Source organism: Mobula birostris, chromosome 12, assembly GCF_030028105.1.
Source record: "Mobula birostris isolate sMobBir1 chromosome 12, sMobBir1.hap1, whole genome shotgun sequence".
Taxonomy (NCBI): domain Eukaryota; kingdom Metazoa; phylum Chordata; class Chondrichthyes; order Myliobatiformes; family Myliobatidae; genus Mobula; species Mobula birostris.
This window is the reverse complement of record NC_092381.1, coordinates 77,414,160-77,558,338: the sequence shown is the minus strand read 5'-3', so window position 1 is coordinate 77,558,338 and position 144,179 is coordinate 77,414,160. Positions and strand designations below refer to the sequence as shown.

At 42.0% G+C, this 144,179-nt stretch overlaps 1 protein-coding gene across 1 annotated transcript; it reads left to right on the top strand.

Annotated features, from left to right (window-relative positions):
- Nucleotides 1-31,397: 31,397 nt before the first annotated feature.
- Nucleotides 31,398-117,028, top strand: LOC140206365 (complement factor H-related protein 5-like). The gene is made up of 17 exons (XM_072274728.1): nucleotides 31,398-31,511; nucleotides 42,397-42,573; nucleotides 45,042-45,147; nucleotides 53,567-53,643; nucleotides 54,039-54,236; nucleotides 61,333-61,503; nucleotides 65,425-65,595; nucleotides 70,855-71,010; nucleotides 82,940-83,113; nucleotides 84,517-84,690; nucleotides 90,561-90,737; nucleotides 91,219-91,401; nucleotides 103,485-103,673; nucleotides 106,580-106,687; nucleotides 107,532-107,749; nucleotides 109,925-110,015; nucleotides 116,277-117,028. Exons 1-16 carry the CDS (start codon nucleotides 31,445-31,447, stop codon nucleotides 109,994-109,996), a joined length of 2,418 nt encoding a protein of 805 aa, XP_072130829.1. The 5' UTR covers nucleotides 31,398-31,444; the 3' UTR covers nucleotides 109,997-110,015; nucleotides 116,277-117,028.
- Nucleotides 117,029-144,179: the final 27,151 nt, after the last annotated feature.

Below are 144,179 nucleotides of genomic sequence, written 5' to 3'. Positions count from 1 at the left end.
CCTCGTAGCAGCCCCATGATGTACGCAATCTTTGACTTATCGGAAGTGTAGGTACATGGCTGCAGCTCAAAGACTAGGGAGCATTGTAACAGGAAGGCCCAGTACCTATCTAGGTCCCCAGCGTAGGGTTCAGGCTCGGGTACATACGGCTCTCAAGGGGGCGGTGTTGCTGATTCCAGGGGCGAGGCCATCCCGAGCAGTGCGGTTTGGATAGCTGGGGTTCCAGGAGGGGATGGAGAAAAGGAAGCGGAGACCCAGTCTACTTGTTCACTGACCTTCTGCACATTCGTGGATAGTGTCCGAAGTTTTTCCGTGATCTCCCGAAGTAGTTAGTTGTTGGCCCCCAGTAGGTAGCCCTGGCTGGCCAGGGCCTGTTGTACGGGATCCGTGTCTGCTGGGTTCATCGTGGCCAGTTCGTTCTGTTACAAGGACGTGGCAGTGGAACGAACCCAAGTGCTGAACAGGGGCACAGAGGCCGAGTCTGGAGGCATTACAGTCATAGCAAGCGTGGAATTGGTGTCCAAGAGAGACTTTACCAGGAGTCTTGGTTTTAGTAGCAAATTCAGGAACAATGCTAGACTTAGAACTGATAGTCCTAAGAACCATGGAACAAGGTTACTCATACGCAAGTCAACCAACAAACTGGCAGCTCCTTGTTGCGATCACAGGGTCTTTATTCTACAGTTTCTGATGGGAAGCAGGTGTGTGTAGTTAGTGGAACCTGGGAATGATTGGAAATTAAATGAGGTGATTGAGGCCCAATTCCTGTGGTAAATAGCAAGGTGGTTGATTGCTAGAAGGGACCATGACACATATATATCTCCTCGAGATTAATTCTTTCTATACGTTCACAATTCACAAGAAGCATCTGTTATTTGAAATGCCATTTGTCTTAAATATCAGTGACTGCAAAGAGAGAAGATCCTGCAAAGCAATTACTTAAGATAGGCAAAGTTATATGAAAAAAAACGGTATCAGAAACTTGTATAACACACCTAGTTATATACTTACATCACATTTTGAAGAAGTTTCAAGATCCTTAAGCACGCAAATCAGAAGTTCACCTATCTTGCTAAACCCTAGGTATACCCTATATGTTTCTACACCCTAGGTCATTTCTAAAGTGCACAGTTCAACTTAGCATTGTGGACCGAAGTGCCTGTATTGTGCTGTAGGTTTTCCATGTTTCTTGCAGACCCACTGAAAAAGACAGATTAACAGCAATCATAATGTTTGTTATTTATATAGTAAATACTTATGTAGTACATAATAGTATTTACAGGGTTGGTAGATGCTTTCGGTGTAGTTTGAGTGAGTAAACTACAGTAAACTTTGTTGGTTACACACACAGCAACCAAGGTGTGAAAGAGACGAAGAGAATTAATACCAATCAAGTGGGCTGCTGTATCCTGGGTGAGACTGAGCTGCTTAAGAGCTGTTGGAGATGCACTCTTCTAAGAAAGTAAAGAGTATTCCAAGAATTTTACCTTCTTGGTGATGGAAAGGCTTTGGGATTGCAAAGTCATTCTTGATATGAAGAGATACTAAAGCATAGTGTGTAGGGTTTTAACTTTGTAAACCTTATAAGGGATCTTAAAATCCATTACATTTCAGATCCTAACATTTAACACTTTTTAACTGGAAGTAAAACCAGATTTAAAGTAGTTCTAGAAAATATTTCATTTTCTTTTGAATAGAAGTACTGACATCTTGTGGTTATTATGATACATCATCTAGTGCAGAAAATTCTTTTATCTGCTTAGCAAAAACCATTGCTCATTCTTCACAATAACAAAGAAAAGTTTAAATGCAAGCACTGAATTTATGAAGAGATATTGACTATAAGTAAAAGTTATTTATGTATGTTTTGTTACATTGATTTCAGATGTATTGATTGTTCTTACATACACTCACCACTGTTGACCTAAAGATGTTCTCCCCTGAACACAGCAGTCTATGAGATTAAGTTCTTGTATCATCTGATGAGATTATGAACAGATGGTCTGAGTATATTCAGGAATTGTTTGAAGACAATTGAGGTGAAAAACCAGAAATTAAGAAAAACTTTGAAGGTCCAAGTATTTTAAAATCTGAAGTTCATAATGCAATAAATAAGATGAAGAAAGGAAAGGCAGCAGGTCCTGATGAATTAGTAATAGAACAAATTATCACCCTTAAAGATGATGGAATTGAAATACTTACGGATTTAATCAATGACATTTATGAGACTGGGATAATGCCAGAAGAGATGAAAAAATCGCATTTATGACTCTTCCAAAGATACCTGGAGCAATAGAATGTGAATTACATAAGACCATAAGTTTATTGAGTCATATCACCAAGATACATCTAAGAATTTTGATGACAAGAGCTAAAAGTAAGATACAAGCTGAAATAGGCAAAGAACAATGTGGTTTTTTGAAAGACAAAGGTACAAGAGACGCAATATTGATGTTAAGAATACTATCAGAACGAGCTATTCAAGTGCATAAAGATTTGTTTGTTTGTCTTATCGACTACAAAAAAGCATTTGATAAAGTGAAGCACAATACATTATTTGAAATATTACAGAAAACTCTAGATCTAGATTCGAAAGACCTCCGCCTAATCAGAAATCTGTACTGGGAACAAACTGCTGCTGTAAGAATAGATGGAGAAGTGAGTCTGTTTACGAAAATCAAGAGAGGCATTAGACAAGGGTGTGTTTTCTCCCCTGATTTATTTAAGGTATACAGTGAAACAATATTACAGAAAACAGGAGATACCTTGGGAATCAAAGTTGGTGGTGAAAACATCGATAACTTCAGATATGCAGATGACACTGTGTTAATTGCAAGTACAGAGGTCTGTCTGAGTGGTAGGTTGGAAAAGGAGCTTGTTTTGCTGTTGTTGTTGTTGTCTTGTTTCATTTTGTTGTTGTTGTTGTTGCTGCTTGTGTTATTCTGCTGAATACCTTGGGCATGCTATGTTAGTGCTGGAATGTGTGATGTCACTTGTGAGCTACACCCAGCACATCGTTAGGTGTATAGCTTGTTAACTCAAACAATGCCTTTCACTGTATGTTTTATTGTACATGTAATAAATGAATCTGAATCTGAGTGAAGCCATAATAGTACTCAACTACTTCATCTCCAGCCAGGAAAAGCAGCCTGCTTGATCAGGACTCACGCCACAGCAACCAATAAACAAGCCTTGCAACAGAAACTTGCTATAACTTCAAAATGTATGATTTGCAATGTTCAGTGGAAGAACTTATCAAGTGTATTTCAACAGCAATTCTCTCTCTGAAGTATCAAGGCAGGGATAAAATATCTATGAACGCTACCATCTCCAAGCTTCTCCCTGAGTCATTCGCCATTTTTGCATTAGACTGTATAATCTTTGCAGTTTAACATTTATGCCTGCCTGTATTTTATAAAGCTACCTATTTACTGTACATGTACATCTTTAATTTGTTCCGTAGTTATCACGGTATGTACCGCATAAGCAAATGTTCAGTGTGTCCTCTAGTGAATACAGTTCATTATATCATTCTGGATGCTTCTCTGGTGTCACGTTATTTGAATAGGGGCTATCTGATTGGTTATCTCTTATCTACAAATTTGAATAGAATATCTTTCATCTATGGGCTATAAGAAAAGCAGAGCATGGAGGCTTTCCATCTTTATTCTTGTCCTTCCTTTCTCCTCTGGTCTTAGACTCATGTTATTCCCCATTTCCAATTCTCTTTGTTCTATTAGTGCTTATTAAAATGATCGTGAAACAACAAGTTTAAGTCTCTTTCTTGGCTACTGAAAGAACCATGGCTCAAAAACATCAGAATCCAACAATTTGGCTAAATCAGCAAAGATGGTTGCAAAGATTTAAAGACTCAGAACAATCCCAGGTAAAGTGGAAAATTTCAGCACCTAAATTTAAAAGGAGTTAAAAGCTTCCAAGTTGAGGCAATATTAGAACAAATATTAGAAAGCTCTGTGGGGTCTTCAAGGGGGTGGTTCTGCTATTGATGCTTCTTTTCAAACTTCTCCTTAGGAAACACACCCCCTCCCCTTTCTCCTACCAATGTGTAGGACCATACATTTCCTGTCACTGTATTCCATTTGCCACCCCTTTGACCAAGTCCTTTTGTAGCCTCTCTACCTCCTCAAATCTAGTCACCCCTCCACCTATCTTCGTATCATCTGAAAACTTTGTGATGAAGCCATTCTGCCATTCAAGTCGTTGACATATAATGTTAAAAGAAGTGGTCCCAACACAGACTCAAGAGGAACACCAGTAGTCACCGACAGCCAACCAGGAAAGACTCTCTTTATTCCCACTCTTTGCTTCCTGCCAATTAGCCACTGCTTTATCCTTGTTAGTACTTTTCTTGTAATACCATGGGCTCTTAACTTGTTAAACAGCCTCATGTGTGGCAACTCTTCTGAAAATCCAAGTACACAAAATTCGCCAATTCTCCTTTGTCTATTCTGCTTGTTATTTCTTCAAAGAATTTCAACAGATTTGTCAGGCAAGATTTTCCCTTGAGGAAACCATGCTGACAACAACTTATTTTATCTGTCCCTCCAAGTACCCCAAAACCACATCCTTAACAATCAACTCCAATACTTTCCCAACCACTGAGGTCAGACTAACTGCCCTATAATACCCTTTCTCCTGCCTCTCTCCCTTCTTGAAGAGTGGAGTGACATTTGTAATTTTCCAGTCTTCTAGAACCATCCCAGAATCTAGTATTTCTTGAAAGATCATTGCTAATGCCTCCACAATCTCTTAAGCCACCTCTTTCAGAACCCTGGGGTGTAACCCTTCTGGTCCAGGTGACTTATCTACCCTCAGACCTCTCAGTTTCACATGAACCTTCTCCCCAGTAGTGGCAACTTCATGCACTTCTGACGCCTAACACACTCGAACTTCCAGCATACAGTACTGCTAGTGTCTTCCACAGTGAAGACTGGTGCAAAATACTTATTTAATTTGTCCCCCATTATTGCCTCTCCAGAATTATTTTCCAGTGGCCCAATATCCTTTTACACTTTATGTATCTGAAGAAATTATTGGTATCCTCTTTAATATTATTGGCTAACTTACTTCCGTATTCCATCTTTTCCTTCTTAATTACTTTTTTAGTTGCCTTCTGATAATTTTTAAAACCTTCCCAATCCTCTAACTTCCCACTAATTTTTGCAATATTATATGCCCTCTCTTTGGCTTTTATATTGGCATTGACTTCTCTTAGCCACGGATGTGTCATCTTGTCTTTAGAATACTTCTTCCTCTTCAGAGTGTATATATCCTGTGCCTTCCGAATTGCTGCTGGAAATTCAAGCCATTGTTGTTTTACTGTCATCCCTGCCAGTGTCCTTTTCCAATCAATTTTAGCCAGCTCCTCTCTCATGCTTCTGTAATTCCCTTTACTCCACTGTAATACTGATACATCTGACTTTAGCTCTCCTCAAATTTCACAGTGAATTCATCATATTCTGTTCACTTTCCTCTAAGGGTTATTTTACCTTAAGTTCTGTAGTCAATTCTGAGTCATTGCACAACACACAACCTAGAATAGCTGATCCCCTAATGGGCTCAACCACAACCTGCTCTAAAAGGTCATCTTGTAGGTATGTAAACACGAGGAATTCTGCAGATGCTGGAAATTCAAGCAACACACATCAAATTTGCTGGTGAATGCAGAAGGCCAGGCAGCATCTCTAGGAAGAGGTACCGTCGACGTTTCGGTCCGAGACCCTTTGTCAGGACTAACTGAAGGAAGAGCTAGTAAGAGATTTGAAAGTGGGAGGAGGAGGGGGAGGGGGAGATCCAAAATGATAGGAGAAGACAGGAGGGGGAGGGATGGAGCCAAGAGCTGGACAGGTGATTGGCAAAAGGGATATGAGAGGATCATGGGACAGGAGGCCCAGGGAGAAGGAAAAGGGGGAGGGGGGAAAACCCAAAGGATGGGCAAGGGGTATAGTCAGAGGGACAGAGGGGGAAAAAGAAGAGAGAACGAAAGAATGTGTGTATATAAATAAATAACGGATGGGGTATGAGGGGGAGGTGGGGCATTAGCGGAAGTCAGAGAAGTCAATGTTCATGCCATCAGGTTGGAGGCTACCCAGACAGAATATAAGGTGTTGTTCCTCCAACCTGAGTGTGTCTTCATCTTTACAATAGAGGAGGCCGTGGATAGACATATCAGAAATTCTCCCTGAGCCTCCTGTCCCATGATCCTCTCATATCCCTTTTGCCAATCACCTGTCCAGCTCTTGGCTCCATCACTCCCCCTCCTGTCTTCTCCTATCATTTTGGATCTCCCCCTCCCCCTCCCACTTTCAATCTCTTACTAGCTCTTCCTTCAGTTAGTCCTGACGAAGGGTCTCCGCCCGAAACGTCGACTGTACCTCTTCCTAGAGATGCTGCCTGGCCTGCTGTGTTCACCAGCAAATTTGATGTGTGCACCTTGTAGGTATTCTAGAAATTCCCGATCTTGGGATTCAGCACCAACCTGATTTTCCCAATCTACCTGTATATTGAAGTCCCTCCTGTCTACTGTAACATTGCACTTTTGGCATGTATTTTTTATTTCCCATTGTAATTTATAAATCACATCCTCACTACAGATTGGCAGGCTGTATATATGTCCCATCAGGGTCTTTTTACCCTTGCAGTTCCTTAGTTCTACCCACAATGATTCAACACCTTCCAACCCTATGTCACCTCTTTCTAATGTTTTGATTTCATTTTTCACCAACAGAGCCACACCTCTCAAGCTGCCTACCTGCCAGTCCTTTCGATGAAATGTGCATCCTTGGACATTCAGCTCTCAACTATAATCCTCTTTCAGCCATGATTCAGGATGCCTACAACATCGCACATGCCAATCTATAACTGTGCTACAATACATCTACCTTAAACACAAAATAATCTGCAGATGCTGGGGTCAAAGCAACACTCACAACACGCTGGAGGAACTCAGCAGGTCAGGCAGCATCCGTGGAAATGATGAGTCGACGTTTCGGGCCGGAACCCTTCCTCAGGACTGAAGAGGGAAGGGGCAGGGGGAAGATGCGGCGGGGACGGAGGAACTGGGAATAGGGAATGGCATTTTTGCATGTGGTGGGGTGGGAAGAGGTATAGTCGAGATCATTATGAGAGTCAGTAGGCATGTGGGTTTGACAGTGGGTTTGACATAACATCTCTGCCAGCATTCTGGATCAAAGTCAAGGCTAAGTACCCTGAGATAGCCACGAAAGCACTGAAAACGTTGCTTCCATTTCCAACCTATCTCTGTGAAGCAGGGTTTTCTGCAATGAATGCAATGAAAACTAAATTGCGGAATAGACTGGACATAAGGAACTCCCTTCGAGTATCAGTTTCTCCCATCACCCCTCGATGGGACTGTCCTGTTGCAGGGAAACAAGCCCAGGGCTCCCACTGATCAGTGATATTGGTGTGTTGCAATGATTTTATATGTTCATATGGGGAAAATATGTGCTGTGTGTTTAATATCCAAATGTTGTTTAAAATTTTATGATGCTATTGACTTATAAGTGACTTATAATTGACTTATCACTATATTCATGCGAGGAAAATATGCGCTGTGTGCTTAAAATTAAATTTGTTAGATAAACCCTTTTAGAAATGAAATTGAGTGTATCAGCCACTTATAAGTGACTTATAGTTGACTTATAGTTGATTCCCCACTAAGGTAGAGCATTCCTATGAAACCATTCATGCTGAAATGGCGTAAAGTGAAGAAGCAATTACCATTAATTTATATGGAAAAAATTTTGAGCGTTCCCAGGCCCAAAAAAATAACCTACCAAATCATACCAAATAACACATAAAACCTAAAATAACACTAACATATAGTAAAAGCAGGAATGATATGATAAATACACAGCCTATATAAAGTAGAAATAATGTATGTACAGTGTAGTGTCACCGAACAGAATCTTCAAAAACGATTTGTAGAAAAAAATCGGCACATACACGCATGCGCACACAAGTGCCCGTGCAAGGCTTCATGGGCGTGGTAGTCTTTCTCGGAGTAAACACAACGTATTTGACTGCTACTTTTGTCCGTTGGCAACCCTACCCCTCCCCCCCCCACCAGGTCGGCCCGTCCGCAAGAATATTTTCAATAATAAACCGGTCTGCAGTGCAAAAAAGGTTGGGGACCCCTGAGATAAAACATGCAAAGCTTCTTCCACCACAGGGTGAGAGTCACTCAGTCCATTCTCAGTATGCTCCATCTTGGTCACATTTCCTTTTGTTTTTCCAAAGGTCTTTTTTTTATTACCGTATTTTAGTACCACAGTCTTTTTACTTTTACTGTCATATTCAATATGTCCTTTTTTCCCACAGCTTCGGCATTCTAAATCCTTACACCTGTACCTGCATTCATTGTTGCATGCCCAGTTTTGCCACAGTGGTAATACTGATTGCCAATAGGTATCATAGTCTTAAAGTTAATAGAAACTTTATGAATTTTGAAGATGTGCTTAATAGCTGTGCTTTTCTAGCAGCCATCTCCATAAATGGTCTAATCTCAATTGCCTTCTGTAATGTTAATCAGTATTCTGTAAATAAACATTATTGATTTGCCTCACTACACAGACTACATTTGAGTCTATCATTGAAATCTATCGAGTGTTGAAAAGCTTCGATGGAGTGGATGTAGAGAGGATGTTTCCTATGGTGGAAGAGCCTAAGACCAAAGGACACAGCCTCAGAATAGAGGGAAATCCATTTAAAATGAAGATGAGGAGGGATTTTTTTAGCAAGAGAGTGACAAAGCATAAAGGGATATGGGGAGAAGGCATGAGATTGGGGGTGAGAGGGAAATGGAACAGCCATGATGAAATGGCAGAACAGACTCTATGGGCCAAATGGCCTAATCTGGCTCCTGTATCTTATGGTCTTATCATGAAATGCATCATTCAGCGACTGCCCAAAAGCAGTGTTCATACAATTGCTTCAGCACTACCACAAACTGTGAAATAGACTCGCCTTCCTCTTGATTCCTTTTATGAAACCTCTCAGCAATAAGGTTTAGGTGAATAGTGGTCCTTTAAGACTTTACAAACAAGAGAATATCTGCAGATGCTGGAAATCTGAGCAGCACACACACGAAACATCAACTGTACTCTTTTCCACAGATGCTGCCTGGCCTGCTGAGTTCCTCCAACATCTCATGTGTGTTCCTTTAAGACTTTAACTATGTCCTCATAAGGCTTATTGCCAGGGCTTAGCAGCCTTCACTGGACTGAATAATAAATTAAATGTATCTGCACTCATCACAGTCAGAAAAGTTGGAACATGAATTTCATCTGAAATTTCATTTGCCGGTGCAAAATATTCAAAACTTTTCAGAATATGAATTCCATTGCTCTGTTGTTTCATCGTAGAGCTCAATACTTCCAAACATTGACATCATTTTCAAACACAATCATGTTCCAGAAAGGTTAATAGGTCTTATCCATCTCTCTCTCCCTCTCTTATTTGTTTTATTTAACCGTCCTGTTCTCGTTCTCTCACCTCAGATCCTACAGTCACCATGCACCCTGGGCTGTATATCTTGTGGTGTGCACTCGGACATTTTTTGCCAAGGGGAACAAAACAATAAGTATCATGCAAGGACTTGTCTCCTCATTGCCAGTTGATATGTTTGTGGTACTGGGAAGCAAGGCGACTGTGAACAACACACGGAGAGACAGAGAGGTGAGGAACAAACTTGCCCTTGTTCATTTTACTTCATCTACCCAGATTGCCCTCTCACATTACATTCAGTACGTAACACACAGGGAAGCTCGACAACAACCTGTGAGAATCAAAGTGTACATGAATAGATAACAACAATAATAACAATAAATATGCAATAAGTATTGAGAGCATGAGAAGAGTCCACAATTGTGAAAACAGTTCGGGAACCTTGATAGGAAGGTTCTAATTGTGCTGTTAATTACTAACTCAATGGCAAAGTTAGAAGGAAAAAGTAAGTGGGTACATGCTAGCCACTGCAAGCAAGCGAATGCAGTATCCCACAAGGACGGCAACTGCTGTGGCTAGTCATTTCTGACTAAGTGCCTGTGCTGCTCAGCTACAGTGAGCAAATCACTAACCAGCCAGAAGACTTCAAACAAAGTTGACAACTACTGGACATTATGAAGTTTGTTCTAATATTACTTGTTGTTGTCATATTTTTGCCAATTTTCCCTACTCACAATGTGCCAGTTGAGATGACTCAGAATGTATACGTGTGAATATCACATGAATGTGCTGATCCTGTTCATGCCTCTAGCTGTAGGTATCTCAATGTATACAGCAGAGGCAGAAAGACGCTGGTCCATGGTGAGACTCCCCGTTCCATCAATCAGGTGAGCTTACCACGGAAAAAGGAGGGTGTTTAAAGCATTATTATTATAAATGAGAGAGTTAGAATATCACAGAAACATGAAATAGCTTCTGGGGCGGTTTACCAGGTACCAGGAGATGCATCCCATTCCAAAGGGGCAGGGTAATGAACACAGACAGGTTGTGTGACCACTGCCTACAGGGAGCACTCTTCTCCATCAGCGTGATCAGCCCACAGGTAGGTCAGGACCAATGGGTCCGGCGTTAATGACCTTAACTGAATCAATTAATGTACATTATAAACACAGTTGAGAAAATCTTAAATTCCATAGGCGGATGAGCCAGCTGGGCAAGGGTTCTCCCAGCCGCTGAGCTAAATCCTGCAGCTCGTTGCTAGTGTAGCTACAGATAGTGGTCTCAGTGGTATTACATGATTTTGTTCATTAACATTCTGGCTTACCTCATTAATTTTTACATGTCTAAGGGGGCATGCCTCGGGGACATTGTTCTCGTCCCTGTCCCAATCATCATGATACCAGGTATCCCCGTCCTAAGTACCTGTGTCCCATTCCTCCTGCCGGACCAAAGATTGGGCCCTTACAGGATCTACTGTCATGCAGCTGTGCTGCATGATGCTTTTGCAATACAGCAGCCAATCTACATGCCACAGCAGCTTGTTTAACTTCAGAGCACTCAGCATGTTCTTGCACCACATGTACCATTTCGCTTAAATAGTTCTGAGAACTCAAAGAGGCCAACTCCTGCTGCAGATGTTTGTTTTCTTCAGAGATTTCAGCTGTTTCAATATTTAACTGCTCCAATGCAGTTATAAAAATCCATCCTACTTGAGTCAGAGAATCCTTTTTAGAGGGAAAAGCTATATGCTTAAGGCATGGTGAAACTACACATGGAAGTTTAAGGTCAGACAATTCAATAAGTTCCTTCTCCCAGCATCTGAGAGGACCATATTTACTCAGAACAATAGCCTGCAATCCAAAACCCTCAAAGTTATCCGTCCATGCAGGGACCTGATAAGTCCCAGTATGGTATCACTCAACTTGCTTGTCCACCTCCACATTTTCCTGGATCCTGCTCACAGCACCAACATGTAATGGGTTGGGTTGAACTGACCCAAACAGTTCAGATGGCTTGGAGATGTGGTAGTAAGTGTACAAGCACAACAAAGTAACTTAAGCCTAATTTATTATTTTAAACAGAAAACACAAATAAACCACACAAAAGACCATGCAGCAAGTCACAAAGATTTCCACAGACACTTCTGCAAGGCACAAAGATTTCGAGGCTCATGATTCTTAGTCACCAATCATTTATGGTGTACTCCAAATTCCAACTCATTCTTGAAACCACCTCTGGGTCTTAGGCACTGATCGCAATCTCTGGCCCTTGGTGAAGTCCATCAAAGTCAAAGTATATTTATTATCAAAGTATATATACAGGTGTCCCCCGCTTTTTGAATGTTCGCTTTACGAAACCTCACTGTTACAAAAGACCTACATTAGTACCCTATTTTCGCTTTCAGAAGGTGTTTTCGCTGTTACAAAAAAAAATTCAGCGCGTGATAAAAAATCAGCGCACGAAAAAATCAGCGCGCGATAAAAGGCAGCGCGCCTCAAGCAGCCGCTCTCCCCCGGATTCTCGCCGGCATTGCTTAAACATGAGCCTGTGAGCAGCCGTTTGCAAGATGAGTTCTATGGTATTGGAAAAGCCTGAAAGAGCTCGTAAGGGTGTTACACTTACGGTAAAACTAGACATAATTAAGCGTTTTGATCGTGGTGAACGAAGTAAGGACAACGTGAGTTTGGCTTGTGGAAGTTGACGAAGAAGATGTTGAAGAGGTTTTGGCATCCCATCACCAAGAACTGACAGATGACGAGCTGATGCAATTGGAAGAAAAAAGGATAACAATCGAAACCAAATGAGTAATGATAAAGTACGACTTTAATTTTGAAAGGGTACGTCGGTTTAGGGGATATTTGCAGGATGGTTTGAGCCCTTATTAAAGAACTGTGTGATAGAAAAATACGCAAGGCTCAGGAGTCAAGCAAGCCTTCCACATCAGCCACAGCAGACGACGAACCTCGACCTTCGACATCTAGGCGGGCAGAGATAGACGATGACCTGCCTGCCCTAATGGAAACAGACGATGACAAGATGACACCCCAGTGTCCCACCACTCCAACCCCCAGGCCACAGACAGATACCGATCTGCGGAGAATGCAAAGGTAGCTGGGAGGCACACAGCACATCTTTAAGAAAAAAGCCGAAATAAACATGCTAATTAATTAGGTGCCGCCGACACGGAATGTTCGGCCCAGCTCAGAGACGATGCAATCGGAAATCAGCACCGATCTGGGCCGACAATTACGGGCGGCACCTAATTAATTAGCATGTTTGTTTCGGCTTTTTTCTTAAAGATGTGCTGCGTACCTCCCGGCTACCACTGGACCCCTGCGTTCTTCGCAGCAATGTATCGCTCAGCGGCCTGGAGGGTGGGGGACCACTGCACCACCCAAACTCCGACGACTCAGTCTAACACACCATCATCAGTGTGCTCGGCGCTGTCCCGATTCCAGTAAGTGATACTACACTGTACATACATTATTTCTACTTTATATCGGCTGTGTATTTTTACGTGTTATTTGGTATGATTTGGCAGCTTCATAGTTTAAAGGTTACTGGAGAGCGCTTGCGCCGTGTTTTTGCCAACAGCGCTTGCGTGAGATTTTCTGCCGACGGCGCTTGTGTGAGATTTTCGCTACGGAGAACAGTGCAGTAATGATTGTGGAAAAGTACTTCTACGTTATATAGGCTGTGTATTTATCATATCATTCCAGCTTTTACTATATGTTACTGTTATTTTAGGTTTTATGTGTTATTTGGCATGATTTGGTAGGTTATTTTTGGGTCTGCGAACGCTCACAAAATTTACCCATATAAATAAATGGTAATTGCTTCTTGGCTTTACGACATTTCGGCTTACGAACCGTTTCATAGGAACGCTCTACCTTCGGATGGAGGGGGAAACCTGTATTTTATATAACCTTGAGGTTCATCTCTATACAGACAGTTACAAAACAAAGAGACCCAATAGAATCCATTAAAACAAAAGATAGTCAAACACCCAATGTGCAGAGAAAAAGCATGCGAACAATAACAGCAAGCAAATAGCATTGAGAACTAAAGTTCACAGAAGTGAGTCCACAATGTGATAGTTGCAGGCCACGACCACAGTTTGGCGCAGAGATAAGTAAACCTCACCTAGCAGCAATTTGAAATGGCCCTGACATCCTGTTCTTTTCAATTTGGCCCGGTGCTTAAATCATCCAGACCTTGCTCTCGAACCTGGATTCTACCACTGTGGGATGCTCTTGGGCTGTTGCTCCGCTACCTCAGTTCAGCCCATACCCAACTTTTCCACTTCGGTTTGGTGTTTAAATCAATCAAACCTCAGGTTGTTCCCTGCTCTCCGGCACGGACACCGCCGCCTCGCTTGTGTACGTACACGCCACTGAGCAACCATCCTGAACCTTTGAGACCTCAGTTCTGACCACAAAAATGCCAGGTCGTACGGGTGGTTCAAAAGTTCAACTCCAATGGGGAAGTTACGGTCTATTGTTTGCAGGGATCACTCAGCAGAAAAAGTGTAATTAATGAAGTATTTCAATCACAAACAAGAGAAAATCTGCAGATGCCGGAAATCCAAGTAACACACACAAAATGTTGACTGTACTCCTTTCCACAGATGCTGCCTGGCCTGCTGAGTTTCTCCAGCATTTTGTGTTTAATGAAGTTTTTGTTGTTTTCTTTGTTCTATTTGCCACCGGAAAGCAGTCACTGAGGTTCACCAGCGCTATCTTAAACCAAAAGTTTAAGAGCTGTTTTAAGGCGAGGCTGGGAAAGCACCCCCAATATATTCACAAGACTCACAAGGCAAAGGTACACAGAGATATACAAACTCTTTGATCTCTTGTCTCAACACAGCTTGTTTTTTTTTCAAACACATTCTGTGTCCATTAATCAATTAGCTACTCTAATGGTCACTCCCCATTATCTTGCAGCACACAACATTCCTTTGGACTTACATAAGTACAGTTGGAAGGCAGATGTTTACATACACCTTAACCAAATACACTTAAACTCAGTTTTTCACAATTCCTGACATTTAATCCTAGAAAAGATTCCCTGTTTTAGGTCAGTTAGGATCACTACTTTATTTTAAGAATGTGAAATGTCAGAATAATAGTCAAGAGAATGATTTATTTCTGCTTGTATTTCTTTCACTTTCCCAGTGGGTCAGAAGTTTACATACACTTTGTTAGTATTCAGTAGCATTGCCTTTAAATTGTTTAACTTGGGTTAAACGTTTTGGATAGCCTTCCACATGCTTCTCACAATAAGTTGTTGGAATTTTCTTCCATTCCTCCAGACAGAACTGGTGTAACTGAGTCAGGTTTGTATGCCTCCTTGCTCACACATGTTTTTTCAGTTCTGCCCACAAATTTTCTATCGGATTGAGGTCAGGGTTTTGGGATGGCCACTCCAATACCATGACTTCGTTGTCTTTAAGCAATTTTGCCACAACTTTGGAGGTATGCTTTGGGTCATTGTCCATTTGGGAGACCCATTCGCTACTGAGCTTTAACTTCCTAGCTGGTGTCTTGAGATGTTGCTTCAATATACAGGTTTCCCCCGCCATCCAAAGGTAGAGCATTTCTATGAAATGGTTTGTAAGCCGGAAGGTCGTAAAGCGAAGAAGCAATTACCATTTATTTATATGGGAAAAATTTGTGAGCATTCACAGACCCAAAAATAACCTACCAAATCATGCCAAAAAACACATACAACCTAAAATAACGGTAACATATAGTAAAAGCAGGAATGATATGATAAATACACAGCCTATATAAAGTAGAAATACTTCTCTACAATCATTGCCTGCACTGTTCTCCGTAGCGAAAATCTCACGCAAGTGCTCTCGGCAAAAACACTCTTTCCAGTAACCTTTAAGCTATGAAGCTGCCAAATCATACCAAATAACGCATAAAAATACATAGCCTATATAAAGTAGAAATCATGTATGTACAGTGTAGTATCACTTACGGGAATCAGGAAGGCAGTGAGCACACTGATGGTGGTGTGTTAGGCTGAGTCGTCAGAGGTTGGGGTGGTGCAGTGGTCCCAACCTCTGGGCAGCGAACTGATATCGATCAGCGGAGGATTCAGCCGTCCAGCAGTGGCCGGGATGCACCCAGCACATCTTTAAGAAAAAAGCTGAAATAAACCAGCTAATTAATTAGGTGCCGCCCAGCACGTAAATGCCGGCCCAGATCAGAGTCGACGCAATCGGCAATCACCTCTGATCTGGGCTGACATTTACGTGCCGGGCGGCACCTAATTAATTAGCTTGTTTATTTTGGCTTTTTTCTTAAAGATGTGCTGGGTGTGTCCCGGCTACTGCTGCATTCTTCACAGATCAGTATCTATCTGCGGCCCGGGGGTTGGGGTGGTGGGACACTGGGGTGTCATCTCATTGATCAGGGCAGGCAGGTCATCTTCTCCTATGACTGCCTGCCTCAATGTCAAAGGTCGAGGTTCGTCGTCTGCTGTGGCTGATGTGGAAGGCTTGCTTGACTGTTTAACCTTGCGCATTTTTAGATTATACAGTTCTTTGTAAGGACTCAAACCATCCTGCAAATATACCCTAAACCGACGTACTGTAGCGGTGTGCTACACACAGCGCTAGAATAATCACACGGAGTCGGTGAGTTGGAGTTGCGATAAAGAGATTTATTCAAACTTTGCGGCCTGCTTTAAAGCCTTCCTGTTCCAGCCCTCCCTGGGGCGGGACTGCTGTGGGGAATGCATATTCCCAGACCCTTTCTGCGTGCAGGATTTTCCCCCTGATGGTGAAGATGGCCTGGCGCCCTCTTTGGGGCCAGCCCTCTGCCTGCGCACGCTGTTGTGAGCCAGTTCGTGTGTGCTAGAAAGTGGGTCGCCACATAACGCTCCCCCCACAGAACCGGCGATACCTCCCCCTATGTCCACAGTCTGGATCGGCCTCTGTTTGGGAGGTCTGCCCCGGCGCCGCGGTGCCTGAGCCTGGACCGGCTGTGCCAAGTCCACATGGGCCGGTTTGAGTCGGTCCACCGTGAAAATCTCCTCTCTCCCCGCAATGTCCAGCACGAACGTGGACCCGTTGTTCCTGATCAACTTAAACGGCCCCTCGTAGGGCCGCTGTAGCGGTGCCCGGTGTCCGCCCCATTGTACAAAAAGAAACTTACAGTTCTGCAGGTCTTTGGGTACGCAGGTCGGGCTCTGTCCGTGCTGTGAAGTGGGTATGGGGGCCAGGTTACCGAGCCTCTCACGTAGTCTGTCCAGGAATGCTGTGGGTTCTTCGTCTTGCCCCCTTGGGGCTGGTATGAACTGTCCTGGGACTACCAGGGGTGCGCCATACACCAACTTGGGCAACGAGGTGTGCAGATCCTCCTTGGGCGCCATGCGGATTCCGAGCAGGACCCAGGCAAGTTTGTCCACCCAGTTAGGCCCCTCCAGGCGGGCCATGAGAGCTGATTTCAGGTGACGGTGGAAGCGCTCCACTAGTCCGTTCGACTGTGGGTGGTAGGCAGTTGTGTGGTGTAGCTGCGATCCTAAAAGGTTGGCCATAGCCGACTACAGGCTGGAGGTGAACTGGGCGCCCCTGTCAGAGGTAATGTGGGCCGGTGCCCCGAAGCGGGCTACCCAGGTTGCGATCAGTGCTCGGGCGCAGGATTCGGAGGCGGTATCGGTGAGCGGGACTGCCTCTGGCCATCTGGTGAAGCGGTCTATCATAGTTAGGAGGTACCGCGCTCCTCGTGACACTGGCAGGGGCCCCACGATATCCACATGGATGTGGTCGAACCTCCGGCGGGTGGGTTCGAACTGCTGCGGTGAAGCCTTGGTGTGCCGCTGCACCTTGGCCGTTTGGCACTGCATGCACGTTTTGGCCCATTCACTGACCTGCTTACGAAGTCCATGCCACACGAACCTGTTGGCGACCAGCCGGACAGTTGTCCTGATGGAGGGGTGCGCTAAGTTGTGAATGGATTCGAAAACCCGCCAGCGCCAGGCTGCTGGGACTACGGGGCAGGGTTGGCCGGTAGCTACGTCACACAGTAGGGTCCTCACACCTGGACCTACGGGGAGGTCTTGGAGCTGTAAACCGGAGACTGCAGTCCTGTAACTGGGGATCTCAGCGTCTGCCTGCTGTGCCTCTGCCAGCGCAGCATAGTCCACCCCCTGGGACAGGGCCTGTACGGTAGGTCTGGATAGTGCGTCTGCCACGACGTTGTCCTTTCCCAAGACATGCCGGATGTCCGTCGTGTACTTGGAGATGTAGGACAGATGTCGCTGCTGGCGGGACGACCAGGGGTCAGACACCTTCGTGAACGCAAAGGTAAGCGGTTTGTGGTCTGTGAACGCGGTGAAGGGCCTACCTTCTAAGAAGTACCTGAAATGCCGGATTGCCAGGTATAGTGCCAATAGCTCCTGGTTGAAAGCACCGTATTTGAGTTCAGGTGGTCGTATGTGTTTGCTGAAGAACGCCAGGGGTTGCCAGCGACGCTCGCTGAGTTGTTCCAGCACTCCACCGACTGCCGTGTTGGATGCGTCCACAGTGAGGGCAGTAGGAACATCCGTTCTGGGGTGCACCAGCATCGCGGCGTTTGCCAAGGCTTCTTTGGTTTTAACGAAAGCGGCTGCGGCCTCTTCGTCCCAGGTAATGTCCTTGCCCTTACCCGACATTAGAGTGAACAAGGGGCATATGGCTCGGGCTGCTGAGGGGAGGAAACGGTGGTAGAAATTCACCATAGCCACGAATTCCTGCAGGCCTTTGATTGTGTTGGGTCGGGGGAAGTTGCGGACCGCGTCTACCTTGGTGGGCAGTGGGGTTGCCCCGTCTTTAGTAATCCTGTGGCCCAGGAAGTCGATGGTATTGAGTCCGAACTGGCATTTGGCTGGATTGATTGTAAGGCCGAATTCGCTCAGGTGGGAGTAGAGCTGGCAGAGGTGGGACAGATGCTCCTGCCGACTACTGCTGGCTATGAGGATGTCATCCAAATAGATGAATGCAAAGTCCAGGTCGCGTCCATTAGCCACTGGAAAGTCTGTGCGGCATTCTTTAGACCAAACGGCATTCGGAGGAATTCGAAAAGTCCGAACGGGGTGATGAGTGCTGTTTTGGGGATTTCGTCTGGAAGTACCGGGATTTGATGGTATCCCCGGACGTGGTCTACCTTGGAAAAGATCCTTGCGCCGTGTAGGTTTGCTGCAAAGTCTTGAATCTGCGGCACAGGGTAGCAGTCTGGTGTTGTAGCCTCATTCAGTCTGCGGTAGTCACCGCATGGTCTCCAGCCCCCCGTTGCCTTGGGCACCATGTGCAGCGAGGAGGCCCATGGGCTGTCGGACCGTCGTATGATCCCCAATTCCTCCATCTTCTTGAACTCCTCCTTTGCCAGTCGGAGCTTGTCCGGGGGAAGCCTTTGAGCACAGGCGTGGAGGGGTGGTCCCTGGGTCGGGATGTGGTGCTGTACTCCGTGTCTGGGCATGGCTGCCGTGAACTGCGGTGTCAGTACTGATGGGAAATCCGCCAGGACCCTGGTGAATTCATCGTTGGACAGCGTGATGGAGTCCAGGTGTGGCGCTGGCAACTTCGCTTCACCCAGGGAGAACGTTTGAAAAGTCTTGGTGTGGACTAGTCGCTTCCCTTGCAGGTCGACCAGCAGGCTGTGGGCTCGCAGAAAATCCGCCCCCAGGAGTGGTTGGGCCACGGCGGCCAGTGTGAAGTCCCACGTGAACCGGCTGGAGCTGAACTGTAGCCGCACCGTGCGGGTGCCGTAGGTTCGTATTGTGCTGCCATTTGCGGCCCTCAGGGTGGGTCCGGATTCTCTGTTGCGGGTGTCGTAACTCATTGGAGGTAAAACGCTGATCTCCACTCCGGTGTCGACCAAAAAGCGGCATCCCAACTGCTTGTCCCAGACGTAAAGGAGGCTGACCTGATGGCCAGCCTCCATAGCGATCGGCGGCGGCTGGGCCTTGGCGTTTCCCGGGAGTTTGCAGGATGGTCTACAGCAGCGGGCCTCTGTGCCCCACCGCTGGTGGTAGAAGCACCATTGTTTGTTGGGCTCTGCTGCCGGGCCTGGTCTGGTTTGTCGTTGGGCATGCAGCTTGGTGATCTGTGCGATGGACACCCCTCTCTCCTTCTTGGCATTCCACAACACATCTGCTCGGGCCGCCACCTCCCGGGGGTCGCTGAAATCTGTGTCGGACAGCAGCAGGCGTATGTCCTCAGGCAGTTGCTCTAGGAACGCCTGCTCAAACATGAGGCAGAGTTTGTGTCCTTCAGCCAGGGCCAGCATCTCGTTCATTAATGCTGATGGCGGCCTGTCTCCCAAACCATCCAGGTGCATTAAGCGGCGTGCTCGTTCACGCCGTGAGAGTCCGAAAGTCCTTATGAGCAGGGCTTTGAATGCTGTGTATTTGCCGTTCTCCGGGGGCGACTGTATAAACTCCTCAATTTGTGCAGCAGTCTCTTGGTCGAGAGAGCTCAGCACGTAGTAGTAGTGAGTGGACTCCGAGGTTATCTGCCGAATGTGGAATTGTGCTTCTGCCTGTTCCAACCACAGACGGTGTCTCAGCGGCCAAAAGCTTGGCAGTTGTAACGAAACTGCGTGAACAGATGCGGCGTCGGTCATCTCTGGCCCAAATATCGTTTGGGCCGTCGGGGTCACCAAATGTAGCGGTGTGCTACACACAGCACTAGAATAACCACACGGAGTCGGTGAGTTGGAGTTGCGATGAAAGAGCTTTATTCAAACTTTGCGGCCTGCTTTAAAGCCTTCCCGTTCCCGCCCTCCCTGGGCGGGACTACTGTGGGGAATGCATATTCCCAGACACTTTCCACGCGCGGGATTTTCCCCCTGCTGGTGAAGATAGCCTGGCGCCCTTTTTGGGGCCGGCCCTCTGCCTGCGCGCGCTGTTGTGAGCCAGTTCGTGTGTGCTAGAAAGTGGGTCGCCATAGTACCCTTTCAAATTAAAGTCATACTTTATAATTGCAGCGAAAATCTCATGCAGTTGCTTCACATTCAGTTCCTGGACAAGTTCACTTTCGGTCTGTTCGCTACTGCATTCGGTTTCGATTGTTATCCCTTCCTCTTCCAATTGCATCAGCTCTTCATCTATCAGTTCTTGGTCATGGGATGCCAAAACCTCTTCAACATCATCTTCGTCAACTTCCACAAGCCAAACTCATTTTGTCCTTACTTCGTTTACCACAATCGAAACGCTTAATTATGTCTAGTTTTACACTAAGTATAACACTCTTACGAGCTCTTTTAGGCTTTTCCGATACCTTAGAACTCATCTTGCAAAAGGCTGCTCACACGCACGTGTTGAAACAATGCCGGCTAGAATGAAGTTCCGAATCCGGGGGAGGAGCAGCTGCTTGGGGCGTGCACTGCTTTTTATCACGCGCTGCTTTTTTCCACGCGTTGCCTTTTTTCGTAACAGTGAAATTACCTTCTGTTAGCGAAAACAGGTAACTAATGTAGGTTTTTCGTAACAGTGAGGTTTCGTAAAGCGAACGTTCAAAAAGTGGGAGACACCTGTATCCACATAATTTTCCTTCCTTCTGATGCCATCTATTTTGTGAAGTGCACCAGTCCCTCCTGCAGCAAAGCACCCCCACAACATGATGCTGCCACCCCCATGCTTCAAGGTTGGGATGGTGTTCTTTGGCTTGCAAGTGTAACGTTCCGTTATATTGGCTCGTGAATGTCTAGGGGAAATCCCGCCCAGCACCTGCTTCAACAGTCCCCTCAGGGTCAATCGTCGCCCGAATCAATCACAAACATCAATCATCAGCCAGCACACCCAGTAAATTTTAACACATACACTTTATAGATATTACTAATTCTAGGGCATTAATATACATTTGATACAGAGAGGAAAGTAATGGGGAAAAAAAAGGCGCCAACACTTATCAAAGTCCAAGTTCTTCGCGCGCTACCGTTGGAGCTCAAGTTCGACGTCAGACGACCACCCGAATTCCGTCGACCCACGGCTCGGGACCACCCGAAGTGATCGACCGGAGCCTCTCCGCACGTCCGCCGTCCTCCTCGTCTCTCCTTCCGACTCCCCACCAAAACTCAGTCCACAGTCATATCATACAGCATGGCATCCGAAAACAAAACGATACATAACCACCCATTGGCTAATAGCACCCTCTTATCACCCTCTAAACCACAATAAACTGCTAGCGCAAACTCTCTGCAGCGTTAAAACACAACAAAGCCGCATTCCACAGATTAACATAACAAAATCGCCATTTTAAATGTAACAAAAGAAAGACCCCGTACACTCTCCCCCCACCTAAAAAAGTCATGCCCTCATGATGTTAACAGAATTCACTAGTACTCCTTGTAAAACACAAAACCCAAAACCCAACCCAGGTGCATAACGCAGTGACATAACTTTGCAGGGCAGTAGAGATCACACCCTGCTCTCCCGGCGCTATATAAGTGAGTCTTTCCGGGGGATGCCTACTCCTCTGAGGCCTCTGGACTTCCTCTGCTGTCTCTCCCTGCTCAGACACCCCAGTTGACCCCTCGAGCCTATCTGACGGACCTTCCCCTTCACCGGGATCCCTCTGCCCCGGTGAGCCCTCTGGCTCGGGTTCTGCCTCCACCCTCTCCTCCCCCAATGCCGGCTGTAATACAGGCGGCTCTGCAACACCCTCCCTCAGTTCCCCTGACTCAGTGATGGAAGGGCCAAGAGTCTCTTCTCCTGGCACCGGGGAATCAGCGAACGGAAGCAGGTACCACATGTCCGAATCATCATCTTCCGATGACGTATCCCTTCTCGAGGTGGGGACCGGCCCCGTTTTCTTCGCAGTGGCCTCTTCCCGCGCTCCGCGCCCTCGCAGAGTCCTCGTACTAGGAGTAAACTCCCATTCGGACTCTGGGTCCATCTTCACCTCTCGACCCAGAGGCAACAGGTGGTTCCGATGGAGTACCTTGACAGGCCCCTGCCCGCCCTCAGGTCTCACTCGGTAAACCGGGAGATTCGGCATCTGACTCTCCACCACATATGGGGTGGCTGCCCAACGGTCCGCCAACTTGTGCTTACCCTGTAGTCCTAAATTCCGGATAAGGACTCGGTCTCCCGGCAATAGCTGGACGAACTTTACCTTCTGATCATACCTCCTTTTATTCCGCTGGTTCTGCTTGGTGGCTGCCGCCTCAGCCAACTCGTACGCCCTTTTCAATTCTCTCCTCATATCGGACACGTACTTCAGACATGGCTTCGAAGGTATTTCCCCCGCTTCAGTCCCAAAACACAGATCAATGGGCAACCTCGCTTCCCGTCCGAACATCAGATAGTAGGGCGAGTACCCCATAGCATCATTGCGAGTACAATTGTAACAATGAACCAAATGGGCGATGTGCTGACTCCACTTACTCTTCTGTCCAATCTCCAAGGTGCCGAGCATGTCCAGCAGGGTCTGGTTAAACCTCTCGGGTTGAGGATCACCCTGCGGGTGATAGGGGGTGGTTCTGGACTTTTCAACCCCAAGCATATCCAGCAATTCATGGATAAGCCTGCTCTCGAAGTCCCGTCCCTGATCACTGTGGATCCGCCAGGGAAGGCCATAATGAACAAAGTACTTCTCCCATAATACCTTCGCCACTGTAGTCGCTTTCTGATCCTTAGTAGGAAAAGCCTGCGCATATCTAGTGTAGTGATCCGTGAGGACCAAAACATTTGCGGTATTGCTGGTGTCCGGCTCAATAGACAGGAAATCCATACACACCAGGTCCATGGGTCCTGCACTCTGCAAGTGGGATAACGGAGCCACCTGCGCAGGCAAGGTCTTCCTCCTGACGCAACGGCTACAGGTCTTACAGTATTCTTCCACCTCCCCCCTCATCCGGGGCCAGTAAAACCGGTCCTTGACTAATCCATAGGTCTTCTCTACCCCTAAGTGCCCGGAATCATCATGTAGAGCCTGAAGCACAGCCTTTCGATACTTCTCAGGCATGACCAGCTGCCAGCGCCGGGGGTGGTCCGGAGGCGACGTGGCCCAGTTCAGGACGTGGTTCTTCAGCTTCAACCGGGGCCACTCCTTCAGTAGTAGAGGAACGGAGGCATGTTTCGCCTTCTCCACCTGCCCCATATCACCCTGGCTAACCGCGTACCAGATAGTGCCAAGGCTTGGGTCATCACGCTGAGCCGCCTTTACTTCCTGGGGACTCAACTCCGGCAGCTGCCTGTTCCTCAGAGCAGTCACATTACAGTAAACAGTGGGCAGCGCGTCATCGTCAGCCCCCAATTGATCTACTGCCCGATCCGTTCCCATCTGTGCTCCTACTTCCCCGTCGCTCCCAACTTGACACATGGCCTTTACTCCCTGGGCAGGGACACTCTTCCACTCCTCGGCCGTGCCCGACTCGTCGTGCGCCCGACGAGACAGGGCATCTGCATCGATGTTCCAACTCCCCGGGCGGTACTTCAGGCTGAACTCATAGGCAGACAAGGTTGCTAACCACCAGTGCCCAGTAGCGTCCAGCTTTGCCGAGGTCAGGATATAAGTGAGGGGGTTGTTATCAGTTCTCACTTCAAACTGGCCCCGTATAGGTAGTCACTCAACTTGTCCACCACCGCCCATTTCAATGCCAAGAACTCCAGCTTGTGAGTGGGATAGTTTCTCTCAGATGGCGACAAGCTCCGACTGACAAACGCCACTGGCCTCAATCCGTTTCCCTGTTCCTGGTACAGAACAGCCCCCAGACCGTCGTGACTGGCATCAGTGTGTAGAACATACGGCTTCCGGGGATCAGCAAAAGCCAACACTGGGGCCTGTGTCAGCGCCCTTTTTAGAGATTGGAACGCCTCCTCACATTGAGCATCCCACCTCAATCCAAAAGGCTCCCCCGGGTTCAAGTATCCTCCTACCTCTGACCCTCGGTCTCCCTTCCTCTTCCTCCTCCCCACAGGTGGATAGCCACACAGCAGCTGGTTCAATGGATGACTCATTTTTCACATATCCTTTCACGAATCGCCGGTAATATCTGCAAAACCCCAAAAACGAGCGTAAGGCGCTCACCTTCTGAGGTCTCAGCCAGGTGGTGACTGCGGCTATCTTACCCGGATCGGTGGCCACTCCATTTCGCGAGATTATGTGCCCGACATAGCTGACCGACGTCTTACAGAACTGGCATTTATCCAGGGAAAGTTTTAACCCTTCCTCTTTCAGCCGACTCAGCACCTTCAGCAGCCGCTCCTCATGTTCCTCCAACGTAGATCCAAACACTATCAGGTCGTCCAGGTACACTAATACCTCCAGCAGGTTCATGTCCCCCGCTGTCCGCTCCATGAGCCGCTGAAAGGTGGCTGGGGCCCCCGAGATACCTTGGGGCATTCGTTCGAACTGGAAAAACCCCAGGGGACAGATAAAGGCTGTCTTCTCCTTATCAGTCTCGCTCATCGGAATCTGGTAATACCCACTCCGCAAATCCAATACACTGAACCACTGTGCACCACTCAGACAGGCCAATGCATCTTCCACCCTCGGGACCGTATATTGGTCGGGAACAGTGCGGCGGTTCAGGGTCCTATAGCCCACGCACATGCGTACCTTCCCATTTTTCTTCCTTGCCACCACTATGGGGGACGCATATGGGCTTCGGGATTCCGCAATAATCCCTGCATCTTTCAACTGCCGCAAGTGCTGCCGCACATCCTCCACATCTGCTGGGGCCAACCGCCGCGACCTCTCCCTAAACGGGGTGTCATTTGTTACCCGAATGGTGTGCCGAGTGCTCTTGGAAAACCCTACATCAAACTCGCCCTGAGAAAAGACATCCCCTAACTTCAGCATCTTCTCCACCAGCCTGCTCTTATACGCCGGCGGTACAGGGGAGTTTTCAAAATTAAAGGCCTCCTCGGTCAGCCGCCCCCCGTTTCCCAATAGTTCTCTTCCAGTGGGCTTCACGGGGGCGCTGGACATCACCGTCACCGGGAACAAGTGCGCGAGGGGCATCCCGCGCTTAAAGGTGATCTCCCTCTCCGTTATGTTACGTATCATCACCCCCATCCGCCGTGCCTGTACAGCTGAGGGCCTCTGCAATTCAGGTCTCACCAGCGCCCCACCCGGGAACCAGGACTCCCTTTCCAGGTCGTCGGGGGCGTCTACTAGCAGGGCCTCGCCCGGCAGTAATCCGGGGAATCTGGGGGTTCCCATCACTAATGCCGCCTCCCCTGGCTGTATCACCTTAGGCCTCGCCTGAGTGCACCACACCGTCCCTCGTTTGCACTCCGGGTCCAGCCCCTGGGGGTCACTCACTCCTTCGTACACTCCTCGGAACACGGGGTGTACCGAGAGGGTCTCCAAAAAGTTCTCCCCCCCCCCTTCTTCTTACAGGCTCCCAGAGCCGTCGCACCAGAGGGGAGTTAGTCCCCACCAACAGGGCAGCACCACCGGTCTCCACCGGGTCCGGACAAACCAACACCAGCGTCTCAAAGGCTTCCAATACTCCCACATCTCCCTCTGAAAATTCCAATCTCACTGACAAGTATCCATCGTACGGGTAATCACCATCACTTATGCCCCAAATCTCCAATGCGTTAAACGGAGTTACTGCCAAATGCTTCAGATATTTGTTGTAGAACAACCGGTACAGTAAGGTAACCTGCGACCCGGTGTCAAGGATGGCTTTCGCAAAGATTCCCTCTATCCGTAGGGACACGCTGGAACGGGGCCCCACCAGTCCATCAGGAATTTGGGCTTGTTCGTTCCGGGGTTCCATAGAGGTTTTCTGGGAACGTGTTCCTCCCGAGACTCCAGTCCGTTCCCTCACTGAGCCTCTCTTAAGTTTCCCGACACCTCTCCTTTCTTGGTGGCCTGGGGGCCCTCCCCCCTCGGCGCATCTCGTCTCTCACAATCCTTCCGTAAGTGGCCAGCTTCCCCACAGTGGTAGCACGCCCCCGGCCACTCACATTCCCGGCGGAAATGCCCCTCTCTCCCACAGTTATAGCACCCACTACTCGCCGCCTCTCTCCTCCCGATACGGGCCCCCGAGGACCCCTTGGATTTCTCTGGTCTCATCCCGGCTACCACCTCCTGAACCGCTGAAGACCGTCCCTGAGGGTCCGAGCCCCCTGGTCGGCCCAAAGCACACTCCTCGGCCCGTACCTCTCGGATCAGCCGTCCGAATGATGGAGGGGAGCTCTGCTTAAATGACTGCCGTACACTCCAAGCCACCCTGTCATCCTCCTGGGAACCGCTACATATCTGGCTCATCCTTAACTCCGCCACATCGTCCTCCCTCACTATACCTCGTCGCAGCAACCCCGTAAGCTTTCCTTCCAGCCTGAAAGCATAGTCGGAGAGCTTTTCCCCTCTTCTCTGCCCCATCCGTTGAAACTCTGCTAAATGCCGCCGGGGATCCCCTGACAGTCCAAACACTTCCTCCAAAGCGTCTAAACACTCCGATAGGGAAGCCAAGGGGTGTGCCGCTCTCAGATCGCGGACCACCCGGGCCGCCCCGCCCCTTAAGCTTTCCACCAATCGCTGTCTCTTTTCCTCATCCGAAACTGGCCACACCTCTAACAATTGGGATGTATCTTCAACCCAGGTCTCATAGTCATCCTCCCCTTCCGGGGTGGGCTTGGCTCCCGAGAAAATTCTCAGCTTCGGGCGGTGCACCTCAACCCTTCTTGCCAGGGAGGTAATGGCAGCCGTTAACTCGGCAGTCTCCTCAAGCCCATGGGGGCGAGGCCTGGCCAAACCTTCCCACTCCACACCTCTACCTCTTGCTACGGGCACCCGGCCGAGGGGCTCATCTAGCTCCTCCTCCTCCGGCACCTCCTCACTTGCGTCCTCGGGGAGGGTATGGAGACCCCACGGCCCCGCCTCCCCCTGGACATGGACTGTCGCTGGTAATTCTAAAGTCATGACGTCGGCACTCGCCCGCACCAACATCCAGCAAGCCTCCAGTTCTTTCCCACCCCTTCTAGCTACAAGTTCTACCTGCCCGATACCTTTAATCAAACTCAACCCTTGCACCAGTACCTCTGCCGAAATGCGATAATCGATCCCGCTTACCACACACGCATGATTCACCGATACCTCCTCCAATTCACACCAACTTACAATCTTATCTCGATCCATCTTCACACCACTTACCGCAACAACAAGTACAACTTTCCCGAAAAAAATCCAAATCCCTGACGGTAGCCCCCACTTGTAACGTTCCGTTATATTGGCTCGTGAATGTCTAGGGGAAATCCCGCCCAGCACCTGCTTCAACAGTCCCCTCAGGGTCAATCGTCGCCCGAATCAATCACAAACATCAATCATCAGCCAGCACACCCAGTAAATTTTAACACATACACTTTATAGATATTACTAATTCTTGGGCATTAATATACATTTGATACAGAGAGGAAAGTAATGGGAAAAAAAAAGGCGCCAACACTTATCAAAGTCCAAGTTCTTCGCGCGCTACCGTTGGAGCTCAAGTTCGACGTCAGACGACCACCCGAATTCCGTCGACCCACGGCTCGGGACCACCCGAAGTGATCGACCGGAGCCTCTCCGCACGTCCGCCGTCCTCTTCGTCTCTCCTCCCGACTCCCGGCCAAAACTCAGTCCACAGTCATATCATACAGCATGGCATCCGAAAACAAAACGATACATAACCACCCATTGGCTAATAGCACCCTCTTATCACCCTCTAAACCACAATAAGCTGCTAGCGCAAACTCTCTGCAGCGTTAAAACACAACAAAGCCGCATTCCACAGATTAACATAACAAAATCGCCATTTTAAATATAACAAAAGAAAGACCCCGTACACAAGCCTCACCCTTTTTCCTCCAAGCATAACGATGGTCATTATGGCCAAACAGTTCAATTTTTGTTTCATCAGACCGGAGGACATTTCTCCAAAATGTAAGATCTTTGTCCCCATGTGCACTTGCAAATTGTAGCCTGGCTTTTTTATGGCAGATTTGGAGCAGTGGCTTCTTCCTTGCTGAGCAGCCTTTCATATGTCAATATAGGACTCGTTCTACTGTGGATATAGATACTTGCCTACCTGTTTCCTCCAGCATCTTCACAATGTCCTTTGCTGTTGCTCTGGGATTAATTTGCACTTTTCGCGCCAAAGTACTTTCTTCTCTAGGAGACAAAATGCGTCTCCTTCCAGAGCGGTATGACGGCTGCATGGTCCCATGGTGTTTATACTTGAGTACTATTGTTTGTACAGATGAACATGGTACTTTCAGGCATTTGGAAATTGCTCCCAAGGATGAACCAGACTTGACATCATTTTCTGACCTCAATCCGATAGAAAGTTTTTGGGCAGAACTGAAAAAGCATGTGCGAGCAAGGAGGCCTACAAACCTGACTCAGTTACACGAGTTCTGCCCGGAGGAATGGAACAAAATTCCAGCAACTTACTATGAGAAGCTTGTGGAAGGCTATACAAAACATTTGACCCAACTTAAACAATTTAAAGGCAATGCTACCAAATACTAACAAAGTGTATGTAAATGTCTGACCCACTGGGAAAGTGATGAAAGAAATAAAAGCTTAAATAAATCATTATCATTCTGACATTTCACATTCTTAAAATAAAGTAGTGATCCTAACTGACCAAAGGTAGGGAATGTTTTCTAGGATTAGATGTCAGGAATTGTGAAGTACTGAGTTTAAATGTATTTGGCTAAGGTGTATGTAAGCTTCTGACTTCAACTGTACATTAATGTTTACATATAAATGATAATCTTGATCCCAAATGAATCTATCAAGCCAACTATCAAAATTCTTGGCAGACATTTGAATTTTAATGGTGCCTGAAACTAAGAAAGAATCCCGCTACTACCAACAAATACATTACAGATATTAGCAGACCCCATATGCTACAAGATCAGAAAGAGCTATTTTGTCATTTTGATCTTACAGACATTTATCCAATGTTTTACAAAATCTAATCTAACACAACGTACCATCTTGAATTGTATCATTTATGTAAATATAATCAGCATGATTTTAGGAATCATATAATATCTGATCCAACTCATGTCTTATCCTAAGATAACTCTATATCTGCACCTAATGTTTATGACAAAGCAATTAAATCTATTAATGCATTCACTATAAAAGCTATGTTTTGCCTGAGTTCAAAAGGTACCATTCTTATTTGGGGCATAGTTTATGCAATTACAGTTTACGTTGTCCTAAAGGGGTAATGACTCTGGAATTTTCAGTGATGGTATCCATCAGAAAGATATTACAATTCAACAAAGTCCTTGTCAAGTAATAAGAAATGGACTAAGTTCATGTAACAATACATACCTCATGTGCAAAAACGGAGCCTACACCTCTCTTTCATGTAATTGGTTAGGATTTTGTTATTTGGGGAATGTCTGTCTTGCCATGAGATACATGAAGAACTTTAGTTTACCCCCTATGTCTAGAAATAAATGAGACATTTTGGAAGAAGCTTGTTTTGTATCAAATTTATTGCATCAAAATATAAGAAAGATTGAAAATGTTGCTGCAGCTTTAGAAAGGGTAGATAAGACACTGATAGTGCCTTTGAAAAAGTTACAACAGAAGTAGTTGCCATGCATAAAGAAGTTCTTCAGAATCGCATGGCATTAGATCTTCTCAGCAATTGGGGGGTGGCGTGGGGGTTACATGTGCAGTTATGGGTAAGAAATGCACCCGATGAGTCTGAAAACATAACTGATTTGGTGATCATGTTCGTAAAGAAACAACTAAAATACATTAATCTGATGAATGGTATTTTTATTGGATTAAATTAAGTCTCAAGCTGGGTCATAATATTTATCCTAATATGCTTAATCATAATTTACATCTTATTTACTTGGATAAGGGTGATCATTAATAGTTAAACTCATGTCAGTGCACCTATTAATCTTCTTAACTATGACGTAATCCTGTAAATACCCTTTGATATTGTCATAACATGGTTTTTTTCATCATTTTATTCTTTACCTAGATATCACAAGTTTTAGTCTGAATTTTCCAATGTAATGGATTCTAAATGTGTCATCAGAGAGAATATTGTATTAGACTGTATAATTGTTATTATCTTTACAGTTTAACATATATGACTGCTTTATTTTATATAACTACCAATAGACATGTAAGTCTTTAGTATGTTTCCTAGTGGTCGCAGTATTTAAATACATTTGTTCAATGTGTCCCTGAATGGTTACAGTTCTTTGTATCATCCTGGAAGTTTCCCTTGTGTTGTATTATTAGAAAAGGAGCTATCTGATTGGTTAACTCTCATCTACAAATTTGAATGGAATAGCTCTTACTTATGGGGTATAAGAGGAGCAGAGCACATAAGTTTGCCATTTTTATTTTCCTTCCATTCTTCTGTTTTTAGATTCTCGCTATTCCCCACTTCCAAATCCCTTGGTTCTACTAGGACTTAATAAAGCAATCATGAAGCAATAGGTTTTATGCCTCGTTTTTGACTTCTGTAAGAATCTTGGATCAAAAACATTAGAATCCAACACCACCTTAAATTGAAATACTGTGTCTCCAAGCCATTATCTTCAATATGTCCAGCATGCTCTTTACTAAATCCAGTGTGCAGCTACAGAAGTTCAAAGGTTTATTGCCATCTCAGAACAACTTGAAATTGGGAGTAAATACACCCTTATCAGTTACATCAGATTCAAATAAAAAGAGCATATATTCGAAACATGATAATCCAAAATTAATTAACGATTCTTTTTACAAACCAAACAATTAAAATGAATGCATCCACAATGAAATTATGCATGCATCAGAAGTGCAATTTATTTCATTTACCAATATTTGGAATTTATATTGTTGACGTAATTTTAAGTTCATTCAACTAAAATGTCGCTATTCAAACAGGCAAGGAGTTAGATATTTACATTTGCAGTAAAACTTTAACAAATCAGTTTCAGTCTGTATTTCACAGGTTCATCACAAGGCTACAAGTCTAAAACTTCCAATTTATCTTTCAAAATGAAACTAACATGTTTTGTTATTCTTCTAGGCATGTTTGACAGTTCCTTTGCTGTTACTCCCAAGGGTGAGTACCTCTAATTTTTCACAATGATACCCTTTTAAAATTGGTACAAAGTACTTAGTAATTATTCAAGTATCCAACTATGTGCCAATGTGCTTGGTATAAAGTGTACAGTTCACTGCAATTCCTGTTCATCAAAATGTTCATACTTCATTGATTTCATCTCCCCAATTCTTCACTTAACAGTGACTATACCTTTAAAGTACCTAATGTCTCTGTAAAGTACTTTGTGACATGCTGAGGTTACGGAATGCCCTATGAAAATCTAAGCTTTAAATATAGAAATGAATGGGCATAAATGGCATTGTGTGTTGTGTAATCTTGGTGCACAACAATAGTACAAATGGACAAAAAACATTTTTAGAATTAACCTTGAGGAAAGCTAGTACCCTGAATGATAAAAATATTTATGGAACATGAGCAAAATTTGGAACAAGACCCAAGTCACACACAGTAGTACATGGTAAACACTGAAAATAAAGTAGCATTACTTTCATAAAGACCATTAAATTAACAAAAGCATTAATTGTTCAATGGTTCCACTTCATCATAAAAGGAACTTTAGGATAGTTGAGTGTATTTGATCTCCAGGAACTGCAGATTTTTTCTTGTTTGGGATAGTTGTGATGATTTTAACAGAATTCCCTGGAAAATAGAATGATTGACTGTGTGAGGGTTGATCTCTTATCACACAGTTTTAGAATGCCCTATTGATACTGCCAGCATTGACAAACCTTTATACTTAACAGAGAAATGCATTTGAGGTATAGTGATGTTATAATGTCTTTATGGAATGTATTTACAGAAATAGAAACATTGTCATGTGCTCTTTTCAATCAGGAAAGAGAAATTTAGCAAATTTCCATGATAAGAGCGTATCCTGAAAAGGTGTAATGAACTGTTGAGAAAAGTGTATTGGCAAGAAAGGTGGCAGAAATAGAAATGAATTCAGAGAATAAAATCAGATCAAATGCATTGATTGTGTGGATAGTCCTGGCTTTTTTCCCGGGCTGAAATGGCTAACACGAGAGGGCACAGTTTTAAGGTGCTTGGAAGTAGGTACAGAGGAGATGTTGGGGTAAGTTTTTTTAAAAAATACACAGTTGTGAATGCGTGGAATGGGCTGCTGGCGACAGTGGTGGAGGCGGAGGTGGAGTCAGAGGTGGAGTCTTTTACGAGACTCTGGATAGGTACATGGAGCTCAGAAAAATAAAGGGCTATGGGTAACCCTAGGTAATTTCTAAAGTACGGACATATTCAGCACAGCATTGTGGGCTGAAGGGCCTGTATTGTGCTGTAGGTTTTCTATGTTTCTATGTTTCTAATATAAAAAAACACCAATAACATAGGTATGCCAGCAGACTGATGACTAAGGGGCTTGTTCTGATTACTAGCTTTGCTGTATAAATGCAGTAAATAATTTTGTCAGAATAAATAAAAAGAAACAGATATTTGGTGAGAGAATCCAGTGAACGGGACTGCTTATATCAGAGGCTCAAATTTGTAAGTAATATCTTACAAATATCTTGTGCAACATCTCCATCTGCTGGATAAACAGTAGCAACATCCATTTAAAAATAATGGGACGGGGAACAAAAAAAATGGCAGATGCTAGAAATAAAAAATAAAAATTCTTGAAATTCTCAGCAGGTCTGGCTGCCTTTGTGAGAAGAGAAGCAGCTTCAACAATTCAAGCCAAAGATTCTCTGAAGATGGTTCCCTGAATCAAAATGATGGCCTTTCTCATCCCACTGATGCAACCTGACCTGCTGCTTCCAGCATTTTCCCTTCTTATTAAAGAAGTACATTTCAGTTGAGCAAATGTTTAATATTGGCAACAAGTTCATGAAAGCTGCACAAAATTCTATGATCTCTGAATGCCAAATATGTAATTATTCCAACCATCAGAATTTTCATGGACAATCAGTAATAAAACATTTTTGCTATTTTCATTCACTTTCTGACTAACAGACCCCAATCAGTTAAGTTAGACAACCACTCCTCCTCCACTCTCACCCTGAGCACCAGCGTGCCTCAAGGCTGTGTGCTGAGCCCTCCTCTGTACTCCCTTTTCACCTATGACTGCGTCCCTGTACATGGTTCTAACTCCATAATCAAGTTCGCAGACAACACCACGGTGGTTGGTCTGATCAGGGAGGATGACGAGACGACCTACAGGGACGAGGTCCAGCACCTGGCTGCATGGTGTGCCGACAACAACCTGGCCCTTAACACCCAGAAGACCAAGGAGATCATTGTGGTCTTCAGGCATGCCAGCAGTCACACTCACATCCCCATCTACATCAACGGAACTGTAGTGGAGCGTGTATCAAGCCTCAAATTCCTTGGTGTCCCCATTTCCGAGGATCTCACCCGGTCCCTGAACTCCTCCATCCTGATCAAAAAGGCGCAACAGCGCCTTGATTTCCTGCGGAGCATGAAGAAAGCTCACCTCTGTCCCAGGATACTGACGGACTTTTACCACTGTACCATTGAGAGCATACTCACCAACTGCATCTCAGACCGCAAAGCACTCCAGCTTGTGGTGAAAACTGCCCAGCGGATTATCGGCACCCAATTGCCCACCATTGAGAACATCTACCATAACCACTGCCTGGGCAGGGTGAAAAGCATTATCAGGAATGCATCTCACCCTAATCATGGACTTTTTACTCTCCTCCCATCCGGTAGGCGCTAGAGGAGCCTCCGCTCCCGCACCAGCAGGCACAGGAACAGCTTCTTCCCTGAGGCTGTAACACTGCTGAACCTCACATCACAGCGCTAAGCAGTATTGCATCATATTGTACTGTCTCAGTACTTTTATATTTATGTGCTGTAGCACTTACTTTATTCGCAGTTATTTTGTAAATAACACTATTCTTTGCATTTCTGGTCAGATGCTAAATGCATTTCATTGGCTTTGCATCTGTACTCAGCACAATGACAAAAAAATTCAATCTAATCTAATCTATTTTCTAAAAGGCTTTGGCATATCTGAGTCATATGTTTTGTTACATAGAGAGTGGGTGTCAGAGAATGTGATGGAATCAGATACAGTTACTACAGTTACTAAGATGAAAGTTGAGCCCAGTGTCACAATGGGGCACTGGGAACGGACCCAAATGGGAGACACAGGCACTGAAGTACGAGGAACAGGACTTGACTGGAATAGGGACATGACAGGATACAGGCCAGGAGCAGGGACGAAAATGCTGACTTGGGCTCGGGAAAGCAGGACCAGGACTAGGAACCATGGACTAGGAGGCAAGGCTTGGACTCCGAGCCCGAGACTGGACAAGGACCCAAAACCTGGGTCTTCCCTTGGGCTCGGACCCCAGAACCAGGCAAGGACATGACGTGGCTTCAGGACAGGACGTGGCTGGGGTCTAGAGGCCTGAGCTTGGAGACAGTCTGGGGTCTTTGCTCTTGAGGCTTGAGGCTGGAGTCTTTGCTCTTGAGCTTGGCTGCGGGATCCTCGAGGCCTGGGCTCTCGGAGCTCGGCCGCGGGATCCTCGAGGCCTGGGCTCTCGGAGCTCGGCCGCGGGATCCTTGAGGCCTGGGCTCTCGGAGCTCGGCCGCGGGATCCTCGAGGCCTGGGCTCTCGGAGCTCAGAGACAGACTGGGAACCGAACATCAACATAGAGCCAGGACTTATCCTTCGACAAGCCAGGACTCATCTTTAACACGATACTAACATGAGACAGGACAGAACATAGACATAGAGCCAGGACTCAACTTCATCTCCACACCAAGGTGGGACAGGTCTCTCCATCAGGTAACGGCAGAACAGCCAGACTTACCCAACAGAGGCGAGGACAAGACAAGACAGATCCTCTCCACAGGGCAATGGCAAAACAGCCTGACTTACCCCACGGAGGCAAGGATAAGACAAGACCCTCCACAGGGCAACGGCAGAACAGCCTGACTTACCCCCACAGAGGCGAGGGCGAAACAAGACAGATCCCCCCGCAGGGCAATGGCTAAACAGCCTGGCTTACCCCACAGAGGCGAGGAGAAGAAGAGACAAACACCAAAGAACGACAGACAGTTCTATCTCTGCTCCGGGGAAGCTCCAAGTCTCAGTTCAGCCAGCAACCTCAGCTGGTTACAGAAACAGCCGGATCCCTACCTAGCTCAGAGTTGCTGGCAGCCAATCAGCTGGCCCAGGAAACAGCCAAATCCATACCACAAAGACAGCTCCGACTACCAACAGCAAGGCTCCATGAAGCGATGGTTCTCCAACACGGCCTAAAGATGACAAGTGGATGCTCTAGCCTTCCACCAGCAGGTTGCTCCCAGGGGAACTGATGAGACAAACCAGCATCTCACACTCAACCCCAAGGCTACTTATATTCCAAGCCCCAAGATAGGAATCAGGTGCCTATGCTTAACTCAATCAAATGAGGGACAGCTGGAAGACCCAAAGTCCTAAGTCCACGGACCGGACCGTGAACTGGAATGCGGACTTCACGGACCGGACCATGACACCAGTATGTTACCTCAACCTGAAAATAGGACTAAACTTCACTATCATTCAGCCAAGGTGGTGCCTGTGAACCATGGCAACATGCTACAGGCTGCTTACAAAACTTCTAAATATACCTCTTCTGAATTGCATTCACTGCAATCTGGAAGCTTGTAATTTCTCTTCAAGCATGTATTTTTGATCCACCTTAATGAACTAGTGATTTCGCAATCGTCTAAAGGTCTTGGCAGACTTAACTCTCTAACATGCAGGTACAGCACCTTGGTAATTGGGCAGATAAGTAGATGAAGGTACATTGCCATAGCCAGAAGAGAGAGGGGAGAGGAGGACTCCAAGCCAGGCTTCAAACACTAAACAATGAATGTTCATCCACCAAGCATCTTGTTACCAAATGCACAAGACTGAGGATCTAAGGGCAAGATTGCTGTATCAGAAGAAAATGAGGCATTGCTATGTTCCATGTTTCATGGAGACACAGCTCTCTCCAAGCACAGAGGATTCAGTAATCAGACCCGAGGGTTTCTCAATATACAAGACAGACTAAACTACTGATTTGAGGAAGACAAAAAGTCGGGTCTGTGTTTCATGATAAACTCTCTGTGGTGCTCGAATGCAGCACACTTGTCCTAGTTAAACTTTTGTACCCCCAATCTGAAAAATCTAGTGATTAAGTGCTGACCATTCTACTTATCAAGAGAATTCCTGTCCGCGATCCTGACTGCAGTTTATATACCGTCAAGAGCCAATGTTAATAAGGCACCCAAGATATTGAATTCTGCCATCACCAAACAAGAAACTGTCCATCCCAAAGCATTTCAAATCATAGTCAGGGACTTCAATCAGGCTTGTTTGAAGAAATCTCTGCCCAATTAGCATCAGCATAAAACCTGCAGAACCAGGGTTCCTGACACAGTAGATCACTGGTTTGCTATCATTAGGAATGCCTACTATTCCATGCCCAGACCCACATTTTGGGAAATCTGATCACTTGACTGTCCTTCTCCTAGATGAATACAGGCAGAGGCTAAAGAGAAAGGCACCAGAAATAAGCACAATGAGGAGGTGGTTGCGGGAGGCAGAGAAGCAGCGACAGGATTGCTTCGATTCGCTGGAATAGGTAATGTTCAAGCACTCATCAGAAGATCTGAATGAATTCGCCGTGGTTGTCTCTGACTTTATTAAAGCAGTTGTGGACAAGTACATCCCCATAAAGTCACTCAGTGTCTTCCCCAGTCAGACGCTCTGGATGAACCATGAGATCCACAATCTACTGAAGGCCACATCAGTGCATTCAGCACCTGGTAACCAAGTAAGATACAAGAGGTCCAAGTACCATCTCTGGCAAGCCAGCTCACGTGCAAAGTGGCAACTCCAGACTAAACTTGAGTCACGGGGGCATGCTCGACAGCTGTGTCCGGGCTTGAATGCCATTACCTCTGACCAAATGAAACCGAATGACATAGGTGACAACAAGTCTTCAATCCCAGATGAGCACAATGCCTTCCATGCTCACTTTGACCATCGAAACATGGAGGAACCTTTGCAAACTCTTACAGCCCTCAATGACCCTCTCAGGCCGATGAGAGATCATCCTTCAGGAGGTTAAACCCTCAGAAAGCAGCCTGCCCAGATGGGGTACCTGGTCGACTACTAAAGACATGTACTAATCAACTGGCTGCAGTGTTCACCGATATTTTTAACCTCTCGCTCCAGCAATCTAAGATGCCCACCTGGTTCAAGTGAGCTTCAATTATATCACTGCCAAAGAAGAAAGTGGTAACCTGCCTCAGTGACTATTGTCCAGTAGCACTTACATATACCATGATGAAGTGCTTTGAGAGGCTGGTGATGAAAGATATCAACTCCTGCCTGAGAAGCGATTTGGATCCACTACAAGCAACACACATCAAAGTTGCTGGTGAACGCAGCAGGCCAGGCAGCATCTCTAGGAAGAGGTGCAGTCGACGTTTCAGGCTGAGACCCTTCGTCAGGACTAACTGAAGGAAGAGTGAGTAAGGGATTTGAAAGTTGGAGGGGGAGGGGGAGATCCAAAATGATAGGAGAAGGCAGGAGGGGGAGGGATGGAGCCAAGAGCTGGACAGGTGATAGGTAAAAGGGATACGAGAGGATCATGGGACAGGAGGTCTGGGAAGAACGACAAGGGGGGGGGGCGACCCAGAGGATGGGCAAGGGGTATATTCAGAGGGACAGAGGGAGAAAAAGGAGAGTGAGAGAAAGAATGTGTGTATAAAAATAAGTAACAGATGGGGTACGAGGGGGAGGTGGGGCATTAGCGGAAGTTAGAGAAGTCAATGTTCATGCCATCAGGTTGGAGGCTACCCAGACGGAATATAAGGTGTTGTTCCTCCAACCTGAGTGTGGCTTCATCTTTACAGTAGAGGAGGCCGTGGATAGACATGTCAGAATGGGAATGGGATGTGGAATTAAAATGTGTGGCCACTGGGAGATCCTGCTTTCTCTGGCGGACAGAGCGTAGATGTTCAGCAAAGCGGTCTCCCAGTCTGCGTCGGGTCTCACCAATATATAAAAGGCCACATCGGGAGCACCAGACGCAGTATATCACCCCAGCCGACTCACAGGTGAAGTGTTGCCTCACCTGGAAGGACTGTTTGGGGCCCTGAATGGTGGTAAGGGAGGAAGTGTAAGGGCATGTGTAGCACTTGTTCCGCTTACACGAATAAGTGCCAGGAGGGAGATCAGTGGGGAGGGATTGGGGGGACGAATGGACAAGGGAGTTGTGTAGGGAGCGATCCCTGTGGAATGCAGAGGGGGAGGAGGGAAAGATGTGCTTAGTGGTGGGATCCCGTTGGAGGTGGCGGTAGTTACGGAGAATAATATGTTGGACCCGGAGGCTGGTGGGGTGGTAGGTGAGGACCAGGGGAACCCTATTCCTAGTGGGGTGGCGGGACGATGGAGTGAGAGCAGATGTACGTGAAATAGGGGAGATGCGTTTAAGAGCAGAGTTGATAGTGGAGGAAGGGAAGCCCCTTTCTTTAAAAAAGGAAGACATCTCCCTCGTCCTATAGCAGGGTTGATAGTGGAGGAAGGGAAGCCCCTTTCTTTAAAAAAGGAAGACATCTCCCTCGTCCTATAGCAGAGTTGATAGTGGAGGAAGGGAAGCCCCTTTAGCAGAGTTGATAGTGGAGGAAGAGAGCCCCTGCTCTCACTCCCTTAAACGCATCTCCCCCATTTCACGTACATCTGCTCTCACTCCATCCTCCCGCCACCCCACTAGGAATAGGGTTCCCCTGGTCCTCACCTACCACCCCACCAGCCTCCGGGTCCAACATATTATTCTCCGTAACTTCCGCCACCTCCAATGGGATCCCACCACTAAGCACATCTTTCCCTCCCCCCCCCCCCACATTCCGCAGGGATCGCTCCCTATGCAACTCCCTTGTCCATTCGTCCCCCCCCATCCCTCCCCACTGATCTCCCTCCTGGCACTTATCCGTGTAAGCGGAACAAGTGCTACACATGCCCTTACACTTCCTCCCTTACCACCATTCAAGGCCCCAAACAGTCCTTCCAGGTGAGGCAACACTTCACCTGTGAGTCAGCTGGGGTGATATACTGCGTCCGGTGCTCCCGATGTGGCCTTTTATATATTGGCGAGACCCGACGCAGACTGGGAGACTGCTTTGCTGAACATCTACGCTCTGTCCGCCAGAGAAAGCAGGATCTCCCAGTGGCCACACATTTTCATTCCACATCCCATTCCCATTCTGACATGTTTATCCACGGCCTCCTCTACTGTAAAGATGAAGCCACACTCAGGTTGGAGGAACAACACCTTATATTCCGTTTGGGTAGCCTCCAACTTGATGGCATGAACATCGACTTCTCTAATTTCCGTTAATGCCCCACCTCCCCCTCGTACCCCATCTGTTACTTATTTTTATACACACATTCTTTCTCTCACTCTCCTTTTTCTCCCTCAGTCCCTCTGAATATACCCCTTGCCCATCCTCTGGGTCCCCCCCCCCCTTGTCTTTCTTCCCGGACCTCCTGTCCCATGATCCTCTCGTATCCCCTTTTGCCAATCACCTGTCCAGCTCTTGGCTCCATCCCTCCCCCTCCTGTCTTCTCCTATCATTTTGGATCTCCCCCTCCCCCTCCAATTTTCAAATCCCTTACTCACTCTTCCTTCAGTTAGTCCTGACGAAGGGTCTCGGCCTGAAATGTCGACTGCACCTCTTCCTAGAGCTGCTGCCTGGCCTGCTGCGTTCACCAGCAACTTTTATGTGTGTTGCTTGAATTTCCAGCATCCGCAGAATTCCTGTTGTTTGGATCCACTACAATTTGCCTACCAGTACAATAGCTCTACAGCTATTTTATTGGCTCTTCACTCAAGCCTGGAACATCTGGACATCAAAGATACATACATCAGGGTGCTCTTTATCAACTACAGCTCAGCACTCAACATGATTATCGCCTCAGAACTAATCAATAAGCTTCAAGATCTTGGCCTCAATACTTCCTCATGCAACTGGATCCTTGATTTCCTCACTTGCAGACCCCAGTCAGTTTAGATTGGCAACAACATCCCCATTACAATCTCCATCAGCACAGATGAACCACAAGGCTACGTACCTAGTCCCTGCTCTACTAACTTTATACTTATGACGGTGAGGCTAAGCACAGCTCCAATACCATATTTAAGTTTTCTGATGATGCCACTGTCATTGACTGAATCAACGATGGTGATGAATCAAAGGAGGGGATTGAAAATCTGGCTGAATAGTGCCACAACAACAACCTCTCACTCAAAGCAACATACACAAAATGCTGGAGGAATTCAGCACGTCAGGCAGCATCCATGGAAATGAACAAACAGTAGACATTTTGGGCCATTTCTTCAGGACTCACTTAATGTCAGCAAAGAGATAATTATTAACTTCAGGAGGAGGAAACCGAAGGTCCATGAACCAGTCCTCAGCAGGGCATCAGCAGTAGAGAGGGTCAGCAACTTTAAATTCCACAGTGTTATCATTCCAGGGGATCTGTCCCAGGCCAGGCACGTGAGTGCAATTACAAAGAAAGCATGGCAGTGCCTCTACTTCCTTAGAAGTTTGCCAAGATTTGGCATGACATCTGAAACTTTGACAACTATCTATAGATGTGTGGTGGAGAGTTTATTGACTGGTTGCATCACGGCCTAGTATGGAAACACCAATGCCCTTGAATGGAAAATTCTACAAAACATAGTGGATACAGTCCAGTCCATCACAGGTTAAGCCCTCCCCACCATTGAGCACATCTACATGGAACACATTCACTAGGAAAGCAGCATCCAACATCAATGAACCCCACAACCCAGGCCGTGCTCTCTTCTTAATGCTGCCAACAGGAAGAAGGTACAGGAGCCTCAGGTCTCACACCATCAGGTTCAGAAACAGTTATTACCCCTCAATCATCAGGCTCTTGAACCAGAGGGGATAACTTCACTCAGCTTCACTCGCTCCATCAGTGAACTGTTCCCCCAACCTATAGACTCACTTCCACATTCTCTTCTTCTTATGTTCTCAATATCTATCACTTATTAATTTATTATTATTATTTTATTCTTCTCTTTCATACTTGCACAGTTTGCACATTGTTTTCTTTTATCCGTCCTGTCAGGTGTGTCTTTCATTGATTTTATTGTGCTTCATGGATTTATGGTGTATGCCGGCAAGAAAGCAATCTCAAGGTTGTACGTGCTGACATACTGTATATGTACTTTGATAATAAATTTACTTTGAAGTTTGAAACTGTCATTAATTACCAACTAAGTATTTTCAGTTAAGTAAGCTTTGGGGCCCAATCAGTTTATAAGATTTCTTGGGGGGGTGGGGGGGAACGAGAATTTTCCAACAATTTATCAAAATATTGAATACATACCAGCTCATAATGATGTGTTATCTTGTTTTACGCTTGGCAATAAAACAGGAGAAATGTAAAATTCTACATGTAATTTAAAATTTTGGTTACAATAAAAACAGAACATATGTATATGTATATACCCGTTTAAATATAAACCTTTACTGAAAGAAATCTTTACAAAAGTAGTCAAAAGATAGAAAGATTCAATTAATTGAAAGTATCAAACAGAATTTTTTTCAGAGGAAAATAAAATTAAGGGTTAAAATAAGGAGAACCATGTTGTCTAAAGGGAAGAAATATAGAATGAGTAAAGTCTCTGTTTGAATAATGTTCAGAGAATAGAAGAAATTGTTGGATCTGTGCAGATCTTGTGTGGTTTTGGCTGCTTAAGTCAGCATAAAATCCAAATATTTTTTAGAATATTTGCACTTAATATTTTTGCTATTACGTAGTCAATTCTACATAAGCTTTATATAATCATAACTAATATTGAACTTAACCTTTCTCTTACATTAGAATGCAGCCAACCCAAACGAATTGAAAATGCAGTCCCTAAATTAAGCGCCAGTGATAATCGTTATCCTCATAATTCTTTCGTGCCTTATCACTGTGATTCAGGATATGTGGGTGTTTTACGATACATGTGTGTGAATGGAGAATGGATCAAGAGCAATCCAGAGCATACTTGCAGTTGTAAGTGAGACTGAGAAATAGATATTTATTTGCTTTCCTTATTCTACTTAAAAATAATTTGTTAATACAATATATGATACAAGATTGTGGCCTAAGCTGCATGGATGCAATGTATCCTCTGGTGGTTTCCTGCTGTTTAAGATAAAACTTGGGAAAAATAAAAAAAATCCTGCCCTGTTTCCAAGAACTAACTTTGCTAGTTAACAAGATCATGGCTAATCTGAATGTAAACTCAACACTGATTCTCATTTATCAAACAATAAGCTCAGAATGTTATGTTAATCTATTTTGTATTTAGCAGTAAACAGGAGAATTCTAAAATTCTACATGTAGTTTAATATTTTAGTTACAATAAAAACAAAGCAAAATACTAAATATATACATAAGTCTAAAAATAAATCTTTGCAGAAGTAAGTTTTTATAAAAACTGTCAGGGGTTAAAAAGAATCAATTAATTGAAAGTGTAAAATAGACATATTTAACAGTAAAAATTTTTATTAAATACCTATTGACTTCTGTCCTAAAATTACTCACAGACTCTGCTTCCACAGCTCTTTATGAAAAATAGTTCCAAAGACTAAAAGAATTTCACTTGAGCTCCATCTTAAAGTGATGACCCTTACTTTTAAGAATGACCACCTGTTCTAGATTCTTCCTCAAGGGGAATCATTGTCTCCACATCCACTCCATCAAGACACCTCATGCTCTTATCATCCCCTATCATTTTCCTAAGCTCCAACAGATACGAACACTAGGCTGCACGATCTTCCTCATAAGGCAGTTAACTCATTCCCAGTGCAGTAAACCTTCTCCAAACTGTTTCCAATATACTAACAGTCTTCCTGATATAAGAAGACTGATTCTGTACATAGTACTCCAGATCTGGTATCACCAGAGACTTATGCAATTGAAGAAAATTATCTCCACTATTGTCTTAAATCCTCTTAGCAATAAACCATTAGAACTCTCTTAGTTTTCTTAATTAATTTCTGTACCTGCATACAAGTCTGCTGAGAATCACACCTACAGTAAGACATACAGATCCCTATGCAAGTCAGATTTCTGAAATCTCTCATCATTTAGAAAATTTTCGCTTTCTTGTCAAAATGTAGCATTTCACATTTTCTCATATTATACTCCATTTTAAGAATTGTTGCAGATTGTATAACCTCTCTGTAGCTTCATTTTGTCCTCTTCACAACTTACTTTCCCAACTGTGTTTGAAGTCAGCACATTTTTCTTTGGCCCTTTCATCTAATTCTTTCATATAAATTATAAAATGCAGAGACCCCAGGAATAAGTCCTGCTGCACATACAGTAACTCATTACATCTCACCAACTGGAAGGTGGTTCATTGGTGGCTACTCTGTGCTTCCTCTTAACCACTCAATCTTCTTTCCACAGCTCTGTGTTACCTCCTATCTCTCCAATTTCCTTTCATACAACACTTTCAAATGTGTTCTTGAATCCTCTGGGATAGAACAGTGATGCTGTAGATGGTGTATCTTCCTCACACATGCAACTACAATCACTCGATAATATGCTCCAGTATTGTCTAGATGAAGTTTGCACATGTTCCCTATAACTGAGTGGAATTCCTCCAGTTATTTTAATTTCCCACATCCCAGAGAAGTGTTGGTTGTTGGGTTTCTTGGTGGATGAATAGTTGTTAATACTGTGCAAGGATATAAAGTGAAGCAAAATAAGTAGAAAATATGTTTGACGAGATTACCTTGAGGGCCAGCATGAGTACCTTGGCTAAGTAGCATCATTTAATGTCATAAGAAAAAACGGAAATTAGAAGCTGTGAAGAGCACCCTGGTTAATTTTTCTTGCCATAATATACATCCCCTTTAAATGACTTTAATTAGTACTGGACAATTGCAATAATAGACCACTGCATGTTCATATTTTGTCATTTTCAATATCAACATATTGATTATTTATTTAATAAATAGCTAAGAAATTAAATGTTTATTTTTTTGATTTAGAAGACCAGGGGGTAATCCTATTGAATACAAGATCCTTGGTGGGTAGGTGGGGATAGTGCTGGCTGCTGCTGTGATATTTCCACCAGGAGAATCTTGAACAAGGTGACAGAACATTGAACCAAGGTAATTTAAAACTGAGGTGCAATCTCTAGAATTCTCTAACCTGGAGGGTTTAAGAGTTAGGGGTAACATAAAGGAGAAGTGATAAATGTTTGAAAAACGGCAAATTGAAAGGTATGGAAAATTGGCACAGAAGAGGCCTAGAATGGATTAGCCATGAGCTTATTGAACAGGGCAGGTTTGAGGGACTGGGTGGCCTACTCCTGCTCCTATTACCTTATGTTCTTTTGGCACTCATTGTAATATTTAAATATGCATGATATTAGATAATAAATATCGAATTCTACTGACTATTCTGTACTGATAAAACTGCCAATTAATGTTCACTACTATTTCAAACCCATTGTCAAACATTAGTAAAGCGTTGTGGAACTCCAAAAGATATTTTACATGGAACATTTAAGCTGATTCAAGGTGAAGACTTGGTGTTTGGTGCTCGCATTGAATACAAGTGCGATGAAGGGTAAGGAGTAAATTTTAACAATCTGATTGTATTGCTTGCCAGGAGAAAGAATAGTTACACATGACAACATAACTACTATGAAGGAGATCTCAATAATACTGGTCAAATATTGAAGGGCCTAGGTAGATGGACGTAAGAGGATATTTCCATTTCTGGGGCAGTTTAGGACCAGAGGGCACAGCCTCAAAATACAAGGGCATCCATTTGGACAGAGGTGAGGAAGAATTTCTTGAGCTAGAGGGTGGTAAACCATTGTCAAAGATGGTTGTGGAGTCTAGATCATTTGGTATATTTAAAGCAGAGGTAGGTAGTTTCTTGATGAGGAGGTGGGTCAAAGGTTATGGGGAAAAGACAGGAGAATAAGGTTGACTGGGAAATTACCAAATGGCAGAGTAAACTCAATGGGCTGAAGGCCCTAATCCTGCTCCTGTTTTACAATCTTTTAGACCTATGATCTCTCACTACTATTTTGATGAACTGGTCAATGAATGTAATGTAACCCTCAGGCTCTCCCAGCTCGCATCCGTCTAGGGGAACCAGCCTGCAGCCCCGCCAAACTGGGTAATCACATTTCTGTGGATGCTGTGTAATGTACCCCCAGTTACAAACCCATAACACTAGATATCAGACAGTACACCATCTGCAATTAAATGATAGACTTTGTGAATCTTGATCTGAATATGGGGTTAGGAATGAAAATAAACAAGGCAAGAAAAAGGGCCCGAGTCAAAGTCAAAGTCCCAGCTGGAGCTCACTCAGTAGGCACTCTTCCACCATCGATCGCCTCTGAATGTCACCAACCTCCGGACTCCCGCTCAGGGTCCACCGTCCGGCGGTCTACCAGATTTCTCCATTCACGCCTTCTCCCTTCATCTCTCCCTCTCCTTCTCCTGGCAAAATCCCGCAAAAACAACTGCTTCCAGAATCACAAGAACAGCAACAATCTCTTGTTGGCTAGCCACTGAATTCCAAAGTCCCATTATCTCTAGTCATAACCCAAACACTGCTGTGACAGAGAAACCATTACCTTAACAGTGGAACATTGCATAGAAGCCATTACATTAGCTTTAGCAGTGAAACCTTACAGCGTGTTACATAATATTGTCTAATCTATTGTACATAGAACATAGAATATTACAGCATAGAACAGGCCCTTTGGTACACGATGTTGTGTCGACTTTTTAATCTACTCTAAAATCATTCTAACCCTTCCTTCTTCCAACATTGTCCTCCATTTTTCTGTCATCCACGTATCTATCTAAAAGTTTCTTAAATGTCGCTAATATATCTGGCTCTACCACCAGCCACGGCAGAGCTTTCCACACACCCTCCATTCTCTGTGAGAACAGCTTACCTCTGACACCTCCTTATACTTTCTTCCAACCACTGTCAAATTCTGCTCCTTTCTATCAGACATTCCTGCTCTGGGAAAAAAGTCTCTTGCTATCAACTCTATCTATGCCTCTTTTTACCTCTATCAAGTCACCATCAGGTCATTTTGCTCCAAAGAGTGAATCCAAGCTCTCTCAACCTACCTTCATAAGACATTCCCTCTGGCCCCTCTGGTCCAAATCTCCTCTGCACCCTCTCTAAAGTTTCCACATCCTTCCTATAATAAAATGACCACAATATTCCAAGAAGAGGTACAGTCGACATTTCGGGCCGAGACCCTTCGTCAGGACTGACGAAGGGTCTCGGCCCAAATCATCGACTGTACCTCTTCCTAGAGATGCTGCCTGGCCTGCTGCGTTCACCAGCAACTTTGATGTGTGTTGCTTGAATTTCCAGCATCTGCAGAATTCTTCATGTTTACAATATTCCAAGAGTTGTCTAACCAGGGATTTATGGATCAGCCACATTATCTCCTGACTCTTGAACTCAATCCCCAACTAATGAAGACTAATACATCATATGCCTTCTTAACAACCCTATCAGCCTGAGTGACAGCTGGCAGCTTTGAGGGATTTATGGACATGGATCCCAAGATCCCTCTGGTCCTCCACACTGCCAAGAAACCTGACATTAACCCCGTATTCTGACTTCAACGTCAACCTTCCAAAATTAATCAATTCATATTTTTTTCGGGGTGAATTGCATCTGTGATTTATCAGCCAACTCTGCATCCTGCCAATATCCGATTACAACCTGCAACAACTCTCCACACTATCTACAACTCCACCAACCTTTGTGTCATCTGCAACCTTATTAACCCACCCTTTTACTTCCTCATCCAAGTCATTTATAGAAATCACAAAGAGCAGGGGTCCAAAAACAGATTCCTGCAGAACACCTCTGGCCTTTGACCTCCAGGCAGAATACGTTCCATCTACCACCCTCTGCTTTCTATGGGCAAGGAAATTCTCTGTGTCCATGTAGTTTCTTTGTATCCCATGGCTCTTGACATTCTCAATAAGCCCACCATGGCGAACCTTACTAAAATCCATATACATCACATTTACTGCTCAATCTTCATCAATGTGCTTTGTCAGATCCTCAAAGAATTCAATCATGCTCATGATTGTCCCTCTTTCAAAGACAAGCTAACTATCCTTAATCAGGCTTTGTTTCTCCATATTCTTGTAAGTTCTGCCTCTAAGTATCTTCTCCAATATTTTGTCATTCTCTGATATAAAACTCATTGGTCCATAACTCCCAGGGTTATCTTAACTCCCTTTCTTGGACAAAGGAATAATATTTGCCACCCTCCAATCATCTGGTGCTACTGTAGTGGCCAGTGAGGATGCAAAGATCATCACTAGAAGTGCAACAATCGCCTTCCTTACATCTGGTAGTAATCTGGGATATATCCCGACTGGCTCCAGGGACTTATTTATCCTAATGATTTTCAAAAGTTCTAGCACATCCTTTTTCTAAACATCAATATGTTCAAGCACATCAGTCTCTTTTATGCTGTATTCACAAAGCTACAAGCTCCATCTCACTGGTGGATACTGAAGCAAAGTATTCATTAAGGACATCATCTATCTCTTCCGACTCCAGGCACACGTTTCCTCCACTGAACCTGATCGGACCTACCCTCAATCTAGACACCTTTGAGTGCTTCACATACATGTAGAGCACCTTTGGATTTTCCTTAATTCCACTTGCCATGGCCTTCTCATCTCTTCTAGTTCTCTTGTCCATTCTTCAGCACCTCCATGGCTGCCTAGAGCCTCAGTGCCCTATCTGATCCTTGCTTTCTGAACTTCAAGTAAGCTTCTTTCCCTCTCTTGTCAACCATGGTTTCTTCACCCTACCATCCTTTCCCTACCTCACTGTGACAAACTTATCCAGAACCCCTAGCAATTGCTCCCCAAACAACCTCCATATTTCTGTTGTATATTTCCCTAGGTACATCTATTCTCAATTTATGCTCCCCAGTTCCTGCCTAATAGCATTATACTTCCAACTCCCTCAGTTAACTACTTTCTCATACTATCTGCTTCTATCCCTCTCCAAGGTGAAACTAAAGACCAGGGAGTTGTGGGCACTAAACAGAAATGTTCAACTGACAACCATCTTGGTTCATTGTCCAGCACCAAATCCAGTACGTTTTTCCTCTCGTTCTCCTGTCTACATATTGAGTCAGGGATCTTTCATGGACACAACTAACAAATTGCACCCAATCCAAACCTTTTGCACTGAGGAAGTGCCCATTAATATGAGGGAAGTTAAAGTCTCCTGTGACAACAGCCCTCTTATTTTCACATCTTTCCAAAATCTGCCTCCTGATCTGTTCCTCTGTGCCTCTGTTGCTATTGGGGAGTCTATAGAATACTCCCAATAAAGTGATTGCTCTTCTCCTGTTTCCCACTTCCACCTATTCTGATCCAGTAAATAATCCCTGTACAATTCCGCCCTTTCTGCAGCTGTGATCCTATTGGAGGGGGCACTGCACAAGATCTGAAAAAGCTGCAGAAATTATGGGTAACACAAGAGGGCACAGTTTTAAGGTGCTTGGAAGTAGGCGCAGAGGAGATGTCAGGGGAAAGTTTTTTACACAGAGAGTGGTGAATGCGTGGAATGGGCTGCTGGCAACAGTGGTGGAGGCGGATACAATAGGGTCTTTTAGGAGACTCCTGGATAGGTACATGGAGGTTAGAAAAATAGAGGGCTTTGGGTATCCTTAGGTAATTTCTATGTGAGTACATGTTCGGCACAGCTTTGTGGGCCGAAGGGCCCGTATTGTGCTGTAGGTTTTCTATGTTTCTAAAGTAGTAAACTCAACCAGCTTCACCATGGGCACTACCCCCCCTCCCCAGCATCCAATACCTTCAAAAGACGATGCCTCATGAAGGCAGCATCTATCATTAAGGTTCCCCATGACCCAGCACATGCCCACTTGTCATTGCTACCATCAGGAAGGGGTACAGCAGCCTGAAGACACACAACTGTTTCAGGAACAACTTCTTCCCCTTTGCCATCAGATATCTGAATGGAAATTAAACCCATGAATACTACCTCACTATTTTTCTTCTACCTTTTGTCCCACTTATTTAATTTAATTTTTTCACAGTATATGTATATATATCTTATGGTAATTTATATTTTTCATTTAATTATGTATAGCAATAGCAATGTATTGCTGCTGCAAAACAATAAACTTTATGACATATGCCAGTGACATTAAACCTAATTCTGATTCTGATCTACCTGTACATCAACTACTCCATCCTCTAAACTGTCATTTTGGATCCTATCCCCTTGTCAAACTAGTTTGAGCCTTCCCCGTTAGCTCTAGCAAATCTGCCATAAGGATTTTGCACCCCCCCACCCAAGTTCAGGTGTAACAATTCCATTTTTTTAAAAGGTTATACCTTCCCCAGAAACCTTGCCCCCATGCACCAATTCCTCAGCCACGCATGCATCTGCCAAGTCGTCCTATTCTTACCCTCACTGGGAGGTAGCCCAGGCAGAAATCCAAAGATGACGACCCTTGAGGTCCTGCTTTTCAGCTTCCTACATAACTCCTTATATTCCTTCTTCAAGACCTCATCCCTTTTCTTGTCTATGTCATTAGCACCAATATGTACTATGACTTCTGGCTGCTCACCCTCCCCTTTTAACATGTTGTGGACCTGATCTGAGATGTCCCTAACTCTGACACCTGGGAGGCAATATACCATCTAGGTATCTTTTTCATATCCACAGAATCTCCTGTCTGCTCCTCTAACTACTGGATCTCCTATTATCACAGCACTCCCCTTCTCCCTCATTCCCTTCTGAACTGCAGAACCAGAGGACCTGGTGTCTGTGGTTTTCCCTAGTAGGTCACCAGCCCTCCACAAGAATAATATCCAAAGTGGTATACCTGTAATTGAAGGGAATGGTCACAGAGATACTCTGCACTGTCTCTTCTCATTCCCTCTCCTGACAGTCACCCAGCTACCTGCCTGTTGCAACTTAGGGGTGACAATCTCCCTGTACAGCTTATCTATCTTATCCTCCTTCCCCCGTATGAGCCGTGGATCATCCATCTGTAGCTCCAGTTCCTTAACATAGTCTGTAAGAAGCTGCAGCTGAATGCATTTCACACAGATGTGGTTATCAGAAAGACTGGAGAATTCCTACATCTGACACAAAGAACACTAAACCTGAACCCATTTTCACTGCACTAGCTACACTCTAGTAGACAAAGAAAGAAAGATAAATTCAAAACAATTATGTAATTAATCATTTTGTTTCACACTGAGATGCAGATTGTGTTCTGCCTGAATCATAATTTTGAGTATTCTTTTACATTGGCATTTATCATGGAGGTAATCTATGTAATTTTTGTTGTAATACCATATATGTAAAACAAATAACAATGAAAATTGATTCTGATATTTACAATGAGTGTAATACATCAGCAGTTTTGTCTTCAGAAATCATATTTGAATAATCAATTTGGTGCTATTTGAAAGAAAAATCCTGCCTTTTCTCAGTAAATGCAATGCATAATACCAGAACAAGTTTTAAATATGCTTATGAAAAAGGACTATATATTTCACAGTAACCTTTTATTTCTTTCATCATTTTCAGTGGGGTTTTTGATATTTTAGATTTTAGATTAGATTTAGATTATGAGGACACTCAGTCCTCGTTTATTATCATTTAGAAATTCATTCATTAAAAAATGATACAATGTTCCTCCAGAATGATATCACAAGAAACACAGGACAAACCGAGACTAAAACTGACAAAACCACATAATTAAAACATATAGTTACAACAGTGCAAAGCAATACCATAATTTAATAAAGAGCAGACTATGGGCATGGTAAAAAAAAGTCACGAAGTCCCGATAGCCTCATCACCTCACGCAGACGGTAGAAGGGAGAAACTCTCCCTGTCATGAACCTCCAAGCGCCGCAAACTTGCCGATGCAGCACCATTGGAAGCAACCGACTGCAACGGACTCTGAGTCCATCTGAAAACTTCGAGCCTCTGACCAGCCCTTCGATATCGAGCACTGAGTGCCATCCTCTGCCGAGCACTTCAACCCGGCCGCCGAGCAACAAGCAAAGCCGAGGACTTGGGGCCTTCCCCACCGGAGATTTCGGACCACACAGTAGCAGCAGCAGCGAAGCAGGCATTTCAGAAGTTTCACCAGATATTCCTCCGTGCTCTCACATCCCCCTCCATCAAATCAGGATTGTGCACAACACCCTACTTGACAAATAACAGACATCACCACCGGTGTGGCCGCTGTGAGCTGCGTCGTGTCGCCATCTTCTCCTCTCCTTGATGACTGAACTGCCAGTGTCAATGTTTGGTCTTGATGTTCCTGCTGAGTTATAACTTTTAGTTGAAGCTACAACTTGGAATTGAACATAGAGTATGTATTTGAAAACCATTGGCCCTATTATGCTAGTTCTACCAGCACTTTTTCCTAGAATGTTTTTCAAAATTACATGAACAAAAAAGTGAATTTTTTTCAAAATTACATAAAGCTGGGAGATATATAAGAATGAAATCGAGTCATTGGGGCCTTTTGTTTATTCTGTATGTTTAAAACTGAGAGATTATTACTCCAGTGCTGCCAAATCTAGTGAATTCTTTCTTGTTTCTTTAAAGTCCGACAAGACTTTCTTCAAGTGCTTGTCAAACACATTGCCAACCACAGTTCTTCCATGGGCAATGGCAATTAACTTTCCAAGGTCATTAATCATGGCACCAAAGGCTATTCTGTATCATCTGGTGATCACCTATGTACTTGATCATTCAACATTACAATTTACATGACAGGGAAGGGAGTCCACTCTCTCAGTGTTCAGCTAGTAATGATCACTTAAGTTGAAGCCTACTATTCTGGAGGCTTCACGCTACTATGCAGCATCCTGGTTTGATAAGTCTGTTTCATCCATCAATGCAATGAAATGAAAGTCCACTAAAGGTTCATTACTCGACTTCCGAAGTTACATACACTTGCCAAGCACCAACAAATACAATTTCTTTCCTCCCAGAGATGCTGCTCAACCCGCTGAATTCCTCCAACAGATTGTCTGTACCTCCAAGACAATGTCTGAATACATGAAGTTGCAATCTTTCCCAGCTTTCTCTCTTTCCTACCTTATAATGGTTATAAATATAACGGTTGCATAACAAACAATGATCAGCCCCAATTCATCTTCTCTATATGGGGAATAATATACCTTAATTTCTTTGAAGTCGCTTTAAGCCACACAAGCCAGAAGTGTTCTTTTGCTCAGTACAGTTGAGTATAGAAAGTAAAAGTGCTAATGCATGTAAAAATCAATGAGCTAGAAAGCTAGTCAATGATTTGTGAATGTAAATTCAATAGTAAAAGTCTTGAACCTGCTCACTTAAAGTTGCAGACTTGTCCTTTCCAACTGCACTCAATTATAGTTCTATCTTGCAAAGGAATTAAATCACTGACCCTGTGTCAGTTTACTCCTGGTGCAGGATCTATGAGCCCATTGACCTCAAAGGAAATTGGTGAGAAAAGGTTAAGATAAGATATTAGCCAAGTGGATGAATTTCTATACAAGAAAGTTTCTTAGACTAAAAAGATGGATAACAAATTTCATTCAATTAATCTCACATTCTTAATGCTAAATTGATATGAAAATGACTACTTTCAAGCTCAGAGAAGAATTAATTGCTGGTTTATTTAATGGAGAAAGAAGAATTGATTTCAAAATCCTCAGAAAACTAGATACATTGGTGGAAATTTTAGTTTTTACACGTCACTTCTTATTTACATCTTAACAAGATCATTTCTATGGAAAATGATAGTGGGGATTTGTAGTTGAATATAGCACCTGTAGCCAGCCAGTCCATTACAATACACTTTGCAACTCGAGTAAAGTTGGATAATTGCCCTTTCTGTGCTTCTCTGTTGATATCTTATAGTGACATCCATCCATTTTTTAAGAATGAAATATACTCACTATTTATATCTGTCCTTTTAAAGATATCAGCTGGTGGGTACAAGAAGTTACATGGATTGTGAACTATCTGGCTGGACTGGTCTTGTCCCATATTGTGAAGGTAATGAAAAGATAAATATTAAATATGTCACCACTAATTTGTAATGGATTATTACTGTGAGATAAAACACTGAATAAAATATAGCAATCTCAAAACACAGAGCATGAAAATTCAGTCCTTTATGGAGTGGAATGTGACTAACATAATTCCTTTGTGAAATTACACCACTCCAGAAATGTGGGTATTTTCAGTAGTACATTCCTTAAGAATGGATGCATAACTTCCATGTCATTTATAAACATTCAGGTCTACCTTTCCATGTAGACTAACAATCAGTTTGCATTTTCAGATTCCTCTTCAGATCTTGATGAGCAACGGAAAAGGAAACAGTCCACACTCTTGCAATATTTTGCATTTGATCTGAAAATAATAGTACCATTACATGTGTTTTACAGTAAAGACCTGTCCGCCTGTGAATAACCCTGAAAATGGAAGGATTGCAGAGCCGAGCTCTTTGGACAATGATCAAGATTTTCCTTTTGGCTCCTTCCTGAGATTTGAGTGCAATTCTCCTAATATGGAAATTCATGGGGCTAGGCAAATTTATTGTTTAGAAAATGGAACATGGAGTAATCCAGTACCCAAATGCAAAGGTAAGATTCAGTGTTCACCTCTTGACTAAATTTCACAAAAGCTTCTTATTTGACATTCACGAAAAGGAACCAAACCTCAGAAATGTAAGCAAGATGAACTTATACTGCTATTCAAGCTTGCTCTACCATTCCATGAGATCATAAATGATCTTCTATCATGCCCATTTTTCCTTTCTACACATCTTGATTCTTAACAGAGTAAAACATTTTGATGATGCGCTGCCACCTGAAACTGGAATCTCATTTATCTAAGTCCTAAATGCTGATCTTTTCATCCTCAACCTCTCAATAATCTAGCAAGAGAAAACAAGCTTGAATCATCTCCCCAAAAAATCCATTCATAATAATGTATTCATATTTTTCCAAACCCCAGCAAGAGTAGATGAAATTTTCCTTACAAAAAATCCTTCATCCCAGAAATCAATCTATCCAATCAAAACTGCAACACATCCAAATCTTCCATAAATGTAGAAACCAAAGTTAGTGTTGGACGCTGATGAATCAGTGTGAGCCTTCCTGTAGAAGAAAATCAAATTTAGTACAGATCAGTTTTCAAATCATGATCTGTCCACATCGGCATATTACTGGTCATTTCTTATGGGAAAATATCAGAAATCCTGCTTGGAAATATTTCTCTCCACACTCATCATTCACGTTTAAGACTTCCATACAAGCACAGAAGTTCCAGATTTACTGGCCACATCAAAGTGCAGTAAGAATTTACAAGGCTGATTCTAGGGATGTCAAGTATGAAGAGAAATTGATTAGACTAACCCATTATTTTCTACAATTTTGAGAAATGAAGGGATATCTCCTTGAAGATTTAAGATTTTTTACTGGACTTGACAGGCTATGTAAACAGAGAGATTCCCCTGGCTGAGGAAACTAAAACCAAAGTCTCAGAATAAGGGAATGTCAGTTTGCACTGAGATGAAGAGGAATCTCTCTGCTTAGAAGATGGAAAATCCTTGGAATTTTCTATCTTAGAAGACTGTGAAGGTTCAGTTGTTGCGTTCATTCAAAACCAAGATCAATAGATTTCTCCATTATATAGAAAAACAAAAGATCTAACATTTAGAATTGGGATGAATTTGAGCAAATGTTGACAATGGTAGATTTGTAAAAGCGAAGTTAAGACCGAGGTAGATTATCAGCAAATGCGGGTAGTTTGCCACTAGCAAGAAGTTCTCTGTGATTCTATTTTCTTCCTGTACACACAGAGTTGAGGACCTTAAACATTTCCATGCTTAAATTATTCCCTCTCATGCAGCAGCAAATCTTGATAACTTATCCAACAATTTTCATATAGAGATAGCCCAATCAATGAAATGCAATTTCTCTTTCCCAGATATATCATAAGGCCTATTAAACATAAAATTGGCATTTCATGGAAGTTTCCAAATCATTTGGCAGCAGACATTTGTTTGTTGTAACAAAATAAAGTTTTAACTGGGTTAGGAGGATAAGGTCAAATTTTCTTAATTGCTTGGAAAAGTTTTGTACAAGGAAATTGTAACTCAACGTGAAGACATAATAGAACCAGAATATTATTCATTCCAAACAAGAGAGGCAATGTTTTAACAATACCACCTTTGCTGTTTAAACTACACGCATTTTGACCTTTTCTGTTGAATAATCTTATGAAGTATTCTTGTTCAAAGTGCAATCATTCTGAAAAGTCACGTGGATCTGCTCAGTATACTTTTCATACATGTCAAAATCCAATTCACACCAGATTTTCGTAACCAGGTCAGTGCAAGAACAAATGAGCAATGGCAAAACTTTGTCAGCTTAATACATTTAATAGTCTAGACATATGATGGGTTGTATGAAGAACAGAATTGTATTTCAATTTAAAAATCTATATGCATACTGTACGTGTTGCCTCATTATAGGAAGGCTGTCAAGGCTTTGGAGAGGGTGCAGAGCTTTACCAGGATGTTGTGTGCTATAACAAGTTGGACAAACTTGGGTTGTTTTCTGTGGAGGCTGTGGGGATATCTGATAGAGGTTTATAAGATTATGAGAGGCATAAGTAGAATAGACAGGGAGTATCTTTTTCCCAGGGTTGAAATGTCTAATACGTGAGGGTATACATTTAAGGTGAGGGGGGTAATTTTAAAGGAAATGTGTAGGGCAAGTTTTTTTACACAGAGAGTATTGGATGCCTGGAATGCATTGCCTGGGGCAGAAGAAGACGCAGAAACATTAGGGACTGTTAAGAGTCATTAAGATAGGCAGGTGAATGAGAGGAAAGTGGAAGGATATGGACCTTAGACATGAGGAAATCTGCAGATGCTGGAAATTCAAGCAACAGACACAAAAAATGCCGGTGAGCGCAGCAGGCCAGGCAACATCTATAGGAAGAGGTACAGTCGACGTTTCGGGCTGGGACTCTTCATCAGGACGAATGGTCCCGGCCCGAAACGTCGACTGTACCTCTTCTCATAGATGCTGTCTGGCCTGCTGCGTTCACCAGCATTTTTTGGATATGGACCTTACGTAGGCAGAAGAGATTTGCTTAGTTGGTCATTTGGTTACCAATTTATTTGTTTTGGCACAATATTGTGGGCCGAAGCACCTGTTCTTGTGCTGTACTATATGTGCTATGTGCTCTGTGCTAAGGTTAGTATTTATGGTAGAACTATTTGGGGTTGAAATGGGACTTTGCTTTGTGCATAGGAAATGTGAAAGCACAGACCTGAAGGAGTAATATCCTGCAGCTGATCTTCAGCAAGGTTAGAAGCACAATGAAACGTAAAAGGTGCTGCCCTATTTCATACAATACCTGCCTGAACAACCTTTAGCTATCATGGATATGTAAATAAGGAACCTAAATTTTCAGGACTCTTACAGAAATTGGATTCTTGTCCCACTAGGTCCCTTCCCCCTCCCAGCTGCCCATACCACCTCCCCTATTTGGTTCAATGATCCATTTTCTTTTTTTCATCAGATTCTATCATCCATAGCGCTTTGTTACCACCACACATCACCTCTCAACCTTTGTTGCTACTTCCAACAACAGAGCTGTTCCCTCCTCCATCTGTCCATAACCCTTCCTCACCTGGATCAATCTATCACTTGCCAGCTCTGCTGCACCCCTTCCCCTCATCTCATCTCATCTCCCCCTACTCTTTCAGTTCAACTGAAGGACCTTGGCCAAACATGTCAACTGTCCACTTTTTCTCCACAGATGCCGCCTGAACTGCTGTGTTTGTCCAGTTGAGCTTTTATTTTAGGTTGGACTTGGAGGCTGACTTCACTCTCAATTTTTCAACAGTATCTTTGGCTTTTACAGCAGTTGCCAAGAAGAATGATTGTTTTTATGACTATAACACATTTTCTGTGAGGGCGATGATACTGTGGTGAATCTACAACTCTTTCTATGGGTAACTGCTAGCTTGCATTTGACCCTTTTCCATCACAGTGTTTTATATTTCATACTTCCTCTCTGCACTGTATTCCCTTCAGTCCATCAAGTCCATGACAGTGCTCAGGCAGATCTCATTCTCATTTCCCTTACACATGCTCATTAATACCAGCCTTGTTTCACTTCTACTCATCTATAAAATGGTCATTTGTAGTGGCCAATTAACCTAACAACCATCACCTGTTTAGAAGCATGGAAAACAGTAGCAGGCCATTCAGCCCATAATTAGGTTGATTATCTACTTGAGCTTCCTGTTCTTGCTTTCTTCTGTATTCATTGATCTATTTAGCATTAAGAAATATATCAATAGTTCAATTTAATATCAGAGAATGTATACAATATACAACCTGAAATTCTTACTCTCCACGGACATCCTCAAAACAGAAGAAAAAAAACCCCGAAGAATGAATGACAGAAAAAAGATGTAAGAACCCCAAAGCCCCCTGTCCTCCCCACCACATACAAGCAGCAGCAAGCAGCATCAACTCCCCCCCCCACCCCCCTATTCCAGCATAAAGCATCAGCATTTCCACCATCCAGCCTCTATGGTTCTACAGTCCATCAAAAACTAATTATTCACTCCAACATTTCAACATCCCACAGGCTTTCTCTCTCTCACTAACAAGGGAGAGGCAGATATCGTTCCTTCCACAGTGACAGAGGAGACAACAGTCGCTGTTTTGTTGTTAGTCAGTCTGAAGCGTTGCTTTTTATTTCAAGTTCTCCAACTCGAGAATCAGCAAGTCAATTACTGCATGCAGGGCCCTCTGACAGCCACTCTCGTTGTCTTCGATGGTACCGCTCCCGCTACATTTCAGTTTATGACTCCAGTGAGGATTCGTGTCCACAGAGCTGCGCGGGCCCCGAAGTCGCCTGACATCAGGCCGAACCTGGACATATTGAAAAGTGGCCGATTGGCGAGCTCCAAGCACAAGAATACGCTGTCGTGCAGAACCACTGTTTTTGAGTGTGACCGTGGATCAAAGATCCCGATAAGATCCTGACCACCCTAAAAAGGAAAATAGAGACATTAGAACAGGGAGAATGTAACTGCTTCGCTGATGAGCTGGGAGAAGTTGGCCTTTGGCATCATCTTTAGCTCTGCCCTCACATGATATCTACCTGATCCTTAAAGATACATGATGAATTGTTGAGCACTAAACTCTGTCAAAGATCTCCACAGGTTTACCATCCTCTAGGTGAAAAAAATTCTCCTGACCTCAGTTCTAAATAGCTTTTGTCATATCCTGAGGCATGAACCTAGGATATGGATTCTCCAGCTGTAAGGTACTTTCTCCCTGTCTTTCTTGTCCTGTCAGAATTTGACAAGTTTATGTTAGATTCTTCTGATTCTTCTACCATCTAAAGAACACAGGCCTGACTAACTCATTCTCTCTCATTGTCAGTCCTGCCATCCCAGGAGTCAGCGTAACAAATCTGTGTTCTACCATCCCACCCAATCCCCAAGGAATGAGCATTCTTCCACGGATCAGGAGTTTGTGTGAAGAGAGGTGGAAGGGGGGATTTGGGATATCAATATTTCTATCATTCATTCAATTGGGTCTCTTGTTTCATGGATATCTGTGAAGAGTATGAATTTCAGGTTGTATACCGTATACATTCTCTGATATTAAATGAACGTTTGAGACTTTGAAAAACTATACAGATGGGTCTCACCAATGCCCTCTGCAGCTGTAGCAAGGCAGTCTTGTAGCTACACTCAAATTCTCTGAAAATGTAGGCAAGCATACTGTACTGCCTGATAAACATTCTCAGTCCTGATGGAAGGTCTCAAGCCAAAACACCAACTATCCTTTTGCCCTCCTCAGATACTTCCTAACCATTGGGTTCCTTTTCTTGCTTCAGATTCCACTATCTGCATTCTCTGGGAAACCTCTTGATTTCTTAACTAGTTGCTGCACCTCAACATGTGGTCGCAGTTGTTGGAATGCAAAGGCACAAAGAGATTATCATATCTGCCATTTACCGTGTGTTATTACCTTTCAGATCATTTGCCTTTCTCTTCTGAGAGTGACAACTCCGTACTTGTTCACATTTAACTGCATCTGCCCACTATTTCAACTTTTCTAAATCACATTCAAGATAACTTGCACTCTCCTCACATCTCAACCTTTCCTCAACTCCACGTCACCTGCAGAACTGGGAGATCATGCACTTAGTTCCATCATCCAAAGTATTAACATCTATTGTGAGTAGCATAGCATCACTGTTTGGCACTTGCAAATTGACCCATTTTTCTTGTCAATCAGTTAATTGTCAATGAATTCAATTTAATGCATCAATTCCATGTGTTTTAGTAACTTCTTTTGGGGAAACTCATCAAATGTTTTTTGAAAATTCAAACACACCACATCTTCTTGCTTTACCTTATCCATTTCGCAAATTCCATCCTTAAAATAACACAACAGATTGATTAATTCCAGAAATCCATGGTGATTTTGTCCAATTCAATTAAAATCTTTCTAATTGTTCTTTTAATTGTGTGTGTTTTTTTAACAGATTGTAGCATTTTCCACTATTTGCAGAGCCACTTGATTTAGAAATCTGGAACAAAGGATATGAGGTTCTTGGGATATGCAACTTCCATTAATTATTTAACACAATTTCTTTGGTTATAATTATTGGCTTCATTTTCTCCCTGCCACTAAATCCTTTGTTCCGTGACATACTGTACCTAGGAGAGTACTTACCTTCTAGGTGAAGACAGAACTAAAGTACATGTTTAACTGTTCTGCCATTTCCTTACTTTCCCTGTTTCTTATTGTTTGAGACCAATAGGTCTTTTTGCTGACTTTGTGAGGAAATTTGCAAACTTTACTTTGCCCTTTCCTCCTGCCATTGCCTCACTTTTTCACTAACAACTCTTCATCCCATTGTGTTCCATGCAAAAATGAAACCCAAACTGTGGGCAAGTGAACATTGGAATAATGAGAAATGCTCATCCAAAAAAACAAGAGTAAAGTTTAAATCAGTCTTGCACCTCACAGTTGGTCACCTGTTTTCCGGTTTGACACTGAATATGCCAAAAAACAGTATGTGATCAAATTTTAGTTCTTTGCCTTTTTTTGTGGATAGATTGATCAGAGATTGTTATAATGTAACAAAGGGGATACTCTTCCCCCTTCCCTTCCTTCCACGGCCTTCTGTCCTCTCCTATCAGATTCCCCCTTCTACAGATCTTTATGTCTTTCACCAATCAACCTCCTAGCTCTTTACTTCACCCCTCCCGCTCCCTCCTCCCAATTGCACCTATCACCTACTACCTTGTTTTTCTACTTCCCCTCTCCCCATCTTCTTACTCTGACCCCACCTTTTTTCTCCAGTTCTGATGAATGCTCTTGGCCTGAAACGTTGACTGTTTACTGTTTTCCATAGATACTGACTGGCTGGCTGAGTTCCTCCAGCATGTTATGTGTGTTGTTATAATGTAAACCTTTTTCAACTTTACACGATTCGTATTGTTATTGCAAATCCATTAAATTTTTGTAATCGAAGAGTATGATATGATTAAAATTGATACATTAATCATTGACATGTCCATTCCCTCCTTTAACATACAATATAGTTATTACTTTGGTTATAATATTTTCAAGAAATTGCAATGAAAGCCAGTACAAAATATTTTTAATACTTTTGAATTTTTAGAATTAAAATGTAAGAGACCAGATATACACAATGCAAATGTGAAGACTGAGAATGAGGAATTTAGATATCTCGAAAAATTATCGTACACCTGCAATCGTAATTTTAAGCCTTCTGGTCTTCGATCAACCACATGTACCGAGTCCGGATGGAGTCCACCACCGTTATGTACACGTAAGTAGATTAGTTTATATAATTGTGTGCTTATTTTGATTAATTTATTTGTCAGAAGACATCATTTCTTGGACTATAGACTATATGGCACTTGGCCCTGAATTGTACAAAGGTTGAAAGAAAATGTAATTTTTATTCTGTACCTGGATACAGTACTGATCATAGTCCTTCACCATCCTGTCCTCAGTCCCACAGAGCCTTATGATGCAAATTAAACAAAGTGGTATCCTTACATTTAATACCAATATTGCCTTAACAAAGACAGCAAGTTATGGCCTTTAGCAGAAATTGCTTAACTTCTGTTTTCAGTTGTTCCAATAGTGAAACAGACCATGTAGAAGGTAATCACGAGGAATTCTGCAGATGCTGGAAATTCAAGCAAAACACATCAAAGTTGTTGGTGAACGCAGCAGGCCAGGCAGCATCTCTAGGAAGAGGTACAGTCGATATTTCAGGCTGAGACCCTTCGTCAGGACTAACTGAAGGAAGAGCTAGTAAGAGATTTGAATGGGGGAGGGGGAGATCCAAAATGATAGGAGAAGACAGGAGGGGGAGGGATGGAGCCAAGGGCTGGACAGGTGATTGGCAAAAGGGATATGAGAGGATCATGGGACAGGAGGCCCAGAGAGAAGGAAAAGGGGGAGGGGGGGAAACCCAGAGGATGGGCAAGGGGTATAGTCAGAGGGACAGAGGGAGAAAAAGGAGAGTGAGAGAAAGAATGTGTGTATATAAATAAATAACAGATGGGGTACGAGGGGGAGGTGGGGCATTAGCGGAAGTTAGAGAAGTCAATGTTTATGCCATCAGACGGAATATAAGGTGTTGTTCCTCCAACCTGAGTGTGGCTTCATTCTGACATGTCTATCCACGGCCTCCTCTACTGTAACCTTGTCCATTTGTCCCCCCCATCCCTCCCCACTGATCTCCCTCCTGGCACCTATCCTTGTAAGCAGAACAAGTGCTAAACATGCCCTTACACTTCCTCCCTTACCACCATTCCGGGCCCCAGACAGTCCTTCCAGGTGAGGCAACACTTCACCTGTGGGTCGGCTGGGGTGATATACCGCGTCCAGTGCTCCCGATGTGGCCTTCTATATATTGGCGAGACCCGATGCAGACTGGGAGATCGTTTTGCTGAACACCTACGCTCTGTCCACCAGAGAAAGCAGGATCTCCCAGTGGCCACACATTTTAATTCCACATCCCATTCCCACTCTGACATGTCTATCCACAGCCTCCACACTCAGATTGGAGGAACAACACCTTATATTCCATCTGGGTAGCCTCCCACCTGATGGCATGAACGTTGACTTCTCTAACTTCTGCTAATGCCCCACCTCCCCCTCATACCCCATCCGTTATTTATTTATATACACACATTCTTTCTCTCTCTCTCCTTTTTCCCTCTGACTATACCCCTTGCCCATCCTCTGGGTTTCCCCCCCCTCCCCCTTTTCCTTCTCCCTGGGCCTCCTGTCCCATGATCCTCTCATATCCCTTTTGCCAATCACCTGTCCAACTCTTGGCTCCATCCCTCCCCCTCCTGTCTTCTCCTATCATTTTGGATCTCTCTCTCCCCCTCCCACTTTCAATTCTCTTACTAGCTCTTCCTTCAGTTGGTCCTGATGAAGGGTCTTGGCCTGAAACGTCCACTGTACCTCTTCCTAGAGATGCTGCTGGCCTGCTGCTTTCACCAGCAACTTTGATGTGTGTTGCTTGTAGAAGGTAATTTTTTCTTGGGATCTGGTTCTTAGACTATAATTGAATTGCAACACAGACTGGGTGGCAAAATAATTATAGGTAGGTCAGAGAAGAGTATGGCTTTGCTTGTCTCTCTTATCTATCTGAAACATCCATAGACACCACCTGCTAACATACACTTGGTTTGCCAGTGGCAAGTGGCAAATGACACCACTGCTGATGTGGGTAACACCAAGAGCTGGGGCCAAAACATTCCCTGTCAATGTCATGGCAGAGAGCCCAATATTGAAGTACTTCCATCGCTTCCATACATCTGAGTGATACATAGAGTTATAGAACACTACAGCACTGATAAAAACCCTTCAGCCCATCTAGTCCATGCCAAACTATTAATCTGTCCAGTCCCATCGAACTGCACACAAACCATAGTCCTCCATACCCCTTCCTTCCATGTACCTATCCAAATTTCTCTTAAATGTTGAAATTGAACCTGCACTCACCACTTCCACTGGCAACTCATTCCACACTCTCTTCACCCTCTGAGTGAAGAAGTTCCTCCTCATGTTCTCCTTAACCATTTCACCTTTCATCTGTAAAGCATGACCTCCATTTGTAGTCTCACCAAGCCTCAGTGGAAAAAGCCTGCTGCCACTTACCTATCTATATCCCTCAGAAACTTGTATACCTCTATCAAATCTCCCCTCATTCTCCTATACTCCAGGGAGTAAAGTCCAAGCCTATTCAACCTTCCCTTTAACTCAGGTCCTCAAGTCTTGGCAACATCCTTGTAAATCTTCTCTGCACACTTTCAATCTTACTGACATCTTTCCTGTAGGCACTGAAAGCAGTTTCTGACCCTTTGTTGACGTCTGATGAACCCAGTGTCCAGACCTATCCTTCTCCATAACTACCTCGAAACTAAAGCCATTATGATCACTTGATGCAAAGTGTCCCCTACACAAACTTCTATCACCTGCCTTGTCTCATTCCCTTATAGGAGGTCTAGTATTGCACCCTCTCTAGTTGGGATCTCTGTGTATTGATTAAGGAAACATTCCTGAACACATTTGACAAACTCTATCCCATCCAGTCCTTTTACAGAATGGGAATTCCAGTCAATATACAGAAAGTTAAAATCACCTACTATCACAACCTTGTTTCTGGCAACAGTCTGCGATCTCTCTACAAATTTGCTCCCCTACATCTCTCTGACTGTTGGATGGTCTTTAATATAATCCCATTAATATGGTCATACTTTCTTATTCCTCAGTTACCCCCATATAGCCTCAGTAGACAAGTAGTCGAGCCTGTCCTGACTGAGCACTGCTGTGTCATTTTCCCTGTCTGGTAATGTCACACCTCCCCTTTAGTATCTTCCGCTCTATCATGTCTAAAACAATGGATCTCAGGAATATTGAGGTCCAGTTCTGACCCTCTTGCAACCATTTCCCATGAATATTTACAATGTCCACTTGCTGATCCATGCCCTAAGCTCATTCTCTGTACTTCTTGCATTGAAATATACACAATTCAGAAAATTAGCCCCACCATGCTTAACCTTTTGATTCCTAACTTTGCATGGAGGCTTAACAACATCTTTCCTCACAACCACTCCACTATCTGCTCTAGTGCTCTGGTTCCCATATTTTATCATTCAGTGTATTTTCTCTGTGTATGACTCATGACGTATGTGCCTAGTACAACCTGTTTAATTTTAAATGTTTACAGTTGTTTTCTTCATAAAAGCTTCCTGGGAAGTAAAATCTAAATTTATCAGTGAAAATTCCTGGTAGGCATCAGTTGGGCAAGGGGGGGAATAAGAGCCAAATCAAATCCTTTGACTCTAGTTAGCCAATGTCAGAATATTACTGTAGCTATTTGACTGAATCACTGCAATTATTGTCACATCATTAAATAAACTGCTGACTTCAATTAGAATTTAAATCTAGACCAGTGTAAAAAAGATTGCTGATTTCCTTGCATTCATTTTGCACAAAGTTTTAGTTCCACCCGTTGTGTTCCATCACAATATCTTCTAAATAATAGCAGTGGTAACTGAAAGTTATTGTAGTCAATTATTTTATGTATTGGTCCCATTGATATAATGAACATCCATCCGAGCAATTTTCATTGCCTTTAATCAAAATGATCAAAAGAAATGCAAATGTTCAGATACTACTGCCAGTTTCCAGTTCAAAGCCTAACATTCTTGTATTTCAGCAATAGTATGTTCAAGACCACCAATAGAAAATGGTCATTTTGAAACCACCAAGTGGATATTTTCCCATAAAGAAACGGTGGAATTTGTTTGTAACAGAAATTATAAACCTCTAGTATCAAATCAAGTTCGGTGTGAAGAGCAAGGATTGACACCAAGTCCAAGCTGTGTAGGTAATTAACTTTTAACTTTTATTTATTAATACATCACTAATTAGTCAAAATGAACACAGGTCATGTGGCTTGCCCACATTCCATAAAATACATTATATTATTACATCAATTTATCAAGATGTGTATTTTATCAGGTTAACTTAAAAATAAATATCTTCCACAATATGCAATGACATATTATGCTAAAATATTTGGTGTAATATGCTGAAGAAGGTTACTTTAATGTAAAGGTGGTTAAAAACAGACTCTTTTGAGCATTGTCCACCCTGTACCATTTACATCAATTGATATCTATTTATCTTGGCTTTGGATTTATCCAAGTGACAAGATAATTGATGATTTTCATATTCTGTAAAAATGCTTTAATCTGTTATCTGAAAATAATTCTCAAGATTTGAATAAATTTGCACAAAGATATGCACAAGAGAAAACTGTTGTGCTTGTTGGAGGTCAATCAAGACCTAAGACCTGCCCCCGGACATTACTGTAAAATAGTCTCATTGGGCCATCAATCTTCAGCCAATATGTCAATGGCTTTCATTACAACATTATGTCAGAAGTGAGAATGCCTATTGATGTTTGCACTCCTTTCCTAGATTGCTGTATTAAACTTGGTTGTCTTTGTAATTATGTACAAATGGAAGTGCTGAATAGATGACCCAACTTAGCTTGCTCCTGAGATTTCATCAATATAGTCTTCTGCTATCTTGAGTTATTCCCTTGGGCACTTCCCAAGTCCTTGGCCTTTACCATAAGAAAGAACAAGGACTGCAGGTGCATATCAGCACCACCATGTGCAGGTTCTCCTACATTTTTAATGCATTGGAAATAAACCTTCATTTATTGTGCATTCTTCTGTCTAAATCCCGAACTCCCTCCACAAAAGGATTACTGAAGTATCTTCCCCAGAAGACCACTGCAGTTTGAGAACCCAGCTCAACTACCATCTTCTCACTGGCAATAAAGACTGACTTTGCTAAAGATGGCTTGATTTCAAACTTGAATAAATGTCAAAATAATTAGGTAGGCACCAATCTAATGAATTGGTTGAAAGATTAGACCATAAGACCATAAGACAAAGGAGCAGAAGTCGGCCGTTCGGCCCATCGAGTCTGCTCCGCCATTTTATCATGAGCTGATCCATTCTCCCATTTAGTCCCACTCCCCTGCCTTCTCACCATAACCTTTGATGCCCTGGCTACTCAGATACCTATTAATCTCTGCCTTAAATACACCCAATGACTTGGCCTCCACTGCCACCTGTGGCAGCAAATTCCATAGATTCACCACCCTCTGGCTAAAAAAATTTCTTCACATTTCTGTTCTGAATGGGCGCCCTTCAATCCTGAAGTCATGCCCTCTCGTACTAGACTCCCCCATCATGGAAAACAATTTTGCCACATCTGCTCTGTCCATACCTTTCAACATTCGAAATGTTTCTATGAGGTCCCCCCTCATTCTTCTAAACTCCAAGGAATACAGTCCAAGAGCGGACAAGCGTTCCTCGTATGTTAACCCTCTCATTCCTGGAATCATTCTAGTGAATCTTCTCTGTACCCTCTCCAACGTCAGCACATCCTTTCTTAAATAAGGAGACCAAAACTGCCCACAGTACTCCAAGTGAGGTCTCACCAGTGCCTTATAGAGCCTCAACATCACATCCCTGCTCCTATACTCTATTCCTCTAGAAATGAATGCCAACATTGCATTCACCTTCTTCACCACTGACTCAACTAGATTAGATTGCATAATTGGAATCACTATCCAAACAATATGTCACAGTATCTGCAAGTTTAAAGTGAGTAGCATTTAATTTATTTGCATCTCAAAATAAAAATTACAGAATATCATTCATGATGTTATTGCACAAAGCCTTGAGAATTGTAACACTTTGTGCATGGAGCAATCAGAAGATTTGTACAGAAGAACCACATATAATTAAAAGGCTATCCATCCATATCTGGCACTAAAAAATATCATCTACCAGAAAGGATTTGTTTGATCATAGAGCATTTTAATAGCACGGACGACCACTGTTTCTTTGCCAAATAAACTACCCAAATCTTTTTATGTGGTGTGATGAAGGGCTTACTTCTGTTCTGCACAACTGCATGCCTTCTTTTTTGATCTATCCATTTGTCTTAGACAAAGTGTTCCTCCTCAATATTCAATGTCCTCTCTTGTATTCCTTTATCTGATTGCACCTTCTCAAATGTATTAGTAACTTCCATTCACCACTTTTCTGCCTAATTGACTAAACCATCAATATTTTCTTACAACCTAATGCAATTCTGCTCACTTTCAAGCATGGCATATTTTCTTGCATCATCTGCAAATTGTTTTTTCATTCTCCTTAAAACATCAACATATATTTAAAAAAGCAATGGAACTCCGTTGTCAACAACTTTCCACTCACAAAACATTTGCTCCTTGCTACGGATCATTTTTGGATCTAATTTGTCACTTTCCTTAGATCCTATAGGGTTTCATATTTTAACGATCTTCAATGTAGCCATTTCTCAAAAGCCTTGGTAAAAATCCATTTGCACTACTTCGAAATCATTACTCTCACCTACACAACTTGTGAACTCCTCAAAGGGTATATGAACCACTTCTCCTTAATAAGTCCATGCATGATATGTATTTCCTTAAATAAATCATACAGTGCTTGAGAATTAACTATAACCATTTGCACCAGTGAAATGAAACTGATCTGTGATCTATTCCTTTTTATTTTTGTACACCAGCATGCGTGTCTCGCATCACTGCTGCAGCCTGCGATGATTGAAAATCTATAATCAGTGCCTATATAATTTTGTCCATTTCATATGGATTTATTCACATTCAGATATCATAAATAACTTAATAATTTGTCTTTCCATGGGCACATTGCAGGACTTCCAGGCTCACTATCGGATTCTCCAACTTCCAATAATTCACTTCCTCTATCTGTACCAAAATGGCCATTTCATCATATCAGCTGACCTGTAAAATCAGCTCAGATTTCTTCCCCTCTGTGTTTGACACTCTGAACTGCTATTTGCATAAACCAAGACAGATACTTGTCACCCTCCAACTGCCCCATTTACAACTCATTCTCATTGCTATCCTGGTCCTGACAAGTCACAGATTGGTCCCTCCCTGTATCTGTCATTCCTCCCTACCCAACCTCATCTCTGCAGTGTAAACTTGTTTTTTCCTCCTAGTCCCAGTTCTTATGACCTGAAATGTTATACCTGTTTCCCTTTACACAGGTGCAAAGTGTTTTCAGCATTTTATAATTTTGGTTCAGATTTACAGACCAACAGATTTTTACGTTTTCAGTTTGTCAAGTATCATTTTTATCCCATACAGTGCTTCATCGCTGTTCAACGTAACTAGTACACCGATATAATTCCCCGTTCTGTGCGGAAGGGTACAAAACGTGCAATGAGAATCTTGCGTACATTCAATGCCTTCATATGCATGTCCCTTATAAGTTTTCAAGTGCTCCATCACTGACAGTCATGACGAGACCAAGAGCTCTTGAAATCCTTTCCAACTCTTCACTTCTTAAGATTATTTTTGTCACTGTGATCTGATCAAAATTTTCCCATTATCTTCTTGTTTGACTTGGTGTCAAATAGTGATAGTGAATTTTGGAATGTTTTATTCAATTAAAGACCCTTTATCAACAAAACATGATGAAAGATTCTGGAAGTTAGTACATGAACGATTTTCTTTAATTGAAATTATATTTTTAATGGTGAACATAAATTAACATTGGAAATTGCATATCTCTCTCTCTCTCTCTCTCTCTCTCTCTCTCTCTCTCTCTCTCTCTCTCCCCCCCCCCCCCCCCAAAAAACTCAGCCTGTGTTTTGGACATACACTTCCACCATTGTCAAGTACTATGTGGATGGTCTGCAGTGCAGGTCACTGAATGAGCAACGATACATGTCCTTAAGATTATACTAATCCAGCCAATTTTGCTTGTTGTGCTTTTGATATTTCTCTATTGTTTAAATCTATCCTTCTTATTTTTACTGCCTTCCCTTCAGATCCATTCCAAACCAAACCGTTTCATTTTCCACCTTTCTTTAAGATGGGCAGCCTGTTTGAAGGCATAAATGTCACAACCTCGGGTTATTAATCATGTTTTCTGAGGGTTCATGTTTTTTTTTTAAACAGTTTCATTGTTTTTATTTCTTGATTAGAGTATCAATAATTGCTTTGCTTCACATTGTGGCTGTTGTAATGGTTTCTGATTTTGCCATGACCTTGCAGGTGTTAAATTTAATAGGTTCGGTTTTTGTTTGACTGATGTTTTGTCTTTGTATAATTTGCATTTAGGTGGAGGCTTGTTGGCCTGGCATTGGGCCTTCATTAACTTGTACTCTTGTTTGACTTTTTGAGTTTATTGTTTTGTCTGATTTTTGCGGGTTAGTTAGTAGGGCATGAATTTTTTTCGTGCACTGAGATTTAAAGAGGCAACGCTCTCCCCTCAGTGCTCAGCCAATATTGACTCCAGTTTGGAGTTTTTCTGATCGAGGTTTTCTGTTCTCTGTGTCCTTGCTTTACTTGTTTAATTAAACTCTGAGTTTAATTCAGTTATTCTGAGTCTCTGTGTTTTCCTGCGCCTGAATCCAGGCATGAACCCTAACACTTAAGTGCTGGCAATTTGCTGATTCCACTTGGCGAGTTCCTGTCATTATTAAAATTCTCTTTCATATATATTTAGAAGACTGGTTACCTAATACAAAACCTGTGTCCATGGAGAGCCATGGTTTCCTTCAACTTCTTCCTAAACACTGTTGGCACTTTTTGTGTCATATCCAATTCTAGCATTCTCCCTCACCTCAAAGAAAGTAAAAGGCAGAGCAAGAAGAAAATAGCAAATAGAAAACAGAGATGTAGAACGAGATGGATAAAAAAAACCAAACTCATACACATTACACACCATGAGCAAGTGGCCATATGTTTCATTTCAACTTACTAAATAAAATCTCCCAGGAAAGAATGGTAATTACAGCATTATCAAATGATGCTTATGAATGGGTTTGTTTGTTTCTGTTTTTATTTTACTCTGTATTCTAGACATGGAATTTCTGGAACATTTATAGGAGAAGTTTGAAGATATTCTTAAGCATAATCTCATTCAGAGAATAGAAGTTGTGTTTTTGACAATGGGAGGATCATTCAATTATTAGACTTGTTTTGGTTGCAATGCCATGAACAATTCAACAATAACATTTGATAATGTTATATGACTGTCCTCAGAAATCAGATGCCACATAGAAATAGATGCAATTATTTCCCCGAATCCATGGGCAAAACGAATTGGAGACTGGATACAATATAGATGCCGTGCTGATAGATCGTCACACAATTCTATATGCACAGAAAATGGATGGAAACCCCCTCTTAAATGCACTGGTATGTGTCCTTTTTTTTCATTGGTCCATGGGAAATGATAAAATAAAATAAATGATTTTTAAATCTGGTATAAACAAATATTTGATATTTCACTGAATAAAATCTTAATCAGTCTGCTTACATAAAACTGTTGGAGTCCTTCAAATGAGGGAGTAATTAGCACATTGTCAATTAAAAGGAGATGTATATCTTAAGTTATCCCTAATCATATACATACATGGGAAATAAAAATATCTACAGAATCTTATTTTTTAATTTCTAGTTATGGAGTCATAGACAAGTTTAGCACAGAAATAAGCCCTTCAGCTCACCTAGTCCAGACTGAACTATTGAAACTGCCTAGTCCCATCGACCTGCACCGGGACCCTAGGTCTCCCTACTCCTATCATCCATGTACCTATCCAAACTTGTCTTAAACAGTGCAATTGAACTTTCATGCACAACTTGCACTGGCAACTTGTTACACACTCTCATGACCCTGAGTGAAGAAGTTTCAAATAGTTCCATTTCAATTTAATATCAGAGAATGTATACAGTAGACAGTATACCCCGAAGAATGAGTAACAGAAACATCAGAACTCCAAAGCCACCCTCGGCCCTCCACGCATAAGCAGCAGCAGAAGTATCGACTGTACCCCTCTTACCTTCCCCTCGTATTCCCCTTAAACTTATCACCTTTCACCCTTAACCCATGACCTCTAGTTGTAGTCACACCCACCCTCAGTGGAAAAAGTCTGCTTGTCTTTCCTCAGCCATACCTCTCATAATTGCGTATACCTCTATCAAATCTCTCCTCAATCTACTATGCTCCAAGGAATAAACTCCAAACCTATTCAATTGTTCCTTATAACCCAAGTCCTCCAGTCCCAGCAACCACCATTCTCTGGCTCCTCCCACGAAGTCAATGTTTAATCCAATTTCCTTACATCATCTTGAATACTGAGCGACAGAACCTTCTTGACCAACCTCCCGTGTGAGAATTTGTCAAATACCTTATTAAAGTCTATATAGACAATATCCACTGCTTTGCCTTCATCAACCTTTCTGGTAACTTCCTCAAAAAACTCTACAAGATTGGTTAGACATGATCCAACACACACAAAGTTATGCAGGCTATTCCTAATCAGTCCATCTTTATCCAAATTCTTGAATATTGGGTCCCTTAGGATATCTTCCAATAACTTTACCATCACTGGTCTAAATTTCCTGGTTTATTTTTAGAGCCTTTTTTAAACAACATAAAAACATTAGCTATCCTCCGACCCTCCAGTACCTCAACTGTCAATAATGATGATTTAAATATCTTTGCTAGGGCCCCTGCAATGTCTTCACTAGCCTCCCACAGAGTCTGAGGGAACATCTTGTCAGGCCCTGTGGATTTATCCACCCTAATTTGCCACAAGACAACAATTACCTCTTCCTCTATAACACATTTGACAAACTCTATTCCATATAGTCCTTTTACAGTACAGGAGTCCCAGTCAATATGTTGGAATTTCAAATAACCTACTGTATGTTTCATGCAACAGTCTGCAATCTCTCTACAGACATGTTCCTCGAAATCCTGTGGACTGTTGGGTGGTCAATAACGTAACCCCATTAACGTGGTCGTATCTTTCTTATTGATCAGTTCCACCCAGGAAGACTTACTAGACAACCTCTCAGTCTGACTGACTGACATGTTGGACTGAGCACTGAGTCACTTTCCCTGACTAGTAATGCCACCCCTCCGCCCTTTAATCCCTCCTGCCCTGTTGTGCCTAAAACAATGGAACCCCGGAATATTAAGCTGCCAGTCCTGCCCCTCCTGGAACCAAGTCTCACAAATAGCTACTAATTCAATGGGTTGATCCATACCCTGAGCTCATCTGCCTTTCCTACAATATGTCTTGTATTGAAATATATGCAGCTCAGGACATTAGTCACACCATGCCCAACCTTTTGATCCCTGACTTTGTATGAGGCCTTAACAACATCTGTCTCCACAATTTCTCCACTATCTGTTCTGATACTTTGGTTCCCATCCCCCCTACAACTCTAGTCTAACCCCACCTCTTCCCGCGCCCCCCCCCCCCCATGTCATCACCAGCAAACCTTCCTGCTAGGATATTAGTTTCCTTCCAGTTTAGGTGCAAGCCGTCTCTTCTGAACAGGTCGCACCTTCCTTGGAAGAGAACCCAATGATTCAAAAAACTGATGCCCTCTCTCCTACACGTATTCATGTGCCACATGTTAAACTGTATAATCTTCCTATTTCTGGCCTCACTACCACGTGGCATGAGGAGCAACCTTGAGATCAGAACCCTGGAGGTCCTGCCCTTTAACTTTGAACTCACTTTGCAGAACTTCATCTCTCTTCCTATCCACATCATTATATTTACATGGACTGGCATTTGCTTTTAAAAATTATTCCCAAATTCTATAATAGCTGAGAGTTTCATAATGCAGCACTTAAGGAAATGCAATTGGAAATATTCACGAACACAGCATTCAACAATTTTTAGGCACTCTCCGAGACTTTCAATGTCCATGGCTAATGAGGCTGAACTTTGTGCAAGAAATATGCTCACTCTAGCCCTTTCTTGGTTTGAACCATAACTATTACTCATTCACAGAAATGATAATGGCATATAATGATGTAAAAACTCAAAATGAGAATTATTAAAGGGGTCTGGTAAATCTCTCCTGCTGCCTTAGACAGCGTGCTATGTCAGTGGAATAGTGACATTTATGAAACATAAACTGGATAGCAGATTGTCGATAAGTAGATGTTAGCACTGTCAAGCAGAAGTTCCATAGCTTTTCTGATGACCAAATACAGACTGATTGGTTGGGAATTATCTGGGTTGAATTTGTCTGCTTTCTGAGATGAGAACGCCTGAAAAATTTGTCACGTCTTTTGAACTAGAACATCTTGGTTAAATGTACATGTAGTTCTTCAATTTTATGGTGAGTTGTCGTCTGTTATGAGTGTGGTTTGATGCTTCTGAACTCTCACCTACTTTCTGATATCTCTTGGATTGGAGACTATCTTTGGCACTATCTGCAGAAATTCGAAATGGATCAGCCATTTGGAATTCCTGGATGAATGGGAACGGGATGATTGATCCTTTGTTTTGGCACTTGCATGCTGGGTCTCGCTTCATTGAAGAAAGGAATATACAGCACTAGGAGCCTCCTTCTCCTGTTGACTATTACTTATCACCATTCGTGAGAAGATGTTCTGCAGACCTTTGATCTGGTCATTTGGTCGTGAGATTACATGGCTCTGTCAGTGTTCCTCTGTTTCTAGAGTTTAGTCTACAGTTCTTTACCATGACGGATTCACAAGGCTGGTATCTCATCTTTAGTTCTGCATAGTACTGCTTTCAGCAGGCCTTTCTGCACTCCTAGGTTGATCTCCTGGCTGGATAACAATGATAGTGTGGGACATAGCAGTAATAGATTGTGTTAATGTATTTCTCTGCAGTGGCTGATGGTCCACAGTGTTTCGTGGATCTGCAGTTTAAGATAGCAAATCCATTCTAAGTCTATGCCCTCTAGCACTTCTGTTATGCCACAACACAATGGAAGGTGTCCTCGGAGTGAAGATGGGACCTTATCTCCACAAGTACTGCACAACTTGTCATTTTTACCAAAGCTCTCATGGACAACTGCACCTTCCCCAGGTAGATAGTTAAAGAACACGTCAACTGTTTTAACCCTTGGTGTTGGTGGACACACAGCCTGGTGCAGACACACTCAGGAAGCTATGTCCTTCAGCATTTGGCTAAGTTAGTCTGGTGTTCCTGCCTAGTCACTCTTGGTGATGGATATTAAACACCCCATCCTTGGTACCATCTGAATCCTTGCACGTTCAATGCTCCTTCTGGTGTTGCTCAGCCAAGAGAAGTACTGATTCATCAGCAGATGGAGGAGGAGGTTTGCTTGATCACATCTAACCCAGTGGCACAAGATGTCATGGAGCCACCATCAACACTAATGACTGAAAGGGTGCTCTCTCATACCTGTACACCACAGACAATTATAAAGCATGGCACTGTGACGGAATCATTGACTGTCCATTTTGCTCCATAGATTATTCTTAGAGTCCTAAAGTCTTAGAACACTACAGAACAGTAATAGGCATTCTGGCCCATCTAGTTCATGTCCAACTATTATTCTGCCTAGTCACATTGACCTGCACCTGGACCATAGCTTCCCACCCCCCCCCCCCAATACCTCTCCTATCTATGCACCTGTCCAAATTTATCTTAGGTGTTGAAATCAAACCCGCATCCACCACTTCTGCTGGCAGCCCACTCCACATGCTCACCAGCCTCTGAGTGAAGAAGTTCCTCCTCATGTTCCCCTTAAACATTTCACCTTTCACCAGTCACTCGTGACCTGTAGTTCTAGCCTCACACAACCTCAGCGGAACAAGCCAGGTTATATTTACCCTATCTATATCCCTCATAATTTTGTATACCTCTATCAAATCTCTTCTCATTCTCCTATGCTCAGGGGAATAAAATCCTAACCTATTCAACATTTCCCTATAACTTATGTCCTCAAGTCCTAACAATATCTTATAAATTTTCTCTGCACTCTTCCAATCCTATTAATATCTTTTCCATAGGTAGGTGACCAAAACTGCACATGTTACTCCAAATTAGGTCTCACCAACGTCTTATTCTTGGCTTGCTGAATTGGTCTATCAGCTCGTTTTTGGCTCCCAATTGCAGCAGCCGCAGTCTCCTGTGACTCCATGATATTGAGATGATTCCATAGAAACACAGAACATTATGACACAGTACTGGCCCTTTGGTCCACACATTGTGCTAACTTTTTATCCTACCCTAAGATCAATCTAACCCTTCCCTCCTACATAGTCTTCCATGTTTTTTTATCATCCATGTGCTTATCTAAGAGTTTCTTAAATGTCCATGTACCCATCACGCCCTGTATATAAAAAACATACCTCCGACATCCCTCCTATACTTTCCTCCAATCGCCTTAAGTTTGTTCCCCTTTGTATTGGCCATTACCAGCCTGGGGGGAAAGAGTCTCTGGCTAACCACTTGATCTATACCTCTTATCATCTTGTACACATCCATCAAGTCACCTCTGATAATCTTTCACACATAAAGGAAAAGCCCTACCCTGCTCAGCCAATGGTCATAAGACATGCTCTCTAATCCAGGCAACATCCTCATAAGTGTGAAGTCTTATACTGGAAGTTCCAAGTATAAGTCTGATTGAACAAAGATATATGCAATTTGCTGAGGGCTAGATCAGTGGCATTTAGGTCTGGCGATCAAGGAAGAGACAAGAAGTCCAGGTATGACCTCCAGAAAGTCATTTCACATGCGAAGTTGCAATTCTAGACAAAATATGAAACACAGAAAACTGCTCAACAGCTGTGCCAGGGCTTGAATGCCATTTGAAAATTCAAAGTACGTTTATTATCAAAGTATGCATGCAGAATACAACTCTGAGAGTCGTCTTCCTCACAGACAATCTCAAAACAAAGAAAAACCATGGAACCCACTGAAAAAAAAAAACATCAACCCACTAACTCCCCCCCCCACATGCAAAAAAAACAGAACACACAAACGGCAACAAAAGGAGAGCGAAAACACAGAATATAAAACACAACATTAAAAGGCATATTCAGTTCAGCTGTGTTCATTATCTGCACTGATAATCACTCCCTAATTCAAAATCACCCAAAGTAGCCACAAAAATAGGAGCGATCTGTAAAAATAGAAACACATCATACATGAATTAGAGTCCACAATCCACAAACCATGCTCCAGCATCAACCTCCAACAGTATCGAGGAGAGAGAGACCACTTGAGTGCAAGGACATTCCCTCGGGAGCAGCAAGAGGGAGAAAGAGACCGTCACACACAGACACCATCCTCCTACAGCAGCGAGCGAGAGGCTGACAGATGCTGCTGAACACTTGCTCACCCTTCGCACCCACTTCCATGATTTCAATCTTCCTTGGAGCTTTAATCGATGAGAGACAGAGTTGAACATGGGCTCGTCCCCACCTCTTGGCTTCCCGGCCTCCAAGCTGCATGCTCTGATCACAACCTCATGGAACCCTCTCGGAGACAGCAAGGCACCAGATCACCCGACTGGCCTGAAAACACGCCACCAGAATGTAGATAACAGGCTCCAACATTAGCAGAGCCACAGCTGAGTTAGAAAGAAGAGGTAAAGGAAGCCTCCTGCAAAGCAAAACCAAGCAACATATGTGACAACAAGATTTCACTCCCAGATGGGCTCAACGCCTTTTATGCTTGCTTTGACCAACAAAACATGGTCACACCTTCAATAACTCAATCAGCCCTCAATGACACTGTGATTTCAGTCTGTGAGGCCAATCTGAAAGTATCCCTCAGGAGTGTGAACCCAGTCTACGTACTTGATCGAGTACTGAAGACCTACGCTAATCAACTGGCTGGAGTGTTTTCAATTCGACATCTTATTTTGGCAGTTTTTAAAGCAGGCTTCAATCATGCCCAAGAAGAGCGTGGAAACCTGTCTCAATGGCTATCAGCCAGCAGCATTTACATCCACTGTGATGAAGTGCCTTGAGAGGTTGGTCATGATTTATGTCAGATCCAGCCTGAGGAGTGACTTCAATCCTTTCCAACTTGCCCACCATCAGAACAGGTCAACATAAGATGTTATTTTGTTTGATCTTCACTCAGCTCTGAAATATCTGGCCAATGAAGGTGTATACATCAAGCTGCTCTTCGTTGATTACAGCTATGTATTCAACACTATCATCCCCTTGACAATAATCACTAGGCTGCTAGACCTCGGCCTCGATACCTCCTTATGCAATTGGATCATTGATTTCCTCACCTGTAGACCAGAGTAATGTTGCATTGGCAACAATATCTCCTCCACTATCATCATTAACAGAGCTGCACTGCAAGGCTGTGTGCTTAGCCCCCTGCTCTATTTGCTTTACAATTATAACTGTGAGACTAAGTACAATTCCAGTGCCATTTGTTGACATCACCAATGTAGTTGCCAAATCAAAGGTGGTGATGAATTGGCATATAGGAAGGAAGATGAAAATATGGTCGAATGGTACCACAACAAAAACCTCTCACTCAAAATTAGCAAAAACAAAGAGTTAATTATTGACTACAGGAGAAAGAAACGGTTGGTCCATGAGCTGGTCCTCATTTGGGGACCAGAGGTGGAGAGTGTCAGTAACTTTAAATTTCTTGGTGTTATCATCTCAGGGGATCGGTCCTGGGACTGGCACGAAAGTGCTAGTACAAAGAAGGCACAGCAGCAACTCTACTTTCAGAATCAGGTTTATTATGTTGTGAAATTTGTTAACTTAGCAGCAGCAGTACAATGCAATATGTGATAATATAGAGTGAAAACCAATTACAGTAAGTATGTAAACAAGAGAAAACCTGCAGGTGCCGGAAATCTGAGCAACACACACAAAATGCTGGAGGAACTCAGCAGGCCAGGCAGCAACCAAAAAAAGAGTACAGTTGATGTTTTGAGCCGAAACTGTTCGGCAGGACTGGAGAAAAAAAACTGAGGAGTAGATTTAAAAGGTGGGGAGAGGGCAGAGGGAAACAGAAAGTGATAGGTGAAACCTCAAGGGGGAAGGATGAAGTAAAAAGCAGGGAAGTTGATTGGTGAAAGAGACAGAAGGCCATGGAAGAAAGAAAAGGGTGGCAGGAGCACCAGAGGGAGGAGATGGGCAGGCAGGCAAGGAGATAAGGTATGAAAGGGAAAAGGGGATGGGAAATGGTGAAGGTGGTGGGGAATGGGGGGCATTACTGGAAGTTTGAGAAGTCGATGTTCATGCCATCAGGTTGGAGGCTACCCACACGGAATATAAGGTGTTGTTCCTCCAACCTGAGTGTGGCTCATCACGATAGTGGAGGAGGCCATGGATGGGCATATCCGAATGGGAATGGGGTGGAATTAAAATGGGTGGCCACTGGGAGACCCCACTTTTACTGATGGATGGAAGATAGGTGCTCAGTGAAGTGGTCTCCCAATCTGCATTGTGTCTCACTGATATACAAGAGGCCTTACCAGGAGCACCGACAAAACAGTATATAACTTCAACAGACTCACAGTTGAAGTGTCGCCTTACCTGGAAGGACTGTTTATGGCCCTGAATAGTAGTGAGTGAGGAGGTGTAGGGGCAGGTGTAGCACTTGTTCCGCTTGCAAGGATAAGTGCCAGGAGGGAGATCAGTGGGGAGGTTCGAATGGACAAGGGAATGATCTCTGTGGAAAGCCAGAGGTCGGGGAGGGAAAGATGTGCTTGGTGGTGGGATCCCGTTGGAGGTGGTGGAAGTTTTGGAGAATTATGTGCTGGCCATAGTCTGGTGGGGTGGTAGGTGAGGACAAGAGGAACCCTATCTCTCGTAGGGTGGCGGGAGGATGGGGTAAGAGCAGACGTGCGTGAACTGGAAGAGACGCGGTTGAGGGCAGCATTGATGGAGGAAGGGAAGCCCCTTTCTTTGAAAAAGGAGGCCATCTCCTTCGTTCTCTCATCCTGGGAGCAGTTGTGGCAGAGACGATGGAATTGAGACAAGAGGATGGCGTTTTTACAAGTAACAGGGTGGGACAAGGTATAGTTCAGGTAGCTGTGAGAGTAAGTATATATATATATATATATTAAATAAATTAAAATGGTGCAAAAACAGAAATAATATATATATTAAAGAAAGTAAGATAGTGCTCATGGGTTCAATGTCCATTTAGGAATTGTATGGCAGAGCAGAAGAAGCTGTTTCTGAATCACTGAGTGTGTGCCTTCTGGCTTTCGCAGTTCCTTCCTGATGGTAACAATGAGAAGAGGGTGTGTCCTGGGTGATGGAGGTCCTTAATAATGGACGTTGCCTTCTGAGGCACCACTCCTTGAAGATGTCTTAGATACTATGGAGGCTAGTACCCAAGATGGAGCTGACTAATTTTAGAAATTTCTGTAGATTTTTTTGAGTCTTGTGCAGTACCAGCTCCTCCATACCAAATAGTGATGCAGCCTGTCAGAATGCTTTCCACAGTACATCTGTAGAAGTTTTCAAATGTTTTAGGTGACAAATCAAATCTATTCAAGCTCCTAATGAAATATAGCAGCTGCCTTGCCTTCTTTATGGCTGCATCGATATGTTGGCACCAGGTTAGATCCTCAGAGATCTTGAAACCCAGGAACTTGAAATTGCTCCCTCTCTCCACTTCTGATCCCTCTATGAGGATTGGTTCATGTTCCCTCGTCTCACCCTTCCTGAAGTCCACAATCAGCTCTATGGGCTTACTGACGTTGAGTGCAAGGTTTTTGCTGTGACACTACTCAACTAGTTGGCATACCTCACTCCTGTACACCCTTTCATCTCCATCTGATATTCTACCAGCAATGGTTGTATCATCAGCAAATTTATAGATGGTTTTGAGCTATACCTAGCCACATGCTAATGGGTATAGTAGGTTATGCACACACCTCTGTGGTACGCCAGTGTTGGTCATCAGCAAAGAGGATATGTTATCACCAATCCGCAGAGATTGTGGTCTTACAGTTAGGAAATTGAGGATCCAATTGCAGAGGGAGGTACAGAGGCCCAGATTCTGTAGAATCAATCAGAATATTGGGAATGATGGTGTTAAATGCTGAACAATCATTAACGAACAGCATCCTGACATTAGTGTTTATATCATCCAGGTGATCTAAGGCCGTGTAAAGAGTCATTGATATTGCATCTGCCGTAGACCTGTCGTGGTAATAGGCAAATTGCAGATTTGCAGTGGGTCCGCGTCCTTACTGAGGCAAGAGTTTATTCTCGTCATTATCAACCTCTCAAAGTATTTCATCACTGTAGATTCGTCACAACCTCTCAAAGCATTTCATCACTGTAGATTTCTACTGGGTGATAGTCATTAAGACAGCTCATCCTACTCTTCTTCGGTACTGGTACCTTGTTGCCTTTTTGAAGCAGGTGGGAACTTCCAGCCATAGCTGTGAGAGGTTGAAAATGTCCTTGAGTAATCTCGCCAGTTGGTTGGCACAGGTTTTCTGAGCCTTACCAGGTATTCCATCAGGCCCTGCCACCTTGCAAAGATTCACCCTCCTTAAAAACAGCCTAATATTGGCCTCCAAGACAGAGATCACAGGGTCACCGGGTGCAGCAGGGATCTTCACAGCTGTAGTTAGAGTAGATGCTCTCTTTCAAAGCAGGCATAGAAGGCATTGAGCTCATCTGGTAGTGAAGCATCATTGCCATTCATGCCATTGGGTTTCACTTTGTAGGAAGTGATGTGCTGCAAACCCTGCAGAGTTGTCGTGCATCTGATGTTGCCTCCAACCTCGCTTGGAAATGTTTTTCACTCTTGAAATTGTCCTTGAAAAGTCACGTACAGACCTAGGTCACCAGACTTAAATGCCACCAACGTAGAGGTTCTTTTTTAAAGGTTTGCGCAAATTCAGCATGTCATCTAAATCTTTGACAAAGCTCCATAGATGCACAGTGCAGAGTATCCTGACTGATTTCATCATGACCCTGTATGAAAACACCAATGCCCAGGAATGGGAAGTGGTGGATACAGCCCAGTCCATCAAAGGAGAAACCTTCCCTGCCATTGAGCACATTTACAAGGAGCACTGCGACATGAAAGAAGCATCCATCATCAAGGACACGCCCACCATCCAGGCCATGCTCTCTTCTTACTGCTACCATTAGGAAGGAAGTACAGGAGCCTTAGGTCCCACACCACTAGGTTCAGGAACAGTTATTACTTTTCAAACATTAGGCTTCTGAACCAGAGTGGATAACAACTCTACAACTCATGTACTCAATATTATATATTATCTTATTTAATTATTATTTTTTTTGTATTTGCGCAGTTGGTCATCTTTTGCATATTGTTTGTCAGTCTTTGTGTTTAGTTTTTCATTGAATATATGGTATTTCTTTGCTCTACTGTGAATTGCCTGCGAGAAAACAAATCTCAGAGGAATATATGGTGACATATACCTTCATTGATAATAAATTTACTTTGAACTTTGAAGTGTGCTCTAAACAGGGTTTTATAGAGCTGCAACATGCCCATTGGAGAATCCAACAAAAAAACTATTTGGAACAGGTTAGGCAACTTTCAGCGAGTTCTCTTCCCTTGATATTAATTGAAAGTGGTGGATGTAGGGATTGAGGTAAATATTTATATTTTACAATCTTTTTTAAAGCATTTGAACATTTTTGAATGTTGTTCAATATTTTTAATATTTAAGTATTATCTCTTTATTGAAATTAAATAGGCTTGTTTTATATATTTTATTAAATTTTTGTAGCCCAGGAAGGAGGGGGAAGGGGGAGGGGGAGGAGTAGGGGAGGAAGAGGAAACGTTGACTCAGACCATGAGAGGCCTGCATCGGGCATTTTCATGCCTTACAAGGCGCAGATTGGAAGTCTGTGTGGGACGCCCTCCTCGCACAGACACCAGAGCAATGTGTGGTTAACTGCCTTGCTCAAGAACACAACACACTGCCACAGCTGAGGCTCGAACTAGCGACCTTCAAATCACTAGACGAATGCCTTAACCACTTGGCCACGTGCCCAACACTAGGAAAGCCTAGGAAAGTTTTTCAAAATGTCAGAAACAGCACTCTACTTTGGCATATTTACTGTATAAGCCCATTTTCTCAGTAAGCATAACTAAGCCTGCTGTCAAAGTCCGGTCAACATTTTGCTGGGCAGAGCCCATTATGCCCCACACCTTGTTTTCACCGGGAAGGTTCTGTCACCGTGCAGACCCTTGCTGTTGCTTTTGGAGCTTGCTTTTTCCAGCAAATGCTCATTGGGGTCTGCTAAGAGTTAAATGAGAACCATCATCAAAAACAATGATATGTTTATAATCCTGCCTAATGAAAATTAAATCAACTATTGTTTCATCAGGTCCATGTTCAAGACCAAATATTCCCAACATGATACCACTCAGCAGATATTTATACAGAGATGGAGAAACACTGAGTATTAAATGTGCTTATGGGTTCAGATTGCAAGGAGTTAAAGTAATCACATGCGTGGATGGACAATGGTTTATCGGTCGATCTTATCCAACTTGTATTGGTAATTTGTCTATATTATTCCTAAAATTAAATGAAAATGATGATAGAAATATGTCAATTAGCAGAATTACTAACATTTTCTTGTAGACACAGGTGCAACATGCTGTCGTCACTCCGCTAATTATGACGCTGTTCAGACAGTCTAAGTATTTTATTCAATAAGTTTGGGTTCACAATATTTGGTTTTGCATATTTGTTCTGCAATATTACTTTGAAAGTCAAGATGACCCGATATAATATAATCTCACTTATCAGGAGTGGCCATTTTTAGCTCTGCTTATATGTTTTTGGATTTATGCTCAACCCTGAGTGGATTCTTGCTAAATCTGTTTGTGCATCGCACGTAGCCCAGTTGTTACCTTTGAAGAATTGCAATACTCCAGGCCATCACAATACGGAGAATGGATCCACCACCAACAAGACAAAAGTCCCATTTTATACTATTCAGCTATTCTTAGTTAGGACAATCCTTACAGAAATCGAGGTGTTTGTGCTTTTTGGATGTCAACCATCTCAACAGGAAAGCATTTCTATGGCAATTTCAGCAAACTAAACAATCACTCCTCCCATCAATAGCTCAGTTTTTCTGTAATGTGTACCATTTCCAAAAGGCACTGCAGTAATTAATCCAAAGCTTGTTCATCAGCTCCTCTCAAACTCTATGGCTGATCTTTTATTGTCTTGAATTGTTATAGTCCAGATAATGACTCAGAATTTCTCAAGGGAATTCAGACTCATTGGCTCATTGATCTGTTCATGACTTATGAAAACAACAGTATTTTGGGATCAAACACCAAGTTCTAACTGTTAACCTTTTCTCCAAGCAAATAGCTCTACTCTTCCCACAATGCAATGTTCATTCAATCAAGCCACAGCTTAATGCTCAGTTCGTCATTCCACCTATGTATCTGCTTCAGATATCAATTCAATTGCCTCCCATCAAGGATCAATGTGTCTCCTCATGGAACATGGGGCATACATTAAGAGTGCCTTTTTAACTTACACTAAAAGTACTTGCTCCAAGACAATTTGAGGAGGACAGTAATTTTATTTATACAATTCTTTTTATGACACTGAATATCCCCCTAAAAAAATCTCAGAACCAAGAACATTTGGGATGTCAAACTGTAAGTGCCAAGGCCCTCTCTGCCTACAGTTTCTGTGATTCTACTGAGTGCCTCCTGTCAGCAAAGTTCATGAGCTGGAAAGTACAATATTTTGCTGATATGATGATGTCATAGGTGAGAACACACATAATTATGGGCATCTCATGATCTGGCAGAAAGTGAGATAATGAAAGTGACAAAGAGGGAAATATTAAGATTTGATAATTCATGATGTTGTATCAGTTTTCAATGTGAAAATCGTATGCCTGAAGATCTAATTTAAATGACTACTCTGCAGAACAGGGATGTGCGACACCACCAAACATAGAAAATGGAGAATTTACTCCTCGTCGACGTAATTATGCTGAACGTGAATCTGTGACTTACTCTTGTAAGAAAGGCTTTGAACTTTTTGGAAAAAGTCGCTTGCAATGTATTTCCAATAGATGGCCACGGGAACCTACTTGTGTTGGTAAGCAAAGTATTTTATTGTTCAATCACAAAACCTATTTGAAACAACACCAAAGCAACACACACAAGGGAAATAGCTAGGAGCCAGAATAAGATGGTGTAAGATGGTGGGGGGGGGGGGGGCGGTGGAGTGGAAGATGTGGCAAAGTGGGCAAGAGTGGTCAGAGAAATGATAGACGGAATACAGTGTCAGGAAGTACATGGTTATGCACTTTGGTGGGAGGAACAAAAGCAAATAACACTTTCTAAGTGGGGAGCAAATTCAGAAATCAGAGGTGCAAAGGGACTTGGGAGTTCTTCTGCAGGATTCCCTGAAGGTTAGTTTGCAGGTTGAGTCAGTGGTGAGGAGAGAAAATACAGTGTTAGCATTCATTCCAAGAGGACTAGAATATAAAAAAAAGGATGTAATTCTGAGGCTATATAAGGCACTGATGTCGCCTCATTTGGAGTATTGTGAGTAGTTTTGGGTCCCTTTTTTTAACGAAGGGTGTGATGACTTTGGAGAGGGTTCAGAGAAGGTTCACAAAAATGGTTTTGGAATGAAAGGTTCATCATACGAGGAGGGATTGATGGCTCTGGGTCTTTTCCCACTAGAATTTAGAAGAATGAGGGGAGACCTCATTGAAACCTATCGACTGGTGAAAGTTCTAAATAGAGTGGATTTGGACAGGGTGTTTCCTATAGGTGGGAACTCTAGGACCAGAGGCACGGCCTCAGAATAGAAGGACATCTCTTTTGTACAGAGATGAGGAGGAATTTTTTGAGCCAGCGGGTAGTGACTCTGTGGAATTTGTTGCCACAGACAGCTGTGGTGGCCAAGTCATTGGGTATATTTAAAGTGAAGGTTGATAAGTTCTTGATTAGTAAAGACATCAAACTTTATGGGGAGAAAGCAGGAGAATGTGGTTGAGAGGAAATGGATCAGCCATGATGAAATGGCAGAGCAGACTTGATGAACTAAATGGCCGAATTCTGCTCCTGTGGCTTATGGTCTTAAATCTAATCTGGCAGGGGCGAAGGGGGAGGTGGTAGAAATCAGGCTGGAGGGTACCAGCCTGATTTCTGATGGCATGAACATGGATTTCTCTAACTTATGGTAATTTCACTCTCTTGCCCTTCTTTCCTTTTCCATTCCCTATTCTGGTTCCCTTCATACCCCTTCTCTTCTCCTCACCTGTACATCACCTTCCTCTAGTGTCCTCCTCATTCCCTTTCTCCCATGGCCCACTGCCTGCTACTATCAGATTACTTCTTCTTTAGCCCTTTATTTCTTCCACCTATCACCTCCGAGCTTCTTGTAAATACATGCTTGCAGCAGAAAGCACTGTGAAGAGAGAGCCTTTGTTTCATATACTGAATGTATTTAAATGTCTTCAGAATCTATGATGTTACAATTCTATTCCATATGTCTATAATTCCCCCCGCACTTTAAATCTAATTGATTTAATGGACCTGTAACAGATATCCAGCATCTTGCAATGTTTGTAACAACTAATTTCTAGAGGTGTTCACTCCTTGAAATGTTCTTCCCGTAATTTACTTGGAGCAGCATTTTCAAAGTCTAACATTTGCCTTTTAGTTTGCTGCAACTTCTTTGCAGCTACTGTTTGTACATCAAAAATCTCATTTCCACCTTCCTTGTCCATTAAAGTGTTTACTCCATCTCAACACTTATCTGATGTAGCCCTTAATTTCATTCCCTTAAATTTAGGGGATGTAATTTTGAACAGATAGTGCAGACAATGAGTTTAATACCATAAGATATAGGAGTAGAATTAGGCCATTTGGCCCATCGAGTCTTCTCCACCATTTCATCATGGCTGATCCAATTTTCCTCTCAGCCCCAATCTCCTGCCTTCACCTCATATCCCTTCATGCCCTGATCAATCAAGAATCTATCAATCTCTGCATTAAATATACATAAAGACCTGGCCTCCACAGCTGCCTGTGGCAAAGAATTCCACAGATTCACCACTCTTCTGCTAAATAAGTTCCTCCTCATTTTGATTCTAAATGGATGCCCCTCTATTCTGAGGCAGTGTCCTCTGGTCTTGAACTCGCCTACCATAGGAAACATCCTCTCCACATCTACTCTAACAAGGTCTTTCACCATTCAATAGGGTTCAATTAGGTCACCCCTCATTCTTCTGAATTCTAGTGAATACAGACGCAGAGCCATCAAATGCTCTTCATATCACAAGCCATCAATCTTGACATCATTTTTGTGAACCTCATCTGAACCTTCTCCAGTTTCAGCACATCCTTTCAAAGATAAGCTGTCCAAAAATGCTCACAATACCCAGGTGAGGCCTCACCAGTGCGTTATAAAGTCTCAACATTACATCCTTGCTTTTATATTCTAGTCCTCTTGAAATAAATGCCAGCATCACATTTATGTTCCTAACCACAGATTCAACCTGCACATCAACCTTTAAGGAATCCTGCACAAGGACTCCTAAGTTTTTTGTATTTGTAAATGATAGAAAATAGTCTATCATTTTATTTCTTCTACCAAAGTCCATGACCATACACTTCCCAACACTGTATTCCATCTGCTATTTCTTTGCCCATTCTTCCTAATCCATCTAAGTGCTTCCCTGGCCTCTCTACTTCCTCAAAACTACTTGTCCCTTCTCCTTTTTTTGTATCATCTGCAAATTTTGCACAAAGCCATCAATTCCATCATCCAAATCACTGACATATAACATAAAAAGAATTGGTCCCAACACCAACCCCTGTAGAACGCCACTAGTCACTGACAGCCAAACAGAAAAATCACCTTCATTCCACTCCTGCCATTCAGCTACTGCTTTATCGATGCTAGAATCTTCCCTGCAGTACCATGGGTTTGTAGCTTGATAAATAGCCTCATATGTCAAAGGCCTTCTGAATATCCAAGTACATAACATCAAGTAATTCTCCTTTGTATATCCTGCTTGTTATTTCTTCAAAGAATTCTAACAGATCTGTGAGGAAATATTTTCCCTTGAGGAAACCATGCTGACTACAGTCTAATCTATCATGTCCCTCCATGTACCCTGACACCTCATTCTTAATAATCAACTCCAACATCTTCCCAGCCACTGAGGTTAGACTAACTAGCCTATAGTTTCCTTTCTTCTGCCTCTCTCCCTTCTTGAACAGTGGAGTGTAATTTGCAGTTTTCTAGTCTTCCACAACCATTCCAGAATCTAGCGATTCTTGAAGGACCATTACTAATGCTTCCACAATCTCTTCAGCCACCCGTTTCAGAACCCTGGATGTACACCATCTGGTCCAGGTGACTTATATACCACCAGACCTTTTAGCTTCCCAAGGACTTTCTTCTAGTAATGGTAACTTCACACACTTCATGGATCCTAACACCTAGAACTTCCACCATACTGCCAGTATCTTCCACAGTGAAGATTGATTATTCAGTTCATCCACCTTTTCCTTGTCACCTATTTCTACCTTTCCAGTATCATTTTCCCATGGTCCGACATCCACTCTCATCTCTCTTTTGCACTTTATGTATCTGAATATTACTGGCTAACTTACTTTCATGTTCCATCTTTACCTTCTTAATTACTTTTTTAGTTGCCTTCTGTTGTTTTTGAAAGCTTCCCAATCCTCTAACTTCCTACTAATATTTACTCTATTATGTACCCTCACTTTGGCTTTTTAGGTTGGCTTTGACTTCTCTTGTTAGCCGCGGTTGTGTCACCTTGCCTTTAGAATACTTCTTCCTCTTTGGAATGTATATATCCTGTGCCTTCTGAATTGCTGCCAGAAATTCCAGCCATTGCTGCTCTACCAGTGTTCTTTTCCAATCAATTCTGGACAATTCTTTTTTCATGCCATTGTAATACCCTTTACTCAACTGTAATACTGATACATCTGACTTTATCTTCTGTTTCTCCAGTTTCAGGGTGAATTCAATCATATTATGATCACTTTTACCTTAAGCTCTCTAAATAATTCTGACTTATTGCCCAATTCAGAATAGCTGATCCCCTTGTGGGCTCAACCATGAGCTGCTCTAAAAAGCCACCTCATAGGCATTCTAGAAATCCCTCCTCTTGGAATCCAGCACCAACCCTATTTTCCCAATCCACCTATATATTGAAATTCCCTGTGACTATTATAACATTGCTCTTTTGGCATGCATTTTCTTTCTCCCGTTGTATTTTGAAGACCACATCCTTACGATTGTTTGTGGGTCTGTATACAAATCCCATCAGGGTATTTTTACCCTTGCAGTTTCTTAGCTTTATCCATAATGATTCAACACCTTCTGACCCAATGTCACCACTTTCTAATAATTTAATTTCACTTTTTACTACAGAGCAACACCACCCCCTCTGCATTCCTGCCTGTCCTTTTGATACAATTTGTATCCTTGGATATTAAGCTCCCACCTATCATCTTCTTTCAGCCATGATTCAGCGATACCTACATGCCAGTCTGTAACAGTGCTACAAGTTCATCTATCGTATTCAGTATTCTATGCACATTCAAATATAACACCTTCAGTCCTGTATTCCCCCCTTTTCAATTTTGTCATCCCTGCAACTCATCCTATTGACTGCATTTTTGCCCCGTCAACAGCCTCTCCTCACTGCACATTGCCTCTGTTTGTAAACCAGCTACCTCATCTTCAGCACTATTATCCGCCTTTCCTACAGTACTTCTCACATTGAAATATGTGCTTCTTAGGATACTTGTCACACCACACTCACCCTTTTGATTCTTAACTTTGGCTGAGGTCTTACTAATATGTGCCACCACAACCTCTTCACTAACTGTTCTGGCAGTGTGGTTACCGTCCCCCTGAATTCTAGTTCAAACCCCACCATGCAGAATTAACAAACCTTCCCGCTAGGATATTAGTCCCCATACAGTTTAGGTGCAAACCATCCCTTCTGTACGGGGGTGCTCTGCACTGCCTCCTTAATCCCTTTCTCCTTCCTGACTGTCATCCAGTTTCCTATGTCCTGTACCTTGGTGTAATTACCTTTCTATATGTCCTGATCATTACCCCCTCAGCCTCCCAAATGAATCGGAGCTCATCCAGTACCAGCTCCAACTCCTTAATGCAGAATGTTAGAGGTTGCAGCAGGATGCACTTCTTGCAAATGTAATTGTCAGGGACACTGGACAATGTGCCTTCCCACATCCCACAAACGGAGTATTCCACTATCCTGCCTGACATCTCTACTGTCCTAGTTCAGCAGATATAAAGAAGGAAATGGAAAAAATAATTTAACCTTGAGCTTTTCTTTCCTTGCTTTCTCTGACTGAAACCTCGAAGAGCTGAAGCTTCAGGATCACCATTCTGACTGTTCATTCCAACGACGGCCACTGCACTTGCCCTGCCTTCCTTTAATTTGCTCTTGCTAATCAATCTCAAACATAGATTGGTCGCTGGTCAAAGCTCTATTACACTGCCGCAACCTGCTGCTCCCTTTTTCTACTCGGGCAGTGGAACTAAGTGTAATCCCCTCTTCTCAAACTTCTGATATCTGGATTGGCCACTGCTCAAAGCTCCTACTCTATCTCCCCCCTTACTTTTTGTAAACTTACCTTGTCCCACCACGTCCAGCTCCTTCTTCTTCTTATTCTGAGTCACCTATGGACCATCTTGAAATCAAAAACAATTTCTAACTAATTCAAAAACAATTTCTTAAAGGCAATTCAAAATATGAAATATATGCTGTTCTAACCTGTCCATTGATTCCCACCTTCTGAAAAGGAAATAAAGTTTGTGGATGACATTATTTCAAATTGGTGCTTTCCTGTACCTGTCAATTGATACCTTATATTTGTTGGCAAAAAAAAATGCAACCATTGACTTAGAGAACAATTTCAAATTGGTTACGTGTCTTACAGATGTGGAAAATGTCTGTCCAGATTCATTTCCATCAATAGAACACGGAGACATCAGTTTTGTAGAACACTACAAAATAATTTATGCATGTCGTGCTGGATATATTATGGACGGCTCAGATGTGGTAATGTGTCTTAATGGAAATTGGTCAGACCCTCCAACGTGCAATGCTCCTCCAGGTGAAATAAATGATCAAAATGTGACAATGCGAGTATTTAGGAATGCGATATGTTTGATCATTACAGTGGAAGAATGGTGGGGGGGTGGGGAGGGGAGTGTTCATCACCAGTTTTCTTCAAAGATACTGAAATAAGTGAATTGATTTAATAGACCTCAAATGGAATTTAAAGATACTGGTGTGAAAGATTTTGAGGCCTGATGATAAGCCAGACCATCCTTTTCTCTGCAGCCATTCATTTATTTGACACTTCCTCATATTCTGCACTTGGCTACCATAGTGATGTTGGGTACTTTGCTCACTCTCAGTGAAATAGATAAGAAAAAACTTAATTAATCATCTACAGCTATGATCTGCTGGCCATCATACATCAAGTGTTTAGCACATGTGCATAAGCAGCTTTGTAACATGCCCTCTGACAATTTCTTGAAATCGCTTAAGACCAAAAATGATAAAGAATGCATTTGTATCTCGTCCATTAGATCCTGATCGAGACTGTGATCTTCCACCTCAAATAGAAAATGGAGACACAATAGAAATCACTTCACCACCATATCGTCATGGTAGGAAAGTAACGTATCAGTGTCAGAATTTCTATGTCTTGGAAGGAAAAAGAGAAGTTACCTGTTCTGGTGGAAAATGGACAAAACCTCCACGTTGCCTTAGTGAGTAATGTTTTATATTCATTATAATCTTCAATAGCTACAGCACTTTTTCAGCCATTTATATAAAATATAATATAACATGAGCATCTAGGTTCCTACAGTGGAATACTGAAATGTATTGGGTCATATGGGTGCATTAACTTTAAAACAAGGCTCCCCTTGACTTGTCATTATCCCTCTTTTGCAAGTATATGACAACCTTTGAAGCACAGAATTTTACAGAAGTTAGAGACTAAGTTTCTATAAACTTTCCAATGTGATCTTATTTATTTATATGGCAAAAAAATGCTAAAACTACCAGTATAAACTTTATAACAATGAAAAGGAATTTCTCTTTGGAGTAAAACTGTAATGATACAGCTCTGTTGGGACTTTAGTGGAGCCTGGTGTGCAGACTCTCTAGACAACTGAATGTCTCTCCTATTAAAACCCAAACACACTTTTATTTTACTTCTTTTACACATTACACAGACATGTAATAACATTTCTGGTGAATCAGATGGGTATAAATACTGTGGGATATATTGAAGTATTCCAGATTCCAACATTTGTTGCAAACCCTCCCATTTTCAGGATCACGTGTCTTCCAGGTCGCAGACCCTGCTGCAGTCACACATGGAGCCCACAATTTAGGTTCCAGCACAGCTTTGTTGTGAGCTATGCCTCGGCTTGCACAGCCTGCTGATACCCTGCAATGCTAGTTCAATTAGGGACCAATAAACATACCAGACACTGGACCATCAAAACTTCCAACTGTCAATTCCAGGATTCCAGATCCTTAAAACACAAAAGAGGCATATCACTCTTAGACAATATGCATTCAGAAAAACAAAATCTCTTGTGGAGCTTCACAACAAGTAGCACAACTGACAGGGATAAAAGGTGGGTGTGAACCCCCTCAGCATGTGTACAAGCTACTACCCAATATACAGCAGTTCTCCTCGTTGGAAATGGTGGAAATTTACTTCTGTCACAGTAGTCCATTCATAGTCCGCTCTCAATCCTGGGCACTGATTACAATTCTGCTGGCACCTAATTTCCCAAGTCTCAGAGCCACTGCTTTATCAAACCTCAGGTTCACCTCAACTATATCACTGACATCTGCCTTCAGTGTTTTGAAATAACCAATGCAGGGTATTTGCAAAGTGTCAGTTCTTCTCATGTAGTTCCAGTATGACATATCTACATAATTCTGCCTTGACTTTGACTCCTTTATATAGAGATTTCTTTCTTGGTGAAAATATTCATTCTCAACAATTGATGTTTTTTAGATACAGTCCTGTTTAATCCTGTATATCACATATAACCTAGCAATAAAGAGAAGATTAGCATTTATTGATGGTGATGAACAATCTGGTGCAGTCCCACAGTTGTTGGGCATTAGTTCCCATGGTTTATAACAGCAACAATGAAGGAATGACATTTATTCGCAGTCAGGCTGGTGTGCTATTTAGAGGGGATTCAAAATTCAAATTTATTAAAGATTCAGTTTTATTTACCATGTGTACATCAAAACATATTGTGAAATATATTGCTTTCATGAACAACCAATGCGCCCAAGGATGTGCTGGGGGCAGCCCACAAGTGTTACCACACTTTCTGGAACCAACAGAGCTTGCCCACAATGCTCAGCAGAACAACAACACAACAAGCAACAAAACAACAACAAAACAAGCCCTGTCTCTCCCAGCCAAGCCACATACACAGCCCTTTAACCCCAGGACAGGCTACCAGCCTCCAGTGGAATCAGATTCGGACTTCGGCCTGCGACCATTGTGCCTTGACTACCCCAGTGGACTCACAGTTTCACTGACTCGGCTCTGGCAACAGCCCTCGACTAGTGGACTTGCGATTCCACCCTCAGGCCTCAGTCCTCAGCTGCGATCCCAGGACATGCTGACGACACAAGACTCGCTGATAACGAGACCTCAAGCACAAGCCTTGAACTCCGGTCTCTCTGATTCATGAACCCAGGGGTCATCGGAAATCTTTCTTCTTGGCGACACGGAACTCCAACTCCAGAACCTGCTGACTGGAGATGCCCCTTGTCCACTTTCCGCTGGCCCAATATCTAACCACGAATGTCCCTCATCACCGTCGCTAGCTTTGAATGTGGAGTGGAGACTTAAAACCAGCCTGACTACCTCCCTCATATCACTGTGCCTGAACCGGGCCTACCCAAACCAGAAGCCTTGGATAAATAGTTCAGTGCGTGTTGCTCTCAGTACAATGGATAAAGCCTTCACCTCTGGAGACCAGCAGGAGCTCAAGAGATGCCACTATGATTTACATAGAGCCATCAAGGTGGCAAAATGGCAATCCACATTACACATCTGCAACAGTGACACACGCAGAGCACGGCAAGGATTGTACACCATCGTGGTGCTGCCTCGCTCCTGGATGAGCTAAATGTTTTTTACCCCCGAGAAGAGCCACTAATGAGACCTGCACCTTGGCCATCTCCGAGGCTGAGGAATGTAGAGCATTCCAACACGTCAACAGCCACAAGGCAGTGGGGCCGGACGGCGTCCCAGGGCGCATCCTCAAAGTGTGTGCTGAACAGCTGGCTGGTGTGTTTATGGACATTTTTAATGTCTCCCTCTCCCAGTGTGTAGTGCCCTCTTGTTTCAAATCATCCATCATTGTCCGTGTACCTAAGAAAGCCAAAGTAGCATGTCAGAACAATTGGCGCCCTGTCACACTCACTCAATGCTAAGCAAATGCTCTGAGGGGCTGATCAAGGACTACATCTGCGGCATGCTACCATCCACACTGGACCCCCTACAATTCGCCTACCGACACAACTGGTCTACCGATGACACCATCGCCACAGCACTACACACCCTCCTCACTCACCTGGAGAAGAAGGATGCATACATTAGAACTGTTCCTGGACTACAGTTCAGTATTCAACACAATAATTCCCTCCAGACTTGATAGAAACCTCAGCTTGCACCCCACCTTGTGCAGCTGGATCCTAGACTTCCTATCAGATTGCCGACAGTTAGTAAAGATGGACTCCCTCACCTCTGCACCTCAACACAGGTGCCCCAGGGTTGTGTTCTGAATCCTCTTCTCTACTCCCTTTACACCCACTACTCTACTGCCACACACAGCTCCAATCTGCTGATCAAATTTGCAGATGACACAACTTTAATTGGTCTTATTTCTGGTGGTAATGAGACAGCCTGGAGAAGAGATATTGACACTCTGACACTGCCAGGATAATAACCTTTCCCTTAATATCCAATATCCTCCATTCCTGCCAGGATAATAACCTTTCCCTTAATATCCAATAAACAAAAGAGCTGATTGTGGATTACGGGAGGAATGGAGACAGGCTCAGCCTGATCAACATTAATGGGCCTGTAGTTGAGGGAGTGAGTAGTTTCAAGTACCTCGGTATACACATCACTGATGATCTCATCTGGACTGTACACACCAGCTTCATGGCAAAGGAAAACACAGCAGTGTCTCTTTCACCTCAGGCGACCGAAGAAGTTCAGCATGGGCCCCCAAATCCTCAAGGCCTTCCACAGGGGCACCATTGAGAGCATCCTGACTGGCTGTATCACTGCCTGGTATGGGAACTGTACCAACCTTGATCACTGGGCACTACAGAGAGTGGTACAGACAGCCCAGATCATCTGAGGATGTGAACTTCCCTCCACTGAGGACAGTTATAGCAGCAGGTGCAGAAAGAAGGGCCGGAAGATCATCAGGGACACCAGTCACCCCAACCATAAACTGTTTCAGCTGCTTCTGTCTAGCAAATGCTACCACAGCATTAAAGCCAGGATCAATGGGTTAAAGGACAGCTTCTTTCTACAAGCCATTAGACTTTTAAATTCACATGTCTGTGCATTGCAACAGAGTCATAACACAAAAAATATTACTCTCTTACATTGTGGGATGGATGTAAGATTTAAATAAATTCTAATTCTAATTCTGACTCCTAACTCCCCTCTCTGTACTCAAATCCGTCCTTACAAACCTACAATAAACAATTAAAAAACAACTAACTCTGAGCCGCAACTCAACAAATGTCGCAGCTCAGTGACATCTTGACCTTGGTGGTGGTGGTATTCCAAAAGATTTGCAGTTGAAGTGGTTTTAGGTGATAAAGGTTATATTGAAAGAATAGTCTGGGCAAGTAACCTTTAGTAGAAATCAGGATTAATGGTCATTAAGGGAGTGGATGTTTATGGTGGAGGAAGGGAGCCATTCAAGCACATGGTGCTTTGAGTAAAAATAATTCTATGCTTCATATATGCCTTGAAGATGGTGAAAAGGCTTGCTGTGTCAGGTGTTGAAACACTCATTTGGTCAGCTGTTATAACCAAGTCATTTATATGGCTGGTCCAGTTGCATTCCCTATCCATAGTAATGATGAAATGAACTATGTTAATTTCATTGAATATTGAGGGGTAGTTTGGCACTCCTATCTTGGAGATGGTCAGTACGTATCATGATGCAAATGATGGAAGCCACTTTTCCACCCTTGGTGACATGGATGGTTCCAATGGAAATGAATATTCAAAATTTGTCAGCATCCATTATGATTATTGATTTCATGATGAAAGACAGAAAATTGATGAAACAGGTAATAAATGGCCTCAGGAACTTCCCTGAGGAACTCCTGTAGTGATGTCTGAAACACTAGAAACTGCCTTCCTTTATGCAGGATGTGGCTTTGACCATTGGGATCTACTTCCTTTGATACCCATGGGCTTCATTCTTACTGCACTCCTGACGCCACACTCAGTTAAGTGTTACCTTCAGGCTAAAGACAGTAACTCCTTCTTGCCTTTGGAATTCAGGTTCCGCGAGCTTGCTGGCAAGTTGGCTGATTCTGAAATACTCTAGCAAATTCAACTTGTCCTCCTTCCAGACTGGGCATATCTGGATAATTTTCCATTGTATTACACCCATGCTTGGATGGTTCTGGTGCGCAAATCTTCAGTGCTATTGCCAGGTTGCTTTCTGGTCCCAGAGTATTTTTGCTATCCAGTGCCATAGAGTTATACCACACAGAGAATATGCTATTAAATCCACTGAGTCCATGGCAACTATCAAGCATCCACTGACACGTATTTAATTTAGTCCAAGTCCCCATCATATGGTTTCCCAGACTCTACCAATTACCTATACCCCAAAGATAGTTATTCATAGTCATAGTCATACTTTATTGATCCCAAGGAAAATTTGGTTTCATTACAGTTGCACCAACCAAGAAAAGAGTAAAAATATAGCCATATAAAACCATAAATAATAACGTGTAGGTTATGCCAGAAGATAAGTCCAGGACCAGCCTATTGGCTCAGGGTGTCTGACCCTCCAAGGGAGGAGTTGTAAAGTTTGATGGCCACAGGCAGGAATGACTTCCTATGAGGCTTCTACCAGCTTGAGCCATTTTGGAAATATAGGAGCCAACCAGAGCACCTAGAAGAAATCACTGTGTGCAAATGTCATGCAGACAGTTGTAGATACTGCATCATTGTGGTCCCTATTGGAGAAGGAATGACCTGTACAGAAGGGATAGGTTACCCCTGAACTTGCGGAGGACTAACATATTTGTGAGTAGGATTACAAGAGCTGTTGGAGAGGGTTTAAACTAAACTGGCAGGGGAGGGAACTAAAATGATGGGTCAGAGGATGGGACCATTTTGATGCAACCTGCAGAGAGACTATGAGAAGGTAGGCAGTGGAAAGGGCCTAATTGCAGACAATTGGATAGGTTGAAGACAGAATACAGGTTAATTGTAGTATTAATGTGGAGAAACAGAGAAATCTTGGGGTTCACTTCCACAAATCCCTCAAATTTGCAGTGCAAGGTAAAAGGTTGGCTAAGAAGGCATATGGCATATAGGACTATTAATCAGGAGGTTAAGTTCAATAGCTGTGAGGAAACGTTGCAGCTCTCTAAAAGCCTCATTAGACCACACTTGGAATATTCTGTTGAGTTCTGGTTGCCTCATTATCAGAAAGCTGTGAAATCTTTAGAGATGGTGCAGAGGCAATTTACTAGAATACTGCCTGGATTAGATAACATGTCTGATGAGAATAGGTTGAGCAATGTAGGGCTTTTCTCTTTGGAGAGAAGGTGGAAGAGAGGTGACTTGATAGAGACATACAAGATGATATAAAAGTGGACAGGCAGAAACTTTATCCCAGGGTGGAAAGGCTAATGCAAGATGACATAAGTTTAAGGTGGTTGGAGGGATGCCATTGGTAGTGTTTTCTTACACAGAGCATTACATGTGCATGGAATGTGCTACCAGGGTTTGTAGTAGGTGCAGATACATTAGGGACATTTAAAAGACTCTTAGATAGGTACATGGATGAAAGAAAAATGGAGGGCTTTATGGGAGGGAATGGTTAAATTGATCTTGGAATAGATCAGAGGGTTGGTGCAACATTGTGGGCTGAAGGCTTGTACTGTTCTCTGTTCTATGGCATAGGACATCAATTCTAAATGCAGGTCACTAATGTGAGTCAGCAACTCTGTCAGATGCACCAGCATGCTACCCCAAAGCCCTGTTCATTTTCCTTTGATAACATGTGGAATGAATTCAATTGGCTGGAAATTACTTCTGATGAGCATGTGTATCTCAGGAAGAGGTTCGGGTACATCATCCATTCAGCACTTCTAAGCCTTAGCTGCATAGGTGGCCTTCACCATCATTTTGGGGAATTTCACCCAGGCCAGCCTGAATAAATCATGAAATAATTACCATCAACAAATCACTTGTAATATCAGAGGAAACAATACACTGGACCACTGTTACATCACCATCAAGAATGCCTGCCATGCTATTCCACACCCTCACTTCGGAAAGACTGATCATCTGGCTGTATCTTTGCTCCCTGAGTATAGGCAGAGACTGAAGACTGCAACGCCAGTAATGAGGACCAAGAACGTAGAACATAGAATAGTACAGCACAGTACAGGCCCTTCGGCCCACAACATTGTGCCAACCCTCAAACCCTGCCTCCCACATAAGCCCCCACCTTAAATTCCTCCATAAACCTGTCTAAAGAAGGTATGGACAAGGGAAGCACAGAAGCTTTTATAGAACTGCTTTGAATCGGTGGACTGAATAGTATTCAGGGATTCACCTTTGAATCTGGATGAGTATGCTGCAGTTGTTACCGACTTCACTAAAACCTGTGTAGATGAGTGCGCGCCTACAAAAACTTGCTGTACATTCCCAAAGTAAAACACAAAATAATCTGCAGATGCTGGGGTCAAAGCAACACTCACAACACACTGGAGGAACTCAGCAGGTCAGGCAGCATCTGTGGAAACGATCAGTCAATGTTTTGGGCTGGAACCCTTCATCAGGACTGAAGAGGGAAGGGGCAGAGGCCCTATAAAGAAGGTGGGGGGAGGGTGGGAAGGAGAAGACTGGAAGGCTCCAGGTGAAAAACCAGTAAGGGGAAAGACACAATTCAGGGCCCCAAACAGTCCTTCCAGGTGAGGCAACACTTCACTTGTGAGTCTGTTGGGGTCATCTATTGCATCCGGTGCTCCCAGTGCGGCCTCCTCTACATCGGTGAAACCCGACACAGATTGGGGGACCGCTTCGTCGAGCACCTCCGCTCCGTCCGACAAAACAGACAGGATCTCCCGGTAGCCACCCACTTCAACTCTGCTTCCCATTCCCATTCAGATATGTCCATACATGGCCTCCTCTACTGCCATGATGAGGCTAAACTCAGGTTGGAGGAGCAACACCTCATATACCGTCTAGGTAGTCTCCAGCCCCTTGGTATGAACATAGAATTCTCCAACTTCTGGTAATACCCTCCCCCTCCCTTCCCCTATCCCAGTTTCACTCTGCCCCCTCCCCCAGCTACCTACTACCTCCTTCATGGTTCCGTCTCCTTCTACTACCCATTGTGCTTCCCCCTATTCCTTCTTCACCTTTCCTGCCCATCACCTCCCTGCTTCCCCTCCCCCACCCCTTTATCTTTCCCCTCACTGGTTTTCCACCTGGAACCTACCAGCCTTCTCCTTCCCACGCTCCCCGCACCTCCTTTATAGGGCCTCTGCCCCTTCCCTCTTCAGTCCTGACGAAGGGTTCTGGCCTGAAACGTTGACTGTTCTTTTCCACGGATGCTGCTCGACCTGCTGAGTTCCTCCAGCGTGTTGTGAGTGTTGTTTCCCAAAGTAAAAGCTGTGGATGAACCAGGTTCATTGTCTGCTGAGGGCTAGATCAGTGGCATTTAAGTCTAGTGACCCAGGTCTGTACAAGAAAACCATGTATGACTTACCGAGGGCTATTTCAAGAGTGAAGAGACAATTCTGAGTGAGGCTGGAGGCAACATCAGATGCCCGTCAACTCTGGCAGGGTTTGCAGGACATTACTTTCTACAAAGCAAAACCCAATAGCATGAATGGCAATGATGTTTCACTACCGGATGAGCTCAAGACCTTCTATGCCCGCTTTGAAAGGGAGAATATAACTATGACTGTGAAGATCCCTGCCGCACCCGGTGACCCTGTTATCTCTGAGTCGAAGGCCAATGCCAGGCTGTCTTTCAGGAGGGTGAATCCTTGCAAGGCTGCAGTCTCCAATGGAGTACTGAAAACTAGTGCCAACTAACTGGCAGGAGTACTCAAGCACGTTTTCAACCTCTCTCTGCTCCAGTCAGAAGTTTCCACCTGCTTCAAAAAGGCAACAATTATACCAGTGCCCAAGGAAAGTAGTGTGATGCCTTAATGACTATTGCCCAGTAGCACTCACATCTACAGTGATGAAATGCTTTGAGAGATTGGTCATAGCCAGACTGAACTCCTGCCTCAGCAAGGACCTGGACCCACTGCAGTTTGCAGTGAGCACTGTCCATCTGAATATCGACTCTGCCTGTTTCCCAGTTCTGGTTTTTGGATTTCTCTGGAATTTTTGATCTCTGCCTGAGCTTTGGCACTGACATTGTTGCCCCCCCCCCACCCCCGGATTTGCTACTCAGTAAATATCACAGTGCGCACAGGATGTGGTCTGTGATTGGCTCCCTGCTTCAGCTTCCTGACAGTCACCAAAGAAAACTCAAAAACCATGGAGAGCATTCCGACAGGAGCATCACTGTGTGGCATTCCGGGTGGGTGGGAGGGGGAGGCCAACTGCACAGGACCAAAATAAGCTACAGAAAGTTGTAAAATAAATCAGCTCCATCTTGGCTACTAGCCTCCATATTATCCAAGACATCTTCAAGGAGCGGTGCCTCAGAAAGGCAGTGTCCGTTAGTAAAGACCCCCATCACCAGGACATGCCCTCTTCTCATTGTTACTGTCAGAAAGGAGGTACAGAAACCTGAAGGCACACACTCAGTGATTCAGGAACAGCTTCTTCCCTTCTGCCATCCGATTCCTAAATCGACATTGAACCCGTGAACACTACCTCACTTTTTTTTTTGTATTATTTCTGTTTTGCACTTTTTAATCTAACTACTTAATAGATATACTGTAATTAATTTAATTATTTCTTTCTTCTCTTTCTATATTATCATGTTTGCATTGTACTGCTGCTGCTAAGTAAAGAAACTTCACGACACATGCCGGTGTTAACAAACCTGATTCTGAAATAACTCAATTTCTCTCACCCTAGATGCTGTAGGCATTGAGGGTGGGGATCATTTTCAATCATCTCCTCCAATCAACTGTTTTATTGTCCACCATGCTTCATAATTAGACATGGCAGGCCACAAACAAGTAATGATTTGGCCTAATGAACGTAGGAACACAAAGCTCCATCTACTGCATGCTACTTTTGTCATCTGGCACATGTATGTAGCTCTGTGGTACGAGGCAACAAACAAAGTGTTGGAAGGAGTCGGCAGATCAGTCAGCATGTATTAAGGCTTGAAACATTGACTGTTCATTCCCCTCCATAAATGCTGCCTGACTTGCTGATTGCCTCCAGCACTTTGTGTGTTGGCCTGGATTTCCAACACCTTTTGTCTGTAGTACAGTTTTGACAATTGCTATCTCATTGTTAGGTTAACCCCGTGTTCAAACCTCATGCCTCTCTGCATTTCTCATTGAACCAGGATCATCTCCTTGCTAGATTGTAGAAGCAAAGAAGTGATCTTCTGAACCATAAGATGAAATACATTGTTGCTTCTGCTTGATAGTGCAAAGCTTTCACAGATGCAAAGTCTTGTGCCACACCATTTGGCACCACTGTAGTATTATGGAGCTTTGCTTCAGTGAGGAATGAGATTTTCTCTCCATAAGGACTATGCAGTGATCCAGTGTTGTCCTAGGTGGATGCATCCTTCACAGATAAACTTGTGAGATGGTAAGGGGATTAACCAGTGCCAATGTCCATGTAATGATACTTTCGAAACCTTTTCCAAAGAGCTAGAGTAGCTAGACTGCAGTCAGTTGGTTGGAATCTTAATTAATGAAACAAGATATTTCTGAGGATATACCAGTAATTTTCATGATGTCTTGTACTTCTCTAGATGTCTCCTAATCTTTCATTTTTTCCTCAGTGTCCATTTTTCCAGTTTCAATCTATTATATTAAGACACCTTGGAAACTTGCTTAGTGGCCATTCCACCACTGGTGTTTAGGACAGCAATGAAGGTCCTCTCCTCCATCTCTATGTGTCCTTGGCTATCAAAACCAATTTTGCTCTTGGTCTTGGCAGTGTTCAGGGCTTCCTTCATCATGCCAGCTTCCTCTGTTTTCACTGTTGTCAGCTATGCACATGCTAGGTGGAGACTCAGGAATACCTTCACACACAGACGTAGAAGGATTCTTCATTGCTGGTTCCAGAACAATTTTGTTTTAAAAACAAAATTGTTTTGTTCAAAAGTAATTCCTTGCAGACTGAGAAGCCATCAATGTGTTCTTTTGTTATTTTCAAACAAAACAACTGCTAACTAATCCTGCCAGGATTGTGTGCATTGATATCATGAGTTTTTGCTGTGGCCTCTACTACATCTACATTGGCAGAATATCCCTCAGTGTTATAGCACCTCAGAGATTATTCACTAGTAGTCTGAATAAACGTATTGTCAATAAAACTGGTGAAGTGAGGATTAAAGGCCCAGGAGTTCCCAGCCTTTTTTAATGGTTCCCGACCATTAAGCAAGGCCCTCAGGTTGAAAAGCCCTGCTTTAGCTTCTGCTACTCATAAGCACTGTTGAAGTGGATGATTCCTCGCTGTGGAAGGAGTGATATCTGTCTCTCCCTTGTTAGTGAGAGAGAAAGAGGGGAAGAGAGAGCCTGTGGGATGTTGAAATGTTGGAGTGAGCGGTTTGTTTTTGATGTATGGTAGACCATGGTCTCTCATTGGAGTTTTGCTGGTGCTTACATGTTGAGTGGTGGGAATGCTGATGCTTCATCCTAGAATAAGTGGGGGGAGCGGGAGTGGGAGGATAGATGCTGCTTGCTGCTGCATGTGCATGGGTGAGGGGGAAGAGGTTTTGCGATTGTACTTTTTTTCCTGTCATTCGTTCTTTGGGGTTTTTCCTCCTCTTTCGAGGATGTCTGCGGAGAGTGAGAGTTTCAGGTTATATATTGTATATATTCTGTGATATTAAATGGAACCATTGAACCTGATGGGCTTCCACAATAAAGCACGGGGCAAGAAGAATGAGGCATATCCTTTGATGGCTCTGCTGGTGCATGTAGTATAAATGCACGGAAGATTGCAAATGGTTCACTATTTCTTTGGCTCTCATTGAATCTGTCACAGTGTCCCAGCATTCTATCATATACTGACACTCTCCAAGAAAGTCTGCTGATTGGCGTGGTTTGTTGTAAGATTGTGGTCCAGGTTTCCTCTGTAAGTCTTTGGCCATCACCAATAAAATGTCCCACTGGAAAAGTCTGCTATCCAACCAAGAGACAACACAGTCTCCTGAAGCTTATTGTAATTTTTCATTTCATGATTTCAACAACTTTATGAGACATTGGTTGCAAAAACAGGAAATAGTATTTTAATCAAGGCATTTAAATATAGTTCACAGGATTTAGTCAATATAAATTGATATTTTATGAGAATTGTTGATGTAAAAATTGTGCATTTCAACTGTAAATGTTTCACTGATACTTCCCTGTGATTTAGCACCATGTATTTTGACAAAAGAAGATTTTACAAATAAAGATGTAGAATTGAAGTGGAGATTCGAAACAAGAATAGATGTGAAAGATGGGAATGGTTTAGAATTCAGCTGCCGTGAAGGATATGAAATTGAACCTCCAGCATGGAGATACTGCCGTAATGGACATTTGGAAGTTCCCAGGTGCATTAGTGGTAAGTGAAACTGATCAATGTAAATAAAGCTGAACTGCCATTTAGCTTTTTATTTAACCACTACCTCAACAAATAACTTAATTTTGCATTATTCGTTAAAGAAAACAACAGAGGAATTTTGCAGCTGAAAATGCCCCTGTACGTAAGAGACAGGTATCTTTGGGAGAGAGAACAATGTTTCCCATGATTTCCATTTAAAATATTGCGGGTAACAGCAAACAAAAAAAATGCCATTAGAATTTTCAGAATGAATTTTGAATAAGTGAATGAACTTCAGTTAAATGTAGTACACTATGTTAGAAAGCCATGAACTCGGGGTTGGTAGGTTAATTAGCTACTGTAAGTTACCTTGATGGATCTGTGTGATAGGATACTCAGGATGAAGTTGATGGTCATGTGTGAGAGGATAGGTTATAGGGAATTAAATAAGGGCGTCAGCTAGCTACCTGAGTACAATATACTGTAAGAATGCAAGTTTATTCCTTACTGGATAGGATGGAGCGGGTGAATCCTTCCTCAGGGAAAGAGAAATCTCAAGTGTGACTTTAATAAAGATGTTTTGCTAAAATGGAGACCTTTTGCTTCTGGAAGCAAACAAAAGCAGTGGTCATCAATGTGATTGTTGCAAAATAAAAATTACTTTGAAAGTGTTTACCCACAGAGCGCTGCAAATGTGGAGTTCACTTCTAGGTGAATAGCTTAAGGATCATGTTGTTAAAGCAGATTAACTGTGGAAGAAACTTATTACCTACTACGTAAGCAGAACCATGGACAGTTTGGGCTTGATGCCCAATTCCGTGGTGAATTTTCTATGTCACGTATTTACAGAGGGGTAGAAATGAAAATCAAAGAAGTTGTGTAGAACACATAAAATTTAGTGAGACCACATTTGGAAGTCTTAAAAACGCTCTGAGTTTAAAAGATCCTATTGTTGAACTTCCATATTTCAGCAACACTGCAAACATTATTTGCCATTTAGTTCCAGTATATTATCTGAAGTGCAGTATGGGCATTTTACTGTAGCGCTGGTCAAATGATAGGAAAAGGTTTGGACACATTGTACTTATCAGCCATAAATAGATTAATCTTGATGTAGTTTGTAAGCATCTCTGTTTAACATCAGCTCTCCCAAAATGGAGCACAATATTGCACATACTACATACATATAGCACTTGTGGAAGATTGTGTGTTGTGGAAAGGACTTACCCATCTAGTTAAAGAGATCATTGATCATTTGGTTAGTTTCTGATTGATTTATAATGAGTGCTTGTTATGTTTGATGCTTATAAACTGCTTTGAAATTGACAAAGTCTACAGGCCACAGCTGCACAGGAGCTGGTGGGCTGTGTCTTGATGTCAGCAATAACTATATATAGTTATAACAGACCTGTGTATATACAGGCATTCCTCTTGTAGTGCATCATAAATAAATATATAAATACAAGACATCCTACTCAAAGAAGTAAAAGGTGAAAGGGTAAATGTACTCTCAGTAGAAAGCTACAAGGAACAATTTTCCTGTGTACATTTTAATGAAGTTCAAAGCTTACGATTCAGTAAGTGGTTCTCAATGAGATGTGCTACATGCATCGACCAAAGTTATTAACATCATTGTTGCCAAAACCATTAAAGCTACATTCTGTCTGCATGGGTTAATTACACAACACAATCTATAGATGTTGTTAAGAGAATGTAGTTGTACTGGAAAAGACGATAAAACTATTTCCTAAAATGGCAATGGAACTGAGGCAGCAGATCTATCAGGAAATGCTGATTCTCTGGAAAAAAATGTCTCAGATAGGATCTGATGGCTCAGGTTTATACATTAAAGATATAAAGGCTAGTTCATCCAGCTCATGCCACCAGAACTAGAGACCTGAAAAATGAAACACTTATCACTGTAATCCAGTAGAGATCACATGATGAATGTCACTAGCTTGAAAGCAGTTTTAATTTAGAATTAGGTAACAGGAGAAATGGCAGAGCAAAGAGCAATGGTGGTTACAGATGGGAGAAAGGAATGGAAGCTTTTATTCAGGAGGTTATAATAAGTTATTTGTTTAAACTTCACAAGAGAAAACATGTTAAACATTGGTATATTGGGTTAAATATCCGTTTCTATGCTGTAAATAAGGTGTAACTCAAAGCAGTCATAGAGTCCATTCTCACGTACGGATGCGAGACGTGGACACTCACCAAGACGATGTGAAAGTCTCTAGATGGTTGCTATATACGAATGCTCCGGATGGCTCTTGATGTGAGTTGGCAACAGCACATGACGAACGTCGAGCTCTATAACAATCTACTGACGCTCTCCACTAAAATCAAGGCGAGAAGACTGCAACTAGCAAGGCACTGTCTACGCCATCCCGAACTACCTGCCAGCCTAGTCATCATATGGGAGCCCAATCACGGGAGGATGAGCCCTGGGTGCCCTCCCAAGACTATGGTCAACAAGCTCCTAGAAGACAGCGGCGCGGCTACTGTAGATGAATTGAACACACTGATGAGGGAGAGGGAGAAGTGGAGAGTCCATCATCGTGCCCGACGCCAGCCCCCTAGGCCTGAGTCGACGTAGTAGTAGCAATAGTAGTAGCAACTCATTGTCTTTGACACACTTTTGAACATAAGTATTATTTTGAATGTAACAAGTTTCTTTATTGAAACTATGATACTACATTTGTTGACATGAAGTGAATACATCTAAGTTACCATATGGAAGTAATAAGGCACAAAGGAGAAGATTTTTATTGGAGCATTGGTACCTGTTATTATTATTGGCTGTTGAGTTTCCCACATTATCAAAAACTTCCTGGATTTAATATTTAATGGTAGTACTTTTGAATTATTTTGCTTTTAATGTTTAGCTTTTAGTACCATCTTTAACATGTCTTTTTCTTTTGCAGATGTTAGGAATGAATGCAGTCATTTAGAATATTTTGCTTGCCAATCATGTAGAAATGATGAAATCTGTACTGAATATAATTCAAAAAGGGTATCAATAACAAGACCAGGTAATTTTTTTTCCCAATGTCCCTTCTAGTATAGTACAGTATCTTGCAGTTGATTCAGGTGTGCAATAATAATGCATAAGTATTAAATGAAAAATATCTGTGGCATCTTGTCTAGTCTGGAGCAATCTTGTTGCAACTGTCAGAAAGCAAAACAAGGACGAACTTGCAGAGCAGCAGCTGAGGACGTCTCCCATCTTAATTTCCATTTGTTAAGCTATATTTCTGTAGTCATAAGTAAAACTACATTAAAAAGTTAAAGAATCTCAAATGCCTCAAAGTTAAAAATCTGTGACTCTCAATAACTTTTCAGAAATTCAACAAAGGGAGTTGTAATGATCTCTTCATCTTTCCAAGCATCTGGGAGTGGCTAAGAATATGATTTCCATCTACTTATATCTTCTTAGTGAGAACACATCTCAATTTACCACAAGGAGATATTTTTCGAATATATCCAGAGATTACCTTTTGGTATTTGCTCTTCATTTTTAAAAGTCAACTCACAGTCTCAATAGTAGTGCTTTTGTAACATTTCTGGGTTAATATTCCATGAAATATTGAGGTCCTTTCACAGCAAAGCCAAACTAATCTCAATTTTAAAGTTGAGCCTGGACTATGTTCTTTGCAGCATCAACCCATGATGCCAAATTGATTGAATGAGCCTTTTAAACATTTGCACATTCAGAAGTTCTCATATGATAAGGCTTAATTGACTTTGGAAAAAATGTTATCTATTGCTTGTTAGTTATTGCAGTTTTTGTTGTTGAAATAAAGGAATTTATTTTGATTTTATGCATATTTTCTATTTTCCCTGATTTATCTGTAAATATCTTGTTTCAATACATAGATCTGAGCACAATTTTTTTAGATGGTCGCGGAAAAAAGAGCAATGCTTTGTTCTCAGTGAAGACTACCAGAGCAACGAGAAAAACCACTTTAAAGTTTTTTATAAAAGAATCCAAAAATGCAAAAATGGAAGTAATATTTGGCACAGAGCCTCAAAGCATACTGTATGAACAACCTGCAGTAGGAGAATATTGCCTTCCATTTTCCAGAAGTAATACAGTAAGTATACGCATACGCACTTCCCTCTATATAACATCATAGCCTTTAGGAAACTATGAATTGAGATTTCAGAAGATAATTACATGAAGTTTCACAGTACATTATCCCCCAGAATAATTTTGTATGGATACTGATCTGTACTTCCCTTTATAACGTCGCTGCCTTTGAGATTGCGGTACAGGGAGAATGCAGAATTGCTTCCATTCTGTCCTCTGGTGAAGTGTATGTGCCTCTTAAACGTCCCTAATGTATCTGCCTCTACCACTGAACCTGGCTGTGAATTCCACACATCTCCCACTCTCTGTGAAAAACTTAATTGCAGGAGCATCACAGGCCCATAGAACTATATAAACAATATTTTAAAGAAAAACATAACTTATACAGGAAACATAAATAATACACAATTTTTACAAGAAAAAAATACAACAAAGTCCATTTTACTGCGAAGTGTTTAAAGTGTTCACAGTCAATAAACTGTAGTGATTATGATTTTGTCAGTTGGCTCAAGTACTAAATGGTTAAAGGGAATTAGTAGTCCTTGAAACTGGTGATATGGGCCTTCAGGCTTCTGTACTTCCTGCCCAAATGGTAGCTATGAAAAGATGGCAGGGCCCAGTTGATGGGTATCTTTGATGATGGATGTTTTCTTCTTGAGCTAGTGCCTGCTGTAGGTAGTGCTGATGGTGGGGAGAAATGTGCCTGTGATGTGTTGGGCAGAGTTCACTATTCTCTTCAGTTGCTTTATGTTCCTGCACATCTGAATTGCATCTGAATCTGAAGTGTAGGTGGGTTATTTTTCAGATGGAGGGCTGCAGCTTATGGAGAGGTGGGGGGAGGAGGTGGGGGCAGCTGGTTCATCATTTATATCAGTAATTTGTTTGAATGGATTAGGTATAATATCTGCAACTTTTCTGGTGATAGGAAACTGGGAAGTATGTAGGTTGTTAGGAGAATGCAGAAAAGCTTCGAAAGAAAATGGACAAGATATATGAATAGCAAGGTAATGGAAGGTAGGATGTTGTGCAAAAAAATGAAAGAGTGGATATGTCTTAAAATGCTGAGAGATGGAAATTGAGTAATAGCCTAGCCTTTATTGTGCAAAGAACTGAGTAGAGGAGTAAAGATGTATTTCTGAAGGTATTATTGGATTGAGTCCTGGGATGATGGAGTTGAATATGAGAGGAGATTTAGCAGACTGAGCTGGTACTCTTGGTTATTTAGAAGAAAGAGAAGTGAACCTTACAATGTTCTTTCAGGTCTTGACAGAGTAGGTGCAAAGATGATATTTCCCTTGGCTTGAGTGTGCAGACCCAGAGATCCCTATAAGGAGCTGGACATTCAGGACTAAGATTAGAAGTTTTTTTCACACATGTAGGGAATTTTCAAAAATCTTCCACCCCAAGAAGGCTGTCAAGCTCAGTGACTGAAACCATTCAAGACAGATCAAACAGATTTTCTTGGGAACAAGTGAATCAGAGATACAGGATTAGTACTGTAAAGGATGCTGTGGGAAAAGGTCAGCTCTCAGCAGATGGGAGAGGCTTAATGACATAGTCCAGCATCTGTTTTTACCTGTTTGCTCAAGATGTCTTCATTCTTATTCTAAAAGGATTTTGTTTCTTCATTCTTATTCTAAAAGGATTTTGTTTCTTCATTCTTATTCTAAAAGGATTTTGTTTGCAGCTTGAATCCATTACTCTTCCTACATTAATTAGAAGACTACTCATCGGGCATAATCCACATACAGTTGTGAGAGAGAAAGGTCCTGGATGCTTATTTGATGACAACTGCTGGAGATGACATTATTGTTTTTTTTTAAATTAGGATGCTGGGTTTGTTGGTTCTTGTACATAGGCAAAAAGAAATTAATTTCACTACTCAAGCAAAAGGTGCACGGGAATTCTCTGCATCCTAGCCAATGTACAACCCTCAGCAAACAGCACTGAAATAGTTAATCTGGTCATATCTTTTCAGTTTGTGGGGTTTGGCTGAGCAGAAATCAGTTGCCACATTTGTCTGCATAAGTTAGGTAACTGGCTGCACAGATATCTGGTTTACCTCAAGGGCATACATTCAATAAAGTGCATCTCTCCCGGACCCCCATGTACTTTATGTGCTTTTTGTATATGTTTTGGAAGAGTCGTTTGATGTACATTTATAATTTTTGTCTTGTAGATCACTTTCAATGTTACATTCGATGGAAATTTCAGGATTAGATTTGATAAAAAAAGTCAATATCAGAGCTAAAAGTTTGAAAGTTGAAATGGTAAGTGACCATATTGACAAAAAATATATATTTTTCTGGTACAAATCACTTTCTAGGAAAGTCAGAATCAATATTTGATTACCAATATTGACTTGTTCTTAAGACCATAACACCATTAGACATAGGAGCAGAATTAGGCCATTCAGTCCATCGACTCTGCTCCATTATTCGGTCGTGGCTGATATATTATCACTCTCAACCCCATTTTACTGCCTTCTCCATATAACCTTTTATGACCTTACTCATCAAGAACCTATCAATCTCCCATTAAGTACACCCAATGACTAAGCCTCCAGAGTCGTCTGTGGGAATGAATTCCATAGATTCACAAACCTTTGGCGAAAGAAGTCCCACCTTATCTCTGTTCTAAAAGGATGTCTTTGTATTCCGAGGCTGTGCCCTCTGGTCCTAGACTCCCCCGCTATTAGAAGGATCCTCTCCATGTCCACTCTATCTAGGCCCTTCAATATTTGATAGGTTTCAATGAGATCCCTATTTATTCTTCCAAACTCCAGCAAGTATAGGCTCAGAGCGATCAAACATTCTTCATACAAGTATTATTATATTTTAATATAATAGGCAATACATACTGCATCCATCGTATTCTCATGTGAGAAGGTGGATGATTGGAACATGGAAAGAGTGCCAGTTGATAAGCACTGAATTTCTTCAGTAGACTGAAGCTCCACCATGTGAGTTGTCACACTTTGGGTGCAAGGTGAGAACAAAATGAAAATCAAATTTATTATTACTGACATGACATGAAATTTGATGTTTTGCAGCAGAAAAGTGCAAAAACATAAAAAATATATAAATTAGAAAAATAAATGAATAACGCAAAGTAAGAAATAACAAGGTAGTGCTTACGGACAATTCAGATATCTGATAGTGGGGAAGAAGTACCTGTCTCTAAATCACTGATTGTGTGTCTTCTGGCTTCTGTACCGATTATCTGATGGCAGTAATGAAAAGAGGGCATGTCCTCAACAGTGAGGGTACTTAATGATGGTTGCCACCTTCTTGAGGGATCGCCTTTTGTAAATTACTTCAGTGGTGTGCAGGGTTGTGCCCAGGATAGAGTAGCTGAGTCAATAATCCCAGCAGCCTCTTGCAGTCCTGTTCATTGGAGACTCTATACCAGGCAGCGGTCCAACCAGTCAGAACCTTCTCCACCACACATCTAGTAATTTGTAAGAATGTCTGGTGACATACTACATATGCTCAAAGCCTTAACAAAGTAAAGCTGCTGATGTGCCTAATTCATGATTGCATTAATGCATTAGGCCCAGGGTAAATCCCTTGAGATGTTGACATCCAGAAACTTCAAAATGCTCACCCTTGCCACCATTGACCCATCAACGAGAATTGTGTGTGCGTTCCCCTGAATTCCCCTTGCTGAAGTCTACAATTAGATCACTGGTCTTGCAAATGTTGAGTGTGATGTTGTTGTATTTAACACTACTCAACCAGCCGATCTATCTAACTCCTGTAAGCCTCTTCTTTACCATCTGAGATTCTACAAACAGTGGTATCATAGGTGAATTTATAGATGACATTTGAGCATGGACTAAAGGACATCCTTGAGATATCTGTATGACTTGTTGCATTTGGGAAAATAATCAAGGGTATTACTTTCACAATGAATAGTAAAACCCTGGGGAGTATTGTAGAAGAAAAAGACTGAGGCATAGAAGTACATGGTTCCCTGAAAGTGGAGACACAGATAGACAGGGTAATGAAGACTTTTGTCATGGAAGCCTTTATCAGTCAAGGTTTTGAGTATAGAAGTTGGGTTGCTACATTGCTCTTGTACAAGATTTTGGATTTCAGTTTTGGTCACCCTATTATAGGAAAGATGCCATGAAGCTGGTGCATAGGTCATTTCCAAGGATGTTGCTAGAACGTGAGGAACTGAGTTTTGGAGAGAGCTTAAGATGGCTGGGACTTTTTTCATTTAGAACCTAGGGGAAATGAAGGGTGACTTTGTAGAGCTATGTAGAATCACGAGGAGCAGAGCTAGAATCAACGTGCACAATCTTTTTCCCATGGTGGGAGAATTAAGAGCCAGAGAGCATGAGATAAGAAGGGAGAAATTTAACAGGAACCTGAAGGACAACTTGTATACCAGAGGATGGTCAGTAAATGGAATGAGCTGACAGAAGTGGTAGATGCAGGTACATTAAAAGAGAGTTGGAGAGGAGAGGGGATATATGAAACAAATTCAGACAAATGGGACTAGTTTGGGTGAGAATCTTATTTGCCATGGACCAGTTGGACCATAGGGCTTGTTTCCAAACTGTGCGACTCTTTGTGACTCTATGCAACTACATAACCAAATGAAGAGTATTTAAGGAGGTTTGAGCGAGTCACGGGAGTTCTAATACTAAAGCACACTCCACAATTCAAATCCCAACTACAGCAACAGTAAGACTGGATTTTACTTTTCCTTTCCCTTTTCTCATCAGATCAGCTAAATTATTGCTACAGCATTTGTGACTCAATGTGTCTATTTCTTTACCATGTATAGTGTAGACCACAGCATTTTGGAGGGAGAGCAGCCAGATGTCTTGGTACAGATTGGTACCAATGACATAGGAAGGAAAACAAAGAAGCCCTGAAGAGAGATTTTAGAGATCTAGGCAGAAAGCTGAGAAGCAGAGCCTCCAGGGTGGTAATTTCTGGATTGCTACCTGTGCCACGCACCAGTAAGGGTATAAACAAGTAGATTTGGCAGATAAATGCATGGCTGAAAAGCTGGTGCGGAGGGAGAGCTTCAGGTTCTTGGATCAGTGGGATATTTTCTGGAGGAGGTATGACCTGTACAAAAGTGATGGGTTGCACCTGAACCCAAGAGGGGGGGACCGATATTCTCACAGGCAGGTTTGTTAGAGCTGTTGGGGAAGGTTTCAACTAAATTGGCAGGGAGGTGGGAGTTGGAGTGAAGGGATTCAGGCTAGGACAGATGGTAAAAAAGCAAAACTAGTGTGCAATCAGACAGTTAAGAAGGACAGACAGATGATAAGACAAAATTGCAGCCGGCAAGGTGAGTATTAGGAATGCAGAATCAAAAAAGGTACCAAATACAGTATTCAAAGTGTTATATCTCAATGCACGGAGTATAATTAATAAGGTGGATGATCTTGTTGCACTTTTACGGATTGTTGGGTATGATGCTGTGGCCATCACTGAAAGATGGTTGTAGTGAGAGCTAAACGCCCAAGGTTACCATTGTATCAGATGGATAGGAAGGTAGGCAGAGGAGATGTGATGGCTCTGCTGGTAACGAATGGCAACAAATCATTAGAAAGTTGTGAGATGGGATCAGAAGATGTTGAATCCTGTGGGTTGAGTTAAGAAACTGCAAGGGTAGAAGGACCCTGATGGCAGTTATATACAGGCCTCCAAACAGTAGCTGGGATATGGACCACAGATTACAATGGGAAATAGAAAAGGTGTGTCAAAAGGGCAATGTTATGTAATTCATGGGAGATTTTAACATTCAGGTAGATTGGGAAAATTAGGTTGGTAATAGATCTCAAGAGACTGAATTTGTTGAATACCTACAAGGTGGCTTTTTAAAGCAGTTTGTCTTTGAGCCTAGTAGGGGATCAGCTATACTGAGTTGGGTGTTATGTAATGAACTGGAGACGACTAGGGAGCTTAAAGTAAAGGAACCGTTAGGAGTCAGTGATCGCAAAATGATTGAGTTCAACTTGAAATTCGATAGGGCAAAAGTAAAACCTAACATAGCAGTATTTCAGTGGAGTGAAGTAAATTACAATGGTGTGAGAGAGGAGTTGGTCAAAATAAATTGGAAGGAGATGCTAGCAAGAAAGGCAGCACAGCAGCAATGGTGTGAGTTTCTGGGAAAAATAAGGAAGGTGCAGGATAGACGTATTCTGAAAACAAAGAAATACTTGCATTGGAAAATAATATAACCATGGCTGACAAGGGAAGTCAAAGCTAATGTAAAAGCAAAAGAGAGGGCATACAGCAAAGCAAAAATTAGCAGGAATATAGATGATTGGGAATCTTTTAAAACCCTACAGAAAAAACTTAACAGTTATTGGGGGGGCATTAAATAGGAAAACAAACTAGCAAACAATATCAAGGTAAATAGAAAAAGCTTTTTCAAGTATATAAAAAATAAGAGAGATGAGAGTGGATATAAGACCGCTAGAAGGTGATGCCAGAGAAATAATAATGGTGGATTGAAATAATAATGAGTATTATTAAATAACTAAATGAGTATTTTGCATCAGTCTTCACTGTGGAAGACACTAGCAGTGAGCCAGGTGTTGAAGGGTGTAAGGGAAGAGAAATGATTACAGTTACTATTACCAGGGAGAAGAAGCTCAAAAAGCTGAAAGACCTAAAAGTACATAAGTCACCCAGACCAAATGAACTGCAACCTAGGGATCTGAAAAAGGTAGTGGCATTAGTAATGATCTTGCAAGAATTATTAGACTTTGGCATGGTGCCAGAGGACTGGAAAATTGCAAATGTCACTTGACTCTTTAACAAAAGAGGCAGGCAGTAGAAATGAAATTATAGACCAGTTAGCCAGACTTCAGTGGATGGGAAGATGTTGAAGGCAATTGTTAAGGAGGAGGTTATGGACTCACTGGTGACACAGGACAAGACAGCATGGTTCCCTTCGGGGAAAATTTTGTCTGACTAACTTGTTGGAATTCTTTGAGGAGATAACAAGTAGGATAGGGAAAGGGGATGCAATAGATATTCTATATTTGAATTTTCAGAAGGCCTTTGGCAAGTTGCCACACATAAGGGTGCTTACTAAGTTAAGAGCCCATGGTATTACAGGAAAATTACTAGCAAAGTTAGAGTATTGGCTGATTGGTAGAAGGCAGTGATTCTTTTCTGGTTGGCTGATAGTGACTAAATGTGTTCTGCTGGGGTTGGTGTTGGGACCACTTCTTTTTATGTTGCATATCAATGATTTAGATGATGGAATTAATGGTTTTGTTGCCAAGTTTGCAGATTATATGAAGATTGGTGGAGGGGTTAGTAGTGTTGAGGAAACAAAAAGGCTGCTGTCGGACTTAGACAGATTAGGAGAATGGGCAAGAAAGTTACAAATTAAATACAATGTTGGAAAATGCATTGTCATGCAATTTGTTAGAAGAAATAAATGTCCAGACTGTTTTCTAAACAGGGAGAAAATCCAAAAATCTGAGATGCAGAGGGACTTGGGAGTCCTTGTGCAGAACACCCTAAAGGTTAACCTGCAGGTTGAGTCAGTGGTGAGGAAGACAAATGTAATGTTAGCATTCACTTAAAGAGGTCTAGAATACAAGAACAGGGATGTGATGCTGAGACTTTATACGGCAGTGGTGAGGTTTCACCTTGAGTATTGTGAATAGTTTCGGGCTCCTCATCTAAGAGAAGTTGCGCTGGCATTGGAGAGGATTCAGAGGAGGCCCACAAGGATGATTCTAGGGATGAAAGAGTTATCATTTGAGGAATGGCTCTGGGACTGTACTCACTGGAATTTAGAAAGATGAGAGGGGATCTCATTGAAACCCTTTGAATGTTGAAAGGCCTAGATAGAGTAGATGTGGAAAGGATGTTTCCCATGGTGGTGGAGTCTAGGACAAGAGGGCACAACCTCAGGATAGAGGGGCATCAATTTAATACAGAGATGCGGAGAAATTTCTTTAGCCAAAAGGTGGTGAATTTGTGGAATTTGTTACTACAGGCAGCTGTGAAGGCCACTTTGTTGGATGTATGTAAGGTGGAGATAGATAGGTTCTTGATTGGTCACAGCATCAAAGGTTACAGGGAGAAAGCCGGGGAGTGGGGCTGAGGAGGGGAGCAATAGGATCGGCCATGATTGAATGGCGGAGCAGACTCAATGGGCCAAATGGCCCAATTCTGCTCCTATGTCTTATGGTATTATGGTTCCCTGCTGAATATTTCACACAGTTGCATATAAATGTCAGAATTGATTTCAGAAATGTTCAGTCTCTTTTTCCTATCTCCTGTCACTCATGGTGCAACCACCATGGAATACTTGGTAAAAATCAGTTGTGCACTGAGGACCGCAGTCTGAATGGTTAATTACTGTCCTGATTTTAATATGCAACAAATTTTAAATATGAACATTAAATTAAAATACCCTTGTACCACACAAGTCACAGTTATTATCTTAAATGCTGTTGTTTGTTTTGTATTTTTGCATTCTCTTCTTTAATGCACAAATGATAAATGATTTTTAGTATGTGTTTACATCAATAACAGATGCAAGATGGGTTGTTACAAACTTCAAGAAATGACGACTGACTTCTCCCAAGTTTTAAGGATTTGATTACTGAATGAGGGATATTAATAGGATAGATCCTTACACATCTATTAATTCTGAAGCAAAGTATGAATTATGCTGGAACATCTGGAGAATGTTTCTTGAAAATTCATCTGATTTTAGGAAATATTAGAATTTTCAAACTTTACTTTCCTTTTTTGGATTGCCTTAATTATTATTAATGGAAACAATCTTTTAAAAGATGAGAAAAGCTTAAATTAATCAAGTTACTTTTTAGACTTCCTTTCTCTATTGTCAGCTATATTGTGTAACAATAGAAAAGCATATTGTGTATTCATTTCTTTGTATCAGGAATGGATAAACAGGCTCATTTAATATATGATGACATTTTAATTATAATGCATGAAAATATTGTTGGCCATGTCATTTATTGCAGTACAATTAGTTCCAAATTTTATTAATATTTAATTAAATGTTTTATGCTGCTTCTGTTTTTCTGCAATTTGTTTTACAGTAATTTAATTTCTGTACGCCCTGGTTTTAGTGCAACTACAAATTAAATACATCTTAAAATTTAGCAATACTATATATGTCTGTTTTAATGAGAACTGTAATCACTAGATTAGAGCCTTATATTTGGTAATCTTTATCTTGTGGGTTGAAACTTTGAAAAAAAAATCATTGTCCTTGTTTCAGCATGTTCTGATCATAAACATTATTACAATTCCCTTGTGGCATACTTAATATACTTAAACATTCCAATTAACAGAAACTTTGTTAAAAAAATTACAGATCAAACCATATATTTACCATAAGTCTTTGTAGTATTGGAATGAGAAAATACTGCCTTGGTGGAGAGATTTTGAGAGACAGTTTCATTAGTTGAGAGTAAGGGCCCTGGCTTTCAACTGCATGACAAGTGCTGAAAATAGGACTGGGCAAGTGGCCAGAATTAGCAAGATGCACAAATCATGGACGTCACATGTAACAGAAGGGAATAAAGAGATTTAAAAATCAATCAAAGCTTTTTAAAACAGGTATGTCAACATCATCATCAGTCAGGTGATGGGTGAACTGGACTTGACACTATTTGGAAGGACAGCAAGTTTTTGTATAAGCTCGTGTTTAAGAAAGAATGAAGTAGGAGGTGAGCCTAGAGTTTGCTGAAATAGTCAAAAGTGCAATGTATGTTGCAAATAGCCTCAATTGAAAAGTATTTCATCATGCTTATCAGAAGTGATAACCAGCAAATGATGACTTTTTAAAATGCAGAAGTGTGCTTCCTGGGGGAGAAAGAGAGTAAAAATAATCCAAGAGTGAAATACATTCATACTGTTACCTGGAGTGGATTCTTCCCTTCAGTGACTTGCAACTGAACACTCAGATCTATCAAAATGTGGCATTGAAGGCAACCCAGAAATGGTTTCAACCCAAAATGTCAGCTACATCTTTCCCTCCATAGATGCTACCTAATCCACTGAGATCCTCCAAATTATTGTGTTGACTCCAAATCTACAATTTTTCCTTCTCTGGAAACTAATATCATAAATATCCAATTTTATTAGCAACAATCAAAATGTCCCAGTGAGCGAAAGTAATGGGGTGGGTCATTCATTGCTCTAAAATCATTGTCTCTAAGGCCATATTGTTTCTTCCAGTATGGACCTGGGCTTTTGCTGGGGAGCTGGCTTCATCTATATTAGTGTGAATCAGTGAAGCGCAATGCAACATGGGCCTTTCCCAATGCATGTGACCAGCCATGCCTTCAGAAAGACTTTGATAGCCAGTTGCAATGTTACTGAAGTGATTATTTGCCTTTGCCTTCACAGACTGGAAGCATTAAAAATTCAGGATTATTTTGAAAATTTCAAAACAATTAAAAGCACCATCACACATGGAAAAAAGTAGGTAATATATTGTTTGATACTGATAGGAGGTTAAAAATAAACATGAGATTTTTAAAATTAACTTTTACTATCCAGATTTCACTGGCAGGCCCAGCATTTATTGCTCGAGACACATTTGCTTTGAGAAAATGATGGTTGCCATCTTATTGGATCCTTCACTGCTTCTGGTGAAGGTTCTCCCACAGATCTCAATGAGTTAGACTAAGCAATAAAAAGAAGCCGGCATTATATTTCTCAGTCAGAACTGTTATGTTCTGCAATTTCAAAACATTAAAATTAATTCAAATGGAGTCTGAAAATACAGGTGTAGTTCAAGTTTACTTTAAGCAAGGCATGTACCATGTGTTAGCGTGATAATGTATTCAATTAACTTATTTTCGCACATACACTTGTAATTAATTATTTAAACAAACAAGAATGCTTAATCAACCAATATAGATGCAAAATTACTCATATAGTATTCAGATATCAAATACATAACAAGAGTAGTGTGCAAATTGGAGGGAAACCTTCAAATTACGATCTTCCCATGTACCTACTGTTCTTGGTGGTGGAGGTCACATGTTTGCCAAGTGCTATGGGAGTTGCCTGGACTGCTTCGATTTTATGATTGGAACACACAGCAGAGCTGGTGCACCTGCGGGTGAAGGAATGAACACAGGGTGGCAGATGGGTGCAAGTCAAGCAGGCTGCTTTGTGGTGGATGGAACTGAGCTCTTGAAGATTTGTTGATACTGCAAATCATCTAGGCGAGTGGAAAGTATTCCCTTATATTCCATACAGGGTACAAAGACTGTGGGGTTTCTGGAGCTGAATCAGTTGGTACAGGATAGCAAGTTTCTAATCTGTTCTCATTGCCATATTATTTATGTGGTTGGGTTCCTGGTCATTTTTGACCTAGCAGGTATGGATGATTGGACGACTCAGTTATGCTATGTCAAGAGTATGTGGTTAGACTCTGTAGGGAGAGATGCTCATTACCTGGCTCTTCTGTGACACAAATCATGAACCCAAGAAATTCCTCAGATGCTGTAAATCCAACGCAACACACAAAAAATACTGGAGGAACTCAGTAGGTCAGGCAGCATCTATGTTGTCTGTCCTGAAGAAGGGTGTCAGTCCAAACATTGGCTATTCGTTTTCGTGAATGCTGCCTGACCTGCTGAGTTTCTCCAGCATTTTGTAGTATGGTGGCAAGAGCTAGTTGAAGATGGTTGGGCTTATTACCTTGACCAGCTTCTACAATGATGATCCAAAGCTTGGATGGTCAATCTCACTCAACCACAACCAGTCTTGCTAATGGTAGGTTGGATTCCAATAGCTGGAGTTATTATACATTGATGTCAGTTCGCTTTTATAAGGCTGATTTGATGCCACATTCAGGTGAATAATACTTTGAAATCAAGGACAGGAGGTCACTCCTCACCTCTGGAAGTCAACTTCATGCTTAGCCCAAGGATATGACATGGTCTGGAACAGAGTGCTCCTGGTCCAACCCAAACTAGGCATGGTAAATTGGCAAGTTAACATTAATAACAGTTAATAGCACTGATGCTGATAGTTTTCACAACTTCATTGATGATGATGAATAGGCTGAGTGAGCAGTAATTAGCCAGAATGATTTAGAACATAGAACAGTACAGCACAGTACAGCCCCTTCTGAGCTGTGCTGACCTTTTAACCTACTCCAAAATCAATCTAACCCTTCCTACCCACAAAGTCCTCCAATTTTTCTTTCACTCATGTGCCTATGTAAGATTCTCTAAACTGTCCCAAATGTACCTGCCTCAACCACCACCTCCAGCAGTGCAATGCACTACTGCTCTGGAAAAAAAATTACCTTTGATATCCTTGCTTGACTTTCCACCAATCACCTTAAAAATTACGTCCTTATCTTATTAGCCACTGCCAGCCGAGGAAAAATGCGCTGGATAGTCACTCTATCTATGCCTCATATCACCTTACTCACCTCTATCAAGACTTTCCTCATCTTACTTCACTCCAAAGAGAAAAGCTCTAGCTCACTCGACCTTTCCTCATAAAACAAACTCTTTACTCCCGGCAGGATTCAGATAAATCTCTTCTGCGCTCTTGTTCCTCCCCAGCTTCCTCTTCCTCTCTATAATGAGATGGCCAGAACTGAGCACACTGCTCCAAGTGCGTCTAACCAGAGATTTATAAAGCTGCAACATTACCTCATGGATCTTGAACTCTGACTAATGAAGCCCGACGCACTGCATGCCTTCTTAACAGCCCTATCAACTTACAGGGCAAATTTGAGGGATCTATGCACATGGACCCCAAGATCCCACTGTTTCTCCACACTGCTAATCCTGCAAGTAACGTTGTACACTTCCATCCTGTTCAACCTTCCGTAGTGTATCACTTCACAATTTACTGGATTGAACTCTTTCTGCCACTTCTCAGCCCAGCTTCATATTCTGTCAATATCAAATTTTAGCCTACAACAGTCTTTTACACTAAGCAGATCTGTTCTGCTTTTTGTGAGCAGGTCACACCTGGGCAATTTTCCAGTTTTGGCTATATTCAGTGCTTTTAGCTATTCCTTCATATCTTGTGAAGTAAATCAAGTTCACCAGTGATAGGCTTTTATGGTGATTATGATCACAGGAATAAACTTATTGTCTATCTGGACAGTGAAGAACAGGTTGATTTCTCCCAGCTGCCTCGTTCTTCAGCGTAGCTCAGAATTAATACAGAACATTATGGGCAAAATTAAATGTGCATTCAGAAATTCAATTATTGAACAATTTTCTCTTTGAGTAACATGCAAACATCATTGCAAATATTGCAAAATTACTTTCAGCTTATCAAATAGTGCACAACTGGTCAAGTTCTGAGGAATTTACATTCATGAAGCGATAATGAGTAATTATTCAGTAACTAATTATATTAAACAAATTGAGAACTGTTACTGAACAAATATACTGTGGAATGCATTGCTTATTTTAGGATGTACTTAAGCGTGCTGGTCCTGGAACACACTTAGACCAGAGCAAGTTCCCTTTGCATGGACTGCCCTCCTTAAAGTTTTGCTTCAGTATTCAGGGATTGCATTGAATTCAGTTGTATGGAAGTGAAGTGAACTGAAATTAGTTAATGACTGTCCTTATAAAATGCCAGTTAAGAACCTGGAGAAAGCTGCTGTAGATGGGGTTTGGGGACAGGCTGGTGGAGGTCCAACATTGCCAACAAAATACTCATTAAGCATAATGGTCACATACACACTTTGTGTCAATTTACCTCTCCCTCCCAAACCACCACCACCCAGCCCCCACAACCACCCTTAGGCAATCAAATCTCTCTACTTCTGTAGCTAGAAAGAATGGAAACTGACTGACTGCAGTGTGAACAACAAGCAGACATCGCTTGCTAGAGAGATGGAGCTGAAAGCACTAAAGAGACAGCTGCATATCCAACATCAAATCACAGATCAGGACAATTATCGTGGTGTGAAGTCTTCACTCCCCCACACTAAATGAGTATTTGCTGCAGAAGATATGATGGATAATCATGTATCAGGATGGTTCAGAAACAAAGGTATAGAATCAAAGATTGAGAGATGTTTCATAAGATGTTCTGGTAGAGAAATTACAGTGGAGAAGGGAAGTTCTCCATCCTCAGGGCCAGGTCAAGGGTAGTTGAGGCTGTTACAGTCTTGTTCCCATTTCACACCTGCCCATGACTAACCACTCCTGTTGTCTCAGTGTCTATTATAAAGATGGAGCACTCACTTAGTCACTACTATGAAGGTAGAAGGAAGACCACTTGTGTTGTTCAAAATATTTGATAATGTCGTGACTGCAGCAATTCCAGGAAGAAAACTAACTATTGTGATCAGCATAACAACACACCCAACAACTGCTTGCTTCTGTTGAGTTGAGACTTAGAATGAACAATTTTTTAGAAAACCTCATGTAGCATTCGCACACGAAATACCGGTGCCAATTATAAATATGTAGGTTGTGAATGGACATTATTAAGCTCTTTAAAGAAACAGAACATGTGAAAGTATAGACAATAATTAAGTGATAGTATGTCTTAAGTGAAGTGTTCAGAGAAGTTATTATGTTTCTCAAAATATGTCATTCAATTTAATGACAGGAAGACGTTGAGATGGCATGTAAGTTTAGCAAGTGTTAGCCAACTCCATAAAAGGAACTATTAAACGAATTCCCATATACAGTCATCGAGTGTTGGTCTTTTATTTTATTTATATATTTTTATTTTTCTTTAATTGGATTTTTTCAGGTTTCTTGCTTTGTCCCTACCTATAAGCAAACAAATCTCAAGGTTGCATAATTAATAAATTATTTGATAATAAATGCACTTCGAATCCTGAACCTTGAATCTTGTATGTAAATTTTACAATTTGGTTTTATGAACATAGTTGCAAGAAAAGGTATGTGAACTCTTTGCAATTACCTGGTTTTCTGCATTAATTTTTCATAAAATGTGGTCTGATCTTCATCTAAGTCACAATAATAGACAAACTGTACAATCTGCCTAAACTAGTAACACACAAAGAATTGTACTTCTCACGTCTTTGTTGAATACATTGTTTAATTGTTCACAGTCCAGGCTGGAAAAAGTATGTGAACCCATGTACTTAATAACTGGTAGAACCTCCTTTAGCAACAGTAACCTCCACCAAATGTTTCCTGTAGCTGCTGATCAGACTTGCACAACAGTGAGGAGGAATTTTAGACCATTCCTCTGTACAAAACTGTTTCAGTTCATCAGTATTTCTGGAATACTTCACATGAACAGCCCTCTTCAGGTCATGCCACAGCATCTCAATTGGGTTAAGGTCTGGGTTCTGACTTGGCCATTCCAAAACATGAATTGTCTTCTTTTTAAACCATTCTGTTTTTGATTTACTCTTGTGTTTCAATTCATTATCTTGTTGCATCATCCAACTTCTATTAAGCTTCAGATGATGGACCACTACCCTGCCATTCTCTGGTAAAATGTCTTGATACAATTTTTTATTCATTGTTCCCTCAATGATTGCAAGCAGATCAGACCCTGAGATAGCAAAGCAGCCCCAAACTATGATGCTCTTTTCACCATGCTTCACAGTTGGAATGAGGTTTAGGTATTGCTGTGCAGTGCCCGTTTTCCTCCAAACGGTGGTCTGCATTTCTGCTAGAATGTTCAATATTTGTCTCGTCCATCCAAAGAGCATTGTTCCAGAGTGTTGTGGAACAAGCAGGCGGTATTTTGCAGATTTGAGATGTGCAGCAAAGTTTTTTTGGAGATCAGTGTTTTCCTCTATGGTGTCCTTCCCTGAAGGTGGAATCTCATGTGGATAGGGTGGTGAAGAAAGCTTTTGGTATGCTGGCCTTTATAAATCAGAGCATTGAGTATAGAAGTTGGGATGTAATGTTAAAATTGTGCAAGGTATTGGTAAGGCCAAATTTGGAGTATTGTGTATAGTTCTGGTCACCGAATTATAGGAAAGATGTCAACAAAATAGAGGGAGTACAGAGAAGGTTTACTAGAATGTTACCTGGGTTTCAGCCCCTGAGTTACAGAGAAAGGTCGAACAAGTTAGGTCTTTATTCTTTGGAGCGTAGAAGGTTGAGGGGGGACTTGATAGAGGTATTTAAAATTATGAGGGGGATAGATAGAGTTGACGTGGATAGGCTTTTTCCATTGAGAGTGGGGGAGATTCAAACAAGAGGACATGAGTTGAGAGTTAAAGGGCAAAAGTTTAGGGGTAACACGAGGGGGAACTTCTTTACTCAGAGAGTGGAGGCTGTATGGAACAAGCTTCCAGTAGAAGTGGTAGAGACAAGTTTGATATTGTAATTTAAAGAAAAATTGGATAGGCATATTGACAGGAAAGGAATCGAGAGTTATGGGCTGAGTGCAGGTCAGTGGGACTAGGTGAGAGTAAGCGTTCAGCACGGACTAGAAGAGCCGAGATGGCCTTTTTCCGTGCTGTAATTGTTATATGGTTATATATGATGTTAAATTGAACAATTCAGCCCATCAGTCACAAATAAAAGGTACATTGTCATGCAAAGAAGCAGACTCAGTTTTTTTGATATTAAAACAGCATTTGGGGCATGCTCATGACCTTGTTCTCACCAGAAACATCTGTCCATAAGAGCTTTGTAGAAGTGACCATTGCATTTTCCTTGTGAAAACAAATTCGATGTTCACACTGAAACTATGTGGCTTCACATTCCTGTAAGTGGAATAGACTCAGGATGGTTCCTGAAACTTAAAACTGGGGATCCATGATGTATTGTGCACAGTAAATGTGCACTATCATGTGGAGCTCCAATCTGATCAATTGGCTATAAGAATGTTCAGATCTGTTTATTCTTTTCAATGTGGTATGCAGTAAACCCTACATTTCATCAGGCTGAAACCTCAACCCTTGAGATATTTCTAGTGCTGCTCTGACAAGATCCTCCTGCAATCCACTTTGAATCAGGGTTGATCCCCTGACTTGGTGATTATAATGATATTACTGTTATGCCAAGTAAAATGTTATAGGTTGTACATTTCTATTGCTGCTAATGGTCCTTAGTATGTCCAGAAACCCAATCTGAGCATCCAGATCTGTTCTCAATCTTTCCCATTCAACATAATTTTAATGCCATGTAAAGTCCATACAAGAAATGAATGGTGGTCAGTTCGACCAAAGCTTCATGGATCTGTCACAGCTGATTAAAACTATGCACATTTCCAACTACTGTTACAAAATAATGTGGTTCTGATCTACACATGGTGTTACAGTTTTGTGCAATATATTTTAGTCCAGCCATTAATGTGCTAACTTTTAAACAGTTGATTTTATTGATTTAATATCTGATTCATATATTGTGCATAAGAAAGAACATTGGAAATATGAACACTGCATTCTGGGATTACATTGGAAAGAAAAATGTGCCCTGGGTGCAGCCAAACAGTGATCACAGGACATGAAAAGATCTCTCTCCTCCTATACTTATGCTCAATGGGATTTTCTGACAGTCTATCAATAAAATTGGACATTTATGAGCTTAGCTGCCAGAGAAGGACAGAGAGTAGATCTGGAGTGTGCAGTTGAAGAGAAGAATCTATTCCTGGTAAAAGTATTAATATGGTCTGAAGCAAGAACCAGAATTTGCCCCATGTGTAAATACCATTGATATATTTTGCCCTTTGATAACTTTCAACTGTTTTCACCAGATAACCAGTCTGGATGCTGCATTTGTAAATGCTGCCATTTGAATTTTTATCCCTAGTATGTCAATTCTAATAAAGAGATTCCATTATCACCATGAAATAAATTGAATTTTCCTTCCTTATTACTGACTAACGTGCAAGTTAGCCTTTAGGAAACTCTGCACGAGGACTCCCATGTCTCTTTGTACCTCCAATTTCTGGATTTGCTCCTCATTTAGAAAACAGTCTGTACCTTATTCCTTCTACCATATTGCCATACCAAATGACCATATAGTTCCCCATGTTATATTCCATCTGCCATTTTTTGCCAATTCTCCTAACCTGTCTAAGCTCCACCTATCTTTGTATCATCAGCAAACTTGACCAGACAGCCATCAATTCCATCATCCAGATTATTAACTCATAATGTGAAAGGTAGTGGACCCAGCACCAGCTCCTGGGGAACACCACTAGTCACAAGCAGCCGGTCTGAAAAAGCACCCTTTATTCCTGCTCTTTCCTCCTGCCAGTCAGCCAGCCAGCCTTCAATCCAAGTCAGTATCTTTCCTGTAATACCATGTGCTCTCATCTTGTTTAGCAGCTTCATTTGCAGCACCTTATCAAAGGTCTTCTGAAAATCAAAGTAAACAACATCAACTGACTCTCTTTTGTCTATCTTGCTTATTGTTTCCTCAAAGGATTCCATTTGTCAGGCAAACTTTCCCCTTTCCCCATGCTGATTTTGGCTTATTTTATCAGGTGCCTCAAAATTCCCAGAAACTTCATCTTTAATAATGGACTCTAACAACTTGTCACCTACTAAGTTCATCTTAACTGGCCATAATTTCCTCTCCTATGCTTCCCTCACTTCTTAAAGAGTGGAGTGATATTTGCAATTTTTCAGTTCTATGGAACCATTCCAGAATCTGGGGATTCTTGAAAAATCACTACTAATGCCTCCACAATCTCTTCACCTACTTCTTTCAGAAAACTAGGGTGTAATCCATGTGGTCCAGGTAACCTATCTACCTTCACACATTTCAGCTTCCCAAGCAACCTCTCCTTAGTAATAGCGACTACACTTAATTCTGACACTGTCTACATAGCCAATGGTAAGGAAGGCATGGCTGGGACTGATGCAAATGCTTATGGCTGTACCTCTTGTCTGGAAAAAGTGGGAGGAGCTGAACGAGAAGTTGTTAAAGGCGAGTACCATTTCTACCTGATGGAGGGTGACAGTGGTGGAGGGGAATTGGTTGAATGTGTTATCAAGAAGGAAGCAGAGGGCCTTGAGGCCTTCCGGGGGGTGGGGGGTTAGGATGGAAGTGTGCAAGGATTGGACATGTCTGATGAAAATGAAGCGGGCAGGTTCAGGGGACTGTTGAAGTGGAAGAGAGCGTATGAAGTTCCATGGATGTAGATGGGAAGGGACTGAACCAAGAAGGTCAAAATGGAGTTATACAAAGATACAAGTTCAGTGGAAAAGGAGTAGTCAGAAACATTGGTCCTACCAAGGCACATAGTTTTATAGATCTTGTTAGGATGTAAAAGCAAGCAGTGTTGGGTCGGGGAACTATAAATTTAGACCCTGTAGAGGGGAAATCTCCATCAGCGATCAGTTCAGTGATGGTGTGGGAGACAGAGATATGATGCTTCTCAGTGGTGTCCTGGTTCAGCTGTAAGTAAGAGGTGTCTGAGAGCTGCTGTATGACCTCAGCAAGGTAGAGGACAGTCCGCCAGACTACAACAGCACCACCCTTGCCTGCGAGTTTTATGATGAGGTTGGGATTAGTGCAGAGAGAGTGGAGGGCAGTGTGTTCAAAGAGGGTCAGTTTGGAAAAGGCGATTAGAGTGGTGAGGTCGACACAGTTAATGTCCTATCGGAAGTCGATGATGGAAAAATCCAGAGCAGGGACTCCAAGAGGAGGAGGGCTGAAGGCAGAAGAAGGGGTTATTGGTGGAGTTTGTGGTAGCCTTGCCAAAGAAGGAGGCCCAGAGATAAAAACAATGGAAGAAGAGCTTGGTGTCATAGTTGGCACAGAACTCATCAAAGTGTGGGTGCAGAGGAACAAAGGCAAGGCCCCTGCGGAGGACAGAACGTTTTGCCTCAGAGAGTGGAAGTTCAGAGGGCATAGTGAAGACACGGCAGGGATTGGAGTTGGGTCAGGCAAGGGTAGAGGGTTGGAGGGTTCAGAGGAGAGAGGAGGATTAGAGGGGTCAAGGAAGGTGGTGTAGGAGGAAGTAGGGTCTCGGAGGAGTGAAGGAAGAATGAGAGGCAGGGAATGTGTGAGTCTAGGGGTGGGTGGAAAGTGGTGGTGGAAGAATTTTAAGGGCCATAGGATCCAGCGGTGGCATGAGGTGTCTCTCAAATGGAAGTTTAGTGAGTGGGTCTCACAGAACTTGTAATAGAGAGAGAAGGGAAACTTCTTCAGAGTAGGAATACCTCAAAAAGACTTTACAGTGGAGTAGCAAAATGGAGACACAAGAGAGACTGCAAATGCTAGAAATCTAGAGCAATAAACACAAAATTCAAACTTTGAAGATTTCAGAAAATACTTGGCTGACCTCCCACCTTAGATTATGAGGACACTCAGAAATGCATGTATTAAAAAATGTTATGTAACGCTCAGTTATATTGGCTCGTATATGTCTAGGGGAAATCCCACCCAGCACCTGCCTCAACGCTTCCCATGGAGTCGGTTGCCACCCGAATCAATCCCAAACATCAATCATCAGCCAGCACACCCAGTGCGTTTTACCAAGTACACTTTATAGATATTACTAAATCTATGACATTAATATAAATTCGATACAGAAAAGGAAGTAATGAAAAAAAAGGCGCCAAGACTTATCAAAGTCCAAGTTCTTCGCGCACAACCGTTGGAGCCCAATCGATTCCTGACGACCACCCGGATCCTGTCGACTCACGGCTCGGGACCACCCGGAGTGATCGACCGGAGCCTCTCCGCACGTCCACCGTCCTCCCCGTCTGTCCTCCAACTCCCCGTCTCTCCACCGTCCTCCCCGTCTCTCCTCTGACTCCCCCCAAAAACTTCCCCAGTCCCCAGTCATATGAGACAGCATTGTCATCGAAAACGAAACGATACATGAACACCCACTGGCTAATAGCACCCTGCTATCTGTATTAACCCAAGCAACTGTCTAGCTAGAGACTTTCTCAGCATTTAACATAACAAAGAAGCATTCCCCAGTATAACATGACAAAGAAGCCATTTTAAATTTAACATACAAAAAAAAGAGAAACCCTGTACAGTTACAATGTTCCTCCAGAGAGATATCACAGAAAACAGGACAAACCAAGACTAACTGACAAAACCACATAATTATAACATCTAGTTACAACAATGCAAAGCAATACTGTAATTTGATAAAGAGCAGAGCATGAGCACGGTAAAAAAAAAGTCTCAAGTCCCGATAGCCCCATCATCTCTTTGGTGAGCACTGCCTTGCACGAGGGGAGGACAGTCGGCTGCTTTCCAAGCATTTATGACTTGCTCAACTTGGGCTGTGATGTCAACCTTTCCCTCCTGAATTACCTCCTCCAACTTCCCCTTACGCACCATTGACTAACTTAAGGGAGAAAACTAGCTGCCAGTGTAATAGGAAATTGGAGGAAAATTTCATTCTAAATATGGTCCAGTAGGGCAATTTTTGAGGAGGAGGTGCGAGATGGAAGAGGTGAATTCCGGGCCTAAGCCTACAGACAATTCTGATAAGGTTAATGATGAAGAATTACTATTTTCTAAAGTCATTTCACTGCACTAGTGCAGCAATGGACACAAAAGAAGTCCATCTTTACAGTGAAAGATACTTACCAATGTGTTTTACATGGACTGGTGATCCGAGTTGTCCTATTCCATTGTGCCTAGCAGAGACAAACAAGTTACAAATATAGCAATGGCTCCAGCGAAATTGAAAAAAAACATTTAACTACAAATCACAGCCATATGATATGGAAAAGTGCTGATTATTTTAAACAACTATAGGAATCTCAAAACAAACAGATTGAAGCTTTTGAAAATAAGTCACAGTCAGCAAAAATTTTCAGGTAGCAAGTTATGTAGTAGCTTTAAGACCAATTCACTCAAGAATGTTTAAAAAACTGTGTGAAGAACTGGACAAAGAGCACACCAATCTCCTGCTACATACAGAAATCTAGTGGCTTAGCAGGGGAAGACTTTGCAACAGGATGAAAGGTGAATTGCAGGAGTACTTACAAGAAAATAGCAGGCTAGATTTTGGTGAGTGCTTTGAAGATGAAGAATGGCTGCAGAAGTTAGCCTACAGAACTTAACAGACTTTTTTCATCAGATGAACCTGTTGAACAAGTCTCAGCAAGGCCCTGGAGAAAATGTTTTGCCTTCAAGTGGTAAGATTCTTGGATTTACAAGAAAAGTGAATCTTTGAAAAAATTATATTGCCAAAGGAAATCTTGACATGTTTCCACTGCTGCTTGGGCTTGAGAGCGAGGAAAGGGAAGAAAGAAATTAATTTCAAGAAAAGTAAACTAAACTTAACTACCTGTTTTTTTTTCTTTCAAGAAAGGTTGGCTAAAAATTCATTCTCTACTCAAAAGAGAATTGACAATTATTTTTGAATTATTATATCCACAAGGTACTGATCACACTAACGTACTGTGAGCCGTAGATATATTCATTTTTATGCAGGGTGTCCCTGAGACCAGGAAATTGCTTCAAGGGTTCCTCCAGGGCAAAAAGTTTGAGAAAGGCCGCTCTGTGCTCTGACCTGCACATGTTGCTGTGGCCCCGTCATGACCTACAAATGATGGTCTCTAATTCTGGCCCCACACTCAACCTTGATTTCCATCGCCAGTCCTGCTTTTTGATGCTGGAGTTCTAAGTCTTGCTGAAATCAGCTCCCAAAACCTTTCCTGTACCTAATAAAGTGGCCACTGAGTGTATGTGCATGGTCTACTGCTGCTGTAGCCTTTCAAAGTTCGACATGTGTGTTCAGAGATACTCGTCTGCATGCCACTGTTGTGTTACTGTCACCTTCTCTGAGCCTCTCTGGCCATTCTCCACTAGCCCCTCTCATTAACAAGGCATTTTCATCGGCAGAACTTCCATTCACTGGGTGTTTTTATTTGTTTTCCACGCCATTCTCTGTAAACTTTGGAGACTGTTGCACATGAAAATGCCTGGAGATCAGCAGTTTCCAAGATACTCAAACCACCCTTTCTGGCACCAGCATTCATTCCATGGTCAAAGTCACTTAGATGGCATTTCCTTCCCATTCTGATGTTTGGTCTGAACAGCAACTGAACCTCTTGACCATATCTGCATGCTTTTACATATTGAGTTGTTGCTACATCATTGGCTGGTTAGATATTTGCATTAATGAGCAGGTGTACAGATGTACCTAATAAAGAGACCACCGAGTGTATGTGGTTTAATCCTTTATTTTGTATAATAATGTTCCTACTAATTGGAAATGTATAGCTACATTAGAGTTACTGCTTGACTGAATTTAATGAACACCTGTACCCAGAGTGTTTCTCCTTTATGAAATGCTATTAGGAAAACCACAGACTTTCAGGTAGCAACCATAAAACACAAGACACTTTGACGTGATTATAATTCTTAATTATAATTATAACTTTTTCATGTGATTATAATTTTCATCAACAAATACATTGTTACATTTTAATATATTTATTGTGATGTTGCAATAAAACTAATACATGTAATAGTTTCATTAATCTAAATCCAGGAAAAGCAACTGTGGCATAAGATAATATAGCAACTATTAAATTTTAGTAACATTTGAACAACTCTACTGCTCTGAATGATGTCCTCATCAACATTCTCATGTCATATAAGTTTAACTGGATGTTAAGTCATCTGGTTCATTCATTGTGGATTCAAAGAAGTGATCACACAAGATGTACTATGTTTCATTACATAACATAGAGATTATTCATTAACAGTAAATGAAAAGAGACCTTGGAAAATGCAGCTTCACACATAGATGAACATTTTTCAAAGCTTTGGAGTTTGCTGTTTTCATTAATATTAATGAAAATAAATCAGTGTTCTGATACTTACTAAAACTATGTCGAATGCGTTATTATTCCAGAAATAGCCTTGCAAAGTTTCAGTAATTGAAATAGTTAAGCATGTTTACAAAAAATCATACTTCGACTTTAGAATTAATACTTAAGGAAGAAGCAATCCTTAAATTTCTTCATTCAGATATTGTATATTTAATTCTTGGGAGCAGTTAATTGCCTTTTCTCTGTCTTGTAACTCCACAGCTTACATCTGTTATGGATAAATAAATAAATGATCATAAATGTACTAACATGATACTAACATTAAATGCAGACTGTAGCTTTAGAAGAATTATTAAACTTTTGATAGATAAATAATATTTGAAATAATAAGAGCATGTGAGGAAGAGCTGAAAAATGCAATGTATTTCCAACTCTTGGTGAATACGAAATATTATGAGAGTAGTGTGCTATCTTTTGTCTTAAAGGGATGTTTGGTGATACAAACCTTTAATCTGCAAATTTGAGAATAGTGCAGAATGCAAATAGTGGAAAGTACAGAATGTACCTGAAATTATCAGGAAAAGGAATGAAAAACCTATTCATACTGTCAGTTTGTTTAGGATCTGAATTGCAGTGTAAACTTGACAGTAAAAGCCATATAAAGGAACTTGAATGCAGTTCTTTCAAAATCATGATTGGCAACATTATCATCACAGAGTCTCTCAGATCCTGAGCAGAATTATAAGCACAAGTATAAATTTCAAAAATAAAATGCAACAATCAAATTTTTTGAATCACCTAAACTGGTTGCATCAATAACAAATAATACTTCCCCCACTCAAGCTTTAGTCAAGGACTGTGCATTATTAACAAGAGACAGAAAAACTACATCTCCTTCAGGTTCATTGGAATTCCCAATACTCAGTTTCTCATTATCAATGTTATGGGATTTGGAAAATGAGTTGGGGACACGACTACCAGAAGTTGATGGCTCAGATGCATAAATACTGGGACTAAGTTTGAAGAAAAAAACTGCAGTGGCTGGCTCAAGCCTTTTTTGAATATTCTCCATAGATGAATGTGCAACATAGTGGAAATTCAAGTATACAAAGGAAACTCAATTTTATCCACTGGCTCTCAATCCATGCTCCAAAATATCCCCCTCGTCACAATCAGAATACACCGGCTGAAATGTGTATCGGTTTCAGAATCTACAGCAGTAACTCTGAATTAATAATGCTGAAGAATAAGCCAATTTCATCCATCAAGTATTAATTTTGACTTTCATAGGAAGTGATTTGCACCAAAAATATTTTATGTCAATATCTTTCCATTAACCTTTCCAACTTTCAAGCTTTTAGTCTTAATGTTGACTCCTTTCATCAAATCTAGTGCTGTACTACTTTTTAATGTAACATTTAATGTGATCCATAAGACAACAGATATAAATACATGAAAAGCACTTCCTAAACATATACAAAGAACATACAAGGTGCATGAAAGAGAGAGAGAGATACAGTTTGTTGAATGTTATGCCAACTTTTATACCCTTGAGTTAACATGGAACTTAGAACACAGAATAATACAGCACAGTACAGACCCTTCGGCCCACAATGTTGTGCCGACCCTCAAACCCTGCCTCCCGTATAAGCCCTCACCTTAAATTCCTCCATATACCTGTCTAGTAGTCTCTTAAACTTCACTAGTGTATCTGCCTCCACCACTGACTCAGGCAGTGCCTTCCACGCACCAACCACTCTCTGAGTAAAAAACCTTCCTCTAATATCTCCCTTGAACTTCCCACCCCTTACCTTAAAGTCATGTATTGAGCAATGGTGCCCTGGGGAAGAGGCACTGGCTATCCACTCTATCTATTCCTCTTATTATCTTGTACATCTCTATCATGTCTCCTCTCATCCTCCTTCTCTCCAAAGAGTAAAGTCCTAGCTCCCTTAATCTCTGATCATAATGCATACTTTCTAAACCAGGCAGCATCCTGGTAAACCAGACATCTGTGCAGCCAGTTAAGTAATTTATGTAGGCAAATGTGACAACTGATTTCCACTCAGCCAAGCCCCACAAACCAGATCATCTGTTTCAGATTGTTTGCTGAGAGCTGCACATTGGCCAGAATACAGAGAATTCTCCTAAATATTTTGCTTGTGTAATGTAATTAATTTCTTTTTGCCTATGTACATGAGCCAACAAACCCAGTTCAGCGTCTCATTTTCAAAACAAAAATGATGTCGCCAGCAGTTGTCACCAGATAAGTGCACAAGACCTATCTCTATCACAGCGAAACTGTGGAATACGCCCTTTTTCTCAAGGTTACAGGTAAATCAATGGATTCAATCAGCAGAAAATGCAACAAAGTAGGACACATACAAAGCATATCAGGCAGACAAAAATAAATGGACTGCGCAGGAAGAGATATAGATAAAAAGTCAAGTTGCAGTTTCAAAAAGAGCACTAATCTGCATGCTGTTGCTGAAAAATCTGATAATGTTGAGAGATTTGTAGTTACAAAACATAATAGTGGTGATGAGGAAGTTTTAAAATAAACCTGAGATGACTACCTACCTGTTGAAACACAGTGAGACATTGGAGTTAAAATGAAGCACGCAAGTTTTTTTTCCCCAGAAGGGAAGGAGGCTATCGAGTTAAAAAAGGCAGAAAATGGATAACATTCACTGGTTCATAAACAATGAGTACCAGGCAATAGTAATAAAAATAAATAAAATAAAACAGAATAAATAAAAATAAGACTGGCTACATTGGAAAGATAGTTGTATTTGATTGCACAACGGATAACTGGCTGATGTATACTGAGTGAATTGAGCAGTATTTTGAAGCAAATGAAATAGCCAATGAGAAATGGGTGCCAGCTGAGTGTAATACTATAGGTGAGAAAATATACAGTTTACTTAGAAGTTTAACTGCTCCAACCAAACCACCCAAAACGATCTTTGCTGATATCATGAAAGTAATGCAGGAACATTCAGAACTAAAACTATTGTTGATTGCAGAACACTTTAAGTTTCATAAACAGAATTAAAAGGCAAGGGAGTCCATTGCAGCTTACATGGCTGAACTGAAGAAATTATCTGAGTATTGTCAGTTCAGTGATGGGCTTAGTGAGGCGCTGAGAGATTGTTTACTTTATGGAATCTTACAAGAAAACATTCAAAAATGGCTCCTAACTGAAGCACAACTCACATTTAAAAGAGTAATTGAAATTGCTGCATCAATGGAAACAGCAGACACAATTGAATTGTGGTCAGGACTGAAAGTGAACATGAACAAAAGTGCATGGTCTAAGCAGAAACCTCCCTGGCCAAACAAATTGTTTTACCATTGTAGCAGGGACTCACATACATCACACCAATGCAGTCTTAAAGGCAAAACTTGCAGGAAATGCAACAAAGTAGGACACATTCAAAGAGCATGTTGGGCAGACAAAATAAATGGTCTACACAGGAAGAGATATAGAAAGAAAGTCAAGTTGCAGTTTCAAAAAGAGCACTAATCTGTAAGCTGTTGATGAAAAACCTGATAATTATGGGTGTGACATAGGACTCAGTAGCCTTCAGATTTACAATCTGAAAACTGACAAGCAATATGGCTTACACCAGAAGCGAATGGAAAATTAATTAAAGTCTAGACACATTAAAGTCTAATTGTTTCAGTTATTCCACAAAATGTTTGAACAGCATGAGCTGAGAGGCCATGAGCATGAGTTCAAGCTTTGAACTTTGAGGCAAGGCCATTTTTTTCAATCTCTTTTAACCATACCCACAGATACCTACCTTAGCAACTGGAGGTTAAGATGGGAGATGTCCTCAGCTGTTGTATTTCAGGCATTCTGCTTGCTGTCTGCCAGATGCAGCCATGTTGCTCTAAACTAGACAAGATGCCATACTTCTTTCATTTAATTTTATGCATTATCATTTTTTAACAAAGTACATTTTATTCATAATAACAAATATTTACAAGAATGAACTGTTCAATGCCTTTCATTATCTGCATTATTATTGTACACTTCAATCAATGGCAATATATTTTCCCAGGTAGTATATTGGAAAATAATTATCTGGTCTTGATTTCATCACTTGCATATGTTAAGCATTCCGATAGACTGTACTGTATATGTTTGTATCATCTGCAGAAAACAGACATTTTAGAAATGGTATCAAAATCTAAACATTAAAAAGAAATAAAAAGTACTATCATTTAGTATTGAATCCAGGAAATTGCAGGTAATGTGGGAAACTCAATGGACAATAGTACCAACAGGTACAAACTTCTGCTTTGTAGGAGAAGATTATAATATTTCCATGTGATAACTTAGAGACACCCAACTCACATCAGCAAATGCAAGATTACAGTTTCAATTAAAGAATGTTACATCCAAGGTAATGCTTATTTTCAAACGTTGTATAGGTGTCAAAAAGTTACACTTCATTTACAGCATAGAGATGGTCCATTTAGCCCAGCATCCCATGTTTATAATTCACAGGGGTTTTCTCTTGTGAAGTGGAAACAAATACCTTCATATGACCTCAGGAATAAATCCTTCCATTTCTTTCTTCCATTGATAACTTCCACTTCAATGCATAATTGCTCTTTGGTCCAATATTTCTCCTGCTACCTAGTTCTACATTATAACTACTTTCAAGGTAATGAAATTCATCCTTGGATCTATTAGATTATAAATTAATTTACAGAGACATACATCATGGAAGTTGTCCTACACCAAAGCTAATCCCATGTGCCCGCACTTGGCCATAAACCTCTATTTTTAAATCCTAGTACTAGGCCAAGTCCCTTTTAGCTGTTATTTATATACCTGCATCAACTTATTCCTCTGGCAGTTCATTCCATAAATTGACCACCTTCTGAATGAACAAGTTTCCCCTCAGGTACTGATTAAATCTCTCCCCTTTCACGTTAAATCTGTGCCCTCTAGTTCCCCCTGGATCTCATACAATCTTACTTTTTGTTTGAGGCTTACCATACAGATCTTTACCAAAAGCCTTACTGAAGTCTATGTGGATTATATATATTGCCATCACCAATTAGTCTTCTTGGTTTCTTCTTCAAGTGCTTATATTAATTTGTGAGTCACAATCTCCCATGTGTAAAGTCTTGCTGACTATTCTAAACCAACCTGTCTTTCCAAATGCTTGTACATCATATCCCACAGAATCCATCCTAGAACCTTACCTTATGTTTACACATCTATAGTTCCCATGTATTTTTTAAGCTCAGCTTAAATAAAGGCACAACATGTGCCACCCGTTGGTTTTTTGACACTTCATCCATTGCTAATGATGGTGCTTATATCTCAGCTAAGGCTCCCACTATTTCTTCACTAGCTTCCCATAATGGTCTTGAATATATCAGATCAGGCTATGGTGATTTATCCACCTTCAAATATTTAAGATATTTAATACCTCCTCTGTTGTTATAGCCATATAACCATATAACAATTACAGCACAGAAACAGGCCATCTCGGCCCTTCTAGTCCGTGCCAAACTCTTATTCTCACCTAGTCCCACGGACCTGCACTCAGCTCATAACCTTCCATTCCTTTCCTGTCCATATAGCTATCCAATTTAACTTTAAATGACAATATCAAACCTGCCTCAACCACTTCTGCTGGAAGCTCGTTCCACACAGCCACCACTCTCTGAGTAAAGAAGTTCCCCCTCATGTTACCCCTAAACTTTTGCCCTTTAAATCTCAACTCATGTACTCTTATTTGAATGTCCTCCACTCTCAACAGAAAAAGCCTATCCACATCAGCTCTATCTATCCCCCTCATAATTTTAAATACCTCTATCAAGTCCCCCCTCAACTTTCTACTCTCCAAAGAATAAAGACCCAACTTGTTCAACCTTTCTCTGTAACTTAGGAGATGAAACCCAGGCAACATTCTAGTAAATCTCCTCTGTACTCTCTCAATTTTGTTGACATCTTTCCTATAATTCGGTGACCAGAACTGTACACAATACTCCAAATTTGGCCTTACCAATGCCTTGTACAATTTCAACATTACATCCCAACTCCTATACTCAATGCTCTGATTTGTAAAGGCCAGCATACCAAAAGCTTTCTTCACCACCCTCTCCACATGAGATTCCACCTTCAGGGAACGATGCACCATTATTCCTAGATCCCTCTGTTCTACTGTATTCTTCAATGCCCTACCACTTAGCATGTATGTCCTATTTTGATTAGTCCTACCAAAATGTAGCACCTCACATTTATCAGCTTTAAACTCCATCTTTTTTTAGCCCACTCTTCTAACTGGCCTAAATCTCTCTGCAAGCTTTGAAAACTTACTTCATTATCCACAACTCCACCTATCTGCATACTTACTAATCCAATTTACCACCCCATCATCCAGATCATTAATATATATGACTTTGCACCCAGTACAGATCCCTGAGGCACACCACTAGACACCAGCCTCCAATCTGACACGCAGTTATCCACCACTACTCTCTGGTGTCTCCCATCCAGCCACTGCTGAATCCACTTTACTACTTCGATATTAATACCTAACAACTGAACCTTCCTAACTAACCTTCCTTGTGGAACCTTGTCAAAGGCCTTACTGAAGTCCATATAGACAACATCCACCATTTTAGCCTCGTCAACTTTCCTAGTAACCTCTTCAAAAAAAATCAATAAGATTTGTCAAAAATGACCTTCCTCACACAAATCCATGTTGACTGTTTCTAATCAGACCCTGTCTATCCAGATAACTATATATACCATCTCTAAGAATACTTTCCATCAATTTACTCACCACTGATGTCAAACTCACAGGCCGATAATTGCTAGGTTTACTCTTAGAGTCCTTTTTAAACAATGGAACAACATGAACAATATGCCAGTCCTCCGGCACCATCCCCGTTTCTAATGACATTTGAAATATTTCTGTCAGAGCCCCTGCTATTTCTACACTAACTTCCGTCAAGGTCCGAGGGAATATCCTGTCAGGACCCGGAGACTTATCCATTTTTATATTCCTTAAAAATGCCAGTACTTCCTCTTCTTTAATCATCATACTTTCCATAACTACCCTTCTTGTTTCCCTTACCTTACACAATTCAATATCCTTCTCCTTAGTGAATACCGAAGAAAAGAAATTATTCAAAATCTCCCCCATCTCTTTTGGCTCCGCACATAGCTGTCCACTCTGATTCTCTAAGGGACCAATTTTATCCCTCATATCCTTTCACTATTAATATAACTGTAGAAACCCTTTGGATTTATTTTCACCTTACTTGCCAAAGCAGCCTCATATCTTCTTTTAGCTTTTCCAATTTCTTTCTTAAGATTCTTTTTACATTCTTTATATTCCTCAAGCACCTCATTTACTCCAAGCTGCCTATATTTATTGTAGATCCCTCGCTTTTACTGAATCACATTTCCAATATTCCTTGAAAACCATGGCTCTCTCAAACTTTTAACCTTTCCTTTCAACCTAACAGGAACATAAGATCTTGTACCCTCAAAATTTCACCTTTAAATGACCTCCATTTCTCTATTACATCCTTCCCAGAAAACAAATTGTCCCAATCCACTCCTTCTAAATCCTTTTGCATCTCCTCAAAGTTAGCCTTTCTCCAATCAAAAATCTCAACCCTATGTCCAGTCCTATCCTTCTCCATAATTACATTGAAACTAATGGCATTATGATCACCGGACCCGAAGTGCTCCCCAACACATACCTCCGTCACCTGCTCCATCTCATTCCTTAACAGGAGATCCAACACTGCCTCTTCTCTAGTTGGTACCTCTACGTATTGCTGCAAAAAACTATCTTGCACACATTTTACAAACTCCAAACTATCCAGCCCTTTTACAGAATGGGCTTCCCAGTCTATGTGTGGAAAATTAAAATCTCCCACAATCACAACCTTGTGCTTACTACAAATATCTGCTATCTCCTTACAAATTTGCTCCTCCAATTCTCGCTCCCCATTAAGTGGTCTATAATACAGCCCTACAAGCGTTACTACACCTTTTCCATTCCTCAATTCCACCCAAATAGCCTCCCTATGCGAGTCCTCTAATCTATCCTGCCAAAGCACCACTGTTATATTTTGACAAGCAATGCAACACCTCCCCCTCTTGCCCCTCCGATTCTACCACACCTGAAGCAACGAAATCCAGGAATATTTAGTTGCCAATCACACCCCTCCTACAACCATGTTTCACGAATAGCTACAACATCATATTTCCAGGTATAAATCCATGCTCTAAGCTCATCCACCTTTCTTACAATGCTCCTAACATTAAAATAGATTTCTTCCCTGCATCCCTCTAACTCTCCAAGGATTTGTTTCATCCCAATTGTCTGTATCTGACCCATGCTTACTTCCTTTTCCTAACCAGTGTGAATGGATTTCTGCGATGGAAGCAAATTTCCACCACTTCCAACTAAGAAAACTGCTGTTAATCGAGTAGCTGATGACAATTTTGCCTTTGAAGGTTAAGAGGCGCTGGTTAGGCATCCTTTTCAAAATGATTTATGTGTGATGCAAATGCATCATGACTCTTTTCTAGATAATAATCAAGACAAGAACGTTGCTCTAGGGTATCATTCTGGTTCTGAGATAAGTAGCTTCAAGCAACACCAACCATCATCTCCAGTGAAAGCTATGACACCAGCTACTGGAGAATAGAGCTTCTCATCAGTACTATTTTCAGTTTTACTTGGGCTGTTGTGTTTGCCACACACCTTTGGAAATCAGTTTGTTTCAACCAATCAACGTTGCTTGATACCTGTTACACTTCTATTAAGGTAATCAGATTTAAAGTCCAGGATGGAATTGTAGACATTTGCAAAATAATTTTGTGAGGTAATTATAACATCAGATTTTTAAACACATTCAGAATATGAAGTGACTGCTCTCCCTAAACAGCGGTTTATGCCACAAGCTGGTATTTATTCTAAGTTTTATATCACATAGACAAATATTTTGTGCTTAAGTTTCTGTTGCTGCATCTTATATTGTGTTTAAAATAGGGTTTTCCACTTTCTATCAGATCATGAGCTGCCCACAAATATGTGTGTTCCCACCTATTTCATCGATTTCATATCAGACAGGTGTTGCACATGGCAGGCCATGGACTCTGTTGAGGTGAAGTTCGGCACCAGCACAGGAACATCAGACAGGCAAGGCCATCATACTTACAACACCTCAAATCTATTAGTATAGGTATGCTCTGGGATGGTTGGGCCCATAGAAAGGAATTATATAAATAAATAACTTATATGTATTATATAAATAAAATCACTCTTCCTCCTCAAATTGTCTTGGTCAAAAGTAGCAAATGCTTAAAATTAAAAAGACACTCTTAATTTATATCCAATATGCCATGAGGTAAATGTGGAGGAGACACAATTAGTCTGCAAAGGAGGTAAGTGATTTGATAACTAAGGGAAATCCATAATTTAGATAGGTGGACCCTATTCAACTGACCATTAAATTGTGGTTTGATTGAACATATGTCCCGTTATGGCAAGAGTGGAGCTATTTGCTAGGCAAAAGTATTAATAGAGAGAAAATGTTGTTCAGTAACCCCAAAAGCTGTTGTTTTTGTAAGTCATGAATGGATCAATTGGCCAATAAGCCTGAGTACCATTGAGAAGCTGCTGTTTAGTCATTGTCTTGAACTGCCACAGTCCAGGTAATGAAGTTGCAAGGTAATGAAACAAGCATTCAGGCTGCAAGGTGCTGATGAACACGTTTTGGTGAATTAGTGCAGTGCATTTTGAAGATGGTAAACTTTATATATGAGCCACTAATGGAGGGAGTCACTGGTCTGGCTGATGAAATTTCCATAGAAATACCTTCCTGTTGAGATGATTAACATCCAACAAGCACAAACACCTTCAGAATTATCCTAACTGAGAATAGCTGAGTAGTATAAAAATGGTACTCTTTTTTTTCTTGTTGGTAGATTCATACTCTGTACTTTCAGGAGTAATGTGGCTGTGCGATGGCCTGGAGTATCGCAATTGTTCATAGGTGACAACTGGGCTATGTTATACTTTTGTGGGACATGCAGACAGATTTGCCAAGAGTCCACTCAAGGATGAGCAGAAACCGAAAACATTTAAGTGGAGAATGGCCGTTCCTGTTATGCTGGATTGTATTATAACATGTCATTTTGTCTTTCAAAATGATATTGCAGAATATGTAAAATCAAATATGGTGAGCTCAAATTTATTGAATAAAACACTCAGACTGTCTGAACAGTGTCATAATCAGTGGAGTAACTACAGCATGTTGCAACTGCGTTTACAAGTAAATGTTAGTAATTCTACCAATTGCTATATTTCTATCATCATTTTCATTTAATTTTAGTAATAATATGGACAAGTTACCAATACAAGTTGGATAAGATTGGTCGGCAAACCATTGTCCATCCTTGCATGTGATTACTTTATTTCTTTGCAATCTGAACCCCTGTGCACATCTAATATTCGGTGATTCTTCATCTCTCTATGAAGATCTTCTGGGTGGTGTCATGTTGGGAATATTTGGTCTTGAACATGGACCTGATGAAACAATAGTTAATTTAATTTTCATTAAGCAGGATTATAAGCATATCGTTGTTTTTGATGATGGTCAAGTTCTTATTTAGCTTTTAGCAATTCCTAATGAGCATTTGCTGGAAGAGGCAAGCTTCAAAAACAACAGCAAGGGTCTGCATGGTGACAGACCTTCTCAATGTAAACAAGGTGTGGGGCATAATGGGCTCTGCCCAGCAAAATGTTGACCAGACTTTGACAGTTGGCTTAGTTATGCTCACTGGACAAGTGGGCTTATACAGTAAACATGGAGGAAAAAGTGGAGTGGACTCAATTAGTCCACAAGGGAGGCAAGTGGTTTGATAACTAAAGGAAATCCATAACTTGAATAGTGTCATTCAACCATGACTGATTTATTTTCACTCTCAATTACATTCTCCTGTCTTCTCCCCATAACCTTTGACACTCTTACTAATCAAGAACCTATCAATCTCTGCTTTAAAAATACCCAAATAACTTGGCCTCCACAGCCACCTTTGCCAATGAATTCTACAGAATCACTACCCTCTGGCTAAAGAAATTCCTCCTCATCCTTGTTCTAAACAAACATCTTTGAATTCTGAGGTTGTACCCTCTGGTTCTAGACTCTCCGACAAATGGAAACATCATTTTCACCTACACTCTTGCTAGACTTTTCAATATCCGGTAAGTTTCAATGAGATCACCCTCGTTTTTCTAAACTGCAGCAAGTACAGGCCCAAAGCCATCAAACACTACTGATACATTAAACCTTTCACGATGAGGATCACTCTTGTAACCTCCTCTGGACCCTCCCAAATGCCAGCACACTCTTCCTTTGATATATGGCCCAAAACGGTTCACAATATTCCAAAAGAGCCTTATAAAGTCTTAGCATTACATCCTTCTTAACATTTATATTCTTGTCCTCTGCAAATGAATGCTAACATTGCATTTGCCTCCCTTACCACCGACTCAACCTACAAGTTAACCGCTGGGGAATCCTGTACTAGAACTCCGAACAACACATACAAAATACTGGTGGAACGCAGCAGGCCAGGCAGCATCTATAGGAAGAAGTACAGTCGACGTTTCGGGCCAAGACCCTTCGTCAGGACTAACTGAAAGAAGAGATAGTAAGAGATTTGAAAGTGGGAGGGGGAGGGGGAGATCCGAAATTATAGGAGAAGACAGGAGGGGGAGGGATGAAGCTAAGAGATGGAAGTTGATTGACAAAAGGGATACAAGGCTGGAGAAGGGAGAAGATCATGGGAAGGGAGCAACACTTACAGTACGCTGGATGAACTCAGAAGGTCGGGCAGCATCAGTGGAAATGATGAGTCGACGTTTTGGGCCAGAATCCTTCGTTAGGACTGAAGAATGAAGGAGGTGGAAGGACTCGAAGAATGCTTGTAGGTTCAGTTGAAAGACCAGTAATTTGAAAGACGAAGGGGTGGGGGAGAGGAAGCATCGAAGTCATAGGCAGGAAAACAATGGGTAGTAGAAGAAGGAGATCCTGCTTTCTCTGGGAATAAACAGTCAATGTTTTGGGCCAAAACCCTTCACCAGGACTTCATGACATTGGTAGACAAGATGAGGAGGTCCTGAAGAAAGATTTTAAGGAACTAGGTATAAAGCTGAAAAAAAAGCACCATTAGAGTAGTAATCTCTAGGTTACTGCCTATGCCATGTGCCAGTGAGGGTAAGAATAGGATGATTTGGCAGGTGACTGCGTGGCTGAGGAGCTGGTGCAGTGGACAGGGGTTCAGATTTATGGATCACTGGGATCTCTTCTGGGAAGGTATGAGCTGCACAAGAGGGACAGTTTACACTTGAGCCCGAGGGGTCCAATATCCTTGCAGGCAGCTTGGCTAGAGTTGTTTGGGTAGGTTTGAACTAATTTAGCTGGGGGTGGGAAGAATGATAGTGCTGAAGATGAGGTAATTAGTTTACAAAGAGATGCAATGTGTTGTGAGCTCCTAGCATGGAGAGGCTGATGATAGGACAAAATTGCAGTCATCAGGATGAATTTGCAAAGCAAAAGGTGGACAAAATTGAAAAGAGTGAATACAGGACTAAAGGTGTTGTCAAATCACAAACAAGAGAAAATCTGCAGATGCTGGAAATCCAAGCAACACACAGTGCTGGAGGAACTCAGCAGGCCAGGCAGCATCCATTGAA

Excerpts from the sequence above, each read along its gene's own strand:
- LOC140206365 (XM_072274728.1), top strand. The coding sequence starts at position 31,445 with ATGAAACTAACATGTTTTGTTATTCTTCTAGGCATGTTTGACAGTTCC. Across the intron at positions 61,504-65,424 it reads TCCACCACCGTTATGTACAC|CAATAGTATGTTCAAGACCA; the intron begins GTAAGTAGATTA and ends CTTGTATTTCAG. Across the intron at positions 106,688-107,531 it reads GGTATCAATAACAAGACCAG|ATCTGAGCACAATTTTTTTA; the intron begins GTAATTTTTTTT and ends TTCAATACATAG.